Source organism: Mirounga leonina, unplaced genomic scaffold (genome assembly GCF_011800145.1).
Source record: "Mirounga leonina isolate KUSES-001 unplaced genomic scaffold, KU_Mleo_1.0 Mir_168, whole genome shotgun sequence".
Taxonomy (NCBI): domain Eukaryota; kingdom Metazoa; phylum Chordata; class Mammalia; order Carnivora; family Phocidae; genus Mirounga; species Mirounga leonina.
In genome coordinates, this window is record NW_023270426.1 from 22,594,063 (window position 1) to 22,737,609 (window position 143,547).

Sequence of the window (143,547 nt, forward strand, 5' to 3'; positions counted from 1 at the left end):
GCACTTGTGTCTGGTAACTATTCAACCCATTTTGGTGATTGTAGTTATATTACAAATGGGTAGCTCAAAGCCCAGATTGAGCCTCCTGGGTTCTCCTTGATATTCAGTCATCCCTACATCCTTTAGTAGTTTGCCCTCTCCATTTCTCGAAATTTTAAGGGTAATCAAGCTGTCCCAGGCACCTCTTAATGCTTATCAGAAATCTCCCCACCAGAAGCAACAGATTTATTCCACAGCCAGTATCCTTAACTCTAGCACCACCTCGTGGTTGCCAGTGCAAACTCATCCTGGCTACTTCCGGAGTACCAAGGTTGGTAGTGCAGGACCATCAGAGCAGCTCCCATCTGAACCCTTGCAAAGTGCCAGGCACTATATTATGCATTTCACATGCTTACTAAATTTAATTCTTAATCCTTATGGAGTAGGCATTATTACAGGTAGGGAAATTGCTGTTCAGAGACATTAAAATAATTTGCCAAAGTGTCACTGACAGCCAAGATTTCTATCCCAGTCACAAGACAGATTTGTTCACCATGATACTACCCTGATAGCATTAAGGCTGGAAAGGTTTAGATTCACAGACTTCCTTACCCTGGTGGGGAAACTGAGGAATAGGGACTTACCTGAAATCAGAAGGCCAACTCATGCAGAGCCAGAACCAAAGGTGTTTGTCCTAAGAGGTGACTCTTTGACCTGGGTTTTTTTTGTTTTGTTTTTTAAGATTTATTTATTTGACAGAGATATAGCGAGAGAGGGAACACAAGCAGGGGGAGTGGGAGAGGGAGAAGCAGGCTTCCCATTGAGCAGGGAGCCCGATGCAGGGCTCGATCCCAGGACCCTGGGATCACGAACTGAGCCGAAGGCAGACGCTTACCTGACTAAGCCACCCAGGCACCTCTGACCTGGGCTCTAAACTAAGCCCCACAATGAGCCTGCCAAGCAATTTTAGATTATACCTAGAACAGCATTCCCAGACAGGGTTTAGAGTTGATTATGAAAGAACCCTGGAGGTGAATTGTTTTCACGTGTACCTCTAGTTCCTGTTGTTCAGCTATGTCCTCAGCAACTTTGGCATCCAATGCTTCTAAACCCCTTGGCTGGTCATTTCCTATGTCCCTGGAGGCAGAGTCCTATCAGGGTGGGACTTGGCAGGTGGAGTCCCAGCAGGCACTCACTCAAATTGGCAACAAGGGAGAAGCTGGCATGAGGCTTAAATTCCACCTTGGCACTCAGCCTGAATCCAGTGTGCCGGTCTGGGAGCGTCACGGCATGAGAACCGAAGCCAGAGAACAAAAGATGGCAAGCGCTGCAGGCCCAGACAGGCAAACACAACAGCCCACATACCCAGCACTAGTGTGTGGCCTTCCAACTTTTGACTTCAAACAGCACGTAGGGATGCCATTAGGAGGAAAATTATATACCTCCACCATGCACAGGCAAGTCTGCCCCTTCCCAGAGGGTGACTGGGTTTCATCAAGGCTATCTAAATCTGGCAGCATTACTGGTCAATTTTGTGAGATAGATTTCCTTAAATAGGGAGAAAGGAAATCATGCATCACACCTTGGTTTTTTAACTAGGCTCCCGAAAACACCAAATAGGAACTCTAAGTACTTCAATCTTTGAGAAAAGCAAATGAAAATTTGCAAACGAAATTCTCTTCTCTTGACCCAACCTGAAAGGCTTGCTCTTGGATGAGGTTATTACTCTCCTACCCAGTATACCAGGTATGAGAGAACAAGGAGGCTTAGCTTCTGCTCTTCCATCTGGACCACCCAAAGGTAACCAGATGTAGAAAAAGGATCAACTGTGGAATTAGGCCTGGGGTAAAACCTGGCTTCACCACTGCAGAGCTGCTGCTTCATCTCCTCTGGCCTGTTTCATCTAAAATGGGCACACCCTCTACCTCCATGAAATCTTGAGTTACATGGGATAACATACTCGAAACAGCTTTTTAAAGAAGGGGCAGGTTTCCCTTTGGTGCACATGTGGAATCGGGGAAGCTACAAATTAGTCTCGCCCCAGCAACGTGAACCTCCTTCTGATGTTGATTTTGGGATCATGACCTCAGGCATCTTTTGCATGTATCTTTCCATAGGCAAATGTAACAAAGACAACTAAAATCTAAGGCTTGAAAAGTTATGAGCTAATTACTAAATTTAACACACGCCTTGGAGAGCTCACTCACACTCTCTCCGTGGTTCAGACCTCGCCAGGGAACAATCCTAAAGAATCTCAAGCACACAAAGTGTATTCTTAAATATGGTTTAATACTCTTCTCCATTTCTGTACATCACAACACCAAGATTTCGCTGCTTAGGATCTCTCTGTAGAGGCTATAGAGAACGCAAAGGCTACGGTTTTCACCCCCTCTTATTTACGTGTTTGTATGTGTAAGTGTAATACATATCAGTATATATTGATACACACATCAATATATAATGCAATATATATCACCAAAGAGAACACATTGATTAAAGAAATACAAAAATTTGGCATCATTTCCAAACTTAAATAGTAAAAATAAAAACTACAAAAGGAGCTGCATACCCTAAATGTATCATGTGAAACAACAAGCATATTCAAAAATGTAAATTTACATCCAATTGCTCTGGTCTTGTCATATCACATTAGACCCATTTACAATGGCAAAACCCTAAGGTACTGCTGTGAAGAGAGCATGTTTGCTCGCTCTTGGGTGTTCTGCAAACAAACAGCAGAGCCCAAAGCAAAAGCCTGTTCCGGTGAAGCCTCCCACGTTGGTGAATACCAAAGAATTGACTCTTCTCACTGGGGGTTGAGACATCAGGTTATACATTGAAAGACAGTCAGTTGGACCTTAGAGTACAGTGTGAGAACCAGAAGCTTTACAGTTAAGACATACTCCCTTCATTCAAGTGAAACAGGATTATTGGAACGATAGGCAGGTCTGCAACCTGGGAACAAGGAGCTGGTTCAGACCAATAAAGCTACGAGTGACTGAGTCAAGTCAGTGAAGAACAGCAGTCAGGCACTAAAGTGTTAAAAGTACCCAATTTGAAAACCAAATGCACCCCACTACCCTATCAGTGTGGGAATAATACCAATTGACTTTTAAAACCTTTGGTCCTTCAAAGTCCATTTGGTATACTTTTTTTCATTGCTACCACTGGGCACATCCTATACACTTTATTCACTGTCACCACCTCGGGCACACCATGACCTTGCATGTCAGCTGGGGTCAAGTCCCACTTAGAGCCCAGCTGTGAAGCATAAGCTTCAGGTTTTCAGGCCCACTTTTGGATCCACCATAGTTAAGTCCTTGGTGCCAGAAGCTGTGTCCCATCCCTTCCCACCCCTGCCCTCCCTACCCCCCTCCCATAATTTCTCATATGAGAGGTGCTTGTAAGTCCCATATTTGAAACAGATGCTCCAACCCCACCAGGAGGTCAGGGGTTTATAATTACATGCACAGTCATACATGTCAGTCGTTCCTGTGAAAAACCTTGCAGTTCATTTTTAAAAAAATCAAAACATTCACATAATCTCATGCCATCCAACACAAGGAAAACACGACCACCTCCCTTTTACCAAGGACAGACCCAAGCAAAATAAAATATTCCTTAAATTTCTTTGTGTCCACTTAAATTGCATGTTTTATTTCTCCCAATCCCAGCAATAGCACAGAAGCCCCATCATATCCATCCCAAACTGGTTTCTAGTAGGCTAAGATTATGGGGACCCCTGTCAATGCAAGTGATGCTAAGGGTTCCCAAACCCCGGGCACAAATGCGCCTGCAAAACAGATGGAAGGAAACTGTGCAGTTGGCCCAAATGCTTCATGTCAGTTTGACTTTGCAATGCAGTTTGCATCCTTGAAACTGACAGGCTGGAGGGGGAGGAGTAGTGTGAGGGAGTGAAGTTGAAATTGCCTCCTATTAGCTCACCCTTTCAACATTAAACAGAGACCGAGAGAGAAATGGTTCCGACATTTCACCGCGTGTATTTCTTCTTATGCAGTCTAAGCTGAGAATGCCATGTAAATGGGTCACTGCGAAATGCAGCAATTTAATTTTTCTCCAATCAAAATAAGAAACAAACCAGTATGATCTCATTTCTATTAACTTTTGAAGGTTTACAGCAGTTAAAGTATTTTTGATTCTATGTATGAAGGTTAAAAAAATCATTTTTTTTTTTTCATAAAATACAAGAGCAACCAATTTCACCATCGAGTAAAAGTAAAAACTGGGATTCTTTTTTAAATTAGTCCAAAGTGGCATTTTAGGAACTTAGTTGTATGCTGCTGCGCTGACACCATGACAAACCAAAGTGTAGGGTTGGGTCTGGTTTTGTTTCGGTTTTCTTTTCAATATCCAATGCTCATGGATTAAGTTCTGGAAATGTTCCAATTGTAAGGCAGGGATCTGTTTGGATTCCACCATGGGTATGCTCCTTGGGTTGGATGCTGGAGGGTGAGGCACGTTTTGCCGGACCCATGTCGACTACCTAGTAGTCATCAAGGTCAAAAAATTCATCATCTCCTCCTTGGTATTCCATTCCCTGGAAATCTACTCGGTACCGCAAGATACCTGGGGAAGCAAATCAAAGAGTAAATCACCTGTGTTTGTGGGATGGGGAAGGTTCACTTCAATAAGGAATTTGTAGAATTACAGAAAACAAAGAGATGGTAAGAAAAAATGGTCCTAACCATGGGGTGCCTGGGTAGAACAGTCGGATGGGCATCCGACTCTTGGTTTTGGCTCGGGTCAGGTTGTGATCTCCAGGTGGTGGATTGAGCCCTGTGTCAGGCTCTGCGCTCAGCACAGAGTCTGCCTGGGTTTGTCTTTCCATTTCCTTCTGCCCCTCCCCACCATGTACACACACTCTCCTCTCTCTCAGATAAACAAATCTTTAAAAATGGTCCCAACCAAGGAAGCTGCAACCATGTGTTGCCTCAACCTCCTGCCTTGGTGGAGGATATGCACACCTTTGCCTGAAGTAACTTGACTTTGGGATAGCCAGGAAAAGCTTTGGCTTGAGACCCTGGCGTTAAGTTTATTTTCCTTACTTGCTACTCACCTCCAATTCCACCAAATCCTTTCACAAACTGGGACCCTTCTTGTGACTTATCTGTGACAATTTCCAACGTAGCTCCAAATTTTTTATAGTTGTTAGCAAACCATTCCAGCAGGGGCATGCTCTCAATCAGCTCATGTTCTTGTCCTGTCTACAAGGGTGGCCATGAAGATACAGAAAAAAATGGGATCAGGATATATCAAGACTTAGCAACCCTATCCTCCCCATCCGTTGTCATTCTCATTCTTCCTTTCATTAAGTGGGTGTACAACTTTCTATATGAATTATGGTTTCTAGTGACATAATTCTAACAGCACAGAAGTTCTATTTCAAGTAACATTCCTCCTCAGGCTCTGGTTCAGTGATGAAATGTCAACAAACACTGAGAAGTTTTTCAACTTCTGGTCCTGTTGCTGTTTCTAAAGTCCGGCTGTTGTAAAGTGTCTCCAGGCAGCACTCATTTAACAACCCAGAAGAGACACACCAGAACAGCTTTAGGAGTAGCCTTATAAAAAAACAAAGTCCTTCAACTCCCAATTTGAGGAAGCTACTACCCTTAAGGGATCTGTGCTGGGCAGGGGACACTTGAAGCTGCAGTGATGCATTTAAACTAAACCTGCAGAAGGTGTTTCAGTGTAACAGCTGATCAAGTAAGTGAAGAAAGCACAGATTCACAGTGCAGAAGAGGCACTAGTCAGTCAAATCTTCTCTACTATTTCAAGAATGAGAATGCTTGACTACTAAAAATAATGAACCACTGTAACCATGGCATGGCCTCCTTCCTTGGAGTCAGACTGGTATGTAGCAGATAAGAGGTGATCACCTCCTGTTACCCCCCACCACCCCAAGTGCCAACAGTATGAAATTTGGTTTCCCAAGGCAGACACTCTATGCTGCCAATGCTCTAACATGGATTTATGCTTCCTCGCATGTATCAGCAAACCAGGAAAACAACCACATACCTCTTTGTCTGTGAAATGAGACTTATCCTTCTCTTGTTCTGGAGTTAGATAGAGAATTTTCTCCTCTGTAGTATTGGGGAAAAAATGTGTTAACCTGGTTCTCATATACTAACAGATATAAGTCTCACAAGGTAAGTCAGGTTAGATCAAAGGGCTTCTGAACTCCTATCAACCTGCTTTTCATAAACATATTAGTCCGCATGCACTGTCTACCAAATATGCTGCTCCTACCATACGTAAACGTTCATTCAAGATAGAGTTCTTGTCCTCAGGAAATTTAACAGTCTTAAGCAGACACTTATCAGTTCAAGCAAAACAATTTATGCAGACTGAAGCCACCTCCCCCAAATCTTCACCTCAGGTTTCCAGAACACAGAGGTCACTAACAAAAAGCAATCTTATTTTGTTTTCTAATTCTCATACCTTCTGTGCCTTGGCAATGAAGAACATATCTCATTATATCCAGATTTTCATAGACTATTAGAATCTCTACAGCTCCCATTTCTAAAGCCTTTAGTGTATCTTCAACTCCAAAACAGTACTTGCCCGTGTCCTGGCTGATTTCATCAAAGTATCGTCCTGTGATTAGGAACAGGTCCGTTAAGTACATAAGTAAAGTTTCCTTGGTAGATACAGACTTTCTTGCTCAAAATCCAAGAGAAAAAAATCAACTCAAAAATGAGTTAAGTGCCCCAAATCAGTGAAAAACCATACCACTCTAGTTGAGGCTCCAGAATTCCCTCAAGAGGTTAAGGGCTGGGCCAAATACAGTCATTTGGAAAAGTATGTGTGCTCCATTAAATCAGAAACAAAGCCCAATAATGGCCAGATTAATCTCTAATTTGGGCTCTCTATTCACCACTCTATTACAAAGGATAGTATGCAAAATGAGACTGAAGTTTGGTTCCTATTGCCAAAGGGTAAAAACAGAAATATAAGCACATTTATTAGAACTCATGACTAAAGGAAGATTAATGATTCCACTGAGGAAGTTTTTAATACAAATGCTAAATCTTCCTCTTTTACCTTTTCAGCATCTTGTTACATACATATAATCATGTGCACACAAATACACAAAAAACTTTTCACAGAATAAGTAAACAAACTGCATTTCACTGATACCTATTAATTTCTTCTCTTGAATGAATTTCACGTTGGAGAGAACTTCAGTAGATAACTCAATAGCTTGGTTGAATCCATTTTCACCACCATAGGAAATATCAACTAATTTTAAAACTTTTGATTGCAACCTCTGACATACACACACATTAAAAAAAAAAAGGAAAAAGCATCATTAGAACTTCAAAACACCTTTACCAAGACCACTACTTCTTAATGGCATGCAAAGCTCAGCATTATGAACACTGAAGTCTAAGGGGAAGAATACAGGGAAAGAACCCAATTTATTCATGAGCAGATCTCAGTGAGCAACACTGTCAAGGGTAAACTTCCCCAGCCAATTGTATCACACATTCAATTAGACCTGTAAGAGTCCATCTCATTAATCACCAACAAGACTAAGTTTCTTATTAAGGAAACAGGGGACTGTTATGTTAGTCCCTGCCATATAAGCCATATAAGTTTGTAGTGTACAACTCCACTTTTTTGGCTGAAACTTCTACCATAATGCTACTCCCTCTCCAGTAGAGCACCTCGGGAATAGTTTTATGTCTGAGCCCATGTCATAAACCAAAAGATCTTTCTGGATTAAATGCTTCAGGCTAATCAACTCTGTCATATTGCTGACAGTTTCACTGCTTTATTTACCTCCAGGAATAAATCAGAAAAGACCAGAAAAACTTTTAGCCCCTAGTTTCTTTGAAATCACACTCCATTTGGAGGCCAATTATGGCAATCCGCTAAACTAGGAGCTGCCACAGGACCATAATGATTCTGTATAAAAATGGTTGGGGCACCTCAGTTGGTTGCTCTCCTGTGCTCTCTCGGTCTCTCTCAAATAAATAAATAAAAAATAAATTAAAATGGTTGGTTTTGAAAAAGAAAAAAGACCCAGCAAAGTATGGGGGACTGTTTCTTTTCTTTTCTTTTTTTTTTTTTTAAAGAACTTAGGGATCATGAACTGAGTTGAAGGCAGACACTTAACCAATTCAGCCACCCAGGCACCCCTGAGGGAATGCTTCTTAAACACCCCGAATTCTGCCAGTTCAGAGCTAGGTTGTTTTTTGTTTTTTAAAGTTAGGTTTTTAAACAGGAAATATATCACTTGAAAACCAAAAAAGATGTGTACATCCCAGTACTCAGTGGACCCACTTATTCCCACCTAGCAACTTAACAGAGCACCGACTTCACACTTACCTGATCAAACATATCAGATTGACTTAGTTCAGTTTTAAAGTCAGCTGATCCAGCTAAAACAAGACCAGCCACATTCACTTTGTCCCCAGAAATAAACAGCTGTACAGCAGTCTCAGCTACTTTCCGAACATAGTTATGTCGCTTTTCCATTCTTAAACGAGCAAAACGCAAGGCTGATTGACCTCCTCTACCTTTGACACAAAAAGTGGGGGGAGAAAGGACAATCATTAAAAAGTACAAAGTAATTTGCTAATTAAAAGCTAAATAATCATGCATTTACCCAACAAAAGGACAAAGAGAAAAATTACTATTTCCTTAACCAAATGTTTGGCATAAACTGACACGCATTTTTAGAGAGTAACTACTAATTATTTTATCAAAAGAAGAGCCACAGGCACCAAGGAGTCATGAGTCATTTCATGATGCTTCTCCCATCCTCTGGATTTATTCCCCTCCATTATACAGTTGACCCCCCTCTTAAAGGAAGAAGGAAGAAAAAAAAAAGGTTTATTTTTTTAAAGTAATCTCTACTCCCAAAGTGGGCTTGAACTCACAACCCAGAGATGAAGAGTTGCATGCTTCACCAAATGAGCCAGTCAGGCACCCCTACAGTGGACCCTTAAATAATAAAGGTTTGAATTGTGTAGGTCCACTTATATATGAATTTTTTTTCAATAAATACAAGTATAGTTCTGTAAATATATTTTCTTTCATATGATTTTAATAACATTTTCTTTTCTCTAACTTATTTTAAGAATAGAGTACAAAATACAATATAACATACTAATGTGTTAATCGACTGTTTATGTTAATGGCTTTCCAGCAACAGGTTATTAGTAGGTAAGTTTTTGGGGAGTCAAAAGTTATATGCAGATTTTCAGTAAAAGTTATGTGCAGCTGAGTCGGTGCCCCTAACCTCCATGCTATTCAAAGGTCAAGTGCACTATTTATTTTCTTATTGCTAGACACAAAAGAAAATGGGCTCATAGTCTCTTCCTGCGTTACCATGTTTCTTTGGGAGATCCACAGTGAATTTGTGCAGGACTTCTCTCGTGTTTCCTTGGAGTGTGCCAAAAAGTGCACCACTACCATCTATTACAATGAAGCCAAACTTGCTGTCATCTGAAAGTAGTGCTGTTAGAGCCTGGAAAGCAAATGTAAGTACCACACAATAAATCCCAAAGCTTTTCCAAGGTCAAGACAAAATCCAAAAGGACAGATACAAGCGCTTTCACCCCACCCAAGATGGTATGAATACTTAGAGAGAAAAGCCATTTTATGGAATAATTTAGACTTCAGCTATAAATATGTAACCCATATGTACAATTTTGAACCAGATGCAGGAAAAAACCAACAATATTGATGTGAAGCCTTTCAACAAACCTGACCTGGACACATGAATACAAAGCCACCAGAGATATAGGGTTCAGATCCATTCTAGTCCTTGATTTGATTCAGAGTGATGACAATCCATGGAACATAATATTCAAATTAAAAGTCTAACCTCAAAGGGGGAAAAAAAAAAAAGAAACTAACCTCCAAAAGCTTTCTGTACAACCCCAGCTTCAACAGGCAGTATTCATTATAGCAAAGAGTATCTTGTAAATCAACTCTAGAGTAGGAATACATGAGTAAAAAACCCAGAAAAAAGGTCTATAAAAAGATCTAGTTTTGAAATGTTTCATTTAACTCCTATGTCTTAAGCCTCCTTAATGATATCAGGATATAAAACTCAATCTTATTTTAAAGGTATTATTATAGCTAAATGATTTAGCTTTTTTAGGTTTTTGTGGAGGAAACCCCTCCTTCTGGGTTAGCATATAATTATAACCCAATAGTTTTGCCTCCTGAAAGAGCAAATATTTAAACAGTCCTGGGAACCCATATAGATGGGTGAGTTTCCATGATGGGAGTCTGCGCACCTGGTAAATGACTAATTGCTAGGGGCCAGGCTTTTTTGGAGCTAAGAAATACCCATTCCATTTTGACTAAGGAAGAAAATTTCCTTTAAGAATTGACCAGAAAGCAGATTAATCATTAAGAATCAATCTTTAACCATACCATGTCTGATAATTAGCATTAAGCCATGAATGTTACACACATTACATCACAATCTGTTAAGTAGTTTGATTGATTTTAGGTTTTCAAAAATTCTTCTCATCCGGGAATACTTACCCCTCATAAGAATGTGTATTTATCCTATTAAACAGGACATAAATTGTGTGGTGCAATATGTCACACCCATATCTAGTTATCAACCTATCAATTAAAAGCCAAAATAAACAAAGCTAGCAAGATTAAATAGTACTTTGGAAGACTTAAGATTTAGAAATATGAATGAAGCTAGCTTAATAAGTAAGTTAAAGCTAGAAAACACGAGTAGCAGGTACCATTTAAATTAACAAGACTCAAAATCTGCTTTCACGGAACTAGATACAGGTAAGTGGGACTGGATAAGACCGTCCCAATGAAGCTTTTGCCAGAGGAGGCTGGCAAGATAGCCAAAGAGAACAGTCTCAACCATCTATGCAACAAACCAAGATCCAACTGGAACTGGACTTCCTGTCAAGTTAGCAGAAATCATCCATTGTAAACTGTGTCGACAAATGTCAGTTCTAATTCCACTGTAGAGGTTTTTCCCTAGGTCGATGAAAAGCAAAAGACTGAACTAGGAGCCAGCTGTGAATTCCTGATTGTTCTACTGTTGACTGATTTAGGTCACTCTAATGAGGCTTCCTCTCCACCCTTAAATTTTACCTTATGGCAGCTCTGTCACTCAAAAGTTTCATGGGGGAAAAAAAAGCTCTTACAGTCCTCAAGATTTTAAAATTTGTGAGCTGAAAACTAAGGGTGCTAGAAATACAGCCAAGTATCATGGGTATATAGAGAGAGATGGAGATCTGGTTAGGCAGTTATGTCCTCACCTCTAACCAGTTCTCCAAACACTCAGTTTAGCACTTTCTTTCTTTTTTTTTTTTTTAAGATTTTATTTATTTATTTGACAGAGAGCGAGTGAGAGAGGGAACACAAGCAGGGGGAGTGGGAGAGGGAGAAGCAGGCTTCCCGCTGAGCAGGGAGCCCAATGCGGGGCCTGATCCCAGGACTCTCGGATCATGACCTGAGCCGAAGGCAGACGCTTAACAACTGAGCCACCCAGGCGCCCCTCAGTTTAGCACTTTCCTCAAACATGCTGAATGATTATGTCACTGTGTCATGATAAATGTGAAGTCTTTTGGGGCGCCTGGGTGGCTCAGTTGGTTAAGCGGCTGCCTTCGGCTCAGCTGATGATCCTGGAGTCCCGGGATCGAGTCCCGCATCGGGCTCCCTGCTCAGCAGGGAGTCTGCTTCTCCCTCTGACCCTCCCCTCTCTCATGCTCTCTCTATCTCATTCTCTCTCTCAAATAAATAAATAAAATCTTAAAAAAAAAAAAAAAAGTGAAGTCTTTTATTTTTTGAAAACAGCCAGCCTTGTGGTACAGTGACTTAGAAAACAGTCTGGCAATTCTTCAAAAGGTTAAATAGTTACCACATTACCCAGAAATTCCATTCCTAAGCATATACATGCCTCTCCCCAAGAAAACATACGGTCACCCAAAAATTCATACATGTGTGTTCAGAGCATTATTCCTAATAGCCAAACAGTGGAAACATTACAAATGCCCATCAACTGATGAACAGAAAAATAAAATGCGGCCAAGTATCATTTGGTAATAAAAAGGGATGAAGTACTGATGCTAAGTTAAAGAAAACAGTAAAGAGCCACCCACTGTATGAAATGCCCAACCTAAGCGAATCTAGAAAGACAGTATAGATCAGTCATAGCCTAGAGCAGAGATCTTGGGGATGGGAATGAGGCGAGGATTGGTAATAACTGCTAATGGGTATGTAGTTTCTTTCTGGAATGATGACAGTATTCTGCGCTTGAACTTCTTACCTCTGTATGGAATTTGTTGTCACACAAATACAATGACGTATTAATTGGTTTGAAAGGTTCAAAGTCAATGTTGACTTTCTTTTCTTTTCCTTCTTCTGTAACAATTGTACCACAGTAAACAACCAGGCCATTTGGAGGTACTGCAAAAAACACAATTTCTCTACTTAAATCCACAGTTAATTTTCCTCAATTAATAGAAAATATTCCAACAGTCTACTGTCCCTGCTCCTTATTTTGAATTATTTTTCAAGATTTTACTTTTCAGTAATCTCTATATCCAGCATGGGGCTCGAACTTACAACCTGGAGATCAAGAATCACATGCTCTACTGACTGAACCAGCCAGGTGTCCCATGTCTCTGGCTCCTTTAAATATTAATTTAAATAAAGCAGAAATATTTGTAAATCTCTCCTGCAGAATTCTCTCCCTAATTTTGAAAATTCTTGAGATGTTTTAAAAGGGAGGATTTAGGTTTTTAAGTAACTACTACTTTAAAGAAAAGTAACTTAAAAAAAAAAAAGGGTTAAATTCCAAGGCCAAAGGGACATTGCTAATAGATGTCTGAAAAAAACCATTAGTAACCAAAAGCATCATGGCAGGATCAAAATGGAAAATATAACCAAGACAAAGTAGAGGAGGAAAATGTTCAAGATTACCTTTGTTATAAAGTTTGAGTCTTTGTTGTACAGACGTAATGGCTCCCAGGACTGAAAGGCGGTTTACTCGTGACTTAATGTTAGATGCAGTTCCAAACTCATCTGCTAACATTTTTGCCACTCGTGAAATCTGGTCTTTGGGAGGAATGATCAATGATATCATGCTTGTGCCATTGCTGTGGAAGAAAGAATAACATTAGAGGTTCAAGTACCACGTAAGTGAAGAGTGAAGAGTTTAAATTCATGCTTACCATTGTAAAGTGAGCTAATGAAATTCCCCTAAAATAGAAACTGATCACTCCCTAGGTGACCAGGAAGGTAGGAACTACACCAGTGTAATCAAAGTATGCCGGGTAGGGAAGAGTGTTCAAAATACGGTAGGTACTCAAGTATTTGTATTTAAATTAAAGGTTTTATTTATTTGAGAGAGAGAACATACAAGTAGGGGAGAAGGATAAGCAGATGCCCCACTGAGTGGGGAACCTGACGCCGGACTCCATCCCAGGACCATGAGATCATGACCTGAGCCGAAGTCAGACACTTAACCAACTGAGCCACCCAGGTGCTCCAGTACTCAATTATTTGAATGAATCTTAGCTATGTAAAGAAAAAGACAGCACTTTAAGGGATGCTCAGGAAACACCTCATTCTTCAAGGGCAAACTGAGAAGCTTTCATAAGCGGGGTGACGACAGGCTGGAATTTGACAGAGTCCACGGCAGAGGTCTGGAATCTGGTGGTTCTTTCAGTGGAAGAAGCCGTCACAGGATGATGCACAAGTCTTTACAAAGTCTATGTGAAAGAACAACTGATTATCACCCCCTTTCAATTCCAGACTCACCATGAAAATTTATAATCATTAATTTAGCACCCTAAGTAATCTGATAATGGGAAAGGAGTGTGGAATTCACACAAATAATCCCAATTAGGAAATCACACACACACTCTAGGTGTATCTCTAAATGTACTTTACATATTGATCACTTTTGATTTTGAGAAGATATATACACACACAGCATACACTGAGGACCTGGTCAATTCGGGTGCTCAAATTCCAGCTTCCAGAACTGAAAACAAGGACCAAATTCTGAACTATAGAGGGCACTACTACCAAGGCCCTGCCATATGGGAAGACCCTTTTGAGCAGCCACCAACCTCTATCTAACCTTGATACTGATGCCAACATCATCTTTTTTAGCTACATTATCTAAAGATACTTAACAGTATCTCATTTCAGTATTTCTAGTTCTACCTGAAGCACACACAAAACTGCATTATCAAAACGTAACTCATCACTGATCATTAGGATAATGCAAATCAAAACACAAAACCACTTCACACCCATTAAAATAGTTACTATCAAAAAACAAAATAACGTGTTGGCAAAGATGTGGAGATATGAGAACCCAACGCCTTGCTGGTAGTAATGTTAAATCATACAGCCATTACGGACAACAGCATGGCAGTTGTTCCATAATAAAACATAGAATCACCATATGATCTAGCAATTCCACTTCTGGGTCTGTCCTCCAAAGAGTGAAAGCTGGGAACCAAACAGACACTTGTGCACTAATGCTTATAGTAACAACGTTCACAACAGCCAAAAGACAGAACTCAGAAGTCCATCTATCCATCTGATGGATGAATAACAACACAAAAAAGTGCCATAGGGATAAAGTGGGATATTATTCAGTCTTAAAGGAAATTCTGACACATGCTACAATACGTATGAGCCTTGAACAATTTATGCTAAGGGAAATAAGCCAGATATAAAAATCATACAATACGATTCCACTTATATGAGGTATCTATAGTAGTCAAATTCACAGAGACAGAAAGAACAGTGGTTGCTGGGGGGGGGGGGCGGGGAATAGGGTGTTTGTTGTTTAGTACGGTTTCAGTTTTACAAGATAAAGAGAGTTCTGGAGACTGGTTGCCTAACAATGTGAGTATTTTTAACACTACTAAATTGTATGCTTAAAATGGCTAAGATGGTTAAATTTTACGCTGTGTGTACTCTGCCACAATACAATAGTTAAAAGGTTCCTGTCAGTTGTATTCCTTAAGATACTATTCTCATCTGACTCTCTTCTTCAGTTTAGGAAATGCCAATATAATTAACTCTTAATACTCAAACAGGATGGAAAACTTACTATTTAAAATATTAGATTATCGGGATGCCTGGGTGACTCAGTCGGTTAAGTGCCTTTGGATCAGGTCATGATCCCGGGGTCCTGCGATGGAATCCCACATCAGACTCCTTGCTTGGCCTTGCTTGGTGGGGGTGGAGGCTGTGCCGGGGCCTGCTTCTCCCTCTGCCTGCCGCGCCCCGCCCCCAACCGCTTGTGTGCTAACAAAATCAGTAAATAAAATCCTTAAAATAAAACAGATTTTTTTTTTTTAAAGATTTTATTTTTTGACAGCGAGACAGCGAGAGAGGGAACACAAGCAGGGGGAGTGGGAGAGGGAGAAGCAGGCTTCCCGCTGAGCAGGCAGCCCGAAGTGGGGCTCAATCCCAGGACCCTGATCATGACCTGAGCTGAAGGCAGACGCTTAACGACTGAGCCACCCAGGCGCCCCTAAAACAACAGATTATCTAGATCACATGGACTTCATCAAAATTAAAAACTTTTGTGCTTCAAAGGACACCATCAAGAAAGTAAAAAGACAACTCACAGAATGGGAGAAAATATTTGCTAATCATCTAAGGTTCAACAGTTACCACATGATCCAGCCAATCCATCCATAGTATACCATCCTAGGTATATGCTCAAGAGAAATGAAAACATATGTACACACAAAAACTCGTGTTCACTGAGGCATTAGTAACAGGAGTCAAAAAAAACCCCTATGTCGGGGCTCCTGGGTGGCTCAGTCGTTGGGCGTCTGCCTTCGGCTCAGGTCATGATCCCAGAGTCCTGGGATCGAGTCCCACATCCGGCTCCCTCCTCGGGGGAGAAGCCTGCCTCTCCCTCTCCCACTCCTGCTGCTTGTGTTCCTGCTCTCGCTATCTCTGTCTCTGTCAAATAAATAAATAACTAAAATCTTTAAAAAAAAACCCAAAAATCCCTATGTCCAACTAATAAACAGGTAACAAAATGTAGTATAATCATATAATAGAATATTATTTAGCAATAAAAAGGAATGGGGTATGGACATTTTACATTATACCAAGTAAATGCAGTCACAAAACCGCACATATTTTATGGTGTCATTTATATGAAATGTGCAGAACAGGACTGCCAAGGTGGAATGGGGAATGACTAGTAATGGGCATGGGGGAGGGAATGGGGGAAAGGTCTTTCTGGGTTGATAAAAATGTTCTAAAATTAGATAGTGGTGATTGTTGCAGAACCCTTGAAAAACCAGTAAACTATGTCCTTTAAAAAAGGGGATAATTGGGGCGCCTGGGTAGCTCAGTTGGTTAAGCGACTGCCTTCGGCTCAGGTCATGATCCTGGAGTCCCTGGATCGAGTCCCGCGTAGGGCTCCCTGCTCAGCAGGGAGTCTGCTTCTCCCTCTGACCCTCCCTCCTCTCATGTGCTGTCTTTCTCACTCTCTCTCTAATAAATAAATAAAATCTTTAAAAAAAAGGGGGGGTAATTAAGAGGGTGCCTGGCTAGCTCAGTCAGCAGAACATGTACCTCTTAATATTGGGGTTGTAGGTTCAAGCCCCACACTGGGTGTAGGGATTACTTAAATTCTTCTAAACAACAACAGCAGCAAAACCCCAACCTGCCCCCAAATGAGGGGGGCTATAATTAGGGGTGCCTGGCTGGCTCAGTTGGTGGAGCATGTGACTCTTGATCTCAGAGCTGTGAGTTTGGGCTCCATGCTGGGCATAGAGCTTACTTGAGAAATAGATAAACAAGGGCTCCTGGGTGGCTCAGTTGGTTAAGCCTCTGCCTTCATTCGGCTCAGGTCATGATCCATGATCCTGGAGTCTGGGGATCAAGCCCCACATTGGTCTCCCTGCTCAGTGGGGAGTCTGCTTCTCCCTCTGACCCTTCCCCCTCTCATGCTCTCTAATAAATAAAATCTTAAAAAATAAATAAAAAGGGAATAGTTTTTACAGTATATAAAACTGTTTATCAATAAAGCTGTTATTTAAAAAAAAAATCTATCGTAGGGCGCCTGAGTGGCTCAGTCATTAAGCATCTGCCTTCGGCTCAGGTCATGATCCCAGGGTCCTGGGATCGAGTCCCACATCGGGCTCCCTGCTCGGCAGGAAGCCTACTTCTCCCTCTCCCACTCCCCCTGCTTGTGTTCCTGCTCTCGCTCTCTCTGTAAAATAAATAAAATCTTAAAAAAAAAAAAAAAAAAACTACAGTAAAGACTCAGAACAGGATACTCCTTTTAAAATCTCATCTTAAAAAAATAATAATAAAATAAAATAAAAATCTCTTCGTCTTTTAACCTGACAGCCTACTAGAAAAGCCAAAGGTTTTTCTGAGAAATGTTAATTTGTGTTTACTAAATTAACAATAAATTGTTAATTTTATGCTTAAAAAACTTAGTTGTATGAGCAGAATGAGTGGCAATATGAACAGAATCAACTTTATAAACACACATATATACAAAATTAATAGCCCCAAATCTAAGAGCTTCAGTATAAATTGAGCCAATTTATATTATACATATAACTGTATTTTATACAGTAAAATTAATTTCACAGATTTGTTTTTTTCCTCAGTATTAGTGGTAAAAAGGGACCTCATTTACACAAGACCCTGCCCTTTCACAAAGTTTTCTCCTAGTGGTAAATCCTACAGGTTCTCTTGTCAGACAGGTTTTATCTATAAGCAGACAAGCTGCCTATCTAGCCCTTCCAACTATCAAAATAGTTAACTCTCAGGTTATCAGCTTATTTTGTATCTCTGAAACTGGCACTGTTTCTGTTGGGTTTCCATTCAAAACCCAGAAGGCCAGTTCGTAACTTTTGTGATACTCTCCTCAATACACGCTGATCAATGACAGCATACGGTATAAAGTATGCTATGGGCTCTGCTGCCACCCCTTGGGTAGGGGAGCAAGTATTCTAGCCAAACCAGAGAATCAAGCCGACTTATGAAGAGCAGCTTCACTTGGCATCACAAACAATCAAAATGACCACAAAGCAAAGCTGCGTCAAAACAATCCCTTGCTCATGCACACACAAACACCTATTAAGTCAGGTGTATCACTCTCATTTTAATGTTCACAGTAGAACTACAAAAAGGAACTTTTCTAAATCAGGACAAGGCATCTAGAAATAAAAAATTCTACATACTATACTACCTGTGACCATGTTCCATTTTCTGAACTAGATGGAAAAAGAATTCCCAAATGAAACAAACTGGTATCTCCTATTACAAAAAAAGAAAAATGGTCTTTACAGTCAGTGAGTTCGCTGGATCCTATTTTTAAGCAAACAACTGTAACAAACTGCTATTCTTCCAATAATTTATCTTGCTAGGCTTCTAAAAAGGAATTTCCAAAGAACCTTTCTGATAATTTTTTCTGGAGTTATGTCAAACTTCAAGGAGAAGAGTTTGCTCTGGGAGGGGCTGAAAACATTAGGCAAGTAAATTTAACTTCAAACATGGTCTCTATTTTAACTGCTACCTACCTGTGTCTACACAGGGGCTGTCAATTTATGCACATGCACAATATGAAAATACAGAAGAATGTAAGACAGATATATTTTAATCCCGACTTTACTAGCTTGTGCTTGTTTTCAGATTAACAATTCTCAAGAGAACATATTTCTCTACCCTACCGGCTCTTGGAATCTTTAGGGACCAAAGGAGTTATTTCTCAAAAGGACTCAGTTTTTAAAAGCTGACGTGCTCTGATTTACAGAGTAGTTTCCTAGGAGATGGAACTAGCAAAGAGGCAATCAGTAGGGAATGGAATGAGAAGGGGCTCTAAGGATAGCAGGGTTGTGAAGCGCACTTAGCTCGGGAAGCAAACAGGCACCAAACCCCAAAGATGGAAAGTTTTGAGGCTAAAGATGTTGGGACAAATTCAGTGAACCCAAAATGCCTGAAGGAAATCCTTAAAGCAAGATAATCAAGCAGAGGACAAAGCACTGACCTTAAGATAAGCAGCTACTTACTTTCCACTGCAGATAGGTTAAGCAGATAAGCATTCATTAAGCAACTTTGCTGTATAGCACCAAAGCTGGACAACCAACCTTACACTAAGATCCATGTAACATCCTAGAGAGTGCAAAGTAGTGAAGACACCTGAGAAGAAAATCTTGCCACACATTTCTACTTAAGTAATTCAGAAATGTAGGCTTGCCAAAAAAAAAAAAAAAAAAAAAAAAAAGGTAGCTAAGTTGCTAAATCTGAAACACTATCTGGAAGTTAGTTTTGGCCTCTTACTCCTTTTGAATTTTTTTTTTTAAAGATTTTATTTATTCATCTGACAGAGAGAGAGACAGCAAGAGGGAACACAAGCAGGGGGAGTGGGAGAAGGAGAAGCAGGCTTCCCGCTGAGCAGGGAGCATGATGTGGGGCTCGATCCCAGGACCCTGGGATCATGACCTGAGCCGAAGGCAGACGCTTAACGACTGAGCCACCCAGGTGCCCCACTCCTTTTGAATTTTGATTAATACTCAAAAAAGTACCTTTCACTAGTTTCCCTTAATGCCTCTTTCTATTCACTTGGGATGGTGGTGGTGGATACACCTTATGTTTTTAAATTCACCGTTATTAAGTGGACGGACGGCCTCTACCTTAGAAATTTAAAGACTACTTTATAATACCTGATTTTTTTTTTTTTATGTTGGGTTTAACAGAAGCAGATTAAAGTTTTTCCAGAAAAGTTTCCAAACAAAATAAACACTCATTTACCCCCAAGGCAAGCCAATCAAGGTTGTTAGACCAGTTTGTGTAAACACCAAAATAAAATCAAGGAAGCTGAATATTTCATTTTAAGGTAACCCAAACAACCTACTGGGAAGTGAAGCTTTCACCAAGGAGTTGCTGGACACATATGCAAACTACATCCTTTTTAAATTTTAACATTTTTCATCTACTGTTCTGCTTTGTCACTATATCCTTTTTCCAAAATCAAAAGGCTCTCATTCAAGAGTCAGTGAATTATGAGGTACAGCAATGATTCACAAGCAGGCTGTAAAAACTGGGCAAAGCAAGATAAAGCATACATCAATGTGGCACATAAGGCTTCCCAGGGCCTCTGCTCTTGGATTCCTTCTTGTTCTCACCATATTTGGGGTACTTTCCCTTATCAAACAAGGGTTCATCAATGCTTCCAGAGGACTAACTTTTGAGCAACAAAATAGCTGGGAGACAGAAAGAAGTAGTTGTAAATAGATTAAATGAGGACAGTAAATAAAACTAGACAAAACTCAGGAAGGAAGAGAATTTAAATAAAGAGCTGACAGCTTTTCCTTCCTTCAGTTTCAAACAAACTTTGAAGTTTCTCTCCCTAAAAAGGGAGGTTATGATAGTGCCACCAGTTATTCATCCAAGGTTTCATGAACCCTGAGCATTATGGACAGGGAAACATGTATAAGGTCACCCGAAGTGTTAGGACTGAAATGCCTGTAAGGTAGAAAATGCATGGTAATCAGAGCAAAGCCTGGACTATGCGGAGTGTGTAACTTTAGGTCTCACATAGTTGCAGCCTTTGGAAGGAAACGTGCCTTCTGCCGAATGACAGGCAAAGAAAATCTAGGACTTGTAAAGATTTTATCAAGGATCATCGATAATGCTCAAGAACACTTTAGAAAGATAGCTGAAAAAAAAAAAAGTGGTTCACACAAGGTTGTCCACTGACAACCACTATTTGCATGTGAACCCTGAATCCTTGAGAACTTTCTAAAAGAGCAAAAGAAAAAAAATAAACGCTCATATACAAAAAAATCTCCCCTTCCTCTATTCTGATTCAATGGCTCTTGAATAGGGACAATGAGGGTAGTGTGATTATAAGATTTTCAGAAAGACATTTTTCAGAAAGCCTGATACAAATACAATTATATCAATTCTGATGTGTAATTAGGGCTGACAGTCACTGGGTCCGGCTTGCTTTCTGCGACTCTAAGCATGATCTCTTGGCCAGCTGAAGCCTGAGATTCCATGACCTCATCCCCACCTAGAGAAGACAAACTGAGCCCACCTGCTGTAGATAAGCTGCTGTCATTTACCCTAGCAGCAATATAACCGCAATGAATTGTCCAACTTTTCCAGGACAGAACACCCACTTCGCACCAAATGCCTGCCACCCATCTCATCACCCCTACTTAGCAGAATTACTTTCAGTTTAGGACCAGGAAGTAGACTGCCTACTATACTCTTTGTTGGGATTTAGAGGGTATGCTCCTCAAGGAGCTTTCATCCCAATGTTTGATAACTGGGCTTGTGCCTAGGATCTGGGTGGCCAGGATTCCCACCATCCCCTTTTCAAGCTCAAAAACCTCAACTTAAATCTCAAATCATTTCTGGGAATTGCTAAGCTAGCCAGATTATATGGATCACCAGCTGTAAATCAGTAAGTTCCTCTCCAATTTCTACTGCCTCTGTCCATGTATATTTTTAAAGATTTTATCTATATGAGAGAGAGAGAGGGAGAGGAAAGAGTGCGAGCGCATGCACATGAGCAGGGGGAGGAGCAGAGGGAGAGAAGAGGGAGAAGTAGACTCCCCACTGAGCACAGAGCCCAGAGATCAGAGATCAGACCTGAGCAGAAGTCAGATGCTTAAATGACTGAACCACACAGGCACCTCTGTCCATATTTTTTATTCACCACAAGGTTTGTTTTTCTTTTTTCTTTTTTTAAAGATTTTATTTATTTTTTGTGTGAGAGAGAATGAGAGAGAGAGCACATGAGAGGGGGGAGGGTCAGAGGGAGAAGCAGACTCCCTGCCGAGCAGGGAGCCCGATGTGGGACTCGATCCAGGGACTCCGGGATCATGACCTGAGCCGAAGGCAGTCGCTTAACCAACTGAGCCACCCAGGCGCCCTCTGTTTTTCTTTTACTAAACATGCAAAACTAAGTTTAAAGTTTGAGACTACAGCAATCTTTTTGATATGGGTTTAATATGGGAACAGTGTAGGAGGTTTGTTAGGAGCACAGATTCTTATTTTTTTTTAAATAAGATTTTTTTAAAGAAGATTTTATTTATTTATTTTGACAGAGAGACAGAGAGAGGGAACACAAGCAGGAGGAGTGGGAGAGGGAGAAGCAGGCTTCCCGCCAAGCAGGGAGCCCCATGTGGGACTCCATCCCAGGACCCTGGGATCATGACCTGAGCCGAAGGCAGACGCTTAATGACTGAGCCACTCAGGCGCTCCCCTAAATAAGATTTTTAAAAAAATTTTAAGTAATCTCTACGCCCAGCGAGGGGCTCGAACCCATGATCCCGACATCAAGAGTCACATGCTCTTCTGAGCCATCCAGGCACCCCAGGAGCACAGATTTATACAACAGATTTAGGTTCATGTCATGTCTTATCTGCATAACCTACAGCAACTTACATAAATGAATCTCTTTGGGCCTCAGTTTCTACTTTCTTCACAAGGTCATGAGGATCCTGTAATGTATGTCAAGTGCCTAGCATGGATAGCAAATATTAAGGGGTCACTAAAAGGTAACAAGATGGAACTCTAGGTCCTTGTACCCTACCCCTCTGCTCTTTAATAGCATAGTCAGAAAGAATTAACATCACAGCACAGCTAAAAGGGACGGGGAAGTACTTTAGATGGTGATAAGTCTGTTAGAATCTGAGTTAAGTCCAGAGATAAAAGGTGACTCTGTGGTAGGTGGTAATTACCTTTCTTGGATTAAAGGTCTTACCAAATCTTCCAAAAGAACAAATGAACCAAACCCAAAATGCAGTTCAAAATATGATCAGAACACTAGAAATGGTTTTGTAATTTATCATAAGGGAGAAATCCAGAAATCCATTCCCCTCTGAAACTTTAAAAAATTTTATTATATAAAAGCTTAAACAGCTTCATCCTACAGCTGTGGCATGGGTTCACATTATTTTGATATAACCTAGAGTCAGTCAGTCACTACTTCTGTCTGGTTATCAGTCACTTCAAAGATCTGACCCCATTTTCTCTTCCACCAAGTATCGAAAACTGAAATAACACACTGCTTACACTATGTCTATATAAGCTTAAGGGCACAAATCATTTTAGCACATGAATTTGATGAATAAACAAACGGTTAATTCCTAACATCAGAAATAAGATCTTCTCTATATAGTCTTTTTTTTTTTTTTTTTAAGATTTTATTTATTTCACAGAGAGAGACACAGCGAGAGAGGGAACACAAGTAGGGGGAGTGGGAGAGGGAGAAGCAGGCTTCCCGCTGAGCAGGGAGCCTGATGCGGGGCTCAATCCCAGGACCCTGGGATCATGACCTGAGCCGAAGGCAGACGCTTAACCATCTGAGCCACCCAGGCGCCCCTCTATATAGTCTCTTCTATGTCAACACCAGAGGTTTATTCTAAACTACCATATAAAATACCAATTAAAAATTTGCTAGTTTTGGAGAGGAACTAAACACTTACCTAGAAATGACTGACTACCCAGCTTCACCTCTGCCAAAACCCCCAAACCATAGTCTTTAATATAACAAAACCAATACTTCCAAAGTGTCCTCTTTTGCTACCCTTAATTTTGTTCATCCTCAACTTGATGCCCTGCCCCCCATCATCTCTGATGCTGTTGGAGGTGGAGGGGGCTGCTTCTTATAAAGAGCTTGCAGAATACGAAACTAGGAGGGAGGATTCTGTTACTGTTCAAAAGGCTAGACAGAGTTACTTGAAATTGGTTTATGCAATTGACCTTAGGGTCAGATGCCATTACCAGATGGGCCAAAGTCCAAGATCTGAACATACTGAGACATTAAAGCAGCCTCTATCATAGAGAACAGAATAACTCACCTGTTCCAGCAAAAATTTCCAGCAGGAAGTTTACAAAGGTTCATTTTAGTATTTTATCCTCAACAGTACTAGGATTACTTAGTTATCCAAAACAAAAATGTATATATCTGGTGTATTACTTTTTCTACAATCACAGGCATTTACTTTGTCTTCAAAAATCATAGGGGTGCCTGGGTGGTTCAATTGGTTAAGTGCCTGACTCTTGTTTTCAGCTCAAATCATGATCTCAGGGATGTGCGATCAAGCCCTGCATCAGGCTCCACAGTGGGTGTGGAGCCTGCCTAAGATTCTCTCTCTCCCTCTGCTCTAAAAAAATAAGTAAATAAAAAATAAAAATAAATTTAAAAAATTATAACAACTTCACAAAGTTAACCTACTGGAATGTCCCACCAGGGAGCAGCAGAAGCTGTAAACTTTCTCTAGTATTCTTACATCAAGGCAAAGCCTAGGATATCAATCACAACCAGCTTTAGGGACCAGTGTTCTACATGGGATCCTATAAATGAGACAGTTCATCTAATGTTTCTTTACCACAATGCAAGTACTTTTCTTTTCTTTTTTTTTAAAGATTTTATTTAGTAGGGAGAGAGAGGAAGCACAAACAGGGGGAGCAGCAGGCAGAGGGAGAAGCAGGCTCTTCGCTGAGCAGGCAGCCCGATGCGGGACTCGATCCCAGGACCCCAAGACCATGACCCGAGCTGAAGGCAGACGCTTAACCGACTGAGCCACCCAGTCGTCCCGCAAGTACTTTTCAAATAAAACAAAACCCACTGCCTTCCTGTTACTGTTGTAATACACAGAATGAGCTTCTGGGGAAGGATTTAAAAGCAAGTTGTTTCCCTCACCAGTGATGCTCATTAAGAGTAAATATGTTTGGTATCCAAGTTCTTCCTTGGGTAGATTTGCAAAAAAAAAAGCACGCCTGTTTTCCTTTTATCTTTGCTCCTGCGCCCAGCACACCTGCTCCCCCTAGTAAAATGCAAACCTCCTTGGACAAGAGTCCTCCTTTCAAAAGGGAATGGGAGATATTTCTACTTAGCAGAAGAAATACTAATCAAAGAACAAGGCAGTGTTGTATAATAGGATCACAGGCTCTGAAACTAGAAAAGTGGGAACAGAAAATCTAGCACTGCCCCTTACTAGGTTGTGGTATCACGCAAGCTACCTAACCTTTCTGTATTTCAATTTCTTCATCCATGAAATGGCCGTAGTAGTTTCCTCACAGAGCTGTTGTGAGGAGTCAAAATGTATGCTATTCAACTCACCTTCAGAATACTAGTTTTATTACTTCATTAAAACACACCTCAGTCATGAACCTCTAACACTGTCTTTCCTGAGGCTCCTCCTTAAGTGGAGTCATCAAGGCCAGAAGATGCCAGAGAATGGGGGTAGCCAAGAAAGGAAGAAAACTCTTTTTTAGTAAAAAGCTAAAAATATCCAGAGGTATTAAGGAATTCCTGTTTGGGGATCAGCACATTTTCATTACTTGCAAACTAAAGTTTATTTAGGTTGAAAGGCAAATTGTTGGGACTGTCTTCAGCTCTCTCATGCCAACTTTGCGAACATGGCACACATGCACAAATGCTCTGCGCTATTTCAATACCCTGACAGCTCACCAACCATCAACCAACACAAAGCTCTTGGATCTAATTTTAGGCTAACTGGCTTTCAATCAAGAATGAATTTCAATTACAATTTCAAAGCTGAAGATCAGTTACAGCTCCACTCCACCACTGTATCAAAGATACTGTATCAGCCAAATAATACTACTGCCCTAGGTAACATTCTACAACAATACTTGCCTCCCCTAGGAAATTTGCCCAAGCAGTTACACAATCTCTTTCGGTTTTTGAAAATGTCCAACACCCCATTCAAGACCCTGATCATCTGCTTATACCATGTCCTGCTTCAACATGTACTGTGTTATTCTGTAATTACTAACATGGTTCTGGAAATGGTTCATATCATCAATCCATGGTTGTGTGTCAGACCATGCTCTCACTGTATTACACATTTCTTCCAAATGTCCAGTGCCCAACTTACAGCAGATGTTTGATGAAGCTTGTAAGTTGACTGGTTAGTAGTAAAAATGCATTTGTGGGCTTCATTTTTCATATACCTAGATGTGAGTGTGGGGGAAAATGTAACTTGAAAGCCCCAAATATGGTAGGGAAAAGACAATCTTTTGTTTTGACTAGGACCATTCTTCTTTAAAGGAGACCTTAGAGGATCAAATGAAAATGTGAAAACAGAAGAGCAATATCCCCAAGTGATCTGCATGACAAGAGGCAGTTGTCAGGCATCTGAAAATGTCAAGTCCTCTGAAACGGATAGGAAGGATGGTGACAAAAGACAAAGCATACACTGGATGAAAACTTCACATCTGAAAATTGCTGTTAAAGATATGGAACAACTTGGAGGGTAAAATAAAAAGAACAAAGCAAACACATGAATACTTATAAGGCACCCATTACATACAAATTAAGTAGACAAAAGAGAAAGGGATGGATTAAAGCACAGGAAATGTGATCAATGTATAATGTATAAGAATCAAACCTGTTTTCATCTTTATATCTATGAAAATGATAATGAAATTATGGCTCTTAAACTCAATTATGTTTGGGGGAGGTGAGAAAAAAGCAAAAAATAAAATTACTTAATTTTCATTCACTTATATTCAAAGGAAGAAAAGGTTTCTGTTCAGAATGTGACAAAAATAAGAAAAAAAGGGAAGTTTCCATCTTAAGACAGCAGGTAAGCATTTAGAGTGTGTCCATCCAGTGGCTTAAGATAAAGCTGTTACCAAAGGGAGCCTTCATGCTCTTTGAGGAATGTGCCCACAAGAAACCTAATTTCCAACCTGTTGGAAAGAAGAAACTTGAACCCCTCTAATCCCTTCTCCCCCTTATTAAGGTAAGAGGCTGCTGAAGAATTAAGAGATACCTATAGAATGTATCCTATGAGAAAGTTCTATTCTGAGATCCCTAGAGAATTCACTGGGCTCTGAAGAAATTTCTGCTCGTGTTCTCAGTTGGACAGTTCCAGCTGTGGGTCTAGGGAAAAGATGCAAATTTTTCCTTCTGAATCTTCAAATAGGATCTAAGACCATTCAACCCTGATGCCAAACTTATTTTAAGGTTTCTCACAACAGAACATCCAGCACAAGGGGCCACAATAGGCACACCCTTAACCCCAGCTCTAAGAAAAAGGGCCCTCTGCTAAAAGGGTCCAACTGGTCTGTGTGTGGCAGGGGGAGGGTAGGTTGGACAGACCTATAACCCACACGGCATTTAGCCTTAAATGTTATTATTTTTTTTTTTTAAGATTTTTATTTATTTATTTGACAGAGACAGAGGTAGTGAGAGCAGGAACACAAGCAGGGGGAGTGGGTAGGGGGGAGCAGACTCCCTGCCGAGCAGGGAGCCCGATGTGGGACTCGATCCCAGGACCCTGGGATCATGACCTGAGCCGAAGGCAGCCACTTAACTGACTGAGCCACCCAGGCGCCCCTGGCCTTAAATGTTATTCTAATTAGGTACTCATGCTTACCTACGAGTGTGTCCACAGTAAGCCTTCCTTTCTTGGAAGGATAAGTATATCTACTTTTACAATGAAAAGTCTGTCAAGAGTTGAAATTCAAAGATAGTAATTGTTCATTAGGTTCACAGTGCACAGAACACTATTCCTGAATACAACAGCTGTTAGAACTAGTTCTGGTTGAGGAAGGCAACCTATGACACTTGGGAGTTGCCTCAAGGACACTACCACACCCTATCAAATATATTCTCTCCGCTTCTTCCCCCTATCTTTCTCTTCTCATGGCTCAGACCTACTGGTGGCACCTGTATCACGACCTCTTAGTGAGAGGCCACCAAGACCTCTGTCTGTAGTTGTACTCTGGTCTACATCTCTTCTCAAGAAACTAAAAACATTCTAATTCTTGACTTTTCTTGGGGGTGGGGGGTTTTGCGAAGAAGAGAATGAAAACAACAACAACAAAAACCAACTCTCTTTAAAAGCCTGAATATTCTGGTATCACTTCAGTTATAAGCAGCCCTTTAAGGTATGGAGAACTTAAGTAAAAATGAAAGTACCTAAAACTCATGGCTTTGAGAACATTCCATGTATCATTTAAGTGAATGTTCTATTAACCAACAATTTTTACTTGGGGAAGGTATTCAAACACATTTAATATACTTTAATCGATTCAAGTCATATTAATAGACTGTCCATATTATTTGTCTAGAAGGTTAAAAAGAGCCTATTCAACAATCTCACAAAACTACTTTTTTTTTTTTTTTTTTAAGTAGGCTCCACACTAGGGTGTGGAACCCTACACAGGGCTTCAACTCATGACCCTAAGATCAAGAGCCGGACACTTAACCAACTGAGCCACCCAGGTGCCCTTCACAAAATTACTTTTAATCCAACATGATGTGAGGAATCTTGTGGAGATTTAAAAAAATGGTTATGTGGTATAAGAAATGTATTTGTCCATGGCTTTTGACAAAGCTTCTAAAGCCCTAGAATTTTCTGGGTGATGGAAGGGTTTTGTGATTCATAAGGAGTCTCTGTGAGGTTATGAAAATAAAGTGACTTAGGGTAAGGCCACTGGGGTCACCAAAAAGACCAGGTAACTGAGAATTGGAACTTTCAGCTCCACCCACAGACCTCTGGGAAAGGTTTGTGGTGTGGAAGGAGGGAGAATCTGCAGATTAATTTCTATAAAGTCTTGAACAAGATTTAATGAACTTCTGGGTTGGTAAACCCAGGAAATATGCCCCAGTTCCACAGGAACAGAAGCTCCTGTTCTCAGATGTTTCTGGACCTGACCCTATGTACTCTTCATTTGTATCCTTTATAAAAAAGACAGTCAATGTAAGTGAAGTGTTTCCCTAAGTTCTGTGGGCCATTCTAGCAAATTATTAAGTCCCCAATTTTAAGCCTGTAGGTCAGAAATAGGGGAGGCCCAGACTTAGCACAATGGGAGCAATCTTGTGGGACTGAGCACTTTATGGGATCAGATGCTGACTTTATGTAGTGCCAGAATTAGATTAAATTGTAGGACACCCAGCTGTTGTCCGCTAAGAATTAGAAAACTGCTTGGTGTGGGGAGCCCCAACACCCCCCCCAGTCTAGTATCAGAACTACTTAGAGTAGAGGAGAAAAGAAGCTATATATTTCAGGGGAGGAAAGGCAGTCATGTATAGCTAGGTTACTTCTATTTCCTTCAAAGTCAATATCTACAAGTTCTTTTTAACTGAACAGTAAGATTTAAAAATGCCCAAAGACCACCACAGAAAACCCCAATAAAGTTTACAAACTGTGCAGATCTTCAAAGATGGGTTATCTGACTAAGCCTTCATTATTTTTTTGAAATATACAAGGTTCCCTGGTCAAGATAAATAAAAAAAAAAATATTCTAACACTCACAGATGCAACTTAGCCCAAATTAACCTTGTCTGTCTGTCACATTTATCACTGTCCTTCGCTAGAACAGGCTCTGGCAATGATTTTATTACTTGAAAACTATAAATCTTCCAGCCTTCTATCTGGGGCTACTTCTTGCTGGTTCAGAAAACATTAGTAGGAAAAAAACAACCAAAATTTCCCACTCACCTTTCTTGTAAAATATATTCACCTGCTTTAGTTCCTTATCCAAAATACCCACAACCACAGTTCCATTCACATGGCTCTAGTTCCAGTTCTGGTTTAGGTACACATTTGTCCTCGTTAAGCCAACGGTGAAGAATGTACCAGGACAATCATAAACCAGGAAGAACTTCCACTAACTTTAAGAGGGACTTATGTATACCAAAAGAAGTGGCAGGTTATTTTGTTAACACACAAAGAAACTAACATTCAACCAGATTTATATGAAACTAAATAAGTATGTTCCACAAACTTAAATTTAAGTCATATGTGTAACACTTCTTTCAGCTCAGAAAATTAAGTGTGATGTGGGCTACAAAAAAACTCCATCAAGTTCCCTATTTTAGCCATTTTGGCTCTTATAAATGCTCTTCCACAGACATGACAACATTAAGATAGTCTGTTATAGGGGCACCTGGGTGGCTCAGTTGGTCGAGCATCTGATTCTTGGTTTCAGCTCAGGTCATGATCTCAGGGTTGTGAGACTTAGCCGAGCCTCATGTTGGGCTCCATGCTCAGTGGTGAGTTTGCTTCTCTCTCTAAATAAATAAGTAAAATTTAAAAAATAAAGTAAAGTAAGTCTGTTGTCGCTTAGATTACAATTTGAGTCATTCCAGCTTTGTATTTTCGGAAAACATAAAGTATATTCATTGCACTGTGTAACACACTGGTTCAAGTCCTAGGCTGTGCTACACTTCAGATACCAAGTTATTTAACCTCTCAGCCTCATGTGCCTTAGCTATCAAAAGGTGGCAATACTTCTTGTGAGAATTAAATCAAATAGTGTATTGCTTAACACAGTGTCTATAATATACTAAGCACCCAATAATTACTGTGCTTAGAAACTTTACTCTGTTCAGATGTACTTAATTACTGAGCCCATTTTGCAGTGGTTCCCTTTTTAAGCTACATTTGGGTGATATTATCAAGAGATAATCATAAACTGACTCTCTGTGTAGTAACAGCATTCCCTTCTAGTGCTTGATGAAGGAAGCTTATTCTCAGATTTGTTCCTAGCCGTGTTACCTAGCTACTTGAAACTTTCAAGCTCCCCTTTCAAGCTTCTAGAGGCCTTATCCCTTTGATTAGCAAAGTTCAGTAAAGTTTAAAGCACACTAAAATTGAGGTTCTTATATACAACTTTTCTTCTAAGTGATGGGGTTAGTTTGGACATTTTAGACAAGGATCAAAATTACTCTTATCCCAGCATACCTTATAGTTATTGTTAAAAACAAACCAATCTGATTTTCATGCCCAGAACTCTACACTGCTAGGAGGGCAAAAAACAAAACTGAACAAACCAAAAAACCAAAAAAACCCCCAAACAAACCAAAAACAAAAAAACACCTTTATTTCAAAAACAATTCTATTAATCCACTACTAAGTTTCACTTCGTGCTAATAACCATGCTTGAACACATCAGTTTTCTCCTTAAACCCAAAGGCTACACCCCCAAACACCAGTACGCATAGATTCATTTTGTCATCCAGTCTGTCTTTAAAGATCATTACATTTCTCCTTAAAATATTTTAGCATTAGGCAAAGAAAATATTTCTCACCATACACTACGATAATCTGAGTCTGACTTTAATACAATTCAGCCATGAACATGCAATCTTCCTATTCCCTAAAAGAAATTGGTAAGTACTGGGAAACTTCTGAGCCAAACTACATACAGTTGTGGCTCCTTACTGATACCCAGAGATGGCAAAGATTTAAAATTTTCATGGGATCAAGATGCAACCAAATCCTGAATAAAAGCAAAGCAGGACATGATTATCAACCATATTATTTGTTTAAATGAAGACTACTCTCAGCTATTTTAGACAGCTTAATCCTTGTCCAAAATGTCCAAACTAACCCCATCACTTAGAAGAAAAGTTGTATATAAGAACCTCAATTTTAGTGTGCTTTAAACTTTACTGAACTTTGCTAATCAAAGGGATAAGGCCTCTAGAAGCTTGAAAGGGGAGCTTGAAAGTTTCAAGTAGCTAGGTAACACGGCTAGGAACAAATCTGAGAATAAGCTTCCTTCATCAAGCACTAGAAGGGAATGCTGTTACTACACACAGTTATTTTTAACGTTACTACGCTCAGACAATAGGCAAATTATAGTTGTAAATTCACATTTTAGACTTTTTCAGAGTATATAATGTATGCAGATTCTAATGTGTGAAACTGCCCCCAAACTAAAGTGTTAAGAGAACAAATCTACAGATCACATCCAACTTTAAAACGCTGCAACAACAATCCATAAAAGTCATACTCAATTGAAAGTAACACAACAGAATATCCTAGTGAAACAAATCTAATTCCTGATAGTGCATCATACATAATGGGTCATGACCTGTACTACTCCTCCTGTATAATATGCTCACACTTGGGAGAATAATTATTCAATCTACCATGTGGCAAAAACCCATCTGTGTTCAAATTTCTATAAGATTATTAAATAGGTCTGAATATTTTATTAAATTCAAAGAAACAAACTTAAGAAATAAAAAATAAGCTGCCACCTTCAGTTTGTACTAGGGAAAGAGTTAGCAAAAGCCCAAGTCACTGAACTGAGAGCCAAACTTTCAGAAGCTTCATTTCAAGCAGAACTGTCACTAATTTAATAAGAACAAAACACAACGACAAAACCAATCTACTAACTCTAGGCCTTCCATGTTAACTAAGCACACCTTATTTCATATAGTAACAATTAAAAGCCTGATTAATTCTATCACTGCAAATCAACCAATGAAGGACAAACCTGGGCTGGAAATCAGAATGTCCAATTCCTGTGTTGAAAACAAACTTTCAACATGGCCTGGAGCAAGGAACTCTGCTATTCTAAGAATGCTCAGACATACAAATATGTAATGTTCCAAACGCTTTTTTTTGGGGGGGGGGGGGGGGGTCACTTCCTGTAAGCAAAAAGTTCCTATAACTGGGAAAGGAACAAAACAAATAAACTAAGAAAATGGGAATACCTGTGACACACCTTCTCCAAACGAGTAATTCTTTTTTAACTTAAAAATAAAAAAGCATATACAGCCAGTTTCAATCTAACCTTCCCATAGTGCACATCCATAAAATTTACAAAAGGAGACGCAAAGCCCACCTAATTCAGTTCTAAATTTCAACAAGCGTTAGTACATCAGGCACCTCATCCCTGAAAGTTCCAGAGAGATGCCGAAAAGGACCCCGTAGTTAACAGTTCACATCAACGGCCCCATAACCCGGTTTCTCCTGTATATACAGATGCGGATTCGTCCACCAAAATCTCCTCTCTACCACACCCCGCACACGTTGGCGTTTTCATCTCATAGGTGGATACCTCAACAGCTAACACCAGGAAGCTCCGGGGTAATTGGAGGACTTGGGGGAAGTCATCTCGGAAGAGGTGGAAGACCCAGAGATATCACCGAAAGTCAGAAAGAGGTGGTCCCTGACCACCTCTCCTTCGTGTCCCATCCAAACTTCACCGACCCGGGTCTCAGAAGACCGGGAGGGGGAGGCCATTTTAATGAGACCTGGCTGAGAAACATCAAAGAGAGGAAATCAGGGAAGGGCGTTCGGAAAGGAAGGCCGAGCCCTTTCCCCCAACAGCACCCGAGCAGGGTGGCAGCACCTGGAGCTCGAAGAGGGAGGTGCTGGATTCAAGGGCCTGGAAAGATTCAAAAGTAGCAATGGCCTTCCACGAGGGGGTCAACTGGTCCGAGCCCCGGGAGCGGGGCCCCTTACCCCGAGGCAGGGGAAGGACCCCTTCTCCGGCCAACCGCGCAGACCCTTGCCCCTGAGTCGGGGGCAACTACCCAGAGTTGCCCAGAGATCCAGAAGGCGGGAGTTGACTATTGCCTGGTTCTCCTCATCCGGCCATGCGGCGCGGGGGCGGCCATCCTGAGGGGTCCGGGAACCAAGAGGGCACGGGGGGGCCGGACGCGGCGCTCACCCGCGGGCCGCCTCCAAGCTCTTGATGAGCTTCTTGATCTTCCAGATCTCCACGTTCCTGTCGGCAGCACTGGGGTCGTCCGCCATCTTCTCGCCTCCTCCTCCCTAGAGCGGCCCGGCGGGGCCCGGAGACACCAAGACCACAGAGTTAGCGCCGCCGCTGGGGCAGAGCGGCCCCCTTCCTTGCCACCCCCAAGAGGCCCTCTTCTTCCCGCCCCGCGCGGCCCGCCGCGGCGGTCGCTGGCCTTTTCCTCCCTTGGCTTACCTAAGGGCCCAGTCCTGGGCGGCAGCGGCTGCTCCTCCCCGGCGGCGGCTCCGCGGCGGCGGCTCTGACGTAGGACACCGGTTCCCTCTCTCCAGGCAGCTGCATGTGTTGCAATCCGCTCACATGGGGCCTGTGACATCACTTCCTCCGCCAGAGGCTGAGTGGAAGTCGGCGGGCGGAAGGGAGGGGGCCTGTGCGGAAGAGAGGAAGCTCTGCGCGCGCCGCGACTTGCCATTGGCTGTCCGCGCCGCGGCCTACAATGAGCTCGCTGATTGGCCGCAGCTGGAGCCGCGCTGCCTTGTGAGGTAGGGCCCGGGGCGGGGAAGTACCGCCTTCCTTCCGGTCCGGCTAGCGGAGTGGAGGAAGCGGGCGGAAGCCGGTGGCTCTCGCGAGGATTTTTTCAGCGACCCGCCAGCCTCCCATGGGGGTGTTTTTTAAAGGGCGAGGCGCAGGGGTCGTCTCTTTGCCGTCCCTCTTTGGTGAATGGAAGGGGCATCTGAAAATCTACGACTCGCGGCTAGACGATTGGGCCGGAACACACAATTTGAATTGCGCCTGAGGAGTCTTAAAGAAACGCCTCAAGCTTCGTGGCTTCATACCGGCCAAAGTGCTCCGGCCGACGTGCGTCACTGTCGCGCGGACTAGTGTTCAGGCTCCCAGCCCGAAATTTTCTTCTGGTGGTCCGGGACCCCGCCACCCGCAAGGGCAAAAGAGGCGCGTTACGTCTCGCCTCAGCGCTCACATGGGTTCATTTTGGACCTGGAGTTTTGTGGGGACGGGAGGGGAAAGCAGGGGCTGCGGGAGATTGGAAACCTTGAGGTATTTGAGCCCACGAATGGTTTAGTCTGAGCTTTTGAGAGTGGAGGTGGGGAGAGTGTTGAAGCAAATGGGCAGCTATATAAGTTGGAACTTTACCTTTTTGAGTTAGAATTTTTAGTTGACTCTCTCTTCACCTCAGTTGGATTTGTTCAAATATTTGGGCCCAAACTGTGCTAGATTCGGTTTTCCCGAGGATGCTGAGGTGAACTGGATATAACAGTGCCTACTTAGTGGAGCTCTCAGTTTCGTTGGGTTTATAACCATTTGTGATTGTGTACTTTTGTATAATAATTGCATAAATACGTAGGTATTCTGGAATGCTGTGAGAGTGTAATAAAAGGGCCTAATTTTGGAATGAGACCCAAAGAATGAGTAGGGGTTTTGTCAGAAGAGAGCATAACACATTAAAAAAAAAAAAAAAAAAAGTGTGTGCTTAAAAAGCCAGTACGCGGGAACAAGGTCAGGAATGGCTGAAGTAGCTTGAGGAGGAGACAGAGGACAGATCATTTAGAGCCTTGAAAGCCAGGTTTAGGAGTTTGACTTCTTTTAAGAACAATGGACAGCTTAAAGGGTTTATAGAGGTAGGGAAATGACATGAATGTATAGTTATGTTTTTAAGGAGATGGTTCTGTTTGGATTGGACAGAGCAAAAGTGGAAGCTGAGAGATCGTTTTGGCTGCTGCAGTCATTCATGTGAGAGATAATTATAGCTTAGACTAGGGTGATGATAGTGCAGATGGAAGTCAGTGATATACAGGGGGTTAGAACGAATAGGACTGGATGATGGATTGGATGTGGAGAAAGCAAGAATGTTCCCAGAGCATGGAAATGGTTACATTTACTGAGATGGGAAAAATGAGCAGGTTTTGAGGGATGATTGGAAATTTCCTCTTGGGCCTATTAAGTTTGAGACATGGAAGTGGTGATGTCAGTCAGGCAGTTGCATTTACGTGCGCTTTGAGTCCTTTTTGCATGTTATCTCAACTTTGCTCACACCTTTGAGATGGGAGTATTATCCCCATTTCATAAGTAGGGAAACTGAGGCAAAGAAAGGTGAAAGGGACTTGCTCAGAGTCACACAGCTAGTTTATGGCTTCCAGACTCCATGTTCAGTGTCCAGTGCATTTTATCATGCAGCAACCCATTACCTCTGTTACCATAAGGTAAGGACACATTTCCTACAGGGTAAGTCTCTCCCCCAGCAAATGAATTCCCAGGGTGGAATCTCTTCTTTAGTTACCATTTTGTAATTCATGGGATGTGTTCATTCATTACACAGTACTTACTGTACTTCTTTGTGCCATTCACTGTGCTTAGCAATGGACCTTCTTAAAGTAAATAATCATAAACGCTTACTGACTGGATGTGTACCATGTCCCAGGCTTTTCCCTACTTCATTTCTCTTGCCCCAATTCCTGCTTTCTTCACTTGGTTGCCTTGATCTACATCTCTTCATTTTTATGTTTATAGCATTGCTTCAGGTCCATGTTTCATGGCTTTATAGGCTTTCTGGACCACCTCACAGGCTTGCTTTTATATGTGATTCATCCTGAAGTAAGATGGTGACATCTCAGAATTGCTGTTTGTCAGCATTTGAATCATTCAAACTTGGTAATTACTGAGAAATATAACTTGTTTCTTAGAACATTCTAATCCCAGATAGTTACACTGTAGCTCCCAAAGCTTACTTGCCTAGTTGCTGTAAATTCATCATCTCTTAGAATTGAAAACCAGTGTCTTACATGCAAATCCTGGCATTGATTTCTAGCAGAAGAGATTTGAAAGGAATAGAACAGGGAGATGCTATTTCCTTCAGCAAGGAGGAGGCTTTATAAATGCAACCATGACCGTCAGTTTCCAGGAAGAACCTCCTGTGACATAAGAGTGATACAGATTTTTTTCAAAATGACATATGATGAGTGTAGAATATATAACCTCTCTTGGCACAGCTTGTCCTTTTCTGAAAAATGAAGGATTTGTACTTGACCTCAGAACTTCTCCAGGTCTAATGTTAGGTAATAAAGTTAAATATTGGGGGCGCCTGGGTGGCTCAGTCTTAAGTGTCTGCCTTCGGCTCAGGTCATGATCCCAGGGCCCTGGGATCGAGCCCCTCAAGCCCTGCATCAGGCTCCCTGCTCAGCGAGAAGCCTACTTCTTCCTCTCCCACTCCCCCTGCTTGTGTTCCCTCTCTCGCCGTGTTTCTATCAAATAAATAAAATCTTCAAAAACAATAAAAATAAAGTTAAATATTGGGGTATAGATAACATCCCTAGTTAATGGGTGGAGGTGGGGGAGGGAAGGAGGATTGTTTTGATGTTGAAAATACCAATAGCAACTTGAGAACACAGTGCTGTTAGGTACAGAATGAAATTATTGGTTGCTGATGCGTGGGCCAGTTTTAAGAGCCAAAGTAAAGAAAGCAGGGGAGGAATGGTTGTGGAAAGATTTCCTAAGGGCTGTACCCTTTGACTCTTTGGGAAGTCGATGGGGTTGTTAAAGGAAATATCTCTGGAGCTAGGCAGCCTTAGGGTTGAACCGTGACTTTGCTCCTTACATTGGGTCGGGCAAGGCACTTAAATCTTGCAGAATTTGTGTTTTTATCATAAAATGGGGATACTGCCTATTTTGTGGGACTCTTGTCAGATTAAATAAGTTGTGTGAAGTGCCTGGTACTATTTATAGCACCCATGTCAATAGTGAATGCTAATTCTCTTTTTAGTTTCTTCTAATTTGTTCTGTCCTCTTCCACTGTTTTCGGTACCCATCTGTTGACCTGCTACACTAGTTGTAGCAGAAAATTGAAGGTGAGAGCCTAAAGGTAGAGCAGATCCAAATTGCAATTCCTAGGGATTTTTTTTCCTGGTGGAAAGAGGGAGCCGGTAAAATGGTCTGTGGGATTTTTACCCTGTTTCAGTGGCTGGTGTGTTAATGTTAGAAATTTGGAACTTTTCACAGCTGGAGTTTAAGAGATTGGGTATTTATGTGGGGAGGGTTGTGTGGGTGCCAAGGAACAATTGTGGTTTAGGCCTAGAAATTGGACCTTGGGCTGGTCAGCATCTAATAGTCATTGGATAATGCCTGCCTTTACTGTCACTGTGGCCATGAGATCAATTACAAGTGTCTTGTTGCTTGTGGCAGGATTTTTATGTGAATTGTTTTTTTGTTTTGTTTTGTTTTTTAATGTAAAGATTTGTTTTATTTTCTACTGGGGGTAGAAGGAGGATAAATACACTTGATCTTAGCCAAAAGGCCGAGAAGCGATTAGAAGGAAGATAAATAGAACTGTTTTCCAATTTGCTCTCCACTGTATACACACATACCCACACGCATACATACACATACACACACCAAAAATACCCCAACAAAAAAAACAGAAAACTGAGAATCAAACACCAAAACACCCTCGAACTGCACCAATACTTCGTATTTTGACCAAAAGAATAGATCCTGGGAGGAAGTGCAAAATGCAAAATCAAATGACCGAGAAATGCTGAACAAACAGCATTATTTTTTTTTTTTTAAGATTTTATTTATTTATTTGAGAGAGAGAGAATGAGAGAGAAAGCACATGAGAGGGGGGAGGGTCAGAGGGAGAAGCAGACTCCCCGCTGAGCAGGAAGCCTGATGCGGGACTCGATCCCGGGACTCCAGGATCATGACCTGAGCTGAAGGCAGCCGCTCAACCAACTGAGCCACCCAGGCGCCCAACAGCATTATTAATAAACAAAATATTTATATTACTGAACTAGTAACAGTTGATGTTCTCCATGTCTGTAAAGCTTTGGAACCACATAGCTGATTTGTTAAATCTAGTCCATGCCAGCTTCCAAACTCCAGAAAAAATTTTAGTTAGCTTCATTCTTTGATACTTCATCAAAATTTTCTACGAGATATGGAACATCATCATCCTCTTCATCAGTGTCTTCTGGTTTTGGTGCTTTGCTCTCCAACACTTGCCAGGGGAACGGTTCAGCTAACTTCCTAAGACTTGTTAAGCTGTCAGCACCAAGCTCACTTAATATTCCAGGAAGCGTTTCTGTGATTAGTTTGGCTTCTGCATGACCAGTAATTGCAAAGGTGTTAGCAGAAAGGGAAGCTTGGACTTTGGGATTGTTGAAATGAATAACTGTTTCATCATCTTTAATCATGTTCACATCTTCAATACCAGCTATATTATTCACAGCCATTTTTTTTTTAGAGAATTCTGAAGTTTTTTGTCATCAGCTATAGCTGTTCTGTGTACTACCACTTTCTTTCTGCGAGCTGTGCCCTTGCCCCCATCTGGACCTGAGCCTGAAGTTTGGCTAACTTTTCTTGATTCATGCTGTTGGTAAATCTGAAGCAGGGAGGGTCCTCCAACAACAGCATTCGGCAAGAGCAAGATTGTGATTTTTTTTAAATGGAAACTATTCCTGGGCTGCAGTAAACTTTTTGAAGCCTCAGCATTGTGTTTGTATTAGCTATCACAAGGGTCTCCAACTAGATACACTTACTCCTCTTTGTTCCTTCTCCCCGTTAGCATTCAACATTCTTGTCAATTTGCCCAGCTTGGAGTTGCCTATTATATACTAGGGTCCTATGGTTATAGATAGAAAAGCAGGAATCTCCTGATGATGTTTAATAGCTTTTTTTTTTTTAAGATTTTATTTATTTTTTGACAGAGAGACAGCGAGAGAGGGAATACAAGCGGGGAAGTGGGAGAGGGAGAAGCAGGCTTCCCACTGAGCAGGGAGCCCGATGTGGGGCTCAATCCCAGGACCCTGGGTTCATGATCCAAGCTGAAGGCAGACGCCCAGCAACTGAGCCACCCAGGGGCCCCATGATGTTTAATAGCTTAAGGAGGCGGCCTTTTTTGCTACTGTCTAGGTAAGCAGTCTGGGCATCATTTCTGTGTTTGTGGGTATCCTGGTCAGGTAAGATTGGGACTTAGGTATGATTCCCTTTGGGATATCCTTAATGTATATTAGCTTCTAACTAGTGTTGTAAACGCAATACTAGAATTTGGAGATCTCAGTTCTGTGTTCATGGCTTTTTATTTACCGTAATAAACTTCCTAATAAATCCTTGCCAGACTTAAAAAAAATTATTTATATACACTATATTAGTATAATAAATGATTTTTTTCCTAGGTATCTTAATAGTTGTATGTTTTTCCTGTCTCTGATCCATAAGAGTTCCATATAAGATTTTATTAAAAAAAAACAAAAACCAATGTGCCTAAAAACAGTTACAAATAATCCCTGGGTTAGACTATCTGTGAAGTGGGGCATCTGGGTGGCTCAGTCGGGGTTAAGCATCTGACTCTTGATTTCAGCTCAGGTCATGATCTCAGGGTTGTGAGATTGAGCCCCACATTGGGCTCCATGCTTAGCATCGAGTCTCCCTTTGCTCCTCCCTCCCCCATTTGCATGCGTGCTCGCTCTCTCCGCCCCCCCCCAAATAAATAAATGTTAAAAAAAAAAAACCTGAAGTGCCAATCATTTCATGAAGTAGGTGAAGATCAATAACGGAATGTCTGGTCTGCCCTCAAGTTCCTGGATGTACTTAAGCATAATGAATTTGAAGAATGGAGTTCCATAGATTGCATCCTTAAATACATGAAGAAATCTTACAATAAGTAAAAGCCAATGAAGAAGACCTAAGCTATAGTGGTGTAGTGTAAAACTCAAAAGATTTGTGTAAATTGACATAAGACAGCGTTGCTTAACTGGAGTACAATGTGTGAGAGTGACTTGAAATAGTCAGAGTGAAGTACCATTTACTCCCCTGTAGACACACGGAGTATAATACAACCCTTTAATGGGAGGGGGGACTACAACTAAGGAATTACAGCAGTTTCTTCTCTAAATGACCAAATATCTGTACATGAATTTGTAATCTTGTTAAATTAAGCAAATATTGACCATTATATGCTTTACCCTATAATGATTTCCAACTGTAAAAAGAAATGCACATAGAGAACACTCACTCTTTCTCTTCTAGAATTTTCTTTTTTTTTTAGAATCCCTGTTACAAGGAGCACTCACCAGATGATGTACATCTTCCCGTAACAAGAAAGAATAATTAGCAAGGTGAGATTGAGCCATGCCCTTGGATCATTTGGGGAGAAGATAAGTAAGTGCTCAATGTTCCCAGTGGTGCCTTTTTTTGACTCAGTGGACAGTTGTAGAATAGTGAGACAGATGATAATCTTTTAGTTCAATTTCATACATACATACTGGAGACCAGTTTTCTAATACCGGGATATGTGCTGATACACTTTAGATATAGTGCAGTTCTTAAATTTACAGTCTTTTTTTTTTTTTTAAGATTTTATTTATTTGACAGAGAGAGACACAGAGAGGGAACACAAGTAGGGGGAGTGGGAGAGGGAAAAGCAGGTTTCCTGATGAGCAGGGAGCCCGACGCGGGGCTGGAGCCCGACGCGGGGCTGGAGCCCGACGCGGGGCTGGAGCCCGACGCGGGGCTGGAGCCCGACGCGGGGCTGGAGCCCGACGCGGGGCTGGAGCCCGACGCGGGGCTCGATCCCAGGACTCTGGGATCCTGACTTGAGCCGAAGGCAGATGCTTAACGACTGAGCCACCCAGGTGCCCCAAATTTAGTCTTTTTTAAGGGGAAAAAGAACAAAGGAATGTTAAATACATAACCATATAAAAAGAGAAGTAGCTGTTTATAGGACTGAGGCAGATATGAACAAGATGAACCTGGAACACCTTTTTATATGAGTAAGAAAGGAATTTTTTTTTTTTTAAAGATTTTATTTATTTATTTGAGAGAGAATGAGAGAGAGCACATGAGAGGGGGGAGGGTCAGAGGGAGAAGCAGACTCGCCGCCGAGCAGGGAGCCCGATGCGGGACTCGATCCCGGGACTCCAGGATCATGACCTGAGCCGAAGGCAGTCGCTTAACCAACTGAGCCACCCAGGCGCCCCAGTAAGAAAGGAAATTAACAAAAACTACTAGGGTCTTTTTTTTTTCTTGTATAAGTACTTGTAACATCCTAATAGACTTTTCTTTATTGAGGTATAATTGACATATAACATTTTATTTTCAGATGTATAACATAATGATTGAATATTTTTATATATTGTGAAATGATCACCATAGTAAGTCTAGTTAACATCTGTCAATGTATGTAGTTTCCAGTTTTTTTTTCTTGTGATGAGAACTTTAAGATTTACTCTTAGCAACTTTCAAATATGCAATAATTATTGATTATAGCCACCATGCTGTACATTTCATCCCTAATACTTACTTTATAATTGGAAGCTTATAAAACTTTTGACCTCCATCACCTATTTCATCCACCCCCATCCTCCCCATCCCCCCATTTCCTCCCCTGCCTCTGGCAACCAGCAGTTTGTCCTCTCTATGTATGAGCTTGGGATTTTTGGGGGGTTTTTGTTGTTTTTTAAAATATTTTATTTTTCAGAGAGAGCACAAGCAGGGGGAGTGGCAGACAGAGGGAGAAGGATGTGGGACTTGATCCCAGGACCCTGGGATCATGATCTGAGCTGAAGGCGGACATTTAACCAACTGAGCCACCCAGGCGTCCCTGTTTTTTTAAAGATTTCATATATAAGTGAGATCATATGGTATTTGCCTTTCTCTGACTTATTTCACTTAGCATAATGCCTTCAGGGTCATCCATGTTATCACAAATGGCAAGATTTCATTCTTTTCTATGACCTTTGAGTATTTTTTTATTTATTGGGGTGCCTGGGTGGCTCAGTCATTAGGCGTCTGCCTTCAGCTCAGGTCATGATCCCAGGATCCTGGGATCGAGCCCCGCGTCGGGCTCCCTGCTCACCAGGAAACCTGCTTCTCCCTCTCCCACTCCCCCTGCTTGTGTTCCCTCTCTGTCTCTATGTCAAATAAATAAATAAAATCTTTAAAAAAAGATTTTATTTATTTATTTGATAGAACAAGCAGGCAGAGTGGCAGGCAGAGGGAGAGAGAGAAGCAGGCTCCCCGCTGAGCAGGGAGCCTGAAGCGGGACTCAGTCCCCGGATTCTGGGATCGTGACCTGAGCCAAAGGCAGACACTTGAACCAACTGAGCCACCCAGGTGCCCCTGGAGTATTCTGTGTGTGTGTGTGTGTGTGTGTGTGTACATGCTCATGTATCACATATCTTATCTGTTCATCCATCAGTGGACACCTAGGTTGTTTCCATATCTTGGCTATTGTAAACAATGCTGCAGTGAATATGGGGATGCACATACCTTTTTTTTTTTTTTTTTTTTTTTTTAAGAGTGCATACGCTGGGTGGGGCTGGGGACAGGGGCAGAGGGAAGGAGAGAGAATCTTAAGCAGGCTTCTCACCCGTAGTGAAGCCTGATACAGGGCTCCATTTTACAACCCTGAGATCATGACCTGAGTGGAAATCAAGAGTCCGATGCTTAACTGACTGAGCCACGCAGGCATCCCTCTTGTTCTTTTGATATTAGCCATTCTGACAAGTATGAGGTTAATAGCCCATTGTTTTTGATTTGCATTTCCCTAATGAGTGATATTGAACACCTTTTTGTGTACCTGTTGGCCATCTCTTTGTCATTGGAAAAATGTCTATTCAGATCCTCTGCCCATTTTTGGATTGGATTGGATTGCGTTTTTTTGCTATTGAGTTGTATGAATTAATATATTTTGGTGGTTGCGCCTGGGTGGCTCAGTCGTTAAGCGTCTGCCTTCGGCTCGGGTCATGATCCCAGAGTCCTGGGATCGAGTCCCACATCGGGCTCCCTGCTCCGTGGGGGGCCTGCTTCTCCCTCTCCCACTCCCCCTGCTTGTGTTCCCTCTCTCGCTGTGTCTCTCTCTCTCAAACAAAATCTTTAAAAAAAAAGTATATATATATATATATATATATATATATTTTGGTGGTTTTTTGAATATATTTTGAATATTAAACCCTTTTCAAATATATTATTTATAAATATTTTATATCATTCAATAGGTTGCCTTTTCATTTATTTCCTTTGCTGTGCATTAGCTTTCCAGTTTAATATAGTTCCACTTGGTTTGTTTTTTGTTGTTGTTGTTGACTTTGTTTTTGGTGTCAAATCCAAAGATCATCACCAAGACAGATGTCAAGGAGCTTATGGCCTTTATTTTCTTTTGGGAATTTTACAGTTTCACGCCTTACATACAAGCTTTTAATCCATTTGGTGTTGATTTTTGTGTATGGTGTAAGATAGTGGCACAGTTTCATTCTTTTGCATTTGGCTGTCCAGTTTTCCCAACACCATTAATTGACGACTGTTCTCGACTACTGGGGTCTTATCAAAAGAACTTAAGAGCCAATAGGAAGAGTTTCCACAGGCTAAAAATAGAACAGTTTGAGCATCATGAAGAACTACAGTGAATTGAAACACAAAATTAGTTAAAATCTCTGAGCTCACAGCGACACCTAAGAAACCTCATTGGTCTCATCTTTGAATACTACAACAAAACCAACTCATTCTTAAAACCAGTACATAATCCTTTTCTGTATGAACTGTACCTCAGGGTAACTAGGTACTTATGAGGGGAAGTTTCTCACTACAGAGGTATTCCAACTAAAAAGTGAAGATAGGATAGTATTACCTTTTTTTTTAAAGATTTTTTATTTATTTATTTGACAGAGAAAGACACAGCGAGAGAGGGAACACAAACGGGGAGTGGGAGAGGGAGAAGCAGACTCCCTGCCGAGCAGGGAGCCCGATGCGGGACTAGATCCCGGGACTCCAGGATCATGACCCGAGCCGAAGGCAGTCGCTTAACCAACTGTGCCACCCAGGCGCCCAGGATAGTTATTACTTTTTATTTTTAAAGATTTTATTAGAAGAGAGAGCCCCTGCATGAGAGCCAGGGGAGGGGCAAGGGAAAGAGAATCCCAAGCTGACTCGCTAACCATGGAGCCCGATGCAGGGCTTGATCCCATGACCCCAAGATCATGACCTGAGCCAAAACCAAGTTGTACACTTGACTGAGCCACCCAGGTGCTCCAGGATAGTATTACTTTTGATGAAGTCAGAGATCAGGTAATGATCTCATCAGTGGCTGCTAATATCACCTAAGAGCCAACCAGAATTATGTACCCTCTGATGGAAGTACACACCACCCATTCTTGTCAAGAAACTGAACTCGAATCAGATCAGTTGGGGATGGAAGAACGTGTTAAATGACATCACAGGAATGCAATCAGTGAAATACAGTATGTAGGATATTATAGGATTGGTGGCCCAGTTTCTTTAACAAATAAATTGCAGGGCGCCTGGATGGCTCAGTTGGTTAAGCGTCCGACTGTTGAATGTGGCTCAGGTCATGATTTTGGGGTCATAGGATTGAGCTCCACGTTGCCTCTGTGTTCAGTGGGGAGGCTGCTTGAGATTCCCTCTCCCTCTGCCCCTCTCCCCATAAAATATCTTTATATTGGGGCGCCTGGGTGGCTCAGTTGGTTAAGCAACTGCCTTCGGCTCAGGTCATGATCCCGGAGTCCCGGGATCGAGTCCCGCATCGGGCTCCCTGCTCAGCAGGGAGTCTGCTTCTGCCTCTGACCCTCCTCCCTCTCATGCTCTCTGTCTCTCATTCTCTCTCTCGCAAATAAATAAAATCTTAAAAAAATAAAATAAAATATCTTTATAAATAGAAAGCAAAGCAGGGAAATGTATAGTCTGACTCTTAGAGAACATACCAACCAATATAGGATGTGGCCTTTATTTGGTTCCTGGCTCTTTAACAATTGAAAAAGTTGTGAAACGGGTGCTTGACTGGTTTAGTCGGTAGAGCTTCCGAGTCTTGATCGCGGGCTTGTAAGTTCAAGCCCCACATTGGGTATAGAGATTACTTAAATAAGATCTTAAAGTTGTGAAATGGGAAAATTTGGACATTTGTTTGCTATTAAGGAGTTGCTCATGTTTATGTGATCATGATAGTTATATTTTATAGAATAATCCTTTTAGAAATATAGAAATGTTAGAGTAAAATGAGTGTAACAGCCAGTGTGGTTAAGGTTTCATGGAGAGTGTAGACCAAGGATGCTTAAGAAATACGAAGGTATGGGCGCCTGGGTGGCTCAGTTGGTTAAGCGACTGCCTTCGGCTCAGGTCATGATCCTGGAGCCCCGGGATCGAGTCCCGCATCGGGCTCCCTGCTCGGCAGGGAGTCTGCTTCTCCCTCTGACCCTCCCCCCTCTCATGCTCTCTCTACCTCATTCTCTCTCGCAAATAAAGAAATAAAATTAAAAAAAAAAAAAAATGAAGGTAAAACTGAGCTGGCAAATGGCAAGGGGGACAGGGAGCAGGAGAGTAGGACTCGAATTTAAGCTAGACCAATAGAGTGAGTTTCCATTTAGGAAAGCTATGGTCTTAACCCTTTTTTGGTCACAGATTCCTTGAAGAAATTAGTAAAAGTAGTGGACCATTTTTTCAGAAAAACTAATAACTATCTTGCATTATCTAATTAGTGTTTTATGGACCTCCTGAAATCACTCATGTGGACTCGCTGTTCATGTTACTCCAAATCTCCACCTGCTAGGTCAGGGGCTCCAAGAACCTGTTTAAGTGCCTGTAATTTAGGTCAAACTTTTTTTTTTTTCGCTTTTAAGTAGGCCCTACACCCAGTGTGGGGCACAAACTCATGACCCCCAGATTGAGTTGCATGTTTTACCACTGAGCCAGCCCGATGCACCTAGGTAAAACACATTACTTTCCTGTTTCCTGATTGCAGACTTGAAGCTCAAAGTTATTAAAGGCTGATTCTGCTGCCGTGTTCTCTTCAGGGTCAAGATTTCTGCTTACTGGGGCACCTGGGTGGCCCAGTCCGTTAAAAGTGTAACTGATTTTGTCTCAGGTCATGATCTCAGGATTCTGAGATCCAGCCCAGCGTTGGGCTTTGCGCTGGATGTGGAGCCTGCTTAAGATTCTCTCTCCCTCTGCCCCTCCCCCCAAGCTTCTGCTTTGTGACCTGCTGCGGGTTTGATGATGGTGCATTGTATTAGGTTTAACCATATCAAATTGCTGACATTGTTTTTAACCTACAGAAATGGCTGTTTCAATGGTTCTTTTTGTAATTGCTAAATTACTTCCATGCTGTACAGATTGAGTAATGTAGGTCACCCTATAGTTCCTCCATCTAAAGCTTTTACAGATCTCATTGTTCCAATACTAGAGGAAAGGAGACATAGCTCTTAGAAAGCAGCCTTAGGACTGGAAAATGGAGTCACCGTGGTATCTGAAAATAGTTAAGGGCCTTTGCTTGAAGCAGTGCATTTTCAAGGTCAGGTTTGTCTCAACTTCTAAGCTCATGTACCTTCTGTAAGAATTTGCTTTTAACTTTACGGTTTCTTCTTGCTATAGAATCTCTAATGTAAATGTTATACTTAAAATTAAGCCACCATAATAGATTACTTATGAAAAGTATCTTCAAAATGAAGTATGGAGCAGAGCATCTTATTCTCCCTGGTAATTGATACATTGAAAGAGCACCTATCTTGTATTTCTACCAGTAATATGTACCTAACTCTGAACTCAAGGAAATCAGGTGAATCCAAAGGGCCATTCTGTAAATGAAATGGCCTGTACTCTTCAAGAGAAGTCAGTGTCCTATGCCTGAGTCACTCACTCAGGTCATGATCCTAGTGTCTTGGGATCGAGTCCCACATTGGGCTCCTTGCTCAGCGGGGAGCCTGTTTCTTCCTCTGCCTGCTGCTTCTCCTGCTTGTGCTTGCTTTCTGACAAGATTAAAAAAAAAACACAACAACTATTCTTACCTAAAAGGACACAAATGCCATGTCGTCTTTTTTTTTAAAGATTTGAGAGGGGGTGTGCATGCCCAAGAGCAGGGGGTGAGTGGGCAGAGGGAAAGATCTCAGACTCCCCACTTTGTGCAGAGCCTGCCAGACTTGGGCCTTGATCCCACAACCCTGAAAGCATGACCTGAGCCTAAAATCAAGAGTCAGGATTCTTAACCAAGCCACCCAGGCACCCTGAAATGCCACATACAGTTTTTGATTATGCACTACATCACCAGAATGGCAAGGGTGTCATTTTAAGTGGGGAAAACTACTTGGAAAAACCCAATGAGTAAATTATACTTGGTAGTAGGAGTGGAGAAGGTGGTTCTGGATGTACTTTGACAGTGGCTAAGATTTGTTGACTTTTTTTTGTTTAGGCAACTGTTAAGAGGTCTATTTACTCTTAACTGGAAAGACTACTTAGGAAGGGAAACCAGAAGTTCCTTTTGGGCCCTATGAAGCAGTTGTCCACAAAAGGAAGACTGTATCTGAAGAATAAAGAACTTTGTCTTTCAAGGTTCTTTGCGCCATTTATCATTTTTACTGGTAGGTACCTTAAATGCTGCTCTGTGTTCACTACACATGGGGTAGCGTGAGACAGTATCTCTCAGTACCTTTCCAAGCAGCTCTTTAACCTGATGCCAACTTTGATAAAAAGCTACTAGTTCTTAATGAGGTGCTTTAGAAGTCCTTGAGGGGCTTATCAATGATTAGGAGACTTGAGGCATTCAGTGGGCAAGGGCTGACCAGAGATGCTAAGTACCACAAAATAATCTTTCACAAGAATTACTGCACATCCCACAAGGTTCTCAAGTATTGATGTAGCTGAAAACTTGAGCCTAGAATTTATTTTTCATATCAATCTCCAGAAGTGTTTACATGGGTGTTAAGGAACATTTAATTTTCCAGGAATGTAATTATTGTGTAAACAATCTCCTTCACATTAGAGCAATATATTGACTTAATTATACATCAATTTCATTTCTAGATCTCACAAAATAAAGGAGGCATTACACTGATGGGGGTCTAAGCCCATGTTCCTGACAGATTCCTTTGCGCATGGTATAGGACAGTAATCCATGAAAGGGGTTGGGAGAGGGGGGAATCTATTGGAAAACTTCTGGGAAATAATTCTTCACACTTAATATAGGAAAGATATTCACCCTTCTGCTTCTGAAGGTTTCAGCATTTAATTAGAACTACACCAGAGGATATAGGACAAGGCAACTCACTCAGGATTAAACAGGAGAAATGTAGAATCAATTCCTGATGGACTGTCCTTGGTAATGTTTTCATCATACCAGCCCTTAAAAATCCTGAATTTATATTTGAGCCAGTGTTAGAAAATCATGTATTCCACCTGAACAACTTTAGGTCAGAGAATGGGAAGTATGACTCATATCCTATTCCTGAAGCTAAATCTCAGAGCCTCACTCCTCAAAACAAGAGATCAAGATGCTTTTCATATTTATTTAAAAAAGAAAAAAAAACCAGAATGGATCAAAAAACAAAAAACAAGGACACAAGTGCTCCGACACAAGACATAAGACAGCTAGAAAAATATGCCTTAGGAAAGTTAGGGAGCCCTATTACCTTATTTTAAAGCTGTACCTAACAGCTATTTTTCCATTGATCTAGCTACTCCTGCCCTACCTCCCAACATGGCACAGCAAGGCCTTAGTTGAAGAATCCCTTATACATACAGGCTGGTATAGTAGTTCTCAATTAACTAGAATAGGATCCCATCCCCATATGATCTCATTCCAGGTCTATGGCTGACTACCTTCATTATTATGTTTAGAGACGGTTTCAGCTCTTGAAAATATGGCTACTAAAGCACAAAACATTGTTTTAATAATAATGAATAAATCATCTCCCCCCGCCCCGCCCTTTACATGCAGCTGAAAAATGACTGACAGAGTACTATGAACTTTGTATGGTTGAAATTCTCATTAAATGATCATTAGCTAACTGTCACTAAATTTACATATTAAAGAAATTATATATAGAATACTGCAAAAACACAGTAAAAGACTGAAGTTTGCCCATTTCTGCTCAGGAAGTCCCTTCACTCCCAAGCATCATATTTCGACTCCAAAGTTTATTGTTATTACTGTTTTTCCTCCTTTTGATCTTCCTTTTGTTCCCCAGTGCCAGAACTTCCAGAGCCTTCTCGCTCAGATGCCATCTGTTAAGAAAATATTTGAAAGCAACTCATTTAATGTTAAGGCTGACAGTTTGATAAACTATTGAGGAGGCATATCCAGCCTTTTCCACTCTCCCTCCCTCCTTGTACACTATTGGTGGCTTCTGTGCATCCCTCCCTTGACTGCTATCACCCTCCCTCCCAACGCGGAGTCAAGAAGGCAGGAAGAGTATTTCCAACTCCAATACCCCCAGTTCTATAAATGGCCATGTAGAGTGCCATCAGTGATGCAGTAATCAACAATTCTATTAAGATCAAGTTAGGGGTAAATTCATTGAGCAACACGCCCTTCAGCCCTTGTACCTTTTTGTATGCCATTTCAAAGAGCTTCAGTGATGCTTGCTGAAGGGAAGATGCTGCCTGCCTTATGTTTTCTCCTGTTTCACTGTCTTTGCGAGCCAGAAGTTCCCTCATTTTGGAAATCTCTTCTTTTAGCTTGTTGCACTTAAAAACAAAACCAAACTCTTTTTCTGGGTTTCTTATCCCTCATTTTGTGTAGCAGTAATACTCAGAAACATTAAGAAACAAATTCCTATCACTGGCAGAACTCATCAAATTTTATCTCTATTTCCTTATTTATAAAATGGCCCCAAATGAAAGTTTGTGTGAAAAATGGAAATAAAAAGCCTTTGAGAAACAAAAAATACCACTGAATTCCTATCAAGAAAAACTTCAGGGACACTTGGGTGGCTCAGTCGGTTAAGCATCTGCCTTTGGCTCAGATTATGGTCCCAGGGTCCTGGGATTCAGCCACACATTGGGGGGGGGGGGTCCCTGCTCAGCAGGGAGTCTGCTTCTCCCTCTCCCTCTGATCTTCCCCGCTGCTTGTGCTCTCAAATAAATAAAATCTTAGAAAGAAAAAAAAAAACCACTTCATTGACATTGGTGACAATGCCTAATTTCATTAACTATTTTAATAAGAGCACTCACTTCATCAGCAGGCAATTGGTCCTTAAATTCTTCCATTTTTGTTTCTGTGTCATGAATGATTCCTTCAGCCATATTAACAGCTTCAACTCGTTCCTAAAAGAAATTAGAAATTTAGTATGAAGACTTCCCAATCAACCAGTTGGCTGAATGTCCCCATGGAGCTAGACAACATTATAAGTGATGCATATAGTTACAAAGTTGAAACAAATTACTGTGGTCTGAAATAGTCTAGGAGGTCTATAAGGGGTTTCAGCTGGATTGGAGCACGTAAGAATTCTGATATGGAAAGACTTAAAATAAGAAAGGCATTCCACACAAAAGTTATGAGCAAAGAGAGGAAGGACGGAGTCATGTGTCAATGATACATGTCCAAACTCCCATCACCTTCCAGATGCAAGAGGCAGAAAGTAGTTACCTTCTTTCTCCGGTCTTCTTCAGCATACTTTTCTGCATTTTTAACCATATTTTCAATATCATCTTTGCTTAACCCACCAGAAGACTGGATCACAACTACAGTGAGAAAGAAAGGCATCTTGTTACGGTTATTTTTTACTGTTATAAAATTACCTGCTTCTTATTCTATGGTATTAAGAAAAAAAATACACCTGTTCAGAGTAACCAATTTTGATATGTAACATACAGAAAAATACCCTGTTGTCCTATAGTAAAAAGAAGGAAACCAAGGGTCTGAAATAACACAGACCAACTGACCTGCCTGTCTACCAAAACTTCAATAATCCAGAAGCCCAGTGCTTGCCCATTTGGGGTAATCAACACCACACCTGTTAATGTGAATCTGCCAACCAAGGAGAAAAGGGACAAAGAGAACTCATCCTCCACTAAGACTGGGGGTAACCTAGAAGGTCTACTTCTCAAACAGAGGAACTTCAATGAGGTCCCTCGCCTCACTCTTAAAGTCTGATAAATAAGAGCACTTACTCTGCTGCTCACGTCCTGTACCCTTATCTTTGGCTGAAACATGTACAATCCCATTGGCATCAATGTCAAATGTAACTTCAATCTGAGGGACTCCACGAGGGGCTGGAGGAATTCCAATCTAAAATAAATACACAGAGTTAAAGCTCCTCTCATAAGAGGTCCAGTGTTCTATTTCCAAACCTCTACAGTATTCTGGGTGAACAAGTAACTTGTTCCTGGGAGGAACAAAAAACAATTAAAATGGGGCGCCTGGGTGGCTCAGTCGTTAAGCGTCTGCCTTCGGCTCAGGTCATGATCCCAGGGTCCTGGGATCGAGTCCCACATCGGGCTCCCTGCTCAGCAGGAAGCCTGCTTCTCCCTCTCCCACTCCCCCTGCCTGTGTTCCTGCTCTATCTCGCTCTCTGTCAAATAAATAAAATCTTTAAAAAAAACCAAACAATTAAAATGTATAAAAACACAAATCACAAATTTATAGTAAGGGTAGTAATTTCATTGCTACCTGAAATAAAAAGGGCTCATGCCAGTAAAGGTTCACTACAGCAAGTAACCATAATGACTTTATGTATCTGAGGACCCAGTGAATGAGAGGAAAAGTCTCCATCACTGTTCATCTCACCAAGAACCAATAAACAATGCTGAGTAGGAGCCAATATCAAAGATCTTAAATAGTAATTGGGAATTTTTCTTAACATTGTTATGAATATTTTCCTGGCTCTTGTATTTATCAATTTCTTAATGAAATTCCTAAGGCATCAGGAACAAGCAAGACTTTCAGGTAAAAATTGAAGCCATGGGTATCCAGCTGCAGAATTTGTACACTGAACTAAGGTAACACAGACTGTTTTAGCAGTAAAACTGTGTTTTAGCAGTTTTTTGGTAATATCATTAATATCATTAGCAGTTTTTGGTAATATCATTAAGTATTAAAATATAGTCTAACTGCATATTAAAAGGAATGACAAGTACAATATCCAGAATTCCTGATACCTACCAAAGTAAACTGGCCAAGAAGTTTGTTGTCTCCAGCCATTTCTCTCTCACCCTGACACACTTTAATCTCCACTTGAGTCTGACCATCAGCAGCTGTAGAAAACACCTAGGGAGAAAGAAACTCCCCAGGTTGGCAGTCTGATTAGGCTACTTCCCTTTATACAAAGTGCAAGTCAAAGAAAGAAATTCCCACCTCAACACTTCAGAATCCCAACGCACATGGTGTTCAGAACAAAGGCTTATGTCTTTGCAGGGGACAAGAGCAGGATTAGCAGTCAAAGGGCATACAATAGCTATTGTTTCAGCTAAACCAATGCACTATACAAAGATGCAGCATTAGCAAATACAGTGTCAAAAGAAGGAGCTAAAAAACTGAGATCTTGAAACATGCTCATCTGAAGAAACAGGTCAGAGACATGTCATGGGAAGTCACCACAGTTCTCTTCAGAGCGATGTGTTGGCAATACATCACTGAAGAAACAGCAATATCCATTTGGTATTAACAGCTGTTCAGAAAAACATCAAAATTGGGAAAGGCAGGAAGTAATTCTTAATCTAAGACTGAGTGAGCCCCTGTCGAAGTAGCCCTGCTTGGTATCTAAGGAACCCCATCATTCACCCACAAAACAAGTACACTCTCCTAATCTTGGCCAGGTTCTTTTTACTGTCTTTCAGAACAGAAGAGTACAGGGAATTTAGTCCCAAATGATGAGGCTCCTTTTGCGAAGTTATTTTAACCCCGTGGAGGAGACTACTGATACCCTACCTCCAATCATCACTGCTGGGTGACAGATAAAGAGAACTTTTTCAGGAACGGTAACAAAAAGAGAGAACAAAACACAAGATTCTTAGCACACACATTCAACTAGTATAGACTCCCAAGACAAAAAGCGAAGTTTTCCAGGAAAAGCTCACAAAAAGGGGTGCAATCATGTCCCTCACAGATCCTCGTATCTCTGTGACAATGGAGGAGTAGGTGATTCTTACCTGGCTTTTCTTGGTTGGAATAGTGGTGTTTCTGTTGATGAGTTTGGTAAAAACACCTCCCAGAGTCTCAATACCCAGAGACAGGGGAGTGACATCCAGGAGCAGCACATCTGTGACATCACCAGCTAACACACCGCCCTGAATGGCAGCTCCGATGGCCACAGCCTCATCAGGATTTACAGCTTTGCTTGGGGCTCGGCCAAAGAGATCCTGTACAGTCTGCTGAACCTGAACCATCAAAAAAAAGAAAGAGAACCTGTCACTATCTACTAAGGGAAACTACCCAAGAAGGGAAAAGTGTGTTCCAAAATCACAGCAAATCTCAGGACAAGCTGCTTCAGATCCAAGAATATTCACTCAAATTACTATTTCATATCTGAGTTTTCCTTAATGACCTAAATGTGTCAAGTGGGTAATACTCACTTTACTTATCATTCATAGCCCTTTTAAGATATGAGAAGAATCTGCCTAAGTTTTGTTACTGGGTTTCCCATACAACACATTAAATTGGAAGTAGAGGATAAAGGGGTGCTTAGATGGCACAGCTGGTTGAGCGCCAAACTTCTGATTTCCTCAGACTCTTGGTTTCGGCTCAGGTCATGACCTTAGGGTTCTGGGATCAGCTGCACTGGGCTCTACACTTGACACAGAGTCTGCTTGTCCCTCCCTGTTTCTCCCCCAGCTCACATGCTCACTCAAATAAACAAAATCTTATTTAAAAAAAAAAAGCAGTAGGGGGTGCATGGGGTGTTCGGGTGGCTCAATTGGTTAAGCGCCTAACTCTTGATCTCAGCACAGGTCTTGAGCTCAGGATCATGAGTTCAAGCCCCATGTTGGGCTCCACGCTGAGCATGGAGTCTACTTAAAAAACCACCCCCCCCACCCCAAAAAAGAAGAAACAGAGGATGTAAGACACGAGGCTTTAAATATAGTCCAACTCCTTCAGCTCAACTAAAAACCAACTTAAAAGCAGCAGTGCTTAATTCAATAATTCAACACTGGTGCTAATGTGAGGCATGTTCTTCCTGCTTATTTTACTAATAATGCTAGGAAAAAGTGCTACTTAAATAGCATCTGGGATAATTTGTTAGCCCAAAGATCTCTTCCTTGTCCAAAGCTGCTTTTTTCTCCACATTTATCTGTGCATATTCTCCTAAGCCCAGAAACCCCAAAGGAAAAATTACTATTAAAGCCCAAGAAAATTCTATTCAAGCTATACAACAAGAATTGCATCTTCAACAGGTTCTGTGCTCAGTCATTAGTTTTCCACACACCTGTCTTATCAGAATGATGTGTTGATAAATAAAATGCATCACTGCACAAATCTTTGTTGAAGAGATGCAGTTAGAAACCCCAAACACCATGGTGCAAAGACATTCTTATCCAAAATTGCCTCTAGAGCTAGACAGTACCAAGGTTTTAAGCCATCTCTGATCTCAAACTGTTTCATTCCTAAAAATACTCCCAAAAATGAAGTACAGGATCCTTCATGCTACCGCCCCAAAGACATTCTGCCCTTCCCAATCCTTTTCCTGATACCTCTTAATTTAAAAAAGAGGCTAAAAAAGAATTCTAGTGAGGGCACAAACTCATCCCCCTTTCAGGTCACTGTGGCAGGAACGCCACATATTCATGTCTCTACACAAACCATTTGTCCAGAGAAAACATTATGTGCTTGCCCTCTCTACTTTCCCATGCCAAGGATTCGATGGATCCATACCTTGGGCATCCTAGTCATGCCACCAACAAGAATCACTTCTCCTATGTCACTCTTGCTGACCTCTGCATCTTGCATGGCTTTTTGGCATGGGGCGATGGTTCTCCTGATTAGATCAGTGACAATCCCTTCAAACTGAGCCCGGGTCAGCTTCATATTCAAATGCTTGGGTCCAGAAGCATCCATCGTAAGATATGGCAAATTAATGTCAGTCTGCAAAGAAAGCAGGGAGAGCAATAGTGGTGAAGTTTCTTTATTATTTCAAGTAAAATAAGACCATACTCCCACCATTAGGAAGACTTCCAAAGTTACAGGGAAAGTGGGACCCACTTTAAATGAACAGCCACCAAAGACCATTCAAGCTGTTCTCTTTCCAAAGGCAAAAAATTTAGAATGTGTTTGTTATTAACAATGAAGAATGTAGAGATGCCTAGGTGGCTCAGTCGGTTAAGTGTCTGCCTTTGGCTCAGGTCATGATCCCAGGGTCCTGGGATAGAGCCCCGCATCGGGCTCCCTGCTCAGTGGGGAGCCTGCTTCTCCCTCTCCCTCTGCTGCTCCCCCTGCTTGTGCTCTCTCACTTTCTCTGTCAAATAAATAAAAATCCTCACATGGACACTGTATTAATGTAATTCTCTATGCTGTATGTAGTTAATGACAATTTGGACAACTCCAGCACTCTCAACCCTCTGAAACCAGTTTGTGACCAAGTTTTGTCCCTTCTCTCTCAAATTCAACACAGCACCTCACACTCTAGTCCAAGTCCACAATAGCTTCCCAAGGTTCTCCCACTTTCCACTTAAGCTGCCTCTGCCACAGGACCTCTCCTAACCCATTAACAAATCTCTATTCTACTTCTGACAGAGCACTTTTCATAAGCCCCATATGACCATATTACTGCCCCTAAATTAAGTTTTCACCGGGGTGCCTGGCTGGCTCAGGAGGCAACATGTGTCTCTTGATCTCAGGGTCATGAGTTTGAGCCCCATGTTGGGTGTAGAGATTACTCATAAAAAGTTTTCATTGGTTTATACTCACACTTTTCGGGACAGACCCAAATCCCAAATCTTTAATGCTTCTATTCTCATATTCCACTTTCCCTGCATGTCTGCTCTCAAACGCACCAGCCCTTTCTCAGATCTTCACCCCAGAGCCTTGTATTTACTGGACCCTTTATCTTTCTCTGATCAACTCCTCTTTCAGAAGCTCTCCTTGTTAGGTCAAACACCTTTATCAGTTTTCTCTTACAATTATAAATCTAACTTTGCTCTTTTACCACATTAACAACTTTATTTTTTTTAAGATTTTATTTGCACACACAAGCAGGGGGAAAGGGAGAAGCAGACTCCCCACTGAGCAGGGAGCCGGATGCGGGGCTCGATCCCAGGACCCTGGTTATCATGACCTAAGGCAAAGGCAGACAACCAACTGAGCCACCCATGCACCCCAGTAACTTTAGAGTACTATTTAAGACATATTCTAACCATGTATCAATTTAGGAATCTTCACAACTCTAAGGGAGAAAGCACTATTATCCTCATTTTAGAGCAACAAACAGAAATGTTAAATAATTTATTAAGGCCACACAGCTTTAAGTGATGAAAAAGGACTTGAATCCCAGCATTCTGTCTACAGGGCCACTCTTAACCTCTCACATTACTTCTGGCTTGACAGTTATTAATATGATGCCCTAGTTAATATCTATCTCTTCAGGGTGCGTGGGTGGCTCAATTGGTTGAGCATCTGACTCTTGATTTCGGCTCATGATCTTAGTCGTGGAATGGAGCCCTGCACCGGGCTTCGCGCTCAGCGGGGAATCTGCTTGGGTGGGATTCTCTCTCTCCCTCTGCCCCTCCACCACGTGCTCTCTAAAATAAATAAATCTTAAAAAAAAAACCCCAAAAAACTCTAAACCACACGGTAAACCCCATGAAGGTGATGCTTCAAGAAATTTATTCTACAGATTTATTTTTTAAAGATTTTATTTATCTATGTGAGAGAGAGAGAGAGAGAGAGAGAGAGATGGTGAGAGAGGGAACACAAGCAGGGAGATCAGGAGAGGGAGAAGCAGGCTTCCCGCTGAGCAGGGATCCCAATGCAGGGCTCAATCCCAGGACCCTGGGATCATGACCTGAGCCGAAGGCAGATGCGTAACGACTGAGCCACCCAGGCGCCCCTATTCTACAGATTTATAATTATACATGCACAAACATTAATGTGCAAGAATGCTCAACACTTTACCAGCAAAATGCCAGAAAGCAATCCAAATGCCTATCAATAAGAACCACACTAAAAACAACCAACCTCATCTTCCAAAGCAGTGTCACATATTCCAACTCTAATCCTAACCATCATATGTTGCAAAGTTCTGCCACTCTGTAATACCAGGGACAAAGCAACACCATCATCATGGATGACTATATAACTTTGTCACTCCTCATAGCTACTTTAAAAAACTTTAAAATCCAGGTCTGGGAAAAAAAAAAAAAAATCCAGGTATTCCCACACTGGATAACCCATTGTGTACGATCAAATTAACAACTAAAGTAGTCACAGGCTCTGGCTTTCCTGCTGCCACCTGAGATCCCAGAGACAGATCTCCGGCCTTCCATCTTGTTGCCTCTCTGACCCAGACCTAACATGCTTTATATAGTTCTATTCTTTGTGGTTAAGGCAAAGTGAAGCTTCACTTCTCGAAAAGAACTGGAACAACACAGGCTGAGCACTTCAACAGGTGCCAAGCAACTCTGATGCTAACAGAGAGAAATGTACACAAGTGTATATACCCCAGCCTTCAGCCAGGTTTCATGCTCACTTTCTGGACTGCTGATCCAAATAATTAAATGAGACAATATGAGACTCACCTGAAGGGCTGTCTGAAGTGAAGAGAGCAGCAGTTCTTAGAGGCTATTATTTCTAGGATAGTGATTCTAATTTTGTATGCTAGTTACTAGTCTAGATCTTAAAATCAGTACCTTTAAATTAAGGCAAATAAAATGTATTCAATGTCATTCAGATCTTATTTTTTGGCTCTGGTATGTAGAACCTCTTATTTGGGTGGTTAACAAATTCCAGCTCATCCTTAAAAAAGTAATGCTCCTTTGTTCATGGAAAGACTTTTACCCCAACCAGCAAAGTATAAAAAGATTAGATGGATATCACACCAATTAGAGCATGCTATTCAAATAAACTAAGGCTGAAAACATCAAGGCTGTTGGGATTTGTCCACATCCTACCTGCACAGATGAGGAGAGTTCACACTTAGCCTTCTCAGCAGCTTCCCGAACTCTCTGAAGTGCCATGTTGTCTTTGGTTAAATCAACCCCCGTCTACAAAATGAAAACACACAATACCCACATGAGCAAGGTGATGAATACTATTTCAAGATACAGTGATGATGTTTAACCAACATAAAACAGATCCATACCTTTATAAACAAACATGAATCACTTACTGCCCTTAAAAATCTGTAAGGAAAAGAAACCTTATTCTGTAAAAGCTAGCTGTGCCTGAAGTCAGAGGGCTGAACCCAATCAGTTCTTTCCAGTTATTGGGTTCTGACTCAAAACAGGAGTTCCCAGAATTCCTTTGCCAATATTATACAGAGTATCATATCCTTTTTAATCTGTTTATTCCCAAGCTGAAGCTACGATAACCAGAATATTTCAGTCCACCTGTGGAACTGAAATGCAATTATTTAAGTGTTCTAGTCAATGTTCTATTAAGGACAAAAAATCATAAAGCAAACAGCCATCTGAACAAAGACATTCTCAACATCCCAATGTCTACATATTAACTATACTGGTAACCAACCTCTCTCTTGAACTCCTTCACAATGTGTCGTAGCAAGGCCTGGTCAAAGTCCTCACCACCTAAGAACGTATCTCCATTGGTGGACTTCACCTCAAATACACCTTTCTGAATTTCCAGAATAGAAATATCAAAAGTTCCACCACCTAAATCATATACAGCAATGCTAGAAAGAAAGAAAAGAAGACCTTAAAGAATAACACCTGCTGCAAAGGTATAAATTTTAATAACCAAACCAACATAAACTTATGATTCCCCTGAAGTATAAATAATGAAATTGGATCACTGCCTAAGTGGCAAGTGTGTTAATACATAGCCCTAATACTTGTAAATACAGAGTTGAAACACGTTTTTAAAAGCAAAATTGACAGGACTCAATCACTTTTTTTTTTTTTAAGCAGTCTCCACGACCAACTTGGGCTTGAACTCACAATCCTGAGATCAAGAGTTGCATGGTCTACTGACTCGGCCAGCCAGATGCCCCCAACCACTCTTTTGAATAAATACTTGCCAATATGCATACCAAGGTAAAAAAAAAACCAAAAACCCACAGCCCAGTACTTTCATGGTTCCATGAACTGAGTCTCACAAATCTGGGTGGAGTTTACTGCACAAACTTACATTTTGTCTTCTGATTTGTCTAGACCATAGGCCAGAGCAGCAGCTGTGGGTTCATTAATTACCCGAAGCACATTTAGTCCAGATATCTGGCCAGCATCCTTAGTGGCCTAAAAGAAAAGAAAAAAGCATTTTCCACCCTGTGTCCCAAGTACATTAATTTCCTGAATGAGAACACCAACCGAACTCACCTGTCTCTGAGAGTCATTGAAATAAGCCGGAACAGTGATCACAGCATTTTTTGCTGTATGCCCCAAGTAATTTTCTGGAAAAGAATTAAAGAATGAAAAATAATCATGCCACTCTGTCAGATGAAATAATTAACAGAATTACTCACATAGGCTAAGAACATGTGTCATCCTCTTAAGAGTCACAGACAACACTCTTCAGTTTCTTCGCATGTGACCTAACACACAGAGAGACCTTGTAGAAAACACTCCAATTAAAGATAGTGGTTGAAAACCCAAGATCTCACGTTTAACATTATAGTGACGATGCACCAGGTATGACGACCTATTCTTAGACTTAAAACAGCCACCAGTTTCTCCAAATGGGAAGTTTTAAGTTTTACTTAACAGAGCCCAAAGATTAATATGTAGTCTTTCGGCTTCAGTATAGAATACCACCCCTCTATATTGGAAAAGATAAACCATCATTAGGAAAAGTATGAAGATAAATCATTATGTAGGGAATGTGTGAGGATAACAGTTTTGCCATTTCTAGGTTTTCTGTATAGGACCCATCACAGACTCATCCGAGGGACACCGGGGTATGTAAGTGAGGAACCATCCAGTTCTTCAAACTTTCCCAGATAGGAACTAAAACTTTCTCACCTGCAGTCTCTTTCATCTTCATCAACACAAATGCTCCAATCTGACTTGGAGAATAGAGTTTTCCATGAGCTTCAACCCAGGCATCTCCATTAGAGGCACGGACAATTTTAAAGGGCACATTTTTACTGAAACACACAAAAATTATGTTTGAAAAAATGTGCCTGTGCAACCTACCATACACCACGAATGTCCATCCTCCATCCCAAGAGATACGTGGCCAACAAATGAAAACTTCAGGAATCCATTTAATGAAAAGCTTTAGAAACCGATCACTAACATGTAAAAACATCCTGGTGAAACCTGAACATTCTTTACTTCCTGAACAAAAGATTTATGCCCCTGCTTTGGCAATGCTTAGCAAGTTACCAATGACCCAGCAAGTCCATTACCGGAGAGAAATGAAAACATAGATCCTTATAAAAGCCTGTACACAAGTGTTTATGGCAGTATTCTTTCAAGTTTATTTTTAGTAATCTCTACACCCAACACGGAGTTTGAACCCAAGACCCTTAGAGACCAAGAGTCGTATGTTGTTTTGACTGAGCTAGCCAGGCACCCTATGGCAGTACTCTTAACAGCCCCCAGATGCCCATTAACTGACAAATGAATAAACAGAATGTAGTATATGGCTGACCCTAAACATGAGTTCTAAATGCACTGGTTCATTTATACGCAGATATTTTTGGGTAAATACAATGCTACAAAGATATTTCCTGTTCCTTACGACTTTTTTGTTTTTACTCTAATGTACTTTATAACATACAAAATGGGTGTTAATTGACTGCATATGTCATCAGTAAGGTTTCTGGTCAACAGTAGGCTATGAGTAGCTAACTTTCTGGGTAATCAAAATTTATACACAGATGTTCAAGAGAATGAGGCGAGGCTCGGCACCACAATCCCATGTTGTTTAAGGGTCAACAGCATATCCATACAATGAATGTTATCTGGCCATAAAAAGGAATGTACTGATAATGTTTTAACACGGACAAACTCTGAAAACCTAGCTGATCAGCACATGATGGGGCCTATGCCACCATCTACCTTGTAAGTTTAACACCAATTTACATGGTCCATAAAAGACTAGCTAAATCTTCCCGTCATGTCAGTACATAGCAAAGACCTATTATGTGAAGACAGAAGAATGTTTTTTTGAAGGAAATACCCTTTTGGTAGGGGCAGGACATGCCCCCATGGACAACGTATAAAATTACTAAGGTAAGATGCTGTAAGAATCTTGCTGAAAAGATTCTTTTGCGTGGTCTCTGGAAGTAACTATGCTTTTCCTATTACTCACATATCTTTCTGTACTTCAGAGTCATCATATCGCCGGCCAATGAGACGCTTGGTGGCATAGAATGTGTTGTTTGGGTTGGTGACAGCCTGTCGCTTGGCCGGCATGCCAACAAGTCGCTCACCATCTGCTGTAAAGGCCACAACTGAAGGGGTGGTTCTGGCACCTTCAGCATTCTCTAACACCTAAAACTCCCAAAGTAAAACAGAGAATGAGGTTCCAGTCATCACCACCAGTCTTTTTTATCAATCATTTTAAGACACAAAACAGTCGCCGTTATCACAAAACAAATGCTCAAGAACAGTACTAATGGGCATGCTTTTCTGCTCTGTGAATGCTGACATAGTAACTACTATTTGAGGTACACGTTTCAAGTATTTTTATTACTTTTTTAAAAAGGTTTTATTTATTTGAGAGAGAGATACACACACACATAGCTGACGGCAGAACCGACATGCGGCTCAATCTCACAACCCTGACACCATGACGTGAGCTGAAATCAAGAGCTGGACACTTAACCAACTGAGTCACCCAGGCGCCCCTAAAGTATTTTTAGTCCTTCACTTTGAAACAAGTTATAACTAAAAACAAAACAAAAAAATGGAAAAATAAATATAAATCAGATCTTTCATACTAAGATACTGGAACAAGGTACTCTTTCCACCGGAATGGGAAATTAAGTCTACTTCTAGGGGCACCTGGGTGGCTCAGTTGGTTAAGTGTCTGCCTTCTGCTCAGGTCATGATCCCAGGGTCCTGGGACTGAGTCCCGCATCGGGCTCCTTGCTCAGCGGGAGCCTGCTTCTCCCCCTGCTTGTGCTAAAAAAAAAAAAAAAAAAAAGTCCTTTATCTAAGCCAAAGGGCACAGAATTCCAGATTGGGTACTAACTACTACTATATGATCCAGAGCTTCCAAACATACTCACCTTTGCTTGTTTACCTTCCATAACTGCCACACAGGAGTTCGTAGTACCCAAATCAATACCAACAACTGCTCCCTTGATTGCTTCTGAGCTGAAAGACATTTAAAATAATGCTATAGTTAATGTTACCTTAATAGTGGTCTCCAGAACCATTGCAGGAATACATAAGAATACTTATGTGTAAGTAGTTGTGCATTAAATAACCTATAAATTAAAAGAATGTGTCCCTTTCTCCTTCATGGAAGAGTTAATCACAAGTTTAGAGACCACTACTCTAGGGTTTAATATTTATTCTCTCTCAAAGGAAACGAAGTTACACTTACGCATAGTCCCGTCTTGAAACAATTCTAAAAGCCTCGTGACTAAGGCCATTCCACCCATCCTAAAAAAAATAAAATAAAAATGCATCAACAAACATGAAAACTTGAGCTCGTTCCCAGCATTCTTCTGAAGAACACAAAGTCTGAACTTTCATTCTGGTAACCGTATACTGAAAAGATGGAAGTCTTATATATCAGACGTATTGTGGTACTTAAATAGAAGACAAATTTAATTGAATACGAATTTTCGAAGATGGAAAAAAAAACATTTAAGTGTCTTTAATTACATCATGACAGAGTTTCTCAACCTTAGCACTACTGATTTTTGAACCAAATCTTTGTTGTGGGAGGCTGTTCTGAGCATTGTAGGATGTTTAACAGCATCCTCAGCCTCCAGTGTCAGAAGCCAGTAGGCCCCCCAAATTGTTAACAAATTATCTCCAGACATTACCAGATATCCCCTTGGAAGGCAAAATTGTTCCCAGTTGAGAATCACTGCCTTACAAAATACTACTTGGACACTTCTTAATTTCATACTCAGCAGCAATGTACAGGTATCTAAACCTTACTAGGCTGTGCTCGCAGCTGCAAATCTAAATCGTTCAGAGACAATTCCCAACCTAGCCAAGCTAACACCTTAAGGGAACCAGGAATGGAAATCTTGGGCAGTCAGTTTAGAAAAAAAATTTGGGGAGTGGCCTCAAACCAGGATTAAACCTAATCTCAGGATACTTCCAAGCCTTCTTTTTAACCCCATGTTGAGTGCAGAGGGACACCAGGTCCTGTTCTCCAAAGACATGTTCGGTCTTACACGATAATGAGCAACTAACTCCATGGCCATTTTCTGATCTGCTTATTTTTTCTGAAATTACAAGAAAGGACAATCTTACGCGAAAGATTCCTGGGGAACTACAGACAAATGTTCTTGGCTTTCACTTTACGAAGATACTTTCCTTCTTTCTTTTCATCATAATAACGAGGTCTTCGCGCACACACTATTTTAGAGGAGAACAATGGCCCTACGACTTGTAGATTTAAGTGAAACCTACAATAGCGGTTCCCTCCCAACTAAAACTGCGTTCCTCGCCCCCCAAGGCCAAAACCGTGCCATCAGCCACGGAACAGACTATCAGGACCACTATCCGCTACTTCCTAGAATAAAACTATACGCTCTTAAGAGGTGTGACTCAGCAGAGTCCGAGACATGGACGCAAAACCCTGAGTTAGGCCTTGCAACGGCAGCTCTGATTAATGAAGGCTAGTTATGCTCTTCCCATCCTGATCTGTGCCGGCGAATTCTGTGTCTGAAGGGCGAGGCCCGCCGCACGAGGTCAAGGCCGTGAGCCCCTCGGAGAAGACCCAGCCGTTCCTTACCTTGTGGCGGGCGGCTGTGGGGCCCCGGGAGGTTGCGGCGCCGACAAGACGAGCTGCCGCGGCTCGGCTAGCACTTATCATGGCGGTTAGATGGTAGAACTACGAAGCGGCAAACGCGCTCGGCGGCCAGGAGCTGCGCAGCGCGGCTGTAGTAGCGCTTCTGGAAACCTCCAACCACGTGGGGTGGCGGGCGGGGGTTAGTTGCTGCGACCTGGAGGACCACTCTTCCGCTGAGGCGCCGCCCGCGCTGCCTGACCAGAGACTACCTGACAGCCACTCCCGGAGTTAGGACATATAGCTAAGAGGCATCGCAGCATGATGGCCGGAAAAAGCGTGTCCTTTCGTTCCGGCTGCAACAAGACTGGACTCAGTGAGTGGAGACGGGGCTAACAGAAGTATAAAGGCATCACTTACGACAGCCCCGGTCCTCGGAGGCAGGAAAGACTCAAGGTCACACGGATGAATCACGAACCGATTACAGTGTCCTTGCGTCAGGTGCGTGAGAGGAGGGGCCTGCTGCGCCTGCGCAGCTGGCATCCTGTTGCGCGCCTAAGGCGCATGTGCGCAGGGAGCGGCGGAAACCGGGGGCGGAATCTAACTACAGCACTCATTGGATGCCCCAGCTCACGTGAGTTTGGCCCGTGTTGTAGCCCGGGGCGCGCCCCGGCGCGTGCACCATCCACGAGCGTTGACGTTTCCCTCGCTCCAATTTCTGGAGAAGGGCGCCATCTTACTCTGGGCCTTTGTTCAGTGAAAATTCCTGGCTCAGAATGTTTGTTGCGCTGCTCTGTCTGTTGTTCGTCATTTGGTTGCCTTTTGCGGTAATTTGAACTGCACCTGGATGTGCAGACCTCAGACTAATTCATGCTGTTTACCACAGGGATCTCTGGGTTCTAACTACTAGAGCAGCCTTTCCTTCATACAGTGTGTTGGGTTGAGTTAGGCTAATTATCGTGCAGACCCTCAAGAGAAAGGGATACCTGAGGCTTTTAGCCACCCCCGCCGCCGCTGTGCTGGGCCTCACTGAAGCTCCTCCGGCCCATCTCAAACCTTGTGTCGCTTTCCGGGGGCGGAGGCTGTGTGACCACTTTCGGTTTTTCAAAGAGAATTTGCTGATGAAACAAATAGGTACTGGAGTGCCTACCGTGTGTCAGACACGATTTTAAGTGGTGGGAATATAGTGAAAGCAAAGCGTGAATTCACTGATGAGATGACTGAGATTGTGCTTGATTTTGAAGGTGAAGCAACTTGTCCTTAAAGTGCTGTTTTGAAAGAGATGCTCCCCTCTTCAGTGATCACGACTGTGTGAAGAATTCTGAAGGAAATGTCGGGGGAAGTTTGGGAGGGAAAGACGGTAACTAAAGAGTTTACATTGTGAGGGGGATGGAAGTGGGAGTAAGAAAATAAACAGAAATGTTACACATAACATTGGTTGTAGGTGAAACAGTCTAAAAAAAATGTCACCCCACACTCTTACCTAAGTAAGTCTTATCTCTTATGTTATTATTCTTACTAGTTTGCTTAATACTCTTTCGTTTCTCTTGTTTTTTAATTCCCTCAGAGGTAGACTTTAATGAGGCCATCAAAGTTACAGGCTAATGACCCCTATTTGTAGAGATTTATATTTTAAAACAATATACTGATGGAAAAGAACACAGAGAGGAACGACAAATAGTATTAAACGTTGAAGCAAAATAGAAATGGATAATTTTACTTTTTTTTTTTTTTTTGAGGAACGAGAATTCAATGTCGGGGAAGGAGGATGCTTAGGGTGCAGCCTCTGGCAGGGGGACCCCCTGGCCCTGGTCTTGGGCCAGCAGACGCAGAAGCAGGGAGTGCAGGGCCCGACAGAAAGGTGTGTAGCCCAGGCGGCTCAGATGCAGGTCATCATACATGTCATGGTGACTTATGGTACCGTCTGAGTGCACAAAGCCGGGGTCGGCATCCAGGAAGTGGGCCCGTGGGTGGCCAGCTAGTGCTGCTCGCACCAGCTCGTTCACCCGTCGGTTTTTCTCACGAAGTGGGTTAGGGTGCTGGCCCCTCGGAAGCAGGCCCTTGTGTTGTGTATGACAGGGAGGGAGGAGTTGGAGTGGAATAATTGGCGTACCTATAGTCTCCTCAGTTCCTTCTTTTTTTTTTTTTTTAAGATTTTATTTATTTATTTGAGAGAGAGAGAGCACATGAGAGGGGGGAGGGTCAGAGGGAGAAAGCAGACTCCCCGCTGAGCGGGGAGCCCGATGCGGGACTCGATCCCGGGACTCCAGGATCATGACCTGAGCCGAAGGCAGTCGCTTAACCAACTGAGCCACCCAGGCGCCCCTCCTCAGTTCCTTCTTAACTGGTTCTCTTAAGAGGTTGGTTTTTTTTTTTTTTTCCTTGTTGTATACACCTGAAATCCACAAAGTATTAGTCAAAAGAAACCTGGAATCAAATCGTGTTAGCTACAGGGTGTCTGAGACCATTATTCTGTGGATGATAGAGGTTCCTGGTTGTTTTCCCCAAGAGCCTGGCAAATACTCGCCATGACCACAAGGGGGATGTGGTGAGCTCCACATAATTCAAAGCTGGAGCCTGAGAATGGGGCTGTATTGTATTTGCCAGCGTGAAGGACAGGTTTCTGGCTGCTTTGCAAATTAACATGGCCTACAGCCTGAAGGCTTGAAGAAATGAGCCTGAGTCTAAAAAGAAATAGGGTGCAAATGAATAAGAATGGACAGTTAGATCCACAGCCAGGTGGTATGATTCTTCACCATACGGCAACAGTACTGTATTTCATTTCTCTGTTGTCATCTCAGTATCACACTGGAAAGGAAAAGGAGCTGGTACATAATTTACATGTGGGTAAATGTTTACCAGACAGAATAGGCAGCTATCCAATATCTGTGCATACTGTATCTTAAATTATATTCTAATTGGTATGTTAGCATATTTGAAGACTGGAAACTAGTTTCAATTTTTATTTATTTTTGTATTTTTAAATTTAAATTCAATTAACACGTGATGTATTATTTATTTCAGGGGTACAGGTCTGTGACTAGTTTCAATTTTTAAATATTTAACTCCCAGCAATTAATAGGAATTGTTATTAGATAGTAATCACTAATGCTTGTTAAATGTTTACTTAAATGCCACATACTATCCTAAATGCTTTATATACATTGTGTAATGCACCCTTCCCACAGTGGTTTCAAGTAAAATACTGTCAATATTCCCATTTTGCAGATGGGGAAACTGAGGTTTAGAGTGGCTGATGTGTTACATGGCTCACATAACAATTGAATGGTAAAGCCAGAATTTGGAGCTTTGCTGTGAACCAGTAGGCCCAGCTGCCAAAATGGGTCTCTTCTTTTACCTCCACGTATATAGAGAAGTTGAGTTTTATAATACTGGCCTAATTCATTATTAACAGCATATTTTAAGCAGTGGAATAAAAGAGGAATACTTAAAGAAATTTTTATGTTTAGTTTGCAGTTTATTGATTGAACTATAAAGTTCAATCTGTAATAGAACTCATAGAAGCAAGTTTATATTTTAAAGCAAAGTGTCTTTAAACTGGTGACTCAGATGATGTTTTATTCACTTTTCCCAAAGATGAATATCCTGCTGTGACACCTTCCATCTTCATGAAATAAAAATGTGGCATACTTTTGTCACTTTTGTTCTCCTTGTCAACTTTTGTCACTTTTGTTCTCCTTAGAATTTTTTGTTCACTTTTGTTCTCCGTAGAATTTTTTTTTCACTTTTGTTCTCCTTGGAATTTTTCATGTACCTGCAGATTTCAGGCGCCAGCTCCCACTTTTCCATGTTGGCATTAGCTACACTATTTTGGAGTATATTACATGTTGTCACTCCACTCAAGTTTGATTCAACAGAGCCTGCCCCAGTGAAGTGTAGGAAGTATTATGTCAGGTAATGTCTCTGTCCCCACGGGTGGTGACAATTCGTAGGTTTCGTTTTATTTCGAATGCCTGGGTAACCTACCAACCTGCCTTCCTTCCAAAAAGGGAAGAGAGAAATAGAGGATGACCCTGAAAGAAAAGTAAGGCAGCAGTAAATCAAAATCAGATGTACTTTCATTAGATAGGACATTTACATTCCATTGATACTGAAGTCTCATTGCACAGGGTAAAAATCAGTCAACCTCACTCTGGATTTTCAGTCAGCTTTGGAAAACAGTTGGCTTTTGGATAGATGAAGGACCAATGTATGAAGTCCCTATCTGGGGTGGGGGTGGGGGGGAGAGCCGACAGAAGCAGAAATTTGCCCTTCATGAAGATCAATTTAATAGTTAATTTTTAAGGAAATAGGAGCCTTTTCTGAATTTTCTAGTTTAAAGGGCCAGAATTTTAATTTATTCTTAATTATCATGGTATAGTAGAAGGAACCCTGAGCTAGAAGTTGAATCTGAACATGGGTTCTAGAAACACAGAAAGGACCTTAAGATACCATTTAAAGTCTAACCTTTCATTTAATAGACGAAGAACAGAAAGATTAAGTGAGTTGCCTGAAGTCACAGGGACAATGTTAGCTTCAGCTCTATAGCCTTCCTTTTTACTTGGTATGCTTTTTAGAAATCACCCACATGAGGGGCACCTAGGTGGCTCAGTCAGTTAAACATCTAGCTTTTGGTTTCAGCTCATATCATGATCTCATAGTTGTGAGATCCGACTCTGTGCTGGGCATGGAACCTGCTTAAGATTCTCTCTACCCCTCTGTCCCTCTCCCCCCAGTCACCCCTATGATTTCAAATTAAATGTTCAATCAGTACAGGCCCTTTTTCAAATGTTCACAGACAACTCTGGCTCATACATTCTCATATCTCATCCTCAATACCTTGAAGTACATAATTAGTGAAATTACGTCCACTATTTTTTCCTTTTGCCTGGATTACAGGCTCTCTATGTGAGGGGCTATTGGTTCCCTACCCCTGCTCCCCAGCCATCAGGAGACGAGGTGCTCAGGTTTCCTTAGGTGTTGAAGGTTTCACTGAAAGCTAGTTGGGGGGAGTATAGGCATTGTTTCAATATCCATAGAGCCAGACTTCTGGAAGAACAAGGAGGGTGTCCTCCTTTGGTCAGGCCCCAGCAGGACCTAACCTATAGCAAACATTTATTGGTCTTCACTTCAGAAACGGGCTTCTGATTGATGTTCCCATCTGCACTGATTCTGCCCTTTCCGTAGCTCAGCTTCTTTATGCCTGCTTTTTCCATTGTGCTGGTTCCCAAACTTCAGAAGGCATCAGACTGGGAAGCTGTAAGCATTCCACTCCTAGAGATTCAGGTCCTGTAGGTCTGAGGTAGCTCCTGGAATCTGCGTGTTTAGGTTCCACAGGAGATTCTGATGGCGGTAGGGTGGGGTTTAAGGATCACACCCCAGGCACCATGGTATCCTCTGGTCTCCAAACTTTTGTGTCACACATTCCTATTAGAAAAATATTTGAGGGGCAACTGGGTGGCTCAGTCAGCTAAGTGTCTGCCCTTCGGCTCAGGTCATGATCCCAGGGTTCTGCTCAGCGGGGAGCCTGCTTCTTCCTCTTCCTCTCCCTGCTGCTCCCCCTGCTTGTGCTCTCTCTGTCAGATTAATAAATAAAATCTTTAAAAAGTATATTTGAGCACACACTTCCATTATGTATATATTTATGTCTTTGTAAACGTACACGTCTATAATACTATTATGTTAAACGTATATCAAATAGAAAATAAAAGTAGAAAAGAAAAAAAATATAAATACATGTGAATTTTTTCTTCCTGTACCCCAGTGACTCCCTGGGGCTGCTTGCATCACCCTGGCTACCTTTCCACATGGTTCGTAGAGAGTACCTTTGTTGTGCAAAGGCACGGAAAAGTGCCCAGTTGTCTCAAGGGTCACTGGGTCTGTTAATAGACCTTTGATTTAGGTGCCAATTCTTTCTTTTATTTAATCAGCAGTTGAGGTGGGGTGGGGGTGGTGGATGTGTGTGTGACATGATGTGAAACAAGCTGGTTTACCTGGGAGGAGCCCTGTGACCTTTCTTTGGGGGAAAGGGGAATCTGTGAACATGGTAGCTGCTATGAACTGTTTCTGAGCCTGGCAAAGTGCAAAGCTAACTTTCAGAGGCTGTGGATGCTGCTGCTGTGGGTATATGCTCTCTGCATCTTTGTTTGGCTTCCTGGAAGGAAGTTGGCTCTGCCCTGGGCTGTTGTGTATGTGTGTTTGTGTGTATGGTGCTTGCCCACTTCTCTCTTGTTCCATTTATAGCATGACTCCCTGGCTTGAGCTTGGGAGGTGGCTTTCAGGATTACAGGCAGCCACCAGAACACCAGTGCCTCAAGCTCTTGGAGAACAGCACCTGGGTTTGAGTAGTCAAGCATCTACAGGCAGCTTAATGAAGAGTATTAACTGAGTCTCTGAGCTCAAATGTAGTTGTTTGGTGTGCATCTCCTCTGCTCTTGGATACACTCCCAGTGGCCAAAGAGGCTTTACTTTAACTGATATATTTGTGGTTCTTTGATACTGGTCTCTTACCCTAGGGCACCATTTTGTGTGAAGAGCATCATTTCCATGAGTTAGAACAACTGCATTGGGACGAACAGACATAAGGTGGTATTAGACCTGGACAAATCCAAAGTTAGAACTGGACAAATCCCAGACACATTTCAACAATGAAGTAGCTTAATAACTATTAAAGTTGGGGGCACCTGGGTGGCTTAGTGGTCAGGCATCTTGCCTTTGGCTCAGGTCATGGTCCCAGGGTCCTGGGATCGAGCCCCACATCGGGCTCCCTGCTCCGCGGGAAGCCTGCTTCTCCCTCTCCCACTCCCCCTGCTTGTGTTCCCTCTCTCGCTGGTCTCTCTCTGTCAAATAAATAAATAAAATCTTAAAAAAAAACCCCAAAACTATTAAAGTTGGAAATGGGTTCCCCACATTCCTTTTTTCCAAGTAATTTTCTTACCCCTTCTTGGAGACTCTTCATGTTTTCAGCTTGCTTCTGTTGCCTCAGGGATTTGAGTGCTGGTGTTCTCTACTCTCAGAGGCCAGGAAGGGTGGAACACTGTTGAGAGATCTCTGCAGAGGAGAGAGGGACGGGGTACTTCTTGCATTCAGGGCAGTTAGCAGCCATTTATATATCTCTATTTCCTGCTGATGGAGATCTTTGTTTAGAATTTCATTGTTTTTCACTCACTTTATACTATAGAAAATCCTCAAGCTAGAAGCACCATTTTCCCCTTCACTTTGCCTTTTTCCTGTCAGCATGTATGCTTACCATTTTTTTATTTTCTGCTCTTTATGCTTATCTTGTCTAAAGATACCTGCTTGTCAACCTGGTCCCATATACTTGTCATTTTTAATGGGTATCTATATAATCTTATTCTTTCTTGAGATTCATAAGTTTATTCCACTGAATCCTTTGTGCTCCCACTTTTTTGCCGGGTGTGGGGGGAGATTTGCTACACTTCTAAAATATCTCTGAAAACAAGCTGCGTTTCAGAACCTGCACCAACATTTGCTTTTTTTCACTTTGAGAGTGCAGGCAGATAGCCACTGGGCACACCAAGGTGTTAATTCTCTTCTCTGAAGTCCATGGCTGTAGGTCTGGCTGGGCTATTGAGACTTCTCACCAAATCTCAGCAAGTGATCTCAGACACCAAACTGGGGAAAAATTAGGCTGACAGACTGCTTGATATTTCCAAAGAGTCATTTAGGTTCTGTCTATTACTGCAGTGTTCAAAATGTAGACATAGTTCAGTGCTGTGATTAAAGTGACTTTCACCGTTAGCCTCTTTGTTCCTGTAAGATATAGTGGTGAGCTATGGCCAGTTCATCATTTGGGGGTGTGATGGTTAGCTAAAGCTATTTTTCTCCAAAGGGCCGGTTATTTTTTTTAGTTTCTCTTCAACACTTCAGCTTTAGTGGGAAGGAGCCATAAATTCTGTGACACAGCTGCCTCCTTATCTGTCTTGGGAGTTATAGACTGCACACATAAGACAATTCATGTACCTCTGCATAATGAGGTAAGTTTTATAAATCATAAATCTTCACTTAACATGCAGGTGGTGTTGGGTGCCAGGTTTAGAAAAACTGATGTAGTTGCCAAGTTCATGAATGTCCTAAATCATTCATGCTAAGGTAGCCCAGAATCATGCTGTCCTCTGAGGGAGACCAATTTCAAGGTGGTTGTTAAACATAAAAATGTGAGGCTCGATGATTGTATTTCAAAATCAAATGCACTTTTTATTGGAAGGGTAAAACCAGATTACCTTTCTTTTTTTAGTTGAAGTCAGTTTTCTAAGATCCTCCCTTCACTCTCAAAAAATCTGTCAATAATAATATCTTTTCTTCCCTGATTCCTGAATTCTATCAGAAAAACATTGCAAAAACATTCCCTGTTGATTTGCAATCCAGATCTTTAATGTGCTGAAAATGAGATTCAGATGTTTCAATAAATCTTCAGACACATTATTAGGAACAAACTCTCTGAAGTTCTGTGGGAGTGTTTTCTTCTTGTGCTGTGTTTCACATGAAGTTACCATGGATGGTAGGCAAGCATAACCCTCTTTCACACTGGCTTTGTCTTCAGGGCCAAAGATGGGGAAGGAGTAGGGCCTAAAGAGAGAGGAGCGCCTGGGTGGCTCAGCTGGTTAAGCGTCTCCCTTCGGCTCAGGTCATGATCCCGGCGTCCTGGGATCGAGCCCTGAGTCAAACTCCTTGCTCAGCGGGGAGTCTGCTTCTCCCTCTCCCTCTGCTGCTCCCCCTGGTTGTGTTCTTTCTCTCTCTCTCTGTCAAATAAATAAATGGAAACTTAAAAAAAAAAAGATGTCTTCAAAGAGAAAAATGAAGTTTGGTCTCAGGTTATTAGGTTCTCTACAGGTAGTTAAGTGTCCATATCCCTTTATGTCATATCCAGCCCAGGGCCGTACACCAGATGATATGTGACTCTCTTTGGTGTATCTCACAAGTCTTTTGGGGATGAATATGTTAATAGTACCCCTCCTGTCCATCATGTGGGTCGCCTGCCGTTGGTTAAAGATTGTAGGGTCCAGTTCTAGGCAGAACATCATTTTCACTTAATGCAATTGAATTTTCTTCTTTTGATGTAATAATCCCACTTAGCCTGTGAGTCTCAATTCTGAGGCTTAGAAATAGGTCCTAACTTAGCAATGAATTTGCAAAATCACGTATGTGATCTTTGTAATTGGATTAATCTTGTGAAAATACTGGGGGGCTCATTCTTCCGAGTTCTTTTTCATCCCCTTCTCACTGGCCCCCACTGCAAGTTCTCTCTTTATGCCTCCACGCCTTGTGTAGACCTTTCTACTACCTGGAGTGCTCTTCTTTTCCTTATCAAAATGTTGAGCTCCTACTCATCCTGTAAAACCCACTTAAATCTCACCTCTCTGTAGAACCTTCTCTGGCTTCCTGAAGCAGAGCTTGTCACTTAAGCCTTCTAGAACATTTAGCCAGTTCTCCTATGACATGCACAATGGGCAGCATGTCCATCTCTTACGCTAGATTGTGAGCATCTCAAAGACAAGAACAGAGTTATATTAATCTACATGTTGCTGGCACCCACCATATCTGACACAAAGTAGAAACTCAGTGACTAAATCTCATATTTTTTTTATTACCAGAGCGCTAGCATACAGCCTTGGGAGAGCACAAAGCTTTTTTAAGTTGCATTTCATCATAATTTATGGATGCTAAGACTAACTCATAAAGCATTTACTTGAGTCCCCTATAGGAATGCCTAAGGGTAGAGAGTGACAGAGGCAAGGAGAAACTTCTTGCATTCTCAATGTGCCCTGGGATTTTCTGTAGATTCTAGGCAGATCAAGTGCTTTTCTTTATTCTTGCATAATTATCTCTAGGACTTTTATGTCTTTGTCTTTTCATTGCAATCATTCTATTCTAAGTGTCATCCCTTCACACTTGAACTGCAGCGCTTAGAGCAGGTATGACTCTCAGTTTACAAATTCATGTGTGGGGGAAGTATCACATTTATTTATAATCTTAAAAAAGGATACACTCCAATTATATGCTCCTATCCCATCTGACTGGTGGGAAATTTAATATCACCTATTTCTCGTCTTCACGTTTGAATTGTGGTTCCAGGATCTTATATTTTGCCATGAGATTAGAGAGGGCTTTGAGTTGCTGGTTACTGCTAGATACCCACTGTCCTGTCATTTGGGGTGTCCCTTCAGGTCCAGGGACTGTATCTGTTCTTCATGCTTGACTCACATGATTCTTGTGAGGCTCTGAATCCTGCAGCCTTGGGTCCTGTCTCCTAATTGCATCCTGTGGCCAGTCTTCTCTAGGGTCGTTCCCTCCTCAGGTGCTTCCAGGGAGGAAGGCTTAGGTCCCCTTGTTCCAGGTCCTACAAACGCATCTTCATCTGCAACCCAAGGGAATCTCTTTCTAGTCTGCCTGGAGCACTTCCCTGCATCACGCTGCTCTCCGGCCAGTCTCTTCAAGCTCTTGCTTTTATCTTACTGATATACGGTAATCTTAATGGTTTTATAAATCCCAAGCCCCTATCGCTGCAATCAAACTTTTATCTCTTTTTCTTTAAATTTCAATGAGAGGTTAAGGGAAATGTCTGTAATCCAGTTCTTTTAGGAAAAAAAAAATGGAGAGAAGAAAAACTAAAAGTTATCAAATCCTGCCATATGCTGATCTGAAACTGGCTTCCTTGCCTTCTTTTTCCTTTTCTCCATTCAAATTATTTTGCATATTCCAATCACAAGAGTTATTCTAAAGCTCTTGCCCAAAAACTCTCAGTGTCTTCCCACTATCTGCAGAATAAAATCAAAGCCTCAAGCTCTTTATTCTACCATTAGGGCTTTCCATGATTTTCTTCACCTTTCAAATCTGACTTCCCATTACTCCTTTGTCAGAAGTCCCTGGCCTAACCCTGTCCTTCTAACCCCATGCCTCCCATCCCTCCCTCAACACACCACACACGCTTTCCCACCTCCTCACCACACCTGACTTTGATGTGACACCCAGATTGAGTGTCAGCTCCTTTTTTTTTTTTTTTAAAGATTTTATTTATTTATTTGACAGAGACTTAGTGAGAGAGGGAACACAAGCAGGGGGAGTGGGAGAGGGAGAAGCAGGCTTCCCGCAGAGTGGGGAGCCTGATGCGGGGCTAGATCCCAGGATCCTGGGATCATAACCTGAGCCAAAGGCAGATGCTTAATGACTGAGCCACCCAGGCGCCCCTAGTGTCAACTCCTTCAGAGGGCTTGGGGGTAAGCTCGTGATCGAGTTCCACAGTGATTCTGCAGTGATCTATTTTTCCATAATGCCTAGGTTTTTTTTCTGTCTATCCATTTGGTACCTGAGGTTATGGTTTATCTTCTGGGGCATGTTTTTACCTTCCTCATCTAGATTTATGAGCCTCTCAAGTACAGAAAGCTCCACTTTCCTATATCCTGAGCCACCACGGGGCTCTTCATAGTGTGGAGAGCTTACTAAATGCTGATTAGTGATGATGATGGCAAGGCACGGGACCCCTCCTGAGCACACCCAGCCCTGCCATATAGTGAGAAGCAGGAAAATGAAGGGAAAAGGGGGGGCCAAGTTTCACTCCTGCCATAGAAGCATGAAGGTTTCATTGCTTTGTACCACCTAGGAGTAGCCTCCACGTCCTGTGTCTGGCACAAGAAGAATCATTCACGCTAACAGTGATGAACAAATTCCAGTATTAGAGTGAATGGGCCAGAGCTCCTCCGGGTGGTGGACACTCTGGCTTTGCCGTCCTTTGGCTTCTCTCCAGGCTGCCTTGCCTGGCCCTCCACAATAGGTTTCTCTGTCGTGAATGCAAACTAGCCAAACTCTCTTGAACAAACCAACCTCCCTGACACCTGCTCAAAGTAATTCTCCACCCACCAAGCTGTGGTTAATAAACATGAATGGTTGCCATCCGGTTCACTTTGGCTGATGCTGTGAGGGTGTCTTCACACAAATAGGCAGGCTGATAGACCTGGCAGCTCCACCTCATTCTTTGGAGACAGAGAAATGGAGCCAAGAACACTCCTGCCTTAACCCTTGGGGCTCCATGGGTATTTCACTCGCTCCCTTATTTTTTTTTTTTAAAGATTTTTATTTATTTGAGACAGAGAGAATGAGATACAGAGAGCATGAGAGGGAGGAGGGTCAGAGGGAGAAGCAGACTCCCTGCCGAGCAGGGAGCCCGATGCGGGACTCGATCCCGGGACTCCAGGACCATGACCTGAGCCGAAGGCACTCGCTTAATCAACTGAGCCACCCAGGTGCCCTCACTCGCTCCCTTATATCAGTCTCCGGCAACCCCCATGCCAAGCCCTTTCTGGCCTCCATTCATTCATATTGATCCAGGGGTAGGGAAGGGGCAGACAGGATTCTAGCATCATCTGGTTGGTTGGACTAGATAACCTTTAAATTTCCTCCAATCCTCCAAATCTTTGATTCTATAATTCTCACTTGTTTTGTTCTGAATCAACATCTAAAATCCCCAGGTTCCTGCTTATCCCTTCAATCTCCTCACCTTGGCCTCTTCCCTGCTTCATAGATAGTCACTCTAGCCACACAGGCCTTCTTTCAGTTCCTTGGATGTATTGCTTCTGCCTTCCCATTTGCCCTTTCTTCTCACTAGGTTTTTCTTCTCCCCACCAGCTGTCTCTCTAACCCTACTTAGTTTTTTGAGCCCACTTGAAATGTTATTGGTGTAGGCAAGCTTCTCAAACCCCCACTAGATAAGGTTCCTAATGCCCAGACCTGTCCTGTGTGTTATTATGTCCTTTTTAATAAGGACTTGTTTAGTGTTTATTTTCTCCGGCATTTTGAAAGCTCAGTGTGTGTGCAAGCAATGTGTCTTTTTTGTTCAAAATTTTATTACCAGAAGTTAGCCCAATGCCTGACATCTAGTAACTGTTCAGTAAACACTCATTGACTGGCCAGTTCTGCTTCCCATCTCAATCACGTATCTCCCCTGCTGTTCATTCATGTACTCGTTTCTGTTATTTACATATTTATGCTTGTCTTTTTTTTTTTAAGAGTTTATTTATTTGACAGAGAGAGACACAGCGAGAGAGGGAACACAAGCAGAGAGAGGGGGAGAGGGAGAAGCAGGCTTCCTGTGGAGCAGAGAGCCCAATGCGGGGCTCGATCCCAGGACCCCAGGATCATGACCTGAGCCGAAGGCAGACACTTAACGACTGAGCCACCCAGGCGCCCCGCTTGTCTGTTTAATGTTAGCTGTTTTAAGTTGTACTTTCCTGGAGGGCAGAGAATCCATGTATGTATAATTTTCTTTGCATGTGGGTGTATGTATCTCATCCACCTGGGACTCTAGGGGAAAATTGAGAAGATAAATGTTACCATGGAAGAGACTGTGAAACTGTCCAGATGACTTCTGACCCCCTGTATTATTCCTGAGGATGGGCAGGGTGTGGGGTGGGACTGCGGGACAGCACAGGAAATTTTAGGACACTGTTAAAAGTAGTTTCCCTCAGGGGTGCCTGGCTGGCTCATTCAGGAGAGCATGTGACTCTTGATCTCAGGGCTGTGAGTTCAAGACCTTGTTAAAAACAAAACAAAGGAAAGTAGCTTCCCTCAGAACTGTGGTATATCCTGCAGGGTGGAGGAAAGGAATAGGGGATGCTTTGGGAAATTAGGAGGAAATGGAGAAGTGAGCAGAACTTGAACCCATAGGTCTCATTTTCCACAAGGACATTGGAGTGCCGTTAAGCCAAAGAGAACTATTAGTCCTGACAATAGCTCCTCTTGTTATGACCCCCTTGGTGGTGTTTTCATTACTTTTAAAAATAGAGGTTGAAGAACAACTTTTACAATTGTGACTGGAACAATGACAAGCAGGACTCATGAGGTGTAATCATAAAAGAAACTTTGTTTTTGGCTCCCACTCTTACTTCAAATCTGCTCAATAGTGATGGTCCAAACTCTGTTCCTGGACAAATGCTTTTCTTGCAGGTTCAGGAAGACCTACAGTGATTTTATGTAGTAAAACATACCTCAATTAGGTACTTAACATGTTCAGCTCAGGTATTATCCGTGTTTCCATATTTCTTGAAGATTAATCGATTTGTCCTTCCCTATCTGGGGCTTGCAGCAAGTGAAGAGAGGGGGTGTGGTCCTTGTTTCTTTCCTGAAATGTCTGACCCATCAGGACTAGAGCAAGGAAGTAAGAGGTGGCAGAAAATATTGTACTTAGCTAATGTTGTGGAAGCGGGCTTTTTTTTAAAGCCAGGAGGAGCCGATGTTTACATCTGGCTTTTTTTCTGGGGCACTCTTGTGGGTTCTTCAAAGATCTGAACTCCCCTCCATACACATGCACCCACACTTGACCTGGGCAAATACATTCTCCTCTGTCAGCTGCTTTCTTCCTCGAGAGCCTAATAATTCAACAGTCCATTTTCGGTTTCTCCATGAGAAATAGGTTCTTTGCTCACACAAGCCCTGAGACTTTGGGCAGATCCCAACACTCCCGAGCGGCTGCTATAGCATATACAGTGGTCCCTGTATTTCTTGGGCTGGAGTCAGAAATAAGTCCACTCTGCCCTTTTAACTGTAGAAGGCACCTATCACGTTCTCCGAGGGGTCTCCCCTTGAAGCCCTTCTCATTCAGCTTGTGGTGAAATGCAAGTACCCTCTTTCTTTGGAGGGGGTACCCACAGCACACCAAGACTTCACACCAAATAAATCCCTTTCAAAGACTCTATCTTGATATCCAACAACTTTTTTACTCAAGATAGGGGTGAAGGTTTTAGAGTTTCGTAACTTTTTCAACTGTTTTCTGTGAACATTTTGCTGGCGCCTCACTTTCCTGTGATGTGGATGCTACAAGTCTCTGTTGAAACTTCCAAATACATAACACCGTGTAGGCATTTCAAGAACCAAGTAATTAACTTCTGAGTAATGGTAGGTAATATCATTTTCTCTTTCTCTCTTCTATTGAGGAAGTTTAGTTGCCCCTCATCTATAAAATGGACCCCCATCTTTTCCCTGCCTCACAGTAATGATAGATAAATTAGAAATTGTGAGGACAGAGATGATTCTGGATGGACCACAGGCCATGGGGGATAGTCAAATAATCTGCAGAAGCAACATTTTTCATACACAAGGCAAGTAGAGATGAAGGGCTTGATGGAAAGAAGAAAAGAAAATGCCCAATTTCATCAGTGTTTTTCTAAACTCCATCCTAACCCCTCCCACCCCTGCCTTGGCTTGGAGCTGTCTTCTTGTTATATGCAGGTCCCTGTTACAGCCCCAAAGCAATGCTTGCTCCAAGCAGAGCCAGCTCCTGTTAGATCAGTAGTCCTTGGCTCTGTGTTTTCCAGCTGCATTTGTGTCTCTTTCTGTGGGTTTAAGTTTGGAAGGGTAGATGTCATCCCTTTTGACAAAATGGCTGAATATCTTTACTCCATCATGATGAAAAGACATCTTGGTCTCCTGGTTCAGAGCCAGAGCCTGCCTTGCAGGAAATTCAAAGGCTGCAATCCAGAGCTGCTGTCAAGCCAGCAGATGGAGTTGTGGTCCTTTTCTGTGCGCCTCTGGGCCCCCCTGGGCTGGTATGCCCAGTGAGGCTGGACCCAGCTCTGTGGCCAGGAGGGACAGGGAAATGAACACAAATAATGGCACCCCATTGCCATAACTGTTTGTCTGCAGAGGAGTTTGGTAATATATGATCCTGGGAAAGTTGCTTTCATGCGCCTCTCTGGAATTACTGCAGAAGCAGTTGTAAGAAGTGAGTGCTTGTGTGCCTGAGATAACTGTAGGGCATAAGAGAAGGGAAGATGTAGAGATGTCAGAATGAAGTCCCTGGCAGTAGGAGAATATGGCACAGTCCTCTCATCCTGGAACACCTTGGGGAGGAGCCACGAATACAACCAGTGGTTCTTGGTAGGAAAGGGCAGCCTTCAAAGGAGAGTTTAAACAATGAAGCTGAATTACTGTCTGCCAAACTCTTCTGTCTGAACCTCAAGCACTGGCGTCCGTCTTACTAGAATCTGCAGATTGCTAAAGGAATTTACTGTGGAGCCAGTAGTAGAATCTGAGCTTCCCTGAGATTAGTTTTTCCTATTTTCTAAGAACCCACGACACAGGGGCGCCTGGGTGGCTCAGTTGGTTAAGCGACTGCCTTCGGCTCGGGTCATGATCCTGGAGTCCCGGGATCGAGTCCCACATCGGGCTCCCTGCTCAGCAGGGAGTCTGCTTCTCCCTCTGACCCTCCTCCCTCTCATGCTCTCTGTCTCTCATTGTCTCTCTCGCAAATAAATAAAATCTTAAAAAAAAAAAAAAAAAGAACCCACCACACAGCTGTATGTATGGCAGCTCTTAATAAATAATGGAGGCATGAATGGCGTGCTCTCATTGAGATCTCTTTTCTGCCCTCTAGGACTCCTTCTGTGAAATGGAGAGTCCTCCCCACCTCCTCCCATGAATGGAAAAGGGCTCCAAAATGGAAGATGGGCAGTGGATGGATTCCTGCTCTCCAGGGCAAGGCCTGGGATGCTCCCTGCTGACTTCCTCTATTTAAGTAATCCAAATCCAGAAGTAGGAGTGGATTGGGGAACTAAACAGGATAGCCTCCATAACCCAAGGCCTAATCGCTGCAGACTGCCCAGAGGAAAAGCAGCTTCCTAGCTGGTTCTTTGAGCAATCCTGAAGTGAGGGCAATCGGAGGTGCTTGGGTTCTTAGCCGTGGAGTAGGTGGCAGTCTGTTCTTCGTTGGGAATCCAGAGGTGTCTGGCAAGTTTCTTGGCCACAGACCTCCCTGGAGCCCAGAGCTCTTTGAAGGGAAGAAAAGGTTCTAGGAAGAAGGGAGCTGATGCTCTTGATGAGAAAGTCAGAAGGGAAGAAAATGAGACTAACGAGGGCTGAAGAGAACTGTCTGTGACTGAAGAGAATGTTAATGGCTCTGCTTGGAAGCTTCAAAGCCTAAACTGGATAGGATGGCACACAGATGCCTCTGCTGTCACCTACAGAATACTTACCAAGGACTGAGGCTTGCAAACAGTCACAGACTGACTTTCCCGGGACAGGAAGCAGCGGAGACCTAGAAAAGAAGCTGTTGGGAGATTAGCCCGTCAAGGCTCAGCCCGTCAGGGTTTAACTTTTCTGCATCAGTCCATTGATTGATGGGGTTCTGGAAGAACTTGGGTACAAGGGAAATGGCTCTTCTGGAACAAATCTGGCTAACAGTTGTCTCTTTTCCCTGTTTACAAAGTGGTAGCTGCTATGGTCTGAATTGTGTCCCCCTGAAATTCAGATGATTAAAGCCCTAACCCCCAATGTCATGGCATTTGGAGAAGGGCCTGTGGGAGATATTTAGGTTTAGATGAGGTTACGAGTCTGGGACCCTCATAATGGAAATAGTGCCCTTGTAAGAGGAGACATCAGAGGGCTTGCCTTGTGAGCGCACAGCAAGAAGGTGGCCACGTGCAAGCTGGGAAGAAAGCCCTTGTAAGAACTCAGCCACTCTGGTACCCTGACCTCAGACTTCCAGCCTCCAGAACTGTGAGAAAATAAATTTAAGCCACCCAGTCCATGGTAATTTGTTATGTCAGCCAGAGCTGATTAATACAGTAGCCCTAGTGGGCTGTTGGTATCTTGCCCAAATCCCCTTTACCACGTCAATGTATCCATGTCTCCAACTGCTGTATTGGGTTCCAGTAGGTCACAGAAAATTGCTCTTGGTGGATGGGAGACCCCATCTGTACCCCCTATAGCTTTCAGCCAAGGAGGTAGGAAGTCCAGCCCCTTTACCTCAAGGAAAGATCAATTCTTTGGTGCTATTCATGCTCCTGAGCTCCCCTGTGGGATCAGGCTGAGGCCAAACACAAAGCTGCAACTACATTCTTCTTTCCTGCCATCTCCTGCTTCCTTCATTCTCTTTCTCCTGAGGGCACACCTCAATACATCATATGACCTGAATCCTGTCTCAGGCTCTGCTTCCAACTTAAGACAGCACCTCTCCCAAGTGGTAGAGTACTGAGTAACCCAAATGACTGTGAGGATAGTGATAATGATTAATGCCCCATGATTATGAGCACTGGGAACAACACCCCCTATTCCTCTGTCCAAAAAGTCTAGATGAATAAAGGTCCACGAGAGAGGATGAGGATGTGTTCTAGCAATCAATAGACAGCTTCTTCAACAGGCATCTGGCAGACGGTGGCACTTTCCTTGCCATTGAGGGTTTAAATAGCCTTGTTAACATACAACCACAGAAAAACAAAAACAAAAACAAAAACAAAAACATACAACCACAGGCTGAGGTTCCATGGGTTTAACCAATTATGGAAGCATCTTGACTGCAGGAACCCTTGAGCCGTGACTAGACAGTGTGGTCAGTTGGGCAGGTCCGTGCTCTGTTTGGGAGAGAGCCAGCCTCCGCACCCCCCCGGGCAGGGTCCCAAGTTGTCTGAGAGGAGAAAGTCAGCACCTGCCCAGGGAACTGCCTACTGTGATGGGGGTGCTTCAGGTGCTCAGGTCCTGCTATGTTCTGCTCAATCTGCTGGCTTCTTCATGTTGCTGTTTTTGTGCTTGGGAGATTCTTTTTCACTCTTTTGATAATCGTTCTCTTTGGTTTCCCTCTTTCTTCCTTTTCTACTCCCTGCTTTCTTCTCTGAGTCCAGGTTTCATCATGGACTCAGAGATGTGGAACTGGCTCCATCTTGGGAGGATGAGGGTGGATTCTTACATTCTTCCAAGGAAGCCTCTGTGAGACAATGCCTTAACTGCTTTCGGTTACCTCTTAGAGCTTAACCTCCTTCACAGTGATGGTGAGGATAGAAAGGGACGGAGTAGGCAAAGGAGCAGAGAACTCTCTCTGACATGTCACTGGGTCCTGGCATGCCACTGACATATCTTGGCCCATCTATTTTGATAGTGGCCACAGGAAAATGTGAGAGCACAGTAAATCCTCCAGCTATTCTCAATGATTTAGGAACATGCCTCAAATACTTAGTTGACTCACTATTTTTATTTATTTTATTTGACAGAGAGAGAGCACAAGCAGGGAGAGCAGCAGGCAGAGGGAGAGGGAGAAGCAGGCTCCCCATGGAGCAGGGAGCCCGATGGGATCATGGGATCATGACCTGAGCCGAAGGCAGACGCTTAACTCACTGAGCCACCCAGGTGCCCCTTGACTCACTATTTTTAGAATGAGAGTGGTTCCTGGGGGCACCTGTGTGGCTTAGTCGGTGGGGTGGCTTTGACAGAGATGTCAAATAAATAAATAAACAAACAAAATCTTTAAAAAAACTTTTTTTTTAAAGATTTTATTTGTTGGGCGCCTGGGTGGCTCAGTTGGTTGAGTGACTGCCTTCGGCCCAGGTCATGATCCTGGAGTCCTGGGATCGAGTCCCACATCGGGCTCCCTGCTCGGCGGGGAGTCTGCTTCTCCCTCTGACCCTCCTCCCTCTCATGCTCTCTGTCTCTCATTCTCTCTCTCTCAAATAAATAAAATCTTAAAAAAAAAAAAAGATTTTGTTTGTTTGTCAGAGAAAGAGAGCACAAGCAGGGGGAGTAGCAGGCAGAGGGAGAGGGAGAAGCAGGCTCCCCACTGAGCAAGGAGCCCAATGTGGGTCTCGATCCCAAGATCCTGGGATCATGACCTGAGCCAAAGGCAGACGCTTAACCAACAGAGCCACCCAGGTGTCCCCCCCAAAAAAACCTTTAAGATTCATTCAGTTTTTTTTTAAAGATTTTATTTATTTATTTGACAGAGAGAGACATAGCAAAAGAGGAAACACAAGCAGGGGGAGTGGGAGAGGGAGAAGCAGGCTTCCTGCGGAGCAGGGAGCCCGATGTGGGGCTCGATCCCAGAACTCTGGGATCATGACCTGAGCCGAAGGCAGACGCTTAATGACTGAGCCACCCAGGCGCCCCTTATTTATTTATTTTTGGGAGACAGCATGAGCACGTGCGTGTGTTTGGGCACAAGAAGAGGGGGTGGGGCGGCAGAGGGAGAAGCAGACTCCCCGCTGAGCAGGGAGCCAGAGATGTAGGACTCCATCCCAGGACTCTTGGTTATGACCTGAGCTGAAGACAGATGTTTAACCGAATGAGCCACCCAGGCTCCCAAAAAAAGAAAACAAAAACTTTAGAATGAGAGTGGTTCCTGATTCTTGTTCTCAAGAGATCTGGGATCTTGTGTTTAGATCTGGAGGTGAAAAGGGGAATTTTGGACAACTCTTACCCATTTCCATAACTTTTCTCCTGATGTATTTTGTGGGAGGTAGTTATAAAGCTGAGGTAGTTTAAGGACCTTATATCAGACCACTGAAAGGCAACTGTTTTCTTCCCAAACATCTCCAGGGAAGAGCAGACTTGCTTCAGGAAAACTAAATCCATGAGTTCAAATGATGCATCAAGGTGTAGACTACTTCCTGGGGCGCCTGGGTGGCTCAGTTGGTTAAGCGTCTGCCTTCGGCTCAGGTCATGATCCCAGGGTCCTGGGATCGAGCCCCGCGTCGGGCTCCCTGCTCAGCGGGGAGCCTGCTTCTCCTTCTCCTTCTGCCTGCCTCTCTGCCTACTTGTGCTCTATCTCTCTGTCAAATAAATAAACTATATATATATATTTTAAAGATTTTATTTATTTATTTGAGAGAGAGAGAATGAGAGAGAGAGTGAGCATGAGAGGAGGGACGGTCAGAGGGAGAAGCAGACCCCCTGCCGAGCAGGGAGCCCGATGCGGGACTCGATCCCGGGACTCCAGGATCACGATCTGAGCCAAAGGCAGTCACTTAACCAACTGAGCCACCCAGGTGCCCTCAAATAAATAAAATATTAAAAAAAAAAAAGGTGTAGACTACTTTCATCATTTAGCTTTGCTTGCTGCTGCATTGCTTCATTCTTAGGCAGGCTTTCTACACGTGGCAGCCAGATGGCCACCAGTAGCCCCAAACCAGTAGAACCCACCATTCCAGAGGGAGAAAGCATGTATCTTTTCCCATTGCTCCTGCAAAAACACAGAGAAAACTGTGATTGGTATGGTTTGAGTCATATGTCCTTCTCTGAACCAGTTGCTGCAAAGTAATCTAATGGGCTATAAGTCTGGCTCGTGTCCTTACCTCTGAAGTTGTAGGGAGCATCTTGTCCCTCCAGAACCATGTGGTCTTAGAATAACTAGGGAATGGGAGAAACTGATTCCCTAAGGACGTGTCCATTACAGTGTGCATAGTCTATTCTCCTCTTTAACTTTAGAGTACATCTAGCTCATTCAAATGAAATTTCTTACAAAACACAGATTATAGGTTCAGCAGTTAATTGTGAATGGCACTTTCTAGACCCAGGTGTGAAGAAAGGCAAGCTCAGCTCAAGAAAGGCTCAAATCAGTCTAGCTGCTTTGAGGAGCCTCTGGTCACAGTGTCCGGGGAATCAGGTGGGGATGTCAGAGAACCACAAGGAAGAGGCAGTCTTGCCATGAATCCAAGCGCTATGCCAGGAGGAGCAGCCTGGCACATGGTGGCACTGAGTTAATATTTGTGGAATGGATGCTCTGAGAATTGTAGGTCAAGGATAAAGCTGGGAGAAGCAGGAAGAACCAAGAGCTGAAGCAGACTCTTGTGGGAAGCAAGGGTTCCACCCTTGACCAAGTTGTGTTCCCATAATTTGCCAGATTGTACATAGCTGATATTCTAGGATTTTGCCCTACTCTAATTAAAGTTGTTTTGTTGTCTTTACTTTAAACAACTGGTAAAATGTATGACTTTCTAATAACTGAAGATGGAGGACAAGGCAGGTACCAGGTAGCACTGACAGTGGGTGCTGGTCTCAGGTCCAAAGTCTTCAGAAACAGGCAGTGTTTTCTTGAGAGTGGCTTTTAGACTTTTCGACATTGTAGTAAATTGTCACAATTGTAGACAAATGTCAAAGAAAGTTTCCACAATTGGGGCTTTTTAAGCAACATTTTCTTGGATATGAGTGGACTTTGGGAGATGTGTGCTGACTTACCCCCTTCTCTCCGTCCTCTCTCCCACATCTCCATGCACTACTTGAGGAGCCTCTGGTCACAGTGTCCGGGGAATCAGGTGGGGATGCCAACTCCCGGTGGCTGGTAGACAGGAAGGCATCAGGGTGTAGTCCAGGGAAATGTGTGGGCTCTCAGACCGGGAGTTGGCATTCAGTGACCTGGCTGAGGCACAATGTGGAAATTAAAAGATAAAAACCTGAGATATGTGATGGGGGCTATAGTTTGGAATAAATGTGTTCAGGCCCTCTGCCCAGCAGCCTAACATTCTGGCAGCTGCTGCATTTAATAGACGACTCCATTACACCTCCTTGTATGGAGGGAGAGAGAGAGGGAGAGTTGAGTGTGATTGTGTGTTGGGAGAAATGTAAAAAGCTCGGAGCCTTCCTCCAGCTCCCTTGGGGGAACTTTGTATGGTTGCCTTAGTCTGTGTGCCATCATGGGCTTTGACAGCTGAGGTGGAGCTGGGAAGGGTAGTAATTGGGGTAGGGTAGAATGAGGGCTCACACCACTTAACCTTCGCATCCCCACAGCACAGGGAGGATGAGAAAGAATCTATCCTGCTCTCCCCCTACTGTAATGAAGAGGTCCTGGAATTAAGAGGATGGAAACATAAGGGATTTGGGGGTGGGTGCCCTCTGAGAGATTCTGTGATAAAGCTGGTAGATGAAGAAAAGTGAGGGCAGAGATGAAGTGAGTCCCAGGTTTCAGAAGCTGGTTCCTGAGTGAGAAGAAAATGGTTCCCACTGTAGGAGGAGAGGAGGGACAGATCTAAAAAGGAAAACAAAGGAAGCAGAAAGCCGTCTTCTCCCCGACGGTGCTTAGGTTGGCCTCTCTGGAGGCTAGAGAAGGGTGATATGCCTCTTACCATGGCTAACGAATGAGACGCAGAATCTATCAGATAATCGAAGTGTCTGACTTCCTGAGTCCCTGGTATACAGAACACAAAGAGTAGTAACAAGAAACCACGTTTCCACGGAGGGATTTTCAGCCTTAGGATCTTGCTACTCCAGCCTTTTAGCTGCTGTCAGACCACATCAGGGCAGAATATTAAACCCAACCATATCACAGCTGCTGGAGAGTTCCCCAGAGGAGAGTGTGCGATAAGAGGGAGCAGAGCAGCTCTGATCCAAGACTCTACTTCTGGCATCCCTGAATGCCATCACCAGCTCACCTGCTCTCAAAAATCATTTCCAGAGCCAGAGCTAGGTATTTTGGGGTCCTGCCTACCCACAAATCCACAGAACCAAGTGTGACCTGCCCAGAGACAAATTCTCTGTCAGATCAAAGCCATGCTTCTTGAGTATGTGAGCCTGACCTTGAGTCTTGGATTGGGGTGGAGGCCAGATTAGAGGGTATAGTGAACAGGCCCCTAGCTTAGAGGTCAAAAGTGCTGGGTACAGGGCCTGATTCTACTCCACGTAGCTGTGTGAGCTTGGGCTATTATTTCACTTTTTTAAACTTTAGGGTTTTTTTGTAATCTCTAAAATGGGAATAGTAATACCTTCTTCAAAGGCTATTATCAAAATCAAGTAATGTGCATAAAAGCACTTTGTAAAATGCTGTGTTGGTGGAAGGAATTATTTCCCCATTCCTTCATTCTGCCTTCCAAATCCAAAGGCCTCTCCTTGGAATGTGTGAAAGCTTTTGAGTTCAAGGTAAGCCCTGGAAAGATATGTGTGTGGTGAGGGCAAGGAGAGGTGAAGGGAGAGTAAAAGATGCAGTGGTGTCTCCTGAGTCACGGAGGATGTGACATGAGATTCTTACCCGTACAGTAAGAGTCTATAAACACCTATTGAGTTGGTACCTGGGGCATAATAAGAAATACGTATTTGATCGTTGTCCCCATTTCCTGACAAAAGCTCCTAAAACCCTTATAATTTCCTGAGTGATGAGGCAGCATCTTTTGTTTCTGACAAAAGAGCTCCTAAATCCATTTGAATTTTCAGGGTGACCGGAGCCTCCTTTGTTCTAATGAGGCAATTCTTGGTGGGACTTTAGATAGCTTCAGGATGGCGCTGGTCACCAGAAGGACTAGGCCTTAATTAGAGGCCTAGAACTTTGTTTTTTTTGGGGGGGGGTTGTTTTTTAAGATTTTATTTTACTTATTTGAGAGAGAGCATGAGCATGGGGAGGGGCGGAGGTTGAGAGACAAGCAGGGTCCCCACTGATCAGGGAGCCTGATGCAGGGCTCAATCCCAGGACCCCAGGATCATGACCTGAGCAGAAGGCAGACGCTTAACCAACTGAGCCACTCAGGCACCCAGAGGCCTAGAACTCTCATCCCACTCCACCCACCCTCTGAAGAGGGGAGAGAGACTGGAGATTGAGTAAATAATCGATCATGCCTATGTGGTGAGACCTCCATAAAAGTTCCTAAATGACAATGTTCAGAGAGCTTCCACTTCAGTGAATACATCCATGGTGCCAGGAGGGTGAGGTACCCCAAATCCATGGAGACAGAAGGTTCTGTGCTCAGGACCCTTCTGGGCCTCACCCTGTATACCTCTTCATTTGCCTATTCATTATATCCTTTATAATGTCCTTTATAAATAAACCAGTGAATGTTAGTAAAGTGTTTTCCTTAGTTCTGTGAGCTGTTCTAGCAAATTATTGCATCTGGAGTAGAAGTTGTAAGAACCCCTAACTTATAACTGGTTGGTCAGAAGTAGAGGTAGCCAGGGATTTGTGATTGGCATTTGAAGTAGGGGCAGTCTTAGGAGACTGAGCCCTTAACCTGTGAGATCTGAGGCTAACTCCAGGTAGTGTCAGAATTGAATGAAGTTGTAGGACACCAGCTGGTGTCCAAAGAGTTGGAGAACTGGTTGTTGTTGCAAGGGAAAACCCTGCTCATTTGATGTTGGAAATTTTCCGTAGGTAGAAACAGATCTTAGTAATAGTACTCCAGCCGGGAAGCCACTGGCTTGAAATACCTGAAGGCCCGATGCTTCTCTGATAAAGGAAGGGCACAAACAGGGACCCGGGAAGATGAGCATCTTGGCATGGAGAGGGGGGGCAGATGGTGGACCGATCGCTTGCTGTGATCTTCAGGCCCAGCTACCTACCCTGGTTCTTCTATGATCTTGTCAGCTTTCACTCCCCTGTTCATCATATAGCCCCATGTTCCATTCCTGCGTTCCCAGAGAGAGAATTTGACCCCCTCACTTCTTTGTACCAGGCCTTGCTAGGTTGCCTCACTTCAGAGCTATGGTTGGAGGCTTGGGCTCTCATCATAGAATATTTGGCTGTGTAAGATTAAAAAAAAAAAAAGCACCGCACATGGAGGGATTACTCTCCATCAGCCACAGTGCTACGTGCTCTTCAGGGCTTATCTCACTAATATAATCCTCCAAACAACCCCACTGAAGTTGGTTCTATTTTCCCCATTGTGTAGATAAGGAAACTGCAGCACAGAGAGGCTGGATAACTATTAAACGGTAGAGCTAGTACTTGAATCCAGGCCGACTGGCCTCACAGCCACGGCTTGTAAGCAGCTTCCTGCTTCCGAGGGGGGGCGGTAGGTGAAGTGACTCCTCTCAGCAAGGGTGGTGGGCGTGCGGGCAGTGTGCTCCACATGTATAGTCCACAAGTGTCCTGCCGGAGGCAAGGCAAACAGATTTGATTCCAGAGTCTTCTGCGAGTGCTCCTTTAGGAGATGCGAATGGGTGCGGCATGAATAGGACTCTATTGCCATTTAAGCTGATAAACACGGGGTGGAAGAGGAGGCATGTGGCTCCCTTGAGATACTACAGTAAAGAAACAGCTTTGCCCTTGGTTGAATTTGGAGTCTCCCGACATTATCTGAGCAGAGAACTCTATAGTTTCCTTTGCAGGATGCCTAGACTATGCGGTGGACCACTGTTCCAGGATTACTGGGTTAGAAAATGCTCTCCTGGACTTTGCCTCCCCCCCACTACCACTGAGCCGCCTTGAAGTTACAGCAGCACTCAGGATGGCAGCTGAGATTTCTGCAGAGAGCTGAGTGCTCAGTGGCCAGTCTGTTCGGATGGCAACCACATGATGCCAATTAACCAAGGTCAGGCAGCTGCTGGCCTTCCCAGGCAGTGTGAAGAAGCCGTCCATTAGTGCTGGGAGGCCTATTTCTTGCTTGCATTTCCCCTGTCACTGCTCCCTTCACATGTCAGGTCTGGACTGTCAAAACAGCCTCCTGGCCAGTCTCCCTGCCAGCTGGCTCTCGCCTAAGGTCCATCCTGCAACACCTGGCCAGATACGTCTTCCTAAAATGCTGCTTTGAGCTTGCCCCTCTCCTTTCCCAAATGTTTAGTTCAGCTTTTGACACTGTCCTGCATGGCCCTGGCCTGCCTGCCTTGTTCTCTTCTCATGCCCTACCTTCTAGAGGAAGCGGAATCATTCCTGAGCCCCTCTGTGCTCTGTGTGTCACCCGCCCACCTCCCCTGTTTGCATTTGTCAGAATTTTGTGTTCGCAGTCATTCATTTTTCCCTTCAAAAGGCACGTATTTTGAACCTCCTGCATGCCAGGCCCTATGCTAGAATAAGACACAGTCCTTGATCTCAAGGAGCTAATAATAACAACAGATAAATACATGCAGGGTAATGGGTGCTACGGTAGAGTGACGCTCTGGCTTTCATGGGCAGGGCCACCTATCCCTGCCTGGGGCACAGGAGGCAAGTCAAGGTAGGCTTCCTGGAGAAAGGGTGAAATGGTGTTAGTCACTTGAGGGCATGTGGTGTGTCAGGAACTGGCCAAGAAAGTGCTGAGTGCCTGGATCTCTGTGCAGGGCAAACCAGACATGTTCAAATGAACCTCCCTGTCCTCAGGGAGAATCTCAGGCTGATCCTGTTGACCTGGGGAAGACAGGTGCCAGGACAGCACTTGTACTCATCACGGCAGTAGGATCTGGGACTAGGAGGAGGAAAAGAGGACAGTGACTGGTATATTCTCTGCATCCTATGGGTTAGTGACCTCCTCCAGCTCCCAGGTCTCCTCTAAGAAATGAACGCCTCTGGAGCAGCTTGGTTGCCAGGAGCAACCCCGGAAGGCAGCCTCATTCCAAAGGCAGTCACTGAAGCCCCTTGCCCCAGGCCTCATAGCCTGACTCTGATAGACAACAGGTAGGTAGTTCATCTCAACCAGTGCCCTCTGGGAAGTGGTAGGAATAGGCTAAGTGCTCAGGTGGGGCTGAGCGAAGGGTGTGCAAGGTAGCCCTTCCAGCCACTCAGCAGGATCCTGAGAAAAGACTCACAAAACAGGACATGACATTTTAATCTGCACAAATACTTAATATGAGTAACATAACCTGTTTTTCTGAGACATGGCCTAATTTACTTCAGGCCTCGGGCTTAGTAACTTGCCATTGACAACCTGCAGGTCTGATGCATGTGTGTAGGTCTGCAGTGCTAACAAGATTGTAGAAGTGGTGAATTTCTTTTGCTCAGTGTTCCTACTCTGATGAGGTTGTCCTCCAATAAGTCCTCCTTTTCCTGAGCTGGGACTTGTGATCTGGGAATAGGGGGCCTATCTAGGGGAGAAGGCAGAGCCTGTAGGCTCCTGTGAAGAGAGTGCATGCCCGCCGGCCTGGTACAACTGACACATGATGCAGTTTAGCTATGCTCCCTGTTTCTTTCTCTGGGTTCCTGTTGTTCTTCCTGCATGAATTTCCTGCTGCTCTTTCCACAATAAAGAGAGCCTGCGTTATTAAACTCAAAGCACCTTTCAGTTTCTGTTCTGTGACTTGGGCAGTGTATTTAATCATCCTGAGCCTCAGTTTCCTCAGCTGTAAAATGGAAACAGTAATACCTACCCTACCCATTCACAGTGTTATTGTAAATATTAAATGAAGTGATTTATTAGGAAGTGTTTTGTAAACTATAAGTAGCAATAATAAGAAAAGAGGAAAAGGAAGCTGCAACTGCTTCTAGTTATTGAGCATTACTATACCAATTGCTGGCTCTTTATTCACATTATCTTCTTTTAATCAACATAGAATTATTTTTATTCATATCTTCTCTGTCCCTCCTTTTTAAAAATTTTATTTATTGACATAATCTCTAGACCCAATATGGGGCTCGAACTCACGACCCCAAGATCAATCACAGGCTCTTCCACCTAAACGAGCCAGGCACCCCATATCCTCTCTGTCCTTTAAGACTCAGCTCTCAGTTCATCTTCCCGTAAGTTTCTTTGACAGCTCTTGTTCACGTTGGTTTCTAGCTTCTCTGAACTAGTAAGCACCATCTAGGTTAACCTACCATTATTTCTCAAGTTTAAATTCTCTTTTCCCAGCTGGATTATAAACTCCTTCAGCATAGGGACTAGCTGCTCTACCTCACTTGCTTTTCCTAAGATACCAAAAACAGTGCAGGTGCTCTAGAAAACCTGAGATTGAAACTTTATAGCCATGTAACTGTTGCATAAATTGAGAATTCCATACATTTTGCAAAGCAAAGCTTTGGGTGGAAAGTTATTACTCTCTGTCTTTGCCACCAGGAAAGGACCCATCTGCTCAATTCAGATTGATAATCATCATCTTTACAAAACCTTACCAAGCTCCTGGACTGAGAATTCTGATGGCAGGACCTCCTTTTAGAGACACTAATCATGTTAGCCCCCACACCCCTTTCCATACCCTTGTCCTGCTCCATACCTTTCTCCATGCTCATATAAATGTATGCAGCAGATACAGATGAATTCTATTATTAAAAGACAGAGTGCCCCCTTTTAAGACTCAAGAGGATGCAAAGAAGGCTAGAGTTAGATGTTAGGAGTGACTTCCCTCTCACCCCATTGTGGAAACTCAGGAGCAGGGGTATAAGGACACTAAAGAGTCCTTAGAAGGAGAATCTTCCTGCTTCCTAATTTCTCTCCAACTTATCTCCAGTCACTACCCTCTGGCCCAGTGTGCCCCAGACACATTAGCCGCCTTTCTCACCGTCAGACCTGCCTGGTCCATTCTAGCATCAGGGCCTTTGTGTTAGCTATTCCAAAACCCTGGAAGCTGCTGTTCTGAGATCTTCGCCTGGCTGCCACCTTCATATCATTTGAGTCTTAGGCTAAATTATAAGTCTTTTCTGATCTCCCAATTTAAAATAGCTTCCTCGGGGTGAAAATATAGACTATACACATGTATTTGCTTTTTATATGAAAAATTCCTCTGGAAGGATGCACAAGAAATTAACATTTGTTGTTTATAGGGAGGGAAACTGGAGAGCTAGGAAACAGAGCTGGTGAAGAGGCTTCTCTGCATATCCTTTTCTATTTTTTCGTTTAAATTTAAACTCATTGAATACATTATTCAGAAATTAATTTAAAAATACAAAGAAAAAGAGAGAAAATAACGTAGGTCCCTGCTGAGTGTTCTTTATTTACTTTATAAATTTTATTTACAAAACTGGAAGTGGGCCATAGTGTGCTGATCCAATCCCTGCTCTATAATATCCTCTTATTTGATATTCATCCTAGCACTGATTATCGGTTTACTTGTTTCTTATCTGCCTTCTCCCACTAGAATGCAAGTGCAATGAAAGTACAGTGCTTTTCTGTCTTTTACCAGCATATCCCTGCACAGAACAGTTTCTGATTCATAGTAGGTGCTCAATAAATACTTGTTGACTAACTGAGTAGTTGAATGAATCATATTTGTCTGGGGTGAAGGGAAAAGCATGCCTATTTGGAAGGAGATAAAATGAGATAAGCTTGGGATGACTGGGTGGCTCGGTTGGTTAAGTGTCCCACTCTTGATTTCGGCTCAGGTCATGATCTCAGGGTCATGAGATCAAGTCCCACATCGGGCTCTGTGCTGGGTGTGGAGCCTGCTTAAGATTCTCTTTCTTTCTCCCTCTGCCCCTCCTCCTATCTAAAGAAAAAAAAGAGATAAACTTTTTTGGTACCTGGCTGGCTCAGTCAGTGGAGCGTGCAACTCTTGATCTTGAGGTTGTGAGTTCAAGCCCCATGTTGGGTGTAGAGATTACTTTTTTTAAAAGATTTTATTTATTGGGGGGGCGCCTGGGTGGCTCAGATGTTTGGGCATCTGCCTTTGGCTCGGGTCATGATCTCAGGGTCCTGGGGTCGAGCCCCGCATCAGGCTCCCTGCTTGGCGGGAGGCCTGCTTCTCCCTCTCCCTCTACTGTTCCCCCTGCTTGTGCTCTCTCGCTCTCTCTGTCAAATAATTAAATAAAATCTTAAAAAAAAAAAAGATTTTATTTATTGGGGATGCCTGGGTGGCTCAGTTGGTTAAGTGTCTGCCTTCGGCTCAGGTCATGATCCCAGGGTCCTGGGATCAAGCCCCGCATCGGGCTCCCTACTTCTCCCTCTCCCTCTGTCTGCCGCTCCCCCTGCTTGTGCTCTCTCTCTGACAAATAAATAAATAAAACCTTTTTTTTTTTTAAAGAGTTTTTTAAAAAGATTTTATTTATTTATTTGAGAGAGAAAATGAGCATGAGCGGGGATGGGGATGGGTGGTGGGTGGAGGGGAGGAAAGGCAGAGGGAGAGGGAGAAGCAGACACCCTGCTGGGCATGGAGCCCGTCGTGGGGCTCTGTCCCAGGACCTTGGGATCCTGACCTCAGCCAAAGGCAGATGCTTAACTGACTGAGCTACCCAGGCACCCCGGGTGTAGAGATTACTTAAAAAAATAAATAAATCTTTTTTTAAAAATGAGATGAACTTTTGGTGGCAGCCCCTCCAGGAGGAATAATCTCTAGTTTGGTCATCTTCAACAAAGCCCGATCTGTAGTTCTTGCCTCAAGGATTGCTGCTCATGTCTGCTTCCTGAAAGCAGATGCAAAACTGAGTCCCTGTCCTCCTAAGACCTGTTCCATAGCTTGTGAAACAAATGGATTCACCACTTGTCTGTTCAGGAAGAAGAAACACACACACACACACACAAACACACCTACCCCTACCTGAGGAAGCTGCTGAGTTGGCAGGTTGAGGTTTGCAAATAGTCACCCCTGAGGGAATGAGGGAACAGGACTCTCACTGCCAGAAAGCCATGGGTAACAGCCAGGACCTGGGGAGGAGGAGGAGCTGGGGAAAGGGGAAGGAGGGAGTTTGGCACATGGCAACTTAGGCGGCCCGTTGCCCTGAACAAACAGCCTGCATCACCATGTTCTGATTAATTTTTCAAATGTTTCTGAATCAACACATTCTTTGCATGACCGGGGCTGGGCTTTTTGCAGCCATGCAGCACCCTGGCCAAGAAAGTGTGGGGTCCTGAAGGAGAAATAGCTCCAGATGAACCACCCGTGCCACTGGATACTACTGCCTACCCAGTGAGGATGAGCGGGGCCCATCCTATGGTGTTTAGAGGTCAAGCAGAGGGTCAGCAGATCCAGGCTGTTCTACTTTTTTTCTTCTTTGAAAGAAGGTCAACAGGCAGGTTCCTCTTCTGCCTACCCCAACACTATTATCTTCACCACTAGACATGGCCTCATGCTAACTCAGAGGCAGATGAGAAGGTTCCCAGTGGACTGCTCTTGGAGAAGCAATAGAAAGGGCAAAGGTTTGGAGTAACCCAGGCATGGGGTGAATACTGGCTCCTTCACTGTATAGCCATTTAATCTCCAGCAAGTCTTGTAAAATCCCTGAGCCTCAAGCTCTTACCTTTCTCTACAATAGCACCTTGTAGAGTTATTTAAATTAAAATAAAATAATGGGGTCCCTGGCTGGTTCAGTCACTAGAGCATACTGACTCTTGATCTCAGGGTTGTGAGTTCAGGCCCCATGTTGGGCATAGATTACTTTAAAAAATAATAAGCATAGGGGAGCCTGGGTGGCTCAGTCGTTGGGCATCTGCCTTTGGCTCAGGTCATGATCCCAGTGTCCTGGGATCGAGCCCCGCATCTGGCTCCCTGCTCAGCCAGGAGCCTGCTTCTCCCTCTCCCGCTCCCCCTGCTTGTGTTCCCTCACTAGCTGTCTCTCTGTGTCAAGTAAAAAATCTTAAAAAAAATAAATAATAAATAAGCATATAGTACAAGAAATAGTGCAGATGCCTAATAAAGAGAAGGTTTTAGGGAGGCGGAAAGGCAGTCTGCTTTCCCAGCACTGTCTAGGAAGGAGGATTGAGTCCATCTTGGACTGACAACTAGCAGCAGAGCTCATAAAGCCTCGTTTCAAACAGTGGAGAATGTCATTTTGACTTTCCTGATCAGGATTAAGCCTGGCAATGTTGGGTCCTTTCTACTTCAGCCTAGAGTTCAGATGTATCAGCTGGCTTTCATTGCCTGGTTCTTCTGGAGCTTGGAGAGAGCTTTGAAAGGTGCTTGAATCCTTTGTCCTTTATTCATACTGAGGGGCCTCTCCCTCAGACAAGCTCTGGACATGAGCTGAGCCTGAGGGAGAGTGAGGAGGCCCAGCACGTGGGCTATAGCCCACACTGCCTCTGCCCCCTACCTGGGACTTGTGTCTGTGTTTTCCAGGGTGTGTTTCTGGAGCCCTGGGAAGGAGCCCTTGGGTGCCCTGTGTGGAGCTTCCTGAGGAGAGGTTTGAGCAAGTGTTACTGAATGTGTGCCATGCCGGCTGAGTTCTAGCCCTGTGGGGGGTGGGGGAGGGCTTGGGGGGGTGGTTCACAGCTTTGTGTGTATACAGATGCTCTGGGTATGTATGAGGTTCAGCGCTAGGGGGGCTTCTAGGATTTGTCTGTAGCTGAATCCCCCCTCTCCTGTTCCTGGAGGGGGAGCTGTAACTCAGCCCTCAGGCTACCTACTGCATTCCCCTTCCCCCAACCCACCAGCCTCTCATTCTGTCACAACAAGGAGGTTTGGCAGAAAGGGAGGCAGCGTGGGTGCTGCAGAGTAAAAAACACCCCAAAGTTTCAGTAAAATGGCAAGAGAGATGCCAGCACACAGGGAGAAGGAGCCTTCTGTTTCTCACAGCCTGCACTGCTGGGCTGGGGTACATATTCCATGATTTCCTTTCCTTCCTTCCTCCTGCTTTCTCTTCCTTCCCTGTATGATATTCAGGAAATGGAGACCTACAGAGAAGGGGGAAAAGGAACAAAGATGCTTTTCCCAAGAATCAACATCTTCTGTAACCACCGAATAGGCAGTTCTGGGCTCTGCTTGTTTTGGGCCAAGTGGGTTTGTGTGCATGTGTGTGTGTGTGTGTATGAGAGAGAGAGAGAGAGAGAGTGTGTGTGTATGTGAGTATGTGTGTGTGAGAGAGTATATTAGTACATGAGTGTGTGTGAATGTGTGAGTCAGTGTGTGTGTGTGTGAGTGAAAGAGTGTATGTGAGTGTGTGTGGGAGAGTAGTATGTCAATATGCGAGTGTGTGTGTGTGTTTGTATGTGTGTGTTTGGGGGGCAGTAAAGATAAAGGGCAGATAAAACAGAAGAAACATAGGGTTGGTTAGATATCTGCCTTGGATAACCCATACATGAATAATATGTGCAATAGTTGGGCCATTACCCAATATTTTGCAAGACTACAATAAAGATGTATAAAAGGAAAAACCTCAAGTTTGACATTTTTCCTTGTGCTTTTGAAATTAGGGCATTTCATGTGAGCAATGTCTCCTTGTTGATTGGGTAAAACCTTCATTTAGTTAAAAGTTTAGGAATATAATTTTGTGATCATTTCACCTAAATAAGAGCTGGAGCTCGTCTTAATGCTATTTGCTTACAAAATATTTGAGTTTATAAACAAGATCCCAAGGGGAATGTTTGTCCCACTCAAGAAAACAAGTTACTTTTCACCTCTTTGAAGTATCTATTTGCATTCCAACAATATGGTACTTATAAATCACTCCTTTCAAGCAATTCATTAAAGCAACTCCTGGAGGCAATGCTTAAAGAAAAAAGTACGGTTGTGTTTCTTTATTAAAAAGCCTGTGATGGGTTTGAACAGTTTATCTGACTTATGTCCATTCATATATGATCACAATAATTTCTTTTTTTAAAAGATTTTATTTATTTATTTATTTATTTATTTATTTATTTATTTGAGAGAGAGAGTAAGAAACAGCATGAGAGGGGAGAGGGTCAGAGGGAGAAGCAGGCTCCCCACTGAGCCGGGAGCCCCATGTGGGACTTGATCCTAGGACTCCGGGATCATGACCTGAGTCGAAGGCAGTCGCTTAACCAACTGAGCCACCCAGGCGACCCAGATCACAATAATTTCTAACATTTATCGGGTGGTCATCATGTATCAGACACTGCATTAGATGCTTTACGTACATATTCTTACTTCGTCCTTACAATCAGGGAGGTATTACACTTAACAACTAAGGCATAGAGAAGTTAAGTGGCTTGACTGAGTTCATGCAGGTAATAAATGTCAGGGTAGAACTTAAATTTGGGTTTTGACTCCAAAGCCCCATGCCTTACCCCACATGCTGAATTGCATCTCTTTATATTTACTGCCCAAGGATGTCAAGCATGCTGGCAAGAGGAATGATACACAGGTGCCTACACAATGTCCTCACAGAATTTTTGGTTTCTGATCCAGACCCAGTCTGTAGGGTCCAGTGCCTTGGCATTTGGGGTTAGCACAGCTGAGAAATAACAATTCCTGTTGTTGGAATGGGAGAGGATAAACTCAGCTGGGTTGTGGCCCATGAATCCCCTCGGGATTTTTCAATTATCCCTGGGATGGCAGGTTTTTTAGGGTCAATAGATACATAGCCTGAAACATTGGCATGAGAAGATCAGTAAATATGAAACATATCGTAAAGAATGTATTTAGGGGCACCTGGGTGGCTCAGTCTGTTAAGCATCTGCCTTTGGCTCAGGTCATGATCTCAGGATCCTGGGATCAGTCCTAGTCCCACGTGGGCTCCCTGCTCAGCAGGAGAGTCAGCTTCTCCCTTTCCCTCTGCCCCTCCCCACTCCCTCTAGTGTGCACTCCCTCCCTCCCTCTCTCTCAAATAAATAAATAAAAATCTTTAAAAGGGATGCCTGGGTGGCTTAGTTGTTAAGCATCTGCCTTCAGCTAGATCATGATCCTAGGGTCCTGGGATCAAGTCCCACATTGGGCTCCTTGCTCCTTGCTCCGCGGGGAGCCTGCTTCTCCCTCTGTCGACCGCTCCCCCTGCTTGTGCTCTCTCTCTCTCTCTGACAAATAAATAAATAAAATCTTAAAAAAATAATAAAACCTTTAAAAAATGTATTTAGCATTGTTTTCACCAACCTAGCTGAGAATGCTGTCAGAAGGAAGAGTGTAGAACTTTCAGGGAACGCCAATGACCCTGAATTCCCTCTGGAAGGGGTGAGAGAGAGGAGGCAGAGGGACAAAAGGAGGGTGATGGCGAGGCAGAAGAGAGGGCATGAGGGGTGTGTGTGACAGGGAGGAAGCGTGCAAACCAATAAGTAATGGAGAATAGCTTTATTACTCTGACTATAAGAATAAGAACTGGCCTATGAAGGTGGGGTGGGAGCAGCCTGGGAATAAATAAAATGAGAAAGGAAATTGAAGCCATCGTTTCTGCCTTGCTGATGGGCAGATGTCAGCATGCCCATAGCCTCTTGCTGTATTCAGTGCTTTTCCAGAGATAAATGGCAGAGCTCAAAGAGGTTTCAGTGGGGCCTAAACTGAAAACTCAGAGGCTCTAGGATATTTTAGTTATGAGAAAAGAGGGCTTGAAGTTGGGGACTAGTCATCCAGACTCTGAAGGATTTTTTTTTTTTTTTTTACATGTGTTATTTCACTATTAGCACTGGATTTAACTATAAAATTGAAGGGAGGGGCGCCTGGGCGGCTCAGTTGTTCAGGGTCTGCCTTCGGCTCAGGTCATGATCCCGGGGTCCTGGGATCTAGCCCCGCATCAGGCTCCCTGCTCGGCGGGAAGCCTGCTTCTCCCTCTCCCACTCCCCCTGCTTGTGTTCCCTCTCTCGCTGTGTCTCTCTCTGTCAAAAAAATAAATAAAATCTTTTAAAAAATATATAAAAAATAAAATAAGGGTGCCTGGATGGCTCAGTCGTTAAGCGTCTGCCTTCGGCTCAGGTCATGATCCCAGGGTCCTGGGATCAAGCCCCGCATCGCATCGGGCTCCCTGCTAGGCAGGAGGCCTGCTTTTCCCTCTCTCACTCCCCTTGCTTGTGTTCCCTCTCTCACTGTGTCTCTCTCTGTTAAATAAATAAATAAAATCTTTAAAAAAGTAAAAATAAAATAGAAGGCAGATCAAGTAAGAATTTATTAAAAAGGAGGTTATAAGATGCTGAGTTCTCTACCAAGATGATTCTAGGCGTAGATTGGTGGGGAGATCTAGAAAGGAAAGAATTGGAAACTTCACCAAGCCATTGAGGAGCCTAGCAGAGCAGAGAATATCTGGAGCAGTCCTGCCTTCAGGCCTTCCTTTAGAAGAAGCTAAGCCAGAGAGGAGGGGAGAGACAGTTAAGCCAATAGCTACCTGAAGGGGATAGAGAGAGAGGCTGGCTCAAGGACCAAGCCTAGGAAAGTAGCCCTTGTGCTGAAATTAATGAGTTCTAGGGAAGACTCATTCCCTAAAAGGGGAGACGGGCAGAGTGTGCACTGAAGACCAGGCATCTGCATCAAAAATTCTTCATTTGAATCTCTTCTACATCCAGCCAAAGGGAATTATTTATTTTCAGTTGGGAGAAGTGGGTGAATATCACAACTTGATGGGTTAACCATGGTCTGTGGCCTCCTTTGGGGTGGATGAGCCCAGCATAGGGAGCTGACCTTGCTGACTCAAAATCTACCACAGCCTGAAATCATGCTTCTAACAGACAAGATTGAGAGCCTAGGATGGAAAGAGAAATTAGAGGGTGCTATGAATGCCTGAACCCCAGTCCCAGGATTATGCCTGACCAGACACTTGGATTCTCTTGTTGAACCGTTTGTCCATAAACAGTGCTGGAGTCAGTAAGTACTTATTGAACACTTTGGGGGGTTAAATGGGGGATGAGACTGCCCCTCCTCTGGAGGAAATGAGCATGTGGTCAGATGGGTTGGGCCCTTTCTCCTTCAGCCCTTCCCTTCTTCATTATTTTCACCTATGTGATCCTTCTACCTCTATACTCTCCCTCCTCTTTTTCTTGTCATCTTTGTTTTCTGGCCCTTTCCTGCCCACTTTAGCCATTTTCCTCTCTGAATATCTTTGTTCTTGCTTTCCCACTTGGTCGTTCTAACCTCCTAACCCAATCTCCTTTTCTTCCGCACTCCCCTCCTGCCCTGGGGTGCTGCTAAGCAGATGGTTCTGTTGGCTTCAGATCACTCTAGGGCTCCAGAAGTTTGAAATCCTGTCATCCTGCAAATGTATCTGCACCTGGACAGGCACAGGTATCCCAATTTCCCAGAATTTAGAAATTGCGTGAATGAACCAATCTTTTAGAGGCAGGTGGAGCCTGGGTCAGAGGAGTCTTGGCTGTGCCCAGGTTATATTAAACATATGAGTCAAGAAGCATATCCTGACCCCACTTTTTGAGTATAATGGCTAAAAGACATGGAGCACGTTATTGTGAAATTGATGGGAGCGCAAATCTTTAAAATTATAATAATAATAATTAGGAATAAGCAAGAAAGACCATTAAGAAAAGATAGTTTCGTGGGTGATATGTTTTCTCACATTTTCTATTTGGCAAGCGTATTTGAGAGTAATCAACATGCCAAGACTTTATTCACTCTTCAACTATAATTTCAGTTTCAACAAAACCTAGATTTGAAGCCCTCAACCCAGACTCTCTACCCCTTTATGGAGCCCCAAGTCCCCTGACGGTTGCTCTTGGCACTAACAGCTTCAAGGAAGAGTTGAATGGGTTTGTGTAAGTGACTTTGTGGGGAAATGACACCTGGATTTTCCTTGCTTAGCCTCAGCAATGCCTCAGGCACTACAGGTAATGAAGGATGCTCTGAGGTTTTGGTCAGAGAGTGGGAATGTCTCAGATGGCTTTTCATACTCTATGGGAGAAGGAACCTGAATTTACTCCCCTAATCCACAGTTGGCTCTAACTCTGGACTGCCCAGCAAGAAAGGGAGGTTAGCTGGTTAATTCATTGTTTTTTTTCCCCATTCATTCATTTATTCACAAAGAGTGCCAGACACTGGAGATGTGAGAATGGAAAAATCATGGTCCCTGTCCTCCAAGAGGCAGTCCTGCGGGGAAGAGAGGCATAGAAATAATCATAATCCAGGTTGCTAATTGCTGTTGTACAGGTAACATGGGATCTGGGAGAAGGGAACAGCTAACATGAAAGAGGGAGGGAAAGAGAAGCTTAAACTGCATCTTTTCAAAGGATGAGCTGGGAGTTGGCCAATCTGAAAGGAAGGAGAAAGCAGATTCCAGGCAGAGGGAGCAGGAGTTAGAAAGGCACAACGGAGCACAGTGAATGGGGAGCACAGCGAGTTTAGTATGAGTCGAGGTAAGGGGTGTCCTGCGGGGGGTGTCTGGACAGAGGACTAGAAAGAGTCGTCAGAGACCAATTATGAAGTGACTAGTGTACTCTGCTAAGTTTGGACTTTCTCACACAGCAGTGCAGGACTTCTCAAGACAGTTAAACAAGGGAGTAGGCGCATCAGCTGTTGGCTCTACAAAGAGGTCACGGAGTAGAGTTGGGGTAGAGACAATTTTGTTCTAGGACCCCATGGGCAATAGCTTTTGACATCTGTCTCCTGTCATGGTGCACCAACTGGGGAATTCTTTCCTTCCTCTGTTCCTTTCTTCTTTTCTTCCACAGAAACGTGGCAAGCACTTATCAGAAGCCAGGCTCTGAGTTAGGTCCTGGGAAGACACGAATGAAGAAAAACCACTCCTTGCTCAGAGGAGCTCACAGTCTGGTGTAGTTTTTCCCATACTCCATACTACAGTACTCACGGGTCCATTTCACTACCTTGATGAATTGAGAAAAAACAAGGACAGTGTAATGAGTCTTCAAATAAATCTAAATATATTCCATATGAAATCTTTCCTTTATAATGGGAGGTTATATTCGTATGTGCATATTTCCTTGAAAAGATGATAGTAAATGGTAGGGCTTTGTTTTGTTTTGTTTTATGTTTACTTGGCAAAATGAAAAGTCAGCAATATTTTGTCATATCTTAAAAATTGTGTGTGTGAGAGAAATTTGCTGGTTAAAGGTTAATTTCCTCATTACAATGGTGGGACTAAGAGAAGGCCTTTTTCATCCAAAGGATGGAACATCAATTTACCAGATGTGACTGAGACAAAAGCAGGCTCTCGTGCCATTTCCCACCCTCTCCAGAGTCAGAAATGGGAGAAGGGGAGAGTCCCTGGCTGTGAGAGTCAGGATTCAGGAATTTCCTCTCCAGAGAGCAGTTGCTCTTCCTGATAGCATAAAGGGGATGGCTGATGTTCCAGGAGCCTGCAGGCCCAGGAGCTCTGAGTTCCTCTCATCAGGAAAGGACAGCACTTCTACAGACAGATCGAGCAAGTGTAACAGGAAAAGCTGTTGAAATAGAAATGGATGCCACAAAGTGAGGAGCCTCTGGCCTTGTCTTACAGATATATAGAATCTGGTCACCAGCTTTTATCACAATTAGCCAGACATTCGGGGTTTTCATGGCCCAGGCATAAATAACCCACACATCAATCCCTACAATCATATTACCGAGCCAGTCACACGCCTGCTAGCAATGAAGCATTAGCACCTAAGCTCAACCCACCATGCTGTAGCAAAGCTGCATCATCCTGTTTGTAACTTGAGGCTTGTAGGTTTAAACTAATTTAGGACTCGTGGAGAAAGTCTTGTTATGAGGTGGCAGTTGGTTTAGTGAATAGGATGCAATGCATGCTTGAAATCCAGAGGTTGGGGAGCCGCTGCTCTCATGAGAGAGTCAGACATGTAAGCAGTTATTTCAATACAGTGTAATGAATACAAGTCCAAAGGCACAAAACACCACGGTGCAGGCGGAGAATGATGAGTTTAGTTTGAGTAGAAGTAAGGTGCATCTCGTTGGAGTGTCTGAAAAGGGGGCTAGAAAGGAAGGTTGGAGCCTGATTAAGTCGGGCCAGACCAGGAGTAGATTCTTACGAAGCAGAGCTGAGGAGAGAGCTGCTGATCTAGGGACTAGGGAGGATGGGGGAGGCTTTCCCAAGGAGCTAGCTCTCAGGATGGGTCTCTTGCTGAGCCCTCTGCTTTAAGGCTCTCTTCTCTCCTTCCTTTCCCTCTGTCCCACATTTCCTGTGTGTGCCAGGCCCAGAACATCCTCCCAGTCTGCTGCTCTAATTACTTCATTCCATTTTAATTCTGCTGAGTTAGGAGCCTGTGAACTCAAGAGGAAATTCACGCAAAATACCCAACAAATTGAATGTGCTGGCATTTCAGAAACACATCTGACCCTATCTGCCCCTTCATGTTCCCTTCCTCTAGCACTGCCCCCACCAGCCTCAGATTGAAAAATCAGGCGTAAGATGTGCTGATGGGAAGAGGTGGTGGCACTTAGAGAGAAAGGTATTGGATTTCACTGACCACTTGAGCCATTACTTTCTGGGGGAAGAGAGAAGGACAGGGTGGGAGCTTTCTGATGGGGGGCTTTTCCTGGTCCCTTTTGAAAACCGGTGGGGCCCATCTCTGCAACTCCCAAAACATTGTGCCTGTATATGAGTTATAGTGTTTCTTCTTCCCTAGAGTTATTAATGAATTAGGAGAGATACCTTATTCTAAGTTGTTTGTTCATGGAGTTGCATAGAATGACCTCTTAAAATGAGGGGATTGCAGTTTCTAAGTTCGCAGTTCTCAATTTTTTTGGTCTTAATGTTCCTTTATACTCTTAAAAATTATTGAAGGTCTCCCAGAGCTTTTATGTGGGTTATATCTATTGACACTTATTGTATTAAAAGTTAAAACCCAGAAATTAAAAGAATATTTATTAATCCATTTAAAAACAATACCCCATTATATGTTAATATAAATAACACATTTTGTTGAAAAGAGAACTATATATATATTTTTTTTGAAAACAGAACTATATTTTTTATTTTTTAAAGATTTTATTTATTTATTTATTTATTTATTTATTTATTTATTTATTTATTTATTTATTTGAGCGAGAGGACAAACGGGAAGGGGCAGAGGGAGAAGGAGAGGGAGAGAATCTCAAGCAGATCCTGCACTGAGCAGAGAGCCCCACTAGGGTCTGAGATCATGAACTGAGCTGAAATCAAGAGTCAGGTGCTGAACTGACTGAGCCACCCAGGTGCCCTGAGAACTATCTTTTTTAAAACAAAAAACATTAGGGCGCCTGGGTGGCTCAGTTGGTTAAGCGACTGCCTTCGGCTCAGGTCATGATCCTGGAGTCCTGGGATTGAGTTCCGCATCGGGCTCCCTGCTCGGTGGGGAGCCTGCTTCTCCCTCTGACCCTCCCCCCTCTCATGTGCTCTCTCTCTCAAATAAATAAATAAATAATCTAAAAAAATAAAATAAAAATAAATAAATAAAACAAAAAACATTAGTGATAAGATTGGCATGTTTTGCATTTCTGCAAATCTCTTTAATATCTGGCTTAGTAGAAGAAACCTGGATTCTTACTTCTGCTTCTGCATTCATTCAGTTTCAATCTGTTGTTTTGGTTGAAGTGTATGAAAAATCAAAAACTTATAGAGTTGAAAAAGGGACTATTTTAGCTTTCAAATAATTGTGGATCTTCTTCTTTGATACTACACCAAAACTCCACACATGGTAATTTCTTGAAGGTTAGTTGCCATGTGGAATCTGAGACCATATCAAATAAAGTTATTTTGCACTTTGAGTAGATTTTTTAACATCATACATTGGTCATTTGGAAAATATAGATCCTTTGAGTTACATAGATCTTTCAAATGTTGATACATTTCATTATACAATATTTAAAAAATCATATTCATTGTACCATCATCAATCTCATCAGAAAAATCTTTAAGTATTGGGAAGCTGTCGAGCTCATTGTGGCAGATACAAGTGTTCCAAAATTCTAATTTTTGCTTGAAAGCTTAAATTTTGTCATTGGCAACAAATACTGTCAGTTGTTTTCCTGGGAGTGACAGGCTTACTTTGTTCATTTTGGGGAAACTGTCTGCCAAACACCAAATCTGAATAATCTTAGTTTGTCTTTCAGTCATTCTTTCAAGTAAAAATAATGTTCCATGGAAAAAGAGGCTAGTTCGGCTTGAAACTCAAACAGTTGCAGAAGTGCTTTCCCTGGGGACAACCATTGTATCTGGGATACAGCAGAAGTGCTTTAAGTGTACTTTGTATTTCCCCAGACAGACATTCCCCAGACATTAATTAGATTAATAAGAAGACATCTTATTAGAAAAGATGTACTCAGGAGTTGAGATTTAGGGGCAACTGGCTGGCTCTGTCTGTAGAGAATGTGACTCTTAATCTCAGGGTCCTGAGTTCAAGCCCCACGTTGGGCATGGAGCCTACTTAAAAAAAAAAAAAAAAGAATTGAGATTTAGTAAAAATTAGTAACATTTACTGTTTTATCAAGGACATTCCTAAGTAAAAGTGATTTTTTTTTTTTTGACAGCATGTGGGTGGCAGTGAACAATACAAGCACTACTAGTACATTTTTGTGCCACACTTTGATTTCTGCTCAGGTGCAAACTCTTTTACCCCCAGTTGCTTGTGTGCCATCAGTGCAAATGTTAACGCAGTGAAAAAGGTGAATAAATGTCTTAATAGTGTTATGAAAATAGTTTTGACCTTGTGGACCCTCAGGGTCTGGGGAGCCTCCCAAGGGTCCTTGGATCACACTTTGAGAACCACTGCCCTAAAGGACATGTCTGAGTTCCTTAGAGTTTGACCTAGTCCTCTTTTCTTCTCACTCTTCGCTGTCTCCTTACGTGACCTCCTCTACTGCCTTTGAACTACCTCTGAGCAAATGACCTACACATTTGTTTTTCTAGCTCTGACCTTTCCCTGGAGCTCCAAACATGTATCCAGCTGCCAATTCAACATTGATACTGGACGTCTCAAAGGTTCCCCAAGGGCAACCTGTCGAAGACTTCACCTGTTGTCTTCTCCTGCGTTGTCTTCCTTGCAGTTATACAAGCTGAAATCCTTGTCTGACCACATTCCCTCTCCCCCCATTTCCAGTCAGTCATCGAGTTCTGTTAATTTTACCTCCTAAATATCTTTTTTGTCCATAACTTCTCTCTATCTCCACCATTGCCACCATAACCAAAGTCAAAGACATCATTATCTCTTGCTGAAATTACCACAATAGTCCCCTTTATTGTAGTGGAATGATCTTTTTAAAACACAAATCCAATCATGCAAAACCCTGCTTAAATCCTTCAGTGACCTCCCACTGCTCTCAAGAGGAAGATCAACATCTTTAACATGTCTGACTCCCCAACCTATGTCAGGTTTTTTGGTATACGCTCTCCTAGAAAATGTTCCTTTCCTTCATAACGCTCACTGTGGTTTGGTTTGTCCTTATATATTCATGCGGGATTGTTTGATTAGTGTCTCTCCCTGATGAGATTGTAAGTTCCATGAGAGCAGACATTTTGTAAATATTTGCTGAGTCAATGATCAAATGAGGCCAGGACAATTTCTCTGAACCTATATTAACCACTGAAAAATTAAGTCTTTTGCCCCAGACCCCTGCGTTGGGGGAAGACCTATTTCTATTTTTATTGTCTCATAGCCTTTCAAAGAAAAATGCTGCCTTGTCCCAGGCTTTCCATCAAAGTGTCCTCCTAATCACAGGGGCACATTTATCTTCCTTCTGACATAGGAGCCCTTTTTGCTCTCCATCACTCATGCTGCCGATGGTTCTTAGAGAGGATTAGCAAGCAATACTGGCCCTTCAGGAAAATAAAGGAGGACACCTCATCTCTCTCTCCCACTAGATGACTGGCTGGGAAGCCCATTTCATCAAGAGAGAATAAAATATACCAAGTGGAGGGCGCCTGGGTGGCTCAGTTGTTAAGCGTCTGCCTTCGGCTCAGGTCATGATCCCAGGGTCCTGGGATCGGGCCCCGCATTGGACTCCCTGCTCGGCGGGAAGCCTGCTTCTCCCTCTCCCACTCCCCCTGCTTGTGTTCCTGCTCTCGCTGTGTCTCTCTCTGTCAAATAAATAAATAAAATCTTTAAAAAGAGAGATTATTTTAAATGAACTTTTTTATTCCTTTTCAATATTAGGGCACCAATTAAAAATGATATTTCAGGGGCGCCTGGGTGGCTCAGTTGGTTAAGCGACTGCTTTCGGCTCAGGTCATGATCCTGGGGTCCCAGGATCGAGTCCCGCATCGGGCTCCCTGCTCGGCAGGGAGTCTGCTTCTCCCTCTGATCCTCCCCCTCTCATGCTTTCTGTCTCCCATTTTCTCTCAGATAAATAAATAAAATCTTAAAAAAAAAATGATATTTCATTTTGCAATTCATACCATCTGCTATTTGTTTAAATCTATACCTATTTTCTGGGCGCCTGGGTGGCTCAGTTGGTTAAGCGACTGCCTTCGGCTCAGGTCATGATCCTGGAGTCCCGGGATCGAGTTCCGCATCGGGCTCCCTGCTCAGCAGGGAGTCTGCTTCTCCCTCTGGCCCTTCCCCCTCTCATGTTCTCTCTCTCTCATTCTCTCTCTCTCAAATAAATAAATAAAATCTTTAAAATATATATATATATACCAAGTGGAGGTGCCAAGAGGAAAACAAAAAGAGAATGAGGCATGACGTTTGTCCTCAGGGAGAATTCAATCTGCTGCAGGAGACAGAAACCCCTCTTGGAGTTTTTTTTCAGCTGAGGCCCATATAGCCCTGGAAGTGGCCCTTCCTGCAAGAGGGAAACCACATGCCAGGCACTTTGACTTTTGTCCTCTCATTTAGTCTTTACAACAACAATATGAGGTAGGAATTATTGTTCCATTTGTATAGATGAGAAAACAACTGAGGCCCAGAGAGGTTAAATAACTTACATGCTTAATATATTGTATTAGACCGATTTACTTACCCGTTCCATGGCCCCCCTTTAAGAGACCGGCCCAAAGTTGGCCACATGCCATATTATGTACCGCAGGACCCCTATGCCCCCCAGTTTCTTTCTTTTCTTTTTTTTTTTTTTTAAAGATTTTACCCATTTATTTGACAGAGAGAGACACAGCAAGAGAAGGAACACAAGCAGGGCGAGTGGGAAAGGGAGAAGCAGACTCCCCGCTGAGGAGGGAGCCCAATGTGGGGCTCGATCCCAGAACCCTGGGATCATGACCTGAGCCGAAGGCAGATGCTTAACAACTGAGCCACCCAGGCGCCCAGGCCCCCCAGTTTCTTAAACTACCACTTACCCACCACCACCCTCCTCTGCCCTAGGTGATTGGACCAGAAGGAGGTTCTGACCCGAGGTCAGTCAGTTTAGGGGCTAGCCAGTCACCTCTAATTTGTGGCCTGGGGGAAAAAAGACAAGCTAGGCCAATCAAATTCTGTGTCTTAGAAACCTCTGCCTAAAGCATAAAGTTCCCCAGAAGCATCCAGAGCCTGGAAGAGAAGCTGACCTGCCCAGTATGGCTGAATCACTAAGTGTGGGTGGGACCTGACAAGGAAGAGCCAGGACGTCCGGCCGCTGAGGAGTCTCGAATCTAGATTCGTGCCCTGCTTTTTAGTGCCTTCTTCTGGAGTCTCTGGAGAGGCCCTAGCATGCTGACATGAACCTTCTATGCTGGAGCTAACACCAGGGGGTCTCTTTGTCCATAAGAGTTAGACTCATATGGTTAGAGTAACAGAGGCAGAATCCCAATCCAAGCCCATCTGAACCCATAGCTGGTGCTCCTTCCATTATTTCATACTGCAGAGGGGAAGCCCCTGTGGAGTGTCAGAGGCCCAATACCCTGGGAATGAATACAGTCACTTTGGAGAGAGCTACCAATTTAAAGAAGTGTGTGGGGGCGCCTGGGTGGCTCAGTCGGTTAAGCATCTGCCTTCAGCTCAGGTCCTGGATTTCAGGGCCCTGGGATCGAGCCCCATGTCGTGCTCCCTGCTCAGCAGGGGGTCTGCTTCTCCCTGTGCTCCCCCACTCCCCGTTTGTGTACTCTCTCTCTCTCTCTCAAATAAATAAATATAAAAATCTTAAAAAAAATTTTTTTTAAAGAAGGGTGTGTCAGAGACCCTGGGTGCTGTGAGCTCATCATAAGACTAATTAATAGTGCCTGGCCTTGCTTTGGGAATCCTTCTTGAGAAGTACAAAGCACACTGGGCTAGAAGTGCTCCCGCTGCCAGCCATAGTTCGGCATGCGACATCCTGTGTGAAGTTACTAGTCACCAGTGACATCACTCAGTGATGTCATGCCCATACTGGACAGCTCAGGGTGGGGAAGCATAGAGAGCACAAGCTTTGGGACTGAGCAGACTGGGATTCAAATCCTCTTCCCGCCTGTCTGTCCTTAGGAAAAGCAGCATTAATTTTCCTCAGTGTCCTCACTGGTAAAAATGGGGATAATTCCTATTCCACAATAAGGATTACCAGAGATAAAGGTGCAAGACCCTACGTTGAGGGGAGTTAGTGTTTAATGGGTATAGAATTTTAGTTGGGTAAGATGGAAAAGTTCTGGAGAGGGATGGTGGTGACGGTTGTACAATACAAATGCACTAAATGCCACAGAACTGCTCACTTAAAAATGGTAAATTTTATGTTATATATATTTTACATTTAAAAAAAGGACTTTATATTGATCTCCTATGTAGCAGGGCCTTATAAATGCTGGTTTCTGTCTTCATCCTCTGTAGCAGAAGCCATGGTCCAGTCAGTCCCAGTGCCCTTTACCCAAGGCAACCCACTGGCTCTCCTCCAAGACCCTGAGGCACCACAGCTCCCTGCCCTAGAGAGTGGAGGCCTGTTGGGGCAATGAGGTGCAGTCTCCAGACCTGGGAGATAGGACCATTATGGGCTAAGCATTTTGCAGGGCAAGAGGCCAGGACTTGAGGCTGCTGGGGCAGAGGAGAGCTAGGTCTGGGATTTGACCAGGTCCCGCCTGGGTCTGGGGATGCCAGGCCGTGGGGCAGTGTCCAGAGTTCTGCCTGCTGAGGCTCTCTCCCCTAGAGAGAAGAACACCAGGAAGTCTCCTTGTCGGGCAAGAGTGGATGATTGAGTTGTATATCTGCTGGAAATTCCAGAGCTCTCCTGGGAGGCCTTCTTTCTCCTAGCCATCAGTTTTCTGATCACACCACTAGCGATGTTCACCGTGGGCTCTGTGGAGCTGGTCTGCTGCCCCCACCCCTTCCTCACAGCACCCCGTGCTACCTGCCCCAAAGTCGGCGTCTGTGTTAATACGATGATGCTGTAATAATGGCCAAGAGATGGCTTCAGCTAACGGATCAGGCCCTCTGGAGTGGCATCCGGGACCCTGTCATAATTCTCCCTGGTGAGCAGGTGGCCAGAGCCCAGGGCTGGAGCACAGGCTCTGGCTGGGAAACTGCATCCGGGAAAGCACTGAGAGGGAAAATTGGAAGTATCAGGATTTCCCAGGTTGCTATTCCACGGGGGCCAAACATCTTTAGCAGCAGCACCATTCTAATCCAGGAGAGTTAGGCCTGGCCGCCTAGCCTGCCCAGGCAGTCCTTGACAGCGGCCTTGGGAGCCAGCAGGGCAGAGGCAGAGCTGTAGGGAGCCCTGGGCCCCAGAGCCTGGGAACTCTGCGAGATGAGATGGGGCAGGGTCTGGTCGTTCAGACACGCGGGGAGGAGGAGCTGGGTAAGGTTCAGTTGCCGGGGGCCCTCGTGTCCTTTAACATGCTGGCAACTGTGATAGGAAGGGTGGAAGTTAGGTTGCTGGGATGATTTCTGCGTGCCAGGAATTCAGAGGTATCTTGACTTCTGCTCTTCTTCTGTCTCGTCCTCAGTGCTCCTCTGAAAATTCTCTTGTCTTTGTCACCCATGACTTCCCTGTTGCCAGTTTCAGCAGTCATGGTCATCTCTTAGTCATTCTGGAGCCACATTGACACGGATGGTTGCTTGTTCCTTCCCTTTGTTTCTTTTTTAAAGATTTTATTTATTTAACACAGAGAGCACAAGCAGGGGGAGTGGCAAGCAGAGGGAGAAGCAGGTTCCCGCTGAGCAAGGAGCCCGATGCGGGGCTCGATCCCAGGACCCTGGGATCATGACCTGAGCTGAACGCAGACGCTTAACCGACTGAGCCACCCAGGCACCCCATGCTCGTTCCTTCCTAAAACACCCTCTTTATTTGGCTTCCAAGACCCCCCTCTCTCCGTTCTCCCACCTCCATAGTCTCCTGTGCTGGCTCCACCTCATCTTCCTCATCTCTGGGATGGCCTGGGACTGACTGTCATCACACCCCTACTCTTCTTTACCCACTCTCACTCCCTACATAATCACATCTCAAGGCATTAAAGCCAGCTGCATGTTGATGAATTCCAAACAGAATTAGTCAGCCCCTACATCTTTCCTGAATTTAGACTCACATCCAGCTGCCACTTGACATCTCCATGTAAATGTCACTCAGGCACCTCTCAAACTCACTGCCCCCCTGCCCCCTGTCTTCTCCTTTGTGATAAATGCAACTCTATTCTACCAGTCCCCAAACTTCAAAGTCATTCCTGGCTTTTCTCTTTCTTGAATGCCCCCTGATCCAATTCCTCAGAAATGGTGTAAGTTCTACCTTTACATTAGGTCCAGAATCTCTAATTACACCACTCCTACCCTCATCGGAGCCACCATCATTATTTGCCTCGGCCATTGTGATTTCCTCTGAATTGGTTACTGTCTAGATTAGGCTGCTGTATCAGAGTCTCCAAAACACAAGGTTTTATATAGGATAGAAGATTGCTGCTGCTTCTTTTTTTTAAGATTTTATTTATTTATTTGACAGAGACAGAGACAGAGGAAACACAAGCAGGGGGAGTGGGAGAGGGAGAAGCAGGCTTCCCACTGAGCAGGGGAGCACGATGCGGGGCTCAATCATGACCTGAGCCGAAGACAGACGCTTAACCATCTGAGCCACCCAGGCGCCCCGAAGATTGCTTCTTCTTTTTTTTTTTTTAAAGATTTTATTTATTTGTTTGAGAGAGGGAGAGAATGAGAGACAGAGAGCATGAGAGGGAGGAGGGTCAGAGGGAGAAGCAGACTCCCTGCCAAGCAGGGAGCCCGATGCAGGACTCGATCCCGGGACTCCAGGATCATGACCTGAGCCGAAGGCAGTTGCTTAACCAACTGAGCCACCCAGGCGCCCCGAAGATTGCTTCTTCTTGACTGTGAACCTGTGCATAAGCATTCGGGTTGCTAACAGTCATTCCACATGGTCAGGGACCCTAGCTTCTCAGGGCTTGGGGCTCTGTCATCTTCATCATGTGACTTCCATCTTGTGGCCTAAGATAGCTGGTCCAGTTGCCACTGTTCTGTCCATGAGATTTTAGCCTGTGGAAAGGGGAGAAGGAAGAAGTAGAGGGCATGCCTATACCTTTAAAAACATGACCTGAAAGTTGCATCTATCCCTCTGCTCACACGCCATCAACCAGCATTTTGTCACATGGCCGCACTTAGCTGCATGAGAGGTTGGGAAATGGAGTCCTCTTTCTGAGCAGCCTTGTGCCCAGCTAAAATGTGGAAACAGAGGATGAATTTTGGGGGAAAATGAGTAGGCTCTGCCATAGCTTCCTCAGTGGTTTCCCTGCTTCTGCTCTATCCCCTGCAGGTTGTTCTCAAAACGGCAGCCAAGGGGAGCCTGGGAGGTTCAGTCGGTTGAGCATCTGACTGTTGATTTCGGCTCTGGTCATGATCTCAGGGTTGTGACTGAGCCCTGCTTCGGGCTCCATGCGGGGTGTGGAGCCTGCTTAGGATTCTCTTTCTTCCTCTCCCTCTGCCCCTCCCCCTGTCTCCCTTTCTTAAAAACAAACAAACAACCAGTAGTAAAGTAGTCCTGTATAATGAAAACATGTCAGTCCTTCTGTGCACAACTTTCTGATGACTTCTTTCTCACTCAGAATGAAATCTAAAATCCTTTTAGCGTCTACGAGGCCCTAGGTAACTTGAGCACCAATTTCTTTCTGACCTCCTCTCCTGCCTCACTCCCCCTCGCTCATTCCACTGCAGCCATGCTGGACTCCTTGCAAGATGCCCCCACCTCAGGGCTTTTGCTGTTGCTGTTGCCTCTGCCTGGAGCACTCTTCCCCCAGATAGCTGCCAGTCTAGCTCCTTTACTCCCTTCAGGTATCTGCGCAAATGCTACTTCCTCACAGTGGCTTTTCTTGACCCCTAGTCCCACTGTCCGTAGCCCCTTTACACTACTTTGTTTCTCCCAAGGCAATTAGTACTACCTGAAATATTACACGTTTACTTACTTTATATCTGTTTCTCCCCACTAGAACATAAGATCTAGGGTTCACATATAGCAGGTGTGCTATACATGCTTGCTGAAGGATGAATGGATGAAGACGGCAGTGCCTGGGCGCAGAGGTGCCAGGACAGGGCTTCTTTCCTAATCATTTCAGAGAAGACCCATTTCTCTATCTCTGTTGTGTTTCCACTTTAGAAGCAGAGACTCATTAGTGTCTTGCTTCTGGGCACTTCCTTCAGTTCAATTTATCCAATATTCATTAGGCATCTAGTGTGTTAGGTATCTAGTATGGAAGATATAAAAGGAGAATAAGCTATATACCAGATCTGGCCCTTAGGAAACTTACAGGTTGGTTAGGAGCCTCAATTTTGTCTTTTTTTTTCTTTGCAAGTATGACCATTCAGGTAGGGCATAAAAGGTCATGGAAAGACTAGCTCCTCTTTGTCTTTATGGTGTGGCCTGGATGGGGACAGAGGGGAGCGTATGAAGAAAGGCTGCCCCATTATAGGTTATAGTTGTAGGTTATGGTGGGCTTCTATGTCTTGAAGGGGGTAGGGTCTCACTACTGGTATGCTTAAGAAACTATCTGGACCCAGTTCTCATTCAAAGGATGAGGGGAAAAGCCAGAAGATGAATGGGGTGGCCAGAGGGCTAGGGAGCTGGCGAGGAGGGATGGGAGTCTCGAGGGGGCCCAGCTGGAGGAAAAGGTAGCTCAGAGGAGTTGACTAGGAGATATATTACCTATAATGATCATTCCATTATCCTTTTCTGCCCTCAACAAAATGTAAAGGGTCAGAGTTAGTTATCTTCTCCTCTGTGTAGGGCCACTTAGCCATTGTTCTGACATTTACAGCCTGAGAGAATCAGAGGAGACCTAGCTTTGGATTTCTACATTGGGAAAGTTATCATTTTTTTTCCTTTGAATGAGGCTGCTTGTTGCATCCTCTCCTAATTCTTCTTTGTCTTGACATTCCCCTTCTATCTGAGGTAGAGCCACGAGCAGTGGTTCTCAAACTTCAACACGCACTGGGACCACTTGGAGGGCTTGTTAAAACAAGATTATAAATTGTCACATCCAGAGTTGACAGACTTGGTAGATCTGGGGTAGAGCCTGAGAATTTACATTTTTTTTTTTTTTTTTTTAGATTTTATTTGTTTATTTGACAGAGAGAGACACAGCGAGAGAGGAAACACAAGCAGGGGGAGTGGCAGAGGGAGAAGCAGGCTTCCCGCCGAGCAGGGAGCCCGATGCGGGGCTCGATCCCAGGACCCTGGGATCACGACCTGAGCCGAAGGCAGACGCTTAATGACTGAGCCACCCAGGCGCCCCAAGAATTTACATTTATAGCAAGTTCTCAGATGATGTTGATGCTACTGGTCCCACCCACGTTGGGGGAACCACTGGCCTAGAGCAACTACTTTGGGTCTAAAGGCATCCCCTCCCTGATATCCCACTCTAGTCATTTCCCCCCATTCTTCAACCACAGAGAAATTGGCCTTGACTTATCACAAGATTAACTCAAGCTTTCCTGACCATTAGGGTTATAGCCAACTCAGACCCAGGAATCTCCCTCCCTGTAAATCTTTGAGAATCTCTTCCACTGCCACGTGTCTGGGTGAGTGAAGATCTGTCCTCCCCCTGCCATGGGCCCTCCCTCCTTGGACAGGGAATCCCTAGACCTGAGAATTGCAGAAACTTTTGCAGGTGGAGAGCAATAGATGCAGAGTAAGCAGAGGGAACCCCCTTCCCTCCCACACTTCTGTTTCTTAGAGATTAAAATATTTGTTTCTTCCTGAGCTCTCTGCTCATGCCAATGTCTGGGAAACCATTTATGCTTAATGTCTCCAACCCATTAGCTGCCTGGCATGGGGTTCTACTAATCAGGCTCCTTAATGGCAGCACTCTAAAGAGTGAGGTTGTGAGTGTCAGCACCAGCTTCCCAGCCTCAGCTGGAGAGGAAGTGTCTAGACAAAGATCAGGGCCCAGATAGGCTCAGAGGTGTCCTGAGAATGATTCATGCCAGTTTAGGAAGCCCATCTAATTGTAACCTGTCTTTCCGCCTCCATTTTGGTAGACATGCCATATGTGGTATGCCCTCTGACCACCTTGGTTGAAATGGTGAGACCCTCCAATCCTACTCTAGCCTTCTCTCTCTTCACATTAGAGGACAATGGACTCCTTTGGAAACACATTCCTATACCAGTGGCCCTCATCCAACATTCATTGAGTACCTCTATGCATGAAAGTCTCTCTTCCGTATCACCTGCTTTCCCCTTCAAAATCCAAAAGCCCATACTTTGTTCTATCACCAAGTAGGTGGTAAGGGCCTTTGGCCAGGTATTTAGGTAATCCCTGAAGATTGTTTAGCTCTAAAATTCTGTGGTTCTATGTTGCTGCTCCTTCTGCAGCCACTCTTGAGAGGAGTTTGAGTTCTGTGGCTTTGATCCACAGAAGAACTATTTGGAGTACCTTTGTTTAAGGGTGACCAGATAATATTCCCAGATGGGAGGCCATGCCTTGAATCCAATCTCAGAGTATTTTTCTCTTGCTCCTCTTGACATCTCATGATGCTTTTGGTCCTACTAGATAACACAAACTCTTGGCAGCTCCAGAAGTTGCTGGGAGGCAAAGATACTCTCCCCCTCATACACACCCCTTCAGTGAAACACTTGAGGGAGGAGGTGAGTCTCTGTTATTAAGAGGCATGAAGGGAGCCAGCAAGTGCCAGTGGATGGTTCATGCTCACCTTCTCCTCATTTCTTGGAACTTCAGGGGCTAAGACAGGTTGAACACCTCTAATGGGAACCCCAACACTGAGTGAGCCCCAAGAGCCATCAGTATCACAGGTCTGGATAATGCTGACTTTACTCTTTCCAGGCATGGAGAGCTCATACAGGCATCTGTATTCCAGGCCACCAGTAAGCTGGCTGGCTGACCAAGAGTGTGGGGGCCTCCTCTTTCTTGCTTTTCCCATCCTGGCTCCTCAGCCTCAGGTCTGAGCCATGGGGAACTCTCTCCAATCTGCTGGAATAGCACACCACAAGCTGCTCCTGTTGTGGTCTGGGCTGCCAGCTCCCCAGCCTGCTGCTGCTGCTGGAAGAAGACTATGATGTTAGTGATCAGTCCACAGCATCCCTCCACATGCCAGTCCCTTCACTGGGGTGGGGGGATGCCCATTTGGAAAGAATCACATCTGAAGCAGGCAATTTGGGGAGCCATGGGGAGAATGGATGAGGGGAAAGTGTTCAAGTCACCAACTGGGCAGAGCCATGTTTCCGCCAGGCCACATGAACACATACTTCTCCCGCAGCCCAGCCCTCCCACATGGCCTGTCCAGGCCCATCTGCCTGGCTCTCATCCCCTCTCCTGCTCCTGGGCCCTGGAGAAATGCCAGCCTTCCCTGTGCCTTTGGAGCCCCACCTGGCCCATCCCCAAGATTAGAACCTCCCAGCTGGAGGCTGGCTTACAGGCAGGCAGTATAAGCAGGACAAGGGCTAGAACGGTAGGTCTGAGCTGATGATCCTGTGTTCTAGAGCCAAGGGTAGATAGATAGGCACACTTAGCAACTGAAATGTCACCTGCTTCCTGGCCCCCTTTTCTACCAGGACATAATATGCCTGAAGCTGGCCATAGAGGTGGAAGACTTGTGCTTGACTCAGATCTGTCCCTTTTCTAGTGGCTAGCTTTGGCAAATTGACCCCTCTGGGTCTCCACTTCCTCATCTGTAAAATAAGGGCATGAGGTAGGGTAATTTGAGAAGGAAGGAATAAACCGGGAACTACAGTACAGATCTGAGTTATCCTTTTCATGCCCTGTCCCTTTGGGTCCCCAGCATGCTGGTCACACAATAGATGCTCTCTTGTCTGCCTGAGGGGTCAGGATGCCCCCAAGAGGCAGCCCCATCCTGCCCAGGGGCAGCCAGAGCCCTGAAATTTCCAGGAAGTGTTACCATGAGCCCGGGTGTGTGTTGTTTTTCCAAGGACCCAAGGTAGAGGGTGGGTGGGAGGAATTTAAGTCAGAGGAGGCACTGTGGGGTGGTGGGGGTAGGGTGGGAAGGTAAAGTCAATTTCCATTGCTTTGTCCCAGAAGGCCCAAGAGTGTGTGTGTGTGTGTGTGTGTGTGTGTATGTACAGGGCTTTTCTCCTGCCTGGTTCTGGCTGGGTTTGAAGAAGGAATCCTCACTGAAGATTGATGTCACAGACTTGCCTTCCCCTCCCCCAGCCTCATTCTTGGTGATTTAAAGAAATTATTTGGACATAAGAGTTAATAGAAGTAGGTTGCTAGTGTGTGGGCGAATTCATCACTGTCTCCCTGCATTCCAAGAGCAGATCTGTCTTTCAGGGCGAGATAGCCTGGAGTGACTTTCCAAGGTCTGGGGAATAAAGGCTACCTTGGGAGGACAGGGTTGGTAGCAGCCTGGATAGGGATTTGGGGAAGCTGGGGTGACTGCAAAGTGCAAAATGTCTGTAGGGATTGACTGCGAGGGTTTTCTTTCCCTTTTGTTCTGTAATGAGGTGGGGGGGAGGCAGAGGGTATTGGCTTTGCTGAGAACGCTGCTGCCCCAGACACCCCCTCCCTGCCCCATCTGTTTCCTGCCCTGGGAAGTAGGCAAACCCCTGCAGCCCACTGCTCAGGGTGAGGAGGGCTGTTTTTGCACTGTTGTTGGCAGTGATCAGAGGTGGGGCGGAGGAGAGGTAAAGGAGGACCCTTTGATGGAGTGGTGCTCTGGAAGGAAGATAACTGGTTCTCCTCCCTTCCATTCCCCCCCCCCCCGCCCCCATTTGAGCCGCTCAGCACTTCCTGGAGGTGGCACTCAGAAAGGGAGCTGTTTTGAAAGCACAAAGACCTAGTGCTGTAAGGCTTGGAGGCCGGGAGGTAGGGAGGATGCATGAGGGGAAGATAATTAGGCAGGTGGGGGCAGAATTCTCTGGGCCAAGAGAGGACTGCTGCCCCCTCCAACCCCCTACACAGCCAGGCCTTCCCTACAATCCAAGGGTGTGCGTGTAGGTGTGTGTGTACTCACACCTACATTCCGCATGTGCACAGAGATGCAGCTATGAAGTGTTTAGAGGGAGAATGATAGAATAATGCTGAGGCTTATTCCCTACCTCTCCAGCCCGGCAGATGGTTTCTTTCAAATATTTGCTGGGTCTTGATCATCTCTGCATTCCTTAATCTTGCTTCTACCTCTTCCACCAATTTCTCCAAGTCCTGTCTCTTTCCCTACCTTTCTATCTCTGATCTGGAAAATGGGAAGTGTTGAAAGAACCCCCCGCACCCCCACTACCCACACACATTTCTAGCTGCCACTATTTAGGATGCAGGAAGAGGAGTTTATTTTTTTGTTGTTGTTTATTTTTTTTTAAGATTTTATTTATTTGACACAGAGAGAGAGCTAGATAGAGCACAAGCAGGGGGAGTGGGAGAAGCAGACTCCCCACTGAGCAAGGAACCTGACATGGGCTTGATCCCAGGAAGGCAGATGCCTAACTGACTGAGCCACCCAGGCGCCCCAGGAAGAGGAGTTTAAATCAGATTAAAGGAAGAACTGGGAGCAGGAAGTGGTGTGTGGTTGGGAGAGAAGACAGTCACTAGGGATGGGCTGTAGAATCCTATAGGCTCATAGGATGTTGGAGCTCAAGAGACCTGAAGAGTCTTTAAGTCTCTCCTGAGCTTGCAGACATGGAGCCAGAGGTCCTTTTGGAAACAGCTGTTGTTATCTGTATAATCAATGGTAAATTTGGACATGTCCCCCTGGCACCTGGGGGAGTTGCTGGGGAGAAGCGGGCTTTCTCCTGTGCTCCCCAAGGCTGGCAGAGACCCCCCCTACCACACACTCACTGAGATGATTCACTGAGTGTGGTACAGCCTCTTCTCTCTTGAGGCTCAGAGGAGAAGACTGATTTTGCTACAGAACATGACATTTCTCCTGAAGCCAGGAACACCTGCAAATTGGACAGCCTCCTCAGCGCTCTGGGCCTGTGCCCAGGGGCCAGGCTGCAGGGTCCCCATGTGTCCTTGTCCCTGGTCAACAGTTCTCTGGTAATTCCCTTCCTGAGAGACCACTAAGGAAGTCCAGCTCTGATTCAGGCTCTGGCAGTGTACAGAAGAGGCAACATAGAGCGTGGCCCCTTCTGCTGGGGCAACTATAATCTCCTTCCTCCAGCCCTCAGCCAAATCAGACAGCAGGGGGCGCTCCTGGGTCATCCCAACGAGAGGATTCTCGGCTGCTGTCTTTAGCCTGAACTTTGAGAACATGGGAAATTTTGTCTGTCCACCTGTCAATCGGAGGGTGAGTAGGGCAGGCCCTCTGGGAACTGGAAGCAATCTCTTTCTGGCAGGCAGAGACAGAGACTTGAGAAAGAGGCTTTTCTAGCTTGTCCCTGAGACTCCTTGGGCTGGAAGGAATCGGACTTCTGCCTTGAGGAGATCCGCTAGTAGGGCAGGTCTCCGTCCAGGAACCATGGCCAAGGCCAGGTGGGTCCCAGTATGGGGACAGTATAACTCTTGCCTCTTACCAGTCCCCAGCACCTGACCCTGGTTTGGCTATCTTTGGGGAGCTGAATTTTCTTCAGAATGACTTCCAGATTAATCTGTGTTGCTATTGCCCATGTCCTGCCCACTAGGCTCTTCCTCATGGGGAGAAAACAAAAACAACCTTTTTCTCTTCCAGACCTAACTGTCCTCTGTGACTGTTCCTGTACCTATCTAGGAGGCACATAGAGATGGGGTGAGGCAGGGAGTGCTGAGCAGGGGTGTGGCACATTCCTAACCTGGAGCTGACACAGCAGGGGCTTCTCTGCCCTCAGGGAAACCCTGGAAGGGGTGGCTTCCCAAGGCCCAGCTCCTGCTTTTTTTTTTCCAGTTGTGTCCCTCAGATTTCCTCATCCCCCACCCAGCCATCCCAAAGCCACCAACCGTCAGGAGTTCCTCCTTTCCAGTTAACAGGGCCTGTGGGGGCACTGATTTATGGGCACAAGGAGGGTGACAGCTTCCGCAGCCCTAGAAGAAAAGCCTGGCCTTTGGCTTCTAGCACCTCCATATCTTCTCTGTCCAAACAATGAGGAGAGAGTCCAGGGCATGGTGGCTGGTGTTGAAGACGGGATCGTTGGGCTGGAGACAAAGGCTTTCTTGCCAGCAGAGTTGAGGACACAGGCCCGAGTCTGTGAGTTTATTCTGGGGAAGGCCGTGACTGAGTCATCCTCAAGACCTGGTTTCTAACATCAGAACCCAGCATCATTGGTTCTCCCTAGAGGCTGGCTCTGCAGGAGCTCCACCTCACCCCACAAGGCCTCGGGGTTGCTGTGAACCTTAAAGTAATAGGTCTTCCAGAATACTGAGGAAGGGGGTAAGGGAAAGGGAAAGACAAAGTTAGTGTGGGGGGCCCTGGCTGGGTCTAGCATGAGAACTGCCTCACTTTCCTCAATGTCTTAGGGGTCCTGATAACCCCAGCCCCAGCCCACTCCCATGGAGGCATTTACTCTCAAGCTCTCCAGGGCAGTAGAGGTTCGGGATGGGGCCTTCTTTGATTGCAAATCTGCAAATTCTGTAGTTTGCATGGAGCCCTTTCCCTGTGTCTCCCAGCTCTGTCAACCAGGACACTCCCTGAGGTTTCGCCTTAAGTTTTAGCCCACCCTTTAGCTTGTGACACACCCTGGAGGCCCCTGGGACACCCACCTGTGCAATTCACACTGTGAAACCATGTGTGGAAGGGGCCCACATGACAAAGGCTGCATCACAAATTAGCCTATTCGTAGGTTGCAAAGGTCAGAAGTGTGTGTGACTGGCCGCTGGGGGCCTATTGGTATTTTCAGGGAGGAAGATGGTGAGGGTTGGGGAGCAGTCTACAGCTGCTCAGCCATATTAGAGAACTCCTCACAGAAATGAGACCTCAGCTGGACCAAAGAAAGAAAGATAGGAGCCTTGAAGAGGCATTGTAGCCCCACCCACATGGTCCTCTCATCCATTCTCTTGTGTCCCCTCCCTCAGCCTGGCATCTGACCCTTTGTGTAGGGACAAAACCTTTTTCCATCCTAGATGACCTTTTACCCCTTTTCTCCAGGATGCTAGGCATTAACTGGACGTCAGCCTGCTTGAAGAAGCTCAGGCTCCTGAGACAGAAATGAGGGAGCGCAGAAGTCAAAGTCATTTCTGGTCCAGAAGCGAGTCTAGTGTTCACTGGCCTGGCCGTTAGGAATGACCACCCCCCACTCCCTACAATTCCAGAAGCCTCATTTTCATGGTCTCTACTGCTTAGGGAACTAAGAGTTTGGGCTAGCTCAGTAATGGCTCCCTGATACATAATCTAAGGCCCTGGGGGAAGAAGAGAGATGTAGGAATCAAAACAACCGCTCCTATTCAATGAGCACTTTCTATGGGAAAAGTATTGGTCTAAGCATTTCACATGCTTTGCCTTGTGTAATCGTCAAATGATTCATTGAATTGTGGTCCCTATTTTACAGATGAGTAAACGAGGCATGCACTTACCAGTAATAAAAATTAAAATAGTAATATTAATGAGAAAATTTTAACAGCTTTAATTTTTTTATGCTGATCCAGTGCCAGGCTCTATGCAAGCATATTATATATATGATATTTTAAAATCCTGACAATTCCATCATATTATCCCCATTTTCAGCTAAGGAAATCGAACCTGAGAGAGAAATGACTTGCCCAAGGTCACAGGGTTTCAGAGAGTGACCAAACCAAGAGCCAAACTCACTTCTGATTCCAAAGCAGCTTGAGGTCATGATCCCTTAGCTACACTGTCTCCCAACGGGGCCGTCATGGAGAGTGCAAGTGCTTATAGAAGAGAATCCCATTGGCCTTTGAAAGTAGGGCCAGGAGCCACAAAATCTGCCGTTGTGGGAAGTTGTGGGAGAGATCTCGCCCCTTCCCGCCTGACTGTGAGGGAAGCTTTAATGCTCTCTTCTCACCCACCTGGGACTGGGCTGTGTCAGCTCACAAACTGCAGGAAAACAGTTCCTTGAGCAGGGATGCAGGGGATGTTTGCTCTGGTCTGAAGCCTCTGTCTCCCTGCTCTCCTTGAGATGTGGGGCTGTTGTCAGTCTCTGCCTTCTCTCCATTGTCACTGTGAATCCTGCGGGGCTGCGGTTGCCTTGGTAACTTGGTGGGAAGCTCTTGAGGTTTTCTGAAACCAGAGAGGGCTGCGGAGGGAGAAACCAGGCTCTGTTGGGCTGCACATCACAAAAGGGAAGAAACCATTCCAGTGTTCACTGCCCTTTCCAGCCAACCAGACAGTCCTTCCTCGGGTTTAACCTGAACCTCTTCTGCACATCCACGGCAGCTCTGTAGCCTTTGTGGCCGGACCTGAAGGGAGGGAGCTGCCAGGCTGCTCTGCCCTTGGACTTGGTCCCACTGTCGCCAGAGCTGCTTGGACTTCTGCTTGCACCTGTACCCTGGCCCTGAAATCTTAATTGGTTTTATGAAGTTCACTGCCTATTTTTTATGAGACAGATAATGATGGTAAGGGGAGGTCAGGCCTTCTGCTGGACTTGGCGGGGCCTCCAGAGTTGCTGACTCCCCAGTCAGCACCTGGTGGACTGATGGGAGCAGGGTAGGCAGGAGCAGGCCTGGGGTGGGGATGGGGGTGGGGGCGGGATAGACTCACCTGGGAGGAGGGGCCAAGTCTTCAGGAGCGTCGTGGTCCAGTAATGGGACCAGGGAGGAGAATGCATGCCTGCCTCTGAAGGAGCCCACATATCCGAGATGGGCACCTGCAAATGCTGTCCTTGGGTGGGAGAGAGGGAGTGGTGGGGCTCTCCTTCCAGGGGCCTCTGGCAGCTCTCTGAGGCTTCCTGGGGGATTCCTACATGGGGCTGCCCCTCGATGTGTCAAGAAATCCTTCATCTTGACACTGTTGTTACCTGTAGAGCTGTTTCTTCCTTCTCCTTCAGTCTTCCTTCTTTTCTCCTACAGTCCTAGTCTGAAATATGGCCTCTTTCTTCCTTAGGTCAGTTTCTGTAACTGATGTCTGTTTCTCTCTTGGTTTTTCCCCTCAGTCCTAGTCCAGCATCGATATCTCTGTCTCTCTCTGTCTCTGTCTCCCCCCTCCCTCCCTTTCTCTCCTGCTCCTTTTCTCCTCCCCCTGTGGGAATTGACCTCCTGCCCAGTGGAGGGCAGCTCTCTCACAGGCAGGGGCTGAGACTGGGGAACAGGCAGTGTAAAAAATTCCACTGATCCTGGGATGGCCCCCCTCCAGCCCCCGAGGCCAGGAAGAGCATGGGGGTGGGTGGGTAGGGGCAGAGGTTTATGCGCATCTCTCTAGGCTAGGAACTGGGGTCCAGTTTTGTGACTCCCAGGTGGCCTCAGTGGTCAGCCCTGTCCCTAGACCAGGCCAAAAGTCTGTGTGCCTGTGTCCCTTAGCCCCCTGGGAAGGATCTTTGACAGCCTACTCAGGCTGTAAGTACTGCGCCTGTCCTCATGCCCTCCTCCAAAGGGGGAGAAGGCGGCTGGCCCATTCATGGCACATCTATAACTGTACTTTCAGACCCAGCCGGTTGCTGGATGTGGCCAGCAGTGGGACACGGTGCCCTCAGGAAGACACTAACCTACTCAGCATACTGCCAAACTCCCTCCTTCCTTGCTTTCTGCCTCAGTGGCCAACTCCCCAGGAGTCACTTCCTCTTTAAAGTAAGTCCAACCTTGGGGTGCCTGGGTGGCTCAGTTGTTAAGCATCTGCCTTCGGCTCAGGTCATGGTCCCGGGGTCCTGGGATCGAGCCCCACATCGGGCTCCCTGCTCAGCGGGAAGCCTGCTTCTCCCTCTCCCACTCCCCCTGCTTGTGTTCCCTCTCTCGCTGTGTCTCTCTCTGTCAAATAAATAAAATCTTTAAAAAAAATAAAATAAAATAAAGTAAGTCCAACCTTAAAGAGAAAGGAGAGAGGAATGAGACTAGAGCTGCCCAGGTCAGGAGGGCCTAGAATCCCAACTACAGAGGCCAAGCCCTCCTTCTCTTGTTCCTCCTCCATTTAATTAGCTAATGTCTCTAAAGGGCTGGGCGGCAGAAAAGCCCTATACAAATGTTGAGCACAATTTCATTTCCAAGACTCGCCAAGAATATATTTGCAGACTTGAGCGAAAGGTCACTGGGCCTGCCTGGGACAGAGGGAGGACTCCCTGTAGGACTCAGGCAGAGGACAGAGGACCCTGGGAGGCCAGGGCAGGGGAATGAGAGGCCACGGTGGAGGCCAAGGTCCCTGCCTCCTTGGTGTTCCAGCTGAGCATCTTGGCACCATGCCTACTTTCCACTGCCCTCCACCCTCCTGACACCCAGGGTCCTACAGGCTCAGCCCTCGCTGTAGGGATCAGCCTCAGAGACTTTCTACCAGAAGATTATGTGAATATCCATGATGGCCAATATTTGTTGAACACTTACCGTGTGCCAGGCTATGCTAAGGGGACTCTATCTCTCCAGCCTAGGGAGAAATGGCTGCTCTCAGTGGCAGTGGGGTGGAGGAACTTTCCAGTGGAATGACCCCGTTTGTGTTGCAAGCCCAGGGCTGCCAGAAGGCTTTATGAAACCTTTAGGAGGGGGTATCACTTATCTTTTCTGACCAATGAGAAGAGTCCCTGCTTTTGTAATCCAGGTCCCTCCAGCATAGATGCTCTGCAAGCTTCTGGACTCGACTCTCCTTTCCCCAGTGACAACTCACCTGGGCCGAAATCCATTATTAAAGATCCCTGAGGCCAGTTAGCTTTGACCGACTCCACCTCCAAGGGACAGCTTTCCAGTTTTTGTGCTCTAAGGTGTGTTTATGTGAACCTGCCCATCTCAGAATTCTGTACATCTGCTCCTAAGGAGTGGCCCCCTCCCTCCATCTCTGGGCAGGACTGGCTTTGGGTGAGGGCCAGAGAGGCAGAGGCTGGGACAGTAGAACAGCCAGCTTCACCTTTCCCAGCTCCATTGCCAAGGTGAGTGCTTTCAGAGGGTGAGAGAGAGAGAGAGAGGAAAGCAGGGAATGGGGGCCAGGCTGGTAACATTGCTGTTTCCAACACCTCCTGGGCCTCCTTTGTCTCTATCCCCTCACCCTCTACAATCTGAAAAGGGCTGGAATGAGCTTTCTGAGGTCCTTGAGCCCCCAAACCTCACCAACCTCTACTGTGTCCCCAGTTGTTCTTCTCTGGCTTCTCTCCAGGGCCCAGGGGCCTCCATGTGTCATCAGTGCATTATCATTCTGATAAGTCATGAGTCCTTGAAAAAGTGTGACTCTCCAGCTGAGGCCCCCCCCCCCCACCTGAGGAGGAGTAGGAATGTTTGGGGACAGTGCTGGGAACGGGGCAGGGAGAGACACATTCAGTGGCAAAGACACAGACACAGTGATGCTTGTTCCCAGGGGTGTGGGTAAACGGACACAACCCTATGGTGCACACAGCACACACACCTTTACACACAGGCACGGGGACGTCTTACGTGCGCAGGGGTAGTTACACCAGAGAGCCCACCAAGCTGTGTCACGGTAACCACACTCACTTGCTTACCGTCCCCGATTCCCTCATCATCCAGGCCAGCGATGCGGCATCTAGCAGCCTCAGCCTCCTGCAGACGCAGAAGCCAGGCTCCCCAGACTCCGGTGGGGGAGGGGAGCAGAATGTAGAAGCGGAGGTTAGAGATCTGCAAGTTCCATTAGCCACAAGAAGCATGTCTGGAATCTAAAAGCACTGGGACAAGGGCGCTGCGGAGCAATTCCTGACAGTGCGTGCACATTTCCCACCCCCTCCCCCGCTAGGAAGCTCCTCTCGGTCAATAAAGCCATTTAGGGATTAGAGCAGCTCCCTCAATAAAAGCTGCTTATTCAGAAGGTGCTTTCGGTTAATTTGCATTTACTTTATGGATATTATAATGCGTGGAAGAGCCGCCTCCTCAGACTCCCTTCACTGTCCCCATTTTGAGTCCCAAGCCCACACACTCGCTCTTCCTTCCAATGCCCCTCTCCTCTGCCCCCACCAGCGGGCACACTGGGGCTGAGCCATGCTTTGAAGCAACCCAGGGACCTTGATGGGGAGTGGGAAGTGGCGAATCCTGGCCACTGACCCATGGTCCCTGGAGGGGCCTGGCTGAAAGAGTTTTCCCAAATGAGAGGAAAGATGCCTGAGGCCCTGGGAGAAAGAGGAGGGTTCCATCCCAGGGCCAGTGCACGTCTGAACTAGGGAAATAACTGATCTGATTGTTTGCTCTTTGTAAGTGGGGACGCCACAGGGTAGGCAGAATCGGCTTCAACTGCTAAGACTTCCTCTGGCAGCACTTCCCATACGTTCAGTTTATTCAGACAATATTTCATTAATGCCTACTATGTGCCACGCTTTATGAGAAGCACCTGGAATACAGTGGTGGATAAGACACTGTGACCCCTGCCCTGGCAGAAATTCTGGTCTAGTGGGGAAAACCCACAGAAAATGAGGGAACAAGCCGATGAATATAGAATTACAAGTTACATAAGATATAATTAGTACTATAAAGTGAACAGATAGGGTGCTGAGATAGGAAGGGGGACCTACTTCAGATGAAGTAATTAGCAAAGTCTGGTGACATGGGAACAGAGCGGGAAGAGTGGAACCCAGGGGAAAAGCATTTCAGATTGCAGGAACTGCCAGTGCAAAGGCCCTGTGGCAGGAGTGGTGGAGAAACAGAAAGCACTGAAGGGAGGCATGGTATCCAGTGAGTTGATATGACTAAGTTGGGCAAGGTAAAGTCTTGTGAGCCATGTAAGGAATTTGGTATTCTAAGGGAGGAGGGAAGCCGACAAAGAGGTTTAATCAAGAAACAAAAGGCATGATCTGAGTTCCATCCAGCAGGAGCATGTGAGAAGGGTAGTAGTGGATGTAGGCGGGCCATCGAGACTAGTGCCATTGTCCCAGCAGAGGGCAGAAAGGGGGGAAGGGACACATCCAAATTCTCTCTGTCCTCTCTTGATTTGTCCTTTTATCACGCCCAAGGTACACCATGGGACTTCTATCCCAGCTCAGGGCATAGCCATGACTGGTGCCTCCTCAACCCCATGTCAGCCCATGGTAAGGGCACTGTGGCTTTTTGGGTGGTTGTTGTTTTGTTTTGTTTTGTTTTGTTTTAAAGATTTTATTTATTTATTTTGAGAGAGAGTGTGTGTGTGTGCAAGTAGGGGGAGGGGCAGAAGGAGAGAATCTTTTTTTTTTAAATATTTTATTTATTTTTTGACAGAGAAAGAGACAGAGAGAGAGGGAACACAAGCAGGGGGGTGGGAGAGGGAGAAGCAGGCTTCCTGCGGAGCAGAGAGCCTGATGCGGGACTCTATCCCAGGACCCCGGGATCATGACCTGAGCTGAAGGCAGACGCTTAATGACTGAGCCACCCAGGTGCGCCAGAAGGAGAGAATCTTAAATGGACTCTGTGCTGAGTGCAGAGCCCAATGTGGGCTTCGATCTCATGACCCTGAGATCGAGACCTGAGCTGAAATCAAGAGTTGGACACTTAAGCGACTGAGCCACCCAGGTGCCCCTGGGCACTGTGTTTTTTGAGACCCTCCAGGGAAGGGGCCCACCTGCCTCCTTCTGGCATATCCTGCAGGACTGGGAGAAAATTGCCATTCTGGAAGGAGGGGTCAGTTTCAATGCCTTCTTCCCACTTGATCCAGAGCATGTTTACAGAGCTGCACATTGTCCAGCTCAGTCCTGGCTGAATCAAGACACAGAGCCACCCACCTCCATTCCTCAAGCCAGGGCCCCAGAGACTCTAGAGCCAATTCCAGTTTTCCCAGTTCTCCTCTTCCCATCAGTTAGGGGATAGGATGGATGTCAGAATCAGGACTGGGGGGAAGAGGACTGCTCAGAGCCTGAATCACCCCCCAGGGATGTAGAATATGAGGCGAGGATCCTGTGCTTGAACATTTACAGGTAGCATTCAGGATTGAAAACTGATTTATAGTCTGAAGGCAGGCAGGAGGGAGCGGGAGGAAGGTGGGGAGCTCTGTGTACAGTGCAGCCTTGTTGGGCAGCGGTAATTATATATTACATTGAACTGTCCTTGCAGCATAGTGAAGGGCAGTGGGAATGAGACTCTAAATCACGCTTCCCTGATGCTCCCCGTAGCTCACCTCCCTGTGATGTGGCCCCAGAGCCCTGGGCTGACACTTCTCAACACACACACACACACACACACACACACACACGGCCTGGGGGGACTCAAGAGAGCAGGAAGATGGGATGTTATCACTTCTGGCAGCTTCCAGGGGCTGTTCCTGCTACCCGCCTCATTGTTTATTGCTCCCCATACCTCCCACATTCTTTATCCCTCTTCTTCCACGGGGGCCTGAATGGAGGCTGTGCCATTTGAAGAAGACACCCTGCCCACCCTTCGTTTGTTTGTTCCTGCAGCAGCTCTCTTCTGCACACCAGGTACTTCCTTAGTTCATTCGGGACCTCCTCACTTCTCTCCTGGATTTCTGCAACTGACTCCTAACTCACCCTCACCCCTAATCCATCATCCTTTACTTTGTTGCCATGGTGATCTCCCCAAACACACTCTGGCCATAATCTTGATCTCATTTGTCAGGGAATTGCGGGAGTGGGGAGAGGTGGCCAAAGACTTTGGGTTCTTGAGGGTCCAGGAGGCAAGAAGTTTCTCCAGGCTCTTCTGAGGTTGGTGATGGCTGGCTTACCGCCCACCCCGAGCTTTCAGCCAGGAGGAACACTGGTACTCATCCTTCCTTCCCTGACTAGACCCTGGTCCCTGGACCAATCACCTCAACTTCCCACCAGTCCCCTGTCTCTCTGTCTAGGCCCCTGGCCACAAGTGCTGGTGTTTCCTGGTTCATTAGGGTGGTGGTAGTGCCTAATGGTGCCAACAACAGGCTCCGGGGTCAGACAGATCTAGATTTGAATTCTGGCCCATGACCATGCACAAGTTATCCCAAGCAGTAACGTGATCAAGATCATGAACTCTGCGGGCACCTGGGTGGCTCAGATGGTTAAGCGTCTGCCTTCGGCTCAGGTCATGATCCCAGGGTCCTGGGATCGAGTCCCGCATCAGGCTTTCTGCTCCTTGGGAGCCTGCTTCTCCCTCTGCCTCTCTCTCTCTCTGTCTCTCATGAAGAAATAAATAAAATCTTTAAAAAAAAAAAAAAGATCATGAACTCTGCAGCCAGACTGCCTGAGTTTGCATCTTGCCTCTGCTGCTCTTTGGTCTCGCTAAGGCAAATTATTTAACCTTCTTATGCAGTTTCTCCATTTCTAAAATAAGGATGGTACTAGTACCTAGCTCCGAGGGTTGTGGTGCAGATTAAATGAACACAATAGCTTGCTGGTGCAACAGTGTTGTGAATCTAAGCTCTTATTATTTGTAGCTTCACCTCCCTGGGCCTCAGTTTCCTTGTCTACAACAAATCTCCATAATACGTCTCCTCCTTGCCTCAAGGTTGTTGTGAGGATCGAATGACAGATTCTCTTTAGAAACTCTCAAAGGCTCTACAAATGTAAGGTGTTATTATTTATTATCTGGTACTTGCTCTCTGAGGTTTCTCAGGGTCTGGGCAGGAGGGCCACATTCCCTTAAAACAAAGCAGCCACCTTCGTCCTCCTCCTACACCAGCCTCAAGGCAGACGGTTGTGGAGTCCTGGAACCAGGAGCAGTCTGGGAGGTCATCCGGTCCTCTTGCACCTGGAGGAAGGGGCGTATAGGGTCATGAGGACGGACTGGCACCTCTGGTAGAGATGGTTTCAAAGGAGGCTGCAAATCCAATTAAGAACAGAGTCTATTCTCTCCATTGCAGAGATGGACCCACACTTTGTCTATCCTAAAGCTTATACAATTTGGGGATGCCCTCTTTAAGAAAAATAAGACAAAATTATGAACACAAAATTTAGGTGACGGCTTTGGAAGAGGCCTGTGCAAATGAGGAGCTTAAGGTTCATTAGCTTGATGGAAAATCCACCTCTGCCACCATGTCAGGGGAGACATTGGACAAATACTTGTCAGTTGGTTGCTTGTGGCCAAAACAAACCCTTTCCATGCGTTACAAGTCCAGAGGACGGCAGCGGCCTCAATCTCCACCCAGACCCTGAAAGTCACCCCATGACATGGGCTGTGGATCCTCCTCTGCCTTTACTTTGGGCTAATTGTTCTTTTTCAAGACCTGCAAGCTATTTATTTTTGCTTTCGATGCATTTGCATGTGATTTACATACATTAATATTCACATTCGTACATGGAACACTTCCTCTGCCCCAGCTTAGCTGGATTCTTGGGCCTTAGGTAACAAGTAAGATTCAACAATCTCTCTTCCCAGGGTGTAGAAGGAAAGATACATTCAATTTAGAGGTGCATGGGAGAGGGGGATGATGATGACACTCTTCTTGGAGTCAGGTTCTAAAGTCTGTGGCTCTGCTCAAATGATTTTCCTCCACATATTCCCATCCCCTGCCAACCTCCTCCCTTCCCACTTTCCCTGCAATTATGGTGTTGAAAATGTACATATTCAGGGACACCCATGCCTATTCGAATGCTAGGCTTACTTTGGTTCAGTTTTGTGGCTCCTGAAGTCAAGAGGCACATGGCATTAAGATGCCTAAAGATAAAAACACAAAGGAGTCCTTCAGATCACTGGCAAAGAGAAGCAGCCCCCTAGAGCACCTCAGCACTGTTTGGGAGCCCAGCTTATTTCCCCCACTGACAGAAGCAGATGGCAGGTGGGAGTGCGTGCGAGTGTGCGTGCGTATGTGCACACACATGCGCGTAAGCTGTACACACATGTGTGAGACAGTGAACACTCACGTGCGCTTTAGTACATCCACTAAGACGAGCAGAGGAAGTGGAGGTGAGGATGTGGGAAGGAAGGTCTCAGTCTAAGAAAACCGCGTTCTAAATGCATTAAATGCCTGGTTCTAAATGTGGTAAGGGTGAAATCTGCTTCCCCAGCCCTACCCTGTGATAGAGGCGAAAAGAAGCTAGCAAGTCAAGAAGAGGTCTCGGGGCAGGGGCACGGTGCGGCTGCCAGCCTCGGCAGCAGCTCCAACAATGACGTCACTCTCCCAGCTTCCCTCCTCTGAGGTGGTGAGTCACCCAGAGCCCGATCAATACTGCACTCCATTCGTCTGTGCCATCTTTATGCTCTTGCGAGCCAATTCATGCTTTCCTCTTCCACACAGGCCAGCGCCTGCCCCCCGTGTGCCCAGAGGGCCCTGAGCTACCCCAGCCCTGGGGCTTTTCTCTCCTTTAAGCCTCTGTCAGAGAAGGCAGGAATCCCCGCTTGTGGGTGAGGCAATCGGAGGGAGAGAAGGAATGAGAGAAACTGAGGGACTTGCAGTTTATACAGGGGGGTCTGGGAACAGAAGCTGAAAACTGGCAAAGCCAGCCTATGGTGAAGGAGGGGAGAAAGAGGAAGGGGCAGTGAAAGGAGGATGGAGAGGAGAAAGCCAGAATAGAAAGAAGAAACAGGGAACTGGGATGGGGGCAGGGAGATGGCGTGCGGTAAAGCCGCAGGCTGTGGACTCTCCCTTCTCAGGATCTTAGGATTGTTTTCCTGGCCCTCCAGTCATATGTGGGCACCCAGACCTGGCGGGGGAGGGCGAACCCCACCACCCCAAACCACCTCCCCCAGGAGAGGAACCCCAGTGTCTGTGATATCACCTACCTACCCAGTGAGGTCTCAGCTTGGTCCTCCCCTCCTTGTCAGAGATGGGGGCTGGAGGCACTAGAAACAAGGAGGGATACCAGTAAAGAGTGAGTGGCACAAAGCAGAAGGCAGTCCCCACTGGGGCAGCTCTGGGTTCTCTCTTGGGACCTCGGCTTTTTCCGAAGGCCTTGGCACGTGCCCAACAGTTGTTCCTTCTGGCCTTGCCCTCGTGCTCAGTGGCAGCCTGCGCGTCATCGCTTGCCACTGACGGGAATCAAACAGGGGCCCCTTTATCTGACAGCGAGAAGGACTGGGTTGCCCGGTTTCTGTGACTCTAAGTTGCCAAGATGCAGCTTGTTCCTGGTGTAAAGTGAGCTGCTACAAGGAAACAGAAGCCTTGGGGTCTGCGTGTGAGGCAACAGGATGGCGCCAGAGGGTAAGGCTGGGGTTTCACAGGACCACAGGGTGCTTCTCCCCTCAACTTGCTATGGCTGAGTGTCTCTACAAACAAGAAAGTCTGCCTCCAGTCCTCATTTCTAACTCGCTATCAACTACGACAACAATAACACGGATCCCAGTAATAAGAATAATAGCAACCATTTCCTGAGTTACATGCCAAAGGCCTTGGTCAGTGTCTTATGCAGATTATTTCATGAAATCCTGCGACACCACTGTGGGATAATCAGCACTGTGGAAAGCAAAGGAGGACACTTAGGATTCCAGAGGTTGCCTAAATTTTCACAGCTTGAGGTAAAGCTGAAATCTGATCCCAGGCCTGTCTGATTTTTCCTGCCTCAACAATAGTCTCCTTTTCGGTTTTAAGTCGCAATCCCAAGCCTTTATCTCCAGAAAATACTCATTCCGTCCTCCCTCCCTCAGCGCTCCTTCCTGCACCAGCTTTGGGAAGCCCCTGGTTGCCCAGGCTGTCCCTCCTGCTGGCTCAGGTTAGGTCTGGAGTTCCCTCTGTGGCCCTTGGGGTCGAGGTGGTGACAAGAGAGCAGTCCTGCCCTCTGCTTGCACTCACCAGGGAGGAGGAGAGGGGGGTGAGAGTGGCTGTCATTTCAAACCAGGAACAAAAACATGAGGTTGTTGGAGAGGTTTAGGGTCATGTGGTGCCTTGGGCTCCTGGTTCTCTGGAGTCCCACAAAAAGGAATAGAAGAATGTGGGAAACTACCAGGTCTTTGAGGGAGCTGGGGCCTGGGGCAAAGGTGACCTGAGAAACACTTCTTCCCACCAGAGCACGTGCCCCAAGAAGGCTGGTGTTGCTCTTTGCCGACGGGGTAGTGGCCACTGCCAGCGCGGCCTGAGAGGCAGCCCACCGGCATCCCTGGACCTGGTGTCCCCTGGGGGAGGGAACCTGTTCCAGACCTCGGAAGGCCCCAGGCCCCTCCCCATTCGCTCAGTGAAAACTGTGCTGCTATGGCTTGAGGTGGTCCCAGAGCCACCTCCCACCACAGGGCCGCCTCCGGGCCCCTCTCACAGGGGATGCTGAGGAGCGCGGCTGGAAGAGCCCATGTGCGCCAGATATTCCTGAGAGTCTGTGAGTAAATCAAGGAGAGATCGGCAGAGAGAAAGGAAGAACGGGGCAAAGACAGCTGGGTGTTCTCACACGGGGAGGAGCCGTCACCACCCGAGGACAGAGAGCCAAAACCACAGAAATGGAGCAAAGTGACAGAGAACACCGTCTTCCTTTCCCCCTGGGGTCTGGGCACACGCACTGCAAGATGACTCTAGGCATGATTTAGGTCAACCCCTCTTTTAAATATAAGGAAGTTGAAGCTCGGGAACGGTTCAGGAGCTGCCCTAGATCACACCACTCCTGAGTGGGTCTCTCGTTCAGTGTTCTGGGGGCAATGAGGAGAGGCAGCCGTGTCCCAGCTGGAGACCTGACGGGGAAGGGACACAGCTTTGACCACCCTCACGCTGAGCGCCCTCCCCAAGGACTGCGGGGGCTTTGTCTCCTCTGTAAAACTCACTGGGCCCTCAGTTAAGTCATTAATAAAAACAAGGACGGGAACACCTGTTTTCCTTCCTTGCAGGGCTGTTGTGAGGATCAGCTGGAAATAATGCACGGCCAAGAGCTTTCCAAGCGCAAGGTGTTATTAAGTTTGTGATTAGGCCAGGTCAGTGAGGGCTACAGGAATAATGGGAGGATTAATGCCAGCGCCGTGCGAAGGAGGGAGGCTAGAGTCTGCCCTGTCCTCTTCTCTTGGTCACCTGCCCTGAGAGAAAGCAGTCGGTGTTCTCAAATTGACTTAAATAAGAAATGTGCGGTGGCGGCAGCCATCCCTCACTCAGCCTTCACTTGCCCAAGGCAGAGAGATTTTAATTTTCAAACCATAATGAGAAAAAGAAACTCAGAATTCAAGAATACTCCAGTGAAACAGTCAAAATAGCTGTCCAGACTCTGAATGGAGGGAAGAAATGTAATTAAAATTTCCCTTTCCCTCCCTAGCACCAACAGGCCTTAAAGAAACGGGGCTGGGGGGCGCCTGGGTGGCTCAGTCGTTAAGCGTCTGCCTTCGGCTCAGGTCATGATCCCAGGGTCCTGGGATCGAGCCCCACATCGGGCTCCTTGCTCGGCGGGAAGCCTGCTTCTCCCTCTTCCGCTCCCCCTGCTTGTGTTCCTGCTTTTGCTATCTCTCTCTGTCAAATAAATAAATAAAATCTAAAAAAAAAAAAAAGAAAGAAACGGGGCTGCGCTAAGACTGTGTTGGTCAAGGTCCCCATGACCCTGCCCTGAGGTCAGATGGGCATGCAGGCCCCGCCTCCCCCCTCAAGAGCATTGGCGGGACAAGGAACAGAGACCTTCCACCTACTCCCAGGAGAGATTCACCTCCATCAAGGTTGTCATCCTCTGGGCCATGACCTGCTGAACGAGGTCAGGCCCTCAATGTGGAGCTGGGGGCGGGGGGAGGATGTTGGGGGGTTGTGGTAGTGACTCCATGGCCCCCAAATCTAACCGTCTGAGAAACAGAGATGCCACGGTCTACTTTTGTTTCCTCTTCTCCCAGATGCTGGCTCAGTCACATACCACAGACCTCTCCCTGCAAGTCGGGCCAGGCATCCTGGGTATGGGCAGGGGCTGCCTGGGAAGGAGGGAGCACCTGAGTCCCAGCTCACATTTTTCTGAGCTTCAGTCTGTTCTCAAAGGAACATCCTTTCAAACGGTTGGAACCTGGGATGGTAGGAATGGCGAATGCCCCAGGAAAGGTGTGTGAACCTGAGTGCCAGAACACAGCCCTCTGCTTGGCCCTCTTCCGGCCTCATCTGGCCTTGACTTTCTCCTTTTCCCTCTCCTCTTCTCATCTACTTATGCGAGAGACATTGGGGAGCCGGCTTGGTGCCAGGATCTGTGCAGGGTTTAGGGGCTACAGCAGTAAACCAAGGCCAGTTCCTGTTGTCAGGTGGACAGGATTGTGAGCCAGTGTAGAGCGTGCTCAGCAGTCAGGTATGGAGTTGCTCCAAAACTCTGGAACAGACTGACCTTGTTAAAAACTGCCTCCATCTCTCACTCCTTACGGTGTGACTTTAGGCAAATTGTCCTATCCTGGTAAGTTTCAGTTTACTCATCTGTGAAATAGGGACAACACTTATCATATAGGGTTGTTGTGAACAGTAAGTGAGATAATCCTGGTAAATTGCTTGGAACAGTGCCTGGCACATTGTAAACCCTTACCAAAGACCAGTGAGTATTATTTTAAGTATCCTAATGATAATGTTAACATTTATTACCCTTTATTGGGTGCTTACTCTGAGCCAGACATGATGCTAGGGATATAGCAACTGACTTAACTGTGGTCCTTGTCCTTAAGGGGTCCACAGTCTCTTAGAAGTGACAGATGTCAGATGTGTAAACGGACCACTGAGAATGTGTGATCACTGCCATCATCACTCCAAGAGCTGTCATTTTCTGAGCCATGACCATGTGTCAGGCACAATACTGGGTTTTCAAGATACATTCATCGGGGCGCCTGGGTGGGTCGGTCAGTTAAGCGTCTGCCTTTGGCTCAGGTCATGATCCCAGGGTCCTGGGATTGAGTCCCACACTGGGCTCCTTGCTCAGTGGGGAGCCTGCTTCTTCCTATTCCTCTGTGTGCTCTCTTGCTCTCTCTCTCTCAAATAAATAAATAAATCTTGGGCGGGGGGAAAGGACACATTTATCTCTAGTTCCTCCCTAATCCTGCAAGGGCGATATTATCCCCATTTTACAGATGTTCTGTAGTAATTAGTAACTTGCTCATGATCAAGCTGTTTGCAGAGTCAAGTACTGAGTTGAAGGAGAGTGATCAGCTCTGCCTAAAAAGGGATCGGGGGTGGGGGGTGCGCCTGGGTGGCTCAGTCGTTGGGCATCTGCCTTCGGCTCGGGTCATGATCCCAGGGTCCTGGGATCGAGCCCCACATCGGGCTCCCTGCTCCGCGGGAAGCCTGCTTCTCCCTCTCCCACTCCCCCTGCTTGTGTTCCCTCTCTCTGTGGGTCTCTGTCAAATAAATAAATCCTTAAAAAACAAACAAAAAAAGGGATCAGGGAAGCCTGTAGAAAGAGGTGATCTTTGATTAGGATTTTGAAGAATGAGTAGGAGTTTTCCAGGAGTCAGTATGGGGAAGGAGTTAAATGCCACAGCACTTCTGTGGGTCTGGGGCAGGACTGGAGCCGCAAACAGCTCAGCCCAGGCCCAAGCTCTTTGTGTCCCATCTTAGGGAACGCTAAACAGGACCGTGGTTCCCTGCACCCACCCTGACAGCCATCGCCTTATGTCCAAAACCATATCGTAACCTACATGAAGGGTGATTTTTTTTTAAGATTTTATTATTATTTTTTAAATAATCTCCACACCCAATGTGGGGCTCGAACTCACAACCCTGAGATCAAGAGTCGCACGCCCCTTCCGCCACAACCCCCGCCTCGCCCCCACGGACTGAGCCAGCCAGGTGCCCCAAAGGGTGATTATTTTATTTTTAATTTTTTTAATTTTTAAAAAATATTTATTTATTTGACAGAGAGACAGCGAGAGAGGGAACACAAGCAGGGGGAGTGGGAGAGGGAGAAGCAGGCTTCCCGCTGAGCAGGGAGCCCAATGTGGGGCTCAATCCCAGGACCCTGGGACCATGACCTGAGCCAAAGGCAGACGCTTAACGACTGACCCACCCAGGCACCCAAGGGTGATTATTTTATTTTTTTTTTAAGATTTTTTTTATTTATTTGACAGAGAGATAGAGAGCACAAGTAGGCAGAGAAGCAGGCAGAAGGAGAGGGAGAAGCAGGCTCCCCGCAGAGCGGGGAGCCCGATGCGGGACTCGATCCCAGGACCCTGGGATCATGACCTGAGCCGAAGGCAGCCGCTTAACTGACTGAGCCACCCAGGCGCCCCCAAGGGTGATTATTTTAAAGAGCATACAATCAACAGGCCTGTAATCTCAGGGTTTCAGCTGAGGCCCAGAATTGAAATAACTGCATGGGCATGGAGCCCCTCTCCCCATGTCCACTGACCTCACCGAGGGCACAGCAAGTGACGGGTGTGGGTTGAGATCCCCAAGGAGGCCGAGAGGCACTGACTGGGCTGGAGTCAGGGAGACAGTCTCAGTGACCTTGAGAAGGCCCCACCAGATATGGGGCAGATACATGAAACCCCTTCCTTCCTTACAGTCATTTCCCCTCCATTCTCCCTCTCTGCCTCTTCACTCCTCTCACACTCGACAGCAGCTGAAGAGGAGGCAGCCATCTTGGTGCAGTCACAGGCCTGGCGGACGGAGCCAGGATGTGGCGTGAGGATCCATCTGGCTGGTTCCACACCCAGGGAAATCGGGACTCATCATCATTAACATTCTGTTTCCGTACTCAGATCAAGCAGAGAAGCAGGCATCCTGTGCTAAAGACAGAGGCAAGGGGGAGACTCCTGGAGCAAAGCAGCCTTCAGAGTTCAGACCCCAAGTCTCAGGGCCACCCCCATCAGCAGCAGAGTGAGGTGCTTCCAGGGCAGTGGGAGGCTTGAGACAGACGTGCGGAGGGGCAGGGGGTGGAGACTGTATGACTGCAAGGTGGTGAGGCTTTGGTGCATGAGACAGAATTTCAGGTGTTCTCCAAACTCCTGCTTGAATAATGTGACTTTTGGAGGAAGGAGGATGGACAAGGTACAGCCCTGAGGCTGACTCACCCTCCACCCTCTCCTTGAAGGAGCCCCCACCAACTTCACAGGCCCGGTTCCTCCCTCATATCAAGAAGCAGCCCGGGGAGGCAGTGGCCCCCACAAGAAGTAAGAAGCGCGTGCACATTCCAATAAAACACTCAAAGAGGCAATTATTTCTGGGCTGCCTATCCCAGCCCAGAGTACCAGCAGATTTCCAGAGCTGCTGTCATTGCCCCTGGCTGTTGGCAAAATTAAACTTATTGAGGGCGCCTGGGTGGCTCAGTCGTTGGGCGTCTGCCTTCGGCTCAGGTCATGATCCCAGGGTCCTGGGATCGAGTCCCACATCGGGCTTCCCGCTCTGCGGGGAGCCTGCTTCTCCCTCTCCCACTCCCCCTGCTTGTGTTCCTGCTCTCGCTGTGTCTCTCTCTGTTAAATAAATAAATAAAATCTTAAAAAAAAAAAAAAAAAACTTATTGAGAAAAGAGAATGAGCTGGCCCCCAGCTCATGGGGTTTGGAATCATTTGCTTGCTGGAGGCTGTCAGTGTGGGGGCTAGGGAGGTAGGGGTGGGGGTGGGGTCATCTGTACCATGTACATGCAGAGCATGCATCAGGTCTGCCTGTCACCTCCTGGGATGTGCGCTCAGTATGGGCCGGGACCTTGGTGCTCTTAATTGCTTCTGGATCCCTAGTGCCTGGCACGTAGTAGATGCTCAGTAAACAGATACCGATTCCTGAATGAATGCGCGCACTTAGGAACCAGGCCGGAGTCTTGTCATAAACCCTGAGAATCTTCCCAGCCTTTCAGCCCACACAGGTCACGTGGAGGTGTTTGAGGAGCGCATCAGGGCCCTGCCTCCTTACCCTTTTCTTGGAATGATGCTGCAGGAAACTTAGTAAACTCCCAAAAAAGGGACACGAAGGGGTGGGCGGTGGCCTGGTTGGATACCTTACAGAGAGGAGGTGTCTTCTGGGGCCTCAGACCCCCGAAGTTCCCTCTGCCGTCTGTGTCAGGAACGGGTGCCTGCCCAGACCAGCTTCCCCCCTGCCTCTTCAGATGCGAACGGCTCATCCCTCCTTATTTTCAGCCTCCCTCTCCAGCCTCACTTGTGTCCATCTTACTCTCTGGGATACATCTTGTGTCTCACCTCTTACTCTGGCCACTGCTACGACAGACAGCTTCACGCTGGCTTCATCCGTTCAGGGGGTGTGACCCCACCGCACCTCACCCTCAGGCCCCTGCCCTTGTCCTCTGGCTGTCTGCCCCAGGGCTTCATTGTGCCCAGGGGACTTCTTGGCTTTCCAGCCTGAAGTGCAGGGTCGTTAATGCCTTGAGGGCAACTCTTGACAGAGGGGGGTGGAAATACCCAGAGAAACGTTTCCCTCTTACTTGCCCCAGGTCATGGTTCAAGATCCTTAATAAATCTTTTCAGGGGACACCTGGCTGGCTCAGTTGGTTAAGTGGCTGCGTTGGACTCAGGTCATGATCCCAGGGTCCTGGGATCAAGCCCTGAATCTCTGGCTCCCTGCTCAGTGGGGAGCCTGCTTCTCCCTCTGCCTCTGCCTGCCACTCCCCCTGCTTGTGCTCTCTCTCTCTCTCTCTGACAAATAAATAAGTAAATAAAATCTTTGAAAAATAAATATTTTTGGAATGCACCCTGGTTGCTTAAAGCCATGACAGACTCAGTAATACACTCAGACATTCTCTCCTGAGCTCTCCTTGGCTCACTCCTCTGACCCTCACCCCTGCTCCCCGGATCACAGCCTTTGTCACAGCTTTTGTCCTACGGCTGAATTTCAGGGGGACTCTGGCTTCATCACTTCCCTTTGCCCTTTGCCCTCTCTGTCTAGCCACTCTGGTTTCCTCTCAGTTCGTCAGCTCTTTCCCACCTCAGGACTTTGAAACAAGCTTTTCCCACTACCTGGAGTGCTTTTTCTCTCTGCTTGGTCCCTTGGCTGAGACCTGAAGGAGGCAGCCATGAGAAGGAAGCTCCAGGAAAAGAATGTTCCCAGGCTGAGGGAAGAGCCAGTGCAAGAGCCCTGAGGCAGGAATGAAGTTGACATATTCAGGATATAGCAAGGTTTTTGTGGCTAGAGGACAGTAAGAGGGGAGAGGGTCACAAAATGCCGTTGGACAGGACAGGTCTCAGACCAAGGGTGGTTTTGTAGACCATAGTAGAGAGTTTGCACTTTAAACGCATCAGGAAGCAAGCTCCCCGAGTACAGGGATTATGTTTATCTGATTCACTGCTGGGCTCCGTATGTAGTAGGCACTCCATAAATATCTGTGAAATGAATGAATAAAATCCTTGCCTGTATCCATGTCCTAACCACTCTTTGCCCCACACCAGGTGACCGAGTTGTCCTCTCTTCTAAGATGACAGCTCCTGGGAGAGAGAGGGTCAGGCTGGATTTGTTTTATCCTGAGAGAATCCTCTGGAAGTGACTACCCCAGGCACTGCCTGCTTTGGGCTCCGGCTTTCCTCTCCTCTCCTCTCCTCTCCTCTCCTCTCCTCTCCTCTCCTCTCCTCCCTTCTCCTCTCCTCCCTTCCCCTCCCCTCCCCTCCCCTCCCCTCCCTTCTGTCCTCTCCTCTCTTCCCAGTCAATCCTAATGCTATTGCTCACTTAGCTGGCTATGCTGGGCTCTGCTCCGGACACTATTACTCACCTTCCTCAGTTCTTAGCTTCCTTAACGAGCAGCTGTCTTGTCTTTAGTTTGCAACAGGCCTCCCCCTGCCTGCTGCTTCCTGGGGAAACTAAGGTCTGGGGTGGGAGTGTAAAGCTCAGAGAAGGGCCCCAGTCTTCCTCCCTGCTCCCCTCCATGCTCTGAAATAGGAGAGAGGACAGGAAAAAGGGTTATCTCTGTGCAAAGGAAGGGGCAAGTGGAAGATAGCTGAAGTTTAGGGGTAGATTATAAAGGGGGGACGTGGCATCCCTGCTCAAAAGAGTCCAAGGAGGGGACAAGTAACAAGCTGAGATAGCAGCGGGAAGAACTGAGGCAGGACTGAAGGAGATCAAACTCATTCTGTTGGGCAACTGAGGCCAGAGAGCCTCTGCTTGGCTGATGGTCTCTCCTGGGGTGGTCAGTCTCTGCCCTGTTACTATTCTCCATGTGTGAAGGCAGGAAGGTGACGGAATAACCTCGTACAGGCCCTGCCAAATACCAGAGAACACTTGATGGAGCTTCCTTGATGACTCTTGGTTGATCTGAGGCAGCGCTGGGTAGGGATGTTCACCAAGGGGCCAAGATAACAGGGGTTCCACACTGCTGTGCCACAGTAAGAAACTGTACCTGGCAGGGGCCCTTCAGAAAAGAGATGGCAGGGGCGCCTGGGTGGCGCAGTCGGTGAAGCATTGATTGGACTCTTGCTCTTGGCTCAGGTCATGATCTCAGGGTTGTGAGATCGAGCCCTGAGTAGGGCTCCATCCTGGGCCTGGAGCCTGCTTGAGATTCTCTCTCTGCCCCCCCCCTTTTAAAAAGATTTTCTTTATTTATTTGAGAGAGAGAGCACACGCACGAACACGAGTTGGGGAGGGGCAGGGGGAGAGGGACAAGCAGGCTCCCCATTGAGTGGGAAGCCCCAGGCTGGATCCCAGCACCATGAGACCAAGACCTGGGCCAAACTGAGCCACCCAGGTGCCACCACCCCCTTAAAAAAGAAAAGAAAAGAAAAGAGATGGTACATTGAAGAGGGGCAGTGAAGGGAGTATTTCCTGGTTGGAGTTACAGGAAACAACAAAGTACCTAGAGGTCCCCAGGGCCTCTCCACAGCTCCACAGAAGAAGGCCTTTCCCAGTTCTAAGCTGGAAGAGGAGTGGATAGAGGAGGGAGCCAGAACTGGTGAGAGCTGTGTGTGGGAGAGCACTGCCCCACAGGAGCTGTGGCCTTCTGTAAAGGGACGCAGCTGCTGCCAACACCGAGACCCCGTGCGGGCCGAGCGTGGGGGATACATACCCCTCGGTCTCTCTCCTCTGATCAGCTTGTCTCCTGCCCTGCCTCCCATCGGCCAAACCCAGCATGGAGCTGTGGGCAAGGAGCCAGGGCACCACAGTCCACAGAGGCAGCTTCCGAGGCCCCAAATAGAGCAGAAAGGATGGAGAGTCAATCAAAAGCCTTTCATCTTCTCCTCCTGACACCATCCACCCTTAAGCCTACCTGGTTGCTCAAAAGCTTACAAGTCTCTGTGCCACCTGTGCTCAGAACCCATTCCATCTCTCAGGCTGAGGTGGACCACGACTGGGCAGGCCCAGGGGAGGCTCCAACCATGTGGGCAAGGATTTCAGTTGCCAAGAGTCTACCTCTTTCCCAGCTGTTCAACATCGGGACTCCCAGATGACTCCGTTCTTGTGTCAGGCTTTAGGAATGGGCAGGCTGGGTAATTGTACTTTCCTAACACACCCTTGCCCCCATCTGACTCTATTTCAGCTAGATGAAGCAAAAGGTTTCTTCCTGCTTTCCCCTGCATGGGCATTGGCCCCTGCTCCTTATCCTCTGAA

General features: G+C 45.0%; 2 protein-coding genes, 1 non-coding gene and 1 pseudogene across 4 annotated transcripts; all 4 read right to left on the bottom strand.

Annotated features, from left to right (window-relative positions):
* Positions 1-2,249: 2,249 nt before the first annotated feature.
* ETF1 (eukaryotic translation termination factor 1) lies at positions 2,250-33,785 on the bottom strand. Of its 2 annotated transcripts, none has more exons than XM_035014237.1 (11): positions 33,676-33,785; positions 33,412-33,515; positions 12,922-13,097; positions 12,266-12,405; positions 9,337-9,475; positions 8,332-8,522; positions 7,138-7,267; positions 6,439-6,594; positions 6,016-6,080; positions 5,057-5,204; positions 2,250-4,566 (listed from the first exon to the last, which is right to left on the bottom strand). In XM_035014237.1, the coding sequence occupies exons 2-11, from the start codon at positions 33,495-33,497 to the stop codon at positions 4,484-4,486; spliced, it is 1,314 nt and encodes a 437-aa protein (XP_034870128.1). In that variant the 5' UTR covers positions 33,498-33,515; positions 33,676-33,785; the 3' UTR covers positions 2,250-4,483. The 2 variants fall into 2 exon arrangements, with proteins under 2 accessions (XP_034870128.1, XP_034870129.1); XM_035014238.1 differs by lacking the exon at positions 33,676-33,785 and adding an exon at positions 13,565-13,712 and having other exon boundaries at positions 33,412-33,497.
* A 4,498-nt stretch (positions 33,786-38,283) lies between these two features.
* Positions 38,284-38,817, bottom strand: LOC118017185 (annotated as a pseudogene).
* A 9,256-nt stretch (positions 38,818-48,073) lies between these two features.
* Positions 48,074-64,388, bottom strand: HSPA9 (heat shock protein family A (Hsp70) member 9). The gene is made up of 17 exons (XM_035014239.1): positions 64,202-64,388; positions 62,831-62,889; positions 62,511-62,598; positions 61,589-61,770; positions 60,292-60,416; positions 59,650-59,723; positions 59,462-59,568; positions 58,844-59,006; positions 58,267-58,359; positions 55,037-55,246; positions 53,317-53,544; positions 52,331-52,435; positions 51,340-51,457; positions 50,816-50,910; positions 50,401-50,493; positions 49,774-49,914; positions 48,074-49,452 (listed from the first exon to the last, which is right to left on the bottom strand). Exons 1-17 carry the CDS (start codon positions 64,280-64,282, stop codon positions 49,375-49,377), a joined length of 2,040 nt encoding a protein of 679 aa, XP_034870130.1. The 5' UTR covers positions 64,283-64,388; the 3' UTR covers positions 48,074-49,374.
* On the bottom strand, positions 54,563-54,637 carry LOC118017222. The gene has a single exon (XR_004681085.1). It is a non-coding gene; the product is annotated as a small nucleolar RNA SNORD63 (small nucleolar RNA).
* Positions 64,389-143,547: the final 79,159 nt, after the last annotated feature.

Excerpts from the sequence above, each read along its gene's own strand:
- ETF1 (XM_035014237.1), bottom strand. The coding sequence starts at position 33,497 with ATGGCGGACGACCCCAGTGCTGCCGACAGGAACGTGGAGATCTGGAAG. Across the intron at positions 8,523-9,336 it reads GGATCTCCCAAAGAAACATG|GTAGAGGAGGTCAATCAGCC; the intron begins GTAACGCAGGAA and ends TTTGTGTCAAAG. Across the intron at positions 6,595-7,137 it reads TCAAGAGAAGAAATTAATAG|GACGATACTTTGATGAAATC; the intron begins GTATCAGTGAAA and ends TCCTAATCACAG.
- HSPA9 (XM_035014239.1), bottom strand. The coding sequence starts at position 64,282 with ATGATAAGTGCTAGCCGAGCCGCGGCAGCTCGTCTTGTCGGCGCCGCA. Across the intron at positions 60,417-61,588 it reads TCTGAAGTACAGAAAGATAT|TAAAAATGTGCCCTTTAAAA; the intron begins GTGAGTAATAGG and ends TGTGTGTTTCAG. Across the intron at positions 51,458-52,330 it reads TTCTTGGCCAGTTTACTTTG|ATTGGAATTCCTCCAGCCCC; the intron begins GTAGGTATCAGG and ends TATTTATTTTAG.